Source organism: Drosophila willistoni, chromosome 3R, assembly GCF_018902025.1.
Source record: "Drosophila willistoni isolate 14030-0811.24 chromosome 3R, UCI_dwil_1.1, whole genome shotgun sequence".
Taxonomy (NCBI): Eukaryota; Metazoa; Arthropoda; class Insecta; order Diptera; family Drosophilidae; genus Drosophila; species Drosophila willistoni.
The window spans coordinates 1,381,304-1,525,482 of record NC_061086.1 but is presented as its reverse complement, the minus strand read 5'-3'; the positions used below and the strand labels follow the sequence as shown (position 1 = coordinate 1,525,482).

The following is a 144,179-nucleotide window of genomic DNA, read 5'->3' as shown; positions in this document are numbered from 1 at the left end:
CTACAACGACAACATAGCCAATTAAAATCATTTTTGGGGCAATGACGAGATGCCGAATCACCCTTTGACTCGACGTTAATTAACAGCCACCTCTAATTAGCCAATGACGGAGCACTTTGTTTTTGTATATACAAATGTACATGCATATAAAGATATGTACTTACTTACGACGTATACATATGTGCATATATACGTATGGGCTTGGAGGGAACCGAACCTAGCCGAGCCAGAAGCGAACGCGACTCGGTCGCGGCAGAGTAATTAAGCAGAGCCCCCAACTCGGTAGTCGTCAGCAGAAACAGCAGCAGCAGGAGCAGTAGCTTGGAGAGGGGAATTGGAGAAGCTAAGACAATGATATGAGAAGACGAACGAGAAGAGAACTTGAATATTACGCTCTTTCAATTTTATGCGATGCTGCTGTATGGAGAGCAAAAACAGAAGAGTAAAGCAACAGTGTGCGACAACCGCCAACGCGCAACTTGATTGGTCGGTCGTTTCACTTCCACCTTCCCAATTCCCCTGCCAACTCAACCCAGACCATAGCATCTCATACCCATGCCATTCGTATCCGCATCCCCATCGGTTTTTGTGCTGCTGCTGGCACATGTTCATATGTTTTGTTTGATTTTGTTTTTGCTCGCTCTGGCTTTCACATCCACCTTGCTGCTGCGCCTGCAGTGCCATATGTGTGCCTGGGTGTGTGTGTGCGTATGTGTGTGTGAGTACGCGTACAGAAAGTTAATTGCTGCCTTTCCTCCCCCTCGCCGCCTATCCACCACACCACACTTGATTCGTTTGGCATTGCTACTGGTTGGATCTCGCAATCCCGTGATTCGTTATCGTCACCCAGAAAAAGGGAGGAACTCTTAGGTCGTCATTTACTCGCCCAATGTTAATTACAAAAGCAACCAATTAAGCACTCAAGCGCTTAATACGTACATATGTATGTATGTATGTACATACAAACATATACATTTATACAACTGTACGTTGTTGGTTGTGATACATTCATACAATATATGTATACAATTTTATATTTATTTACTGTCTGTTCGCTCTTTTCTCCATTCCTCGTTCGCATTAGTATTCGCAAGCGCAGTGAACACGTAGTTTAACCAATTAAAACCAAGCTCGAGCTTTATTTCCATCTCATCGAGGCGTAGTAACCCATTGTAATTATCAATTTATCGGCCGTGCGTTGGATAATTGAAAAGTATCGTAAACCCAGTCAGAGATGATTTCTGCAGGCATTCCGAATGCATGAAAGATACCTTTCTTGGATTCTTCTCGCACTAATTGTTCGCATGGGTGTGGCCAAAATAAAGCAAATTTACATACGAATGTAGATACATGTGTAGTTACTTGCATACATATTATATTATATGTATATGTATGTACATATGTATGTATACATATGTATGTACATATATACATACATAGGTATATGCGAACATTTTTACTAAAACATCATCCCCCAGCCAGCAGTCGACAGTCGACAGACCCCAGAATTTCATTTCTTGTAAGAAATGAGCTTTCGCCTTTGCCACACACACACTCACACAACAGCGTGTGTCCTCTGCCTCTGCAGCGGGCCATGTAAAGAAGGCAAATAGCAAAGGGAAGGCGCAAAAATCGATAATGCCGAACAACGAAATTAAAATAAAAAACGACACTGAAACTGAAATAAAAAAAAAAGCTTCTTGGTAGGAATATTTTTGTCTGTGCCTGGGATTGGGTATGTGTGTGTGTGTCTGTTTGTGTGTGTGTGAGTGACTGGGAAGGGAAGTGTGGGTGACTATGTAAATGCGATGGGCAAGAAGGGACAATGTGAGTGGGGGTGGCGTCTGCTGAGAGCTGCTCAGCTATTCTTTTTACTAAACGAAGGAGAAGGAGTTGGGGATGAAACATTTTTTTCTATGTGTTTGTGAGTGTGTATGTACATTCATATACCGAAGCAAACAAATTATAAACGTAAAAAGCAAGGGAAATGGAAAAGACGTTGAAATTCAACTCTATTTCTTCATTGCAGGAAGAAAATGCCGACACTTTTAATCCTTCGGCCATTATCTTGACAGATCGCAGTTACTACTTTCATTCTCTTCTTCGAAAATCAATCATTAGACCGATTCACAATTTTTATTTCTGTAAGAATCGGTTCAAAATATTTGAATCTAAAGATGAAAGAATTTTTTGGAAAATAAACTTAGGCAAAATTATTTAATAACTTTTGTTTGATTGTGATCACAAATATGAATGTTCAAATATTTATTTATTTCCATCACTTGTTTTTTTGTAACTGTACACATTTATGTACATACATACATACATATATCATCTTTAACCAATTTTCTATTTCAGTTGATTTTTAATTTGAAGATAAAAACCATTGGTCCCAATAACAGTTGAAGACCCTTTATATAATTAGTTCTTTCCACTTCTAAAGGGAGAACCCTATTCCTTTTGTTTGTTAGGCAAAGGATGGAGGTGCATACACCGATAGGAGATAAATATAAAGATTCGCAGGTACGAATTCAACAATAAGACAGACACTCTCACACATAATTTGTGTAACATGTATCTCCTTTAGTCTTTTATATTCAGTCATCTTGAAAAAAACAATAAAAATCTACATCTATACAAACACCCACACATGTAAAAAGTAATTTCATATGTTTTGTATTACATATCAAAACAGTTCGTTATTTATTGTCTATATTAAAAATGATTCAATTCAATTCTCTGCTTTATTTACCTAATATTAGTTGTTCTTAAGATTATCATTTTTAAATTTAGACAGATAGATACATTTATTCATTTCGACCAAGAATATTTTGGTTACACTCTACACTCCGTTTAAAAAATAGTAAAACATTACAATGATCAGCACACCACTAATATACCCTTCTACATTGTGTGTGTGTTTGTATGTTGGCACAGGGTATAAAAAAAAGTCGTAAAAAAGAAACAAAACAAGGCCTGCTTGGATGTGGGGCGACTATTGCGGGGTAAGAGTAAGGGTGGGTGGTTGGCTGCCTTGGTCCTGGTCTAAAATGAGATGAAAATGTGTAACCATAATAAGAAATCTCGAAAGCAAAGAAATATGAAAAAGACTGCAACAAAAAGAAAAAATAATAAGAAATCGTCGCTCTGAGAGACAGACGACAGCGACAGCGCCGCGACGCGACGCGCGTGTAATTGTGTACTTTATGTTTCTGCTCTTGCTCCTGCTTTTGCTCCTATGCGGGGGCTCATTCACCCCTCATTTCGCAGTGCGCTGTCCCTTTTTAGCGACACCCACAAGCCAGTTTCGGCTTTGCTGCGTTGCTAGCGACGACGTTAAGTTAAAGCTGCATTAAGTAAGGGTAAAAGAGATAGCAACTACCATGGATAGCAATGTCGAAACGAAGCGCAGTCGGCGCAGTCAGCGCATTATGTATAAATTATTTATTTACATTATATTTATACTCGCACCCGCTGGATGGAGTGGGTTGTGGAGGAGGAGACGAGACGATGATATAAGGAGAAAAATCGTGCAAATGTCGACGTCGACGGCGACGTCAACGTTGTGCTCCTGCTGCTTTTTTTTTAAGTCACAGCTTCAGCTGCGCCCCGCCGTAAGCCAACGTTATTGCTATGGCAGCCGAGCGCTGGTGTCTGCGTGTGTGTTCAATTACAAATACATACATACATAAAATAACAGAAAAAAGGGGTACAACACAACGAAAGCAGAAAAAAACCAGCAGGCTAAAAGGAATATGAGAATGAGAATTAGTAGCCGAACCACCCGAACACGAAGAAACCCGATTCAGATGCAGGAGACAGGATTGCGAATTATTCGGAAGAAGAGGTGGAAGGTTTTTTTTTTTCTTTTGGAGAGCGACGGCAGACAAAAATAAAGAGAGAAAGAGCATGTTATGAAGAGAGCGCAACTGCAGTTTTTCTCTCTTTCTGGCTCCGGCATGCTAATTAAATTAAAAGCCTCGCTTGCTCACACTCCTTCTCTCTTTCACTCGCTCACTCACTCTCTCAGCAGTCTCTCTTTATATACGTATACATTCTCAAATTATGTATACGCCGTGGGTACATAAACAAACCTCTCTCATTTTATATGCTTCTGCTTGGCTAACTCTCCCACACGAGCGTGAGCGAGACGGAGATGGGTGGCAATGATTGTGCCGTTCTTATTGTTTTTGTAGATGGGATGCTGCTGTGCTACCGCTTTGTCGTTTCACTCGCGCTCGTTTTATGAACGCTTTTAAGGGGTCTGGGTCTCATTACAGTTACTGCTTCGTAACCCTAAACCCACATACATATACAAACGTACAAACAAGCAAACATACATACAAACATACATACATCCATTTATACGTGTGTATGTATGTATGTACAAACGAACAGTTCTTAAACCTGGGTATTGTGCGCGTCAATGAATGAGCCGCCGGAGAGTGGAGAGAAGCTTACGAACGCAGCTAAAGTAGGCGTGGCGTAAGAAACAGAACCATATTGGGGCAGACTCAGACTGCCTGGCTAGCTGGGCTTGGCTATAGTGACACAAATCTGCATATCGCACATAATTATCGGGCCTTGAATTTCCTCCAAATGATGTATGTACGTATGTATGTATACACATACATATACATATACATATACATATACATATACATATACATATACATACATATGTACATATTGTATATGTATACATGAATACATACATCGATACATAATTAGGAGATGGATAATTATGAATTCATAATTTACATTGTCTCTTTTATATCTTTTCTAATGACTATACTCTGAATTGGGCATATGTATATACTTTTGTTGTTAATACAAGCCATTATCCAAATGTAAATCCAAATAACTGTATTTAAATTTGTTTTATGATGAATTTCAACTCTCTGAATTTTTTATCGCATCTCGCTTTGAAATCAGCGGTAAAAATATGAATTTGCATGGAGAATGAATCTACGATATAGCCAAATTAAGCCCGGCCCTCTGGTTTTAATTTATACACACATACACTATGGACGTATGTACATACACGCTCCCAAACATTCATAAATATACACAATATACATACATACACATGTATATATACGTCTTCCGTCTCTGTATGTATGTACACACAATGTTCTCATCCCAATCTCACCCACTCGTTCTCATACGGAGATGGAACTCACACACACACACACATGTCATGGTCATGAGAGTGTTGGTGGAGCTTGTGCGTCGAATATTCGCACACTAGTGCGGTCGCATCTTCTGATTGGTCGTCCAAAGCGAGAGTCGAGTGCGCCCGCGTCCCTCTTGGCATGACTGCTTTAATTAACTTTCCTATGCCGTAAACAGTGTCCATGTACTTAATTGGTTCAGGGGACTCAGCTATCAGACCCGGACTCCACCCACACATGCTGTGGTTCACAAGTAGACAAGGGGTCAATTCGACAGAGACGACCGTTGTCTCATTTGCATTCCAACTCAAAATCCATTTGAACCACAATAAGTTGTAGTTATGATCCGTTGGCGTACTCTGTTTTTTTTTTATTTATTCAAAGAACATCACAATTTGGTTTGTCAAGGTGTCTCCGCCTTCTGCCCCGTCCTTTATAATGCGACTTTGCCATTGTAACGGTACTCAGTCAAAGGACAATGTATTTGTATTTAATTTGACTGAACAAGTGGAGAGAAGTATTGGCCACAGAATCGTGTATACAAATGTTGATCAGTTTTTCTACATGCTTTCCGTTTCCGTCATTGCCTGATTTAGTTGAGAAACGAGAATTTTTCGGTTTCTTCGGTTTCACTCACAATTTGTTGGGCTTGTCGCAATCACCGGGTAACCCAGACTCTGACTCGGTCCGACTTGCACTCACGTGAGTGCTGTAAACGTGGGTGAGAGTGTGAGAGTGGGTCAAGTTGCCGGGCGACGACGCGTCATCGTGGTCGTTCACGTATATATATATAGATATATATATACTTATATCGCATGTTTGACCACAGTTTGTTTGTTTGTTTTGTATGTGTGCGTGTATTTTAGCACCTACTCCTCGTTGTAAGTGTTCGCTTTTATCTTTACGGTCAATAAAGGTTTTTTTTTGTCCGAAATGTCTGCATTAGGGGTGGGAATCCACATACACAAGCACAGAAGCACACACACATTCGAACGTACGCACATTCACCTATAATCCTGCTTGTTGAATGCTCGTTCTCGTGGTGGCCGCACATCAGCTGTCGAATCCGATGGCGATATCCTAGCAGACACACACATCCATTTGTATGTGCTTATGTGCTGTGTCACTTCCCATTTCCATCGGACAATTCCCAACAATTGTTGTTGTTGTTTCCCTTTTAGGCGACGACGACAACAAAACATACCATAAATCCCCCAATTGAATACCGATTATCGGTATGGGAATGGTCGACTTATCGTATATCGATTTCGTAGGCTAGCCAGAAAAACTTTAAAGAGTCAGAGGTCTAATCACTAGTTTTTCTCTCTAAAAGTACCCCCACCATTCCCCATTAAGTACAACTATTATATACATACAGTAGATGAGCATGTATGTATGTACATATGTATGTATGTATATACATAAATTGAGCCAATGACAATCGCTCTGGTCCATGTACAATGTACATGGATGGGGTTGCCCGGCAAAGCATTAATTAGTCACAGCCAACCACCCTCAATGCCGGTTTTTGGGGTTTAATTGGCGACGGCCACTAACAACGAACAACGAACGGCGAACTGCGAAGATGACTGCCAACAACGACGAATGCTGTCGCTTGGTGGCAGATTGCGCCGAGGGGGAGAGACAACCGGACAAAGGGCAGAGCTAGATGTTGTGCTGGAGTTGTCGCAGAAGTTCTGTCCTGTCATTGGCCAAATCGAAAAAAAACCGGCATTATCTGCAGAAGTGGATGTGTTTTTGTATTTGTCCTTCTCGGCTGCCAAGTTTCATTCGCTTATTAATGAGCCAAACCCGTTCTTAATTAAGGGCTGAAAGCCGCTGAGTGGGAGACATACAGTTCTCTGACTGGTTATTACATGGAATGACTTTGCTGCAGAGTCGAAGGGTTAATGTACCCTCTCGCATGTTATATACCTATGTATGTATATTGTAGGTATAAGGAAGGATATCCTAACAAGTGGCCAAAGTAAGTAATCCTCCATTCCAAGATTCGTAACAGAGAACCCCAAGGGGCGTGGCAATCAGCATTGAACCACTATCTTCTTGGCGTCCCCATTTGGCCATGTTGAAGATGTACTTGGTTCCATCTACATAAATATTTTGATGACGATGACAAATTGCTCTTGCTTATGAACATTGTAATTACATGTGAAATTAATATAATTAAATAACTGTTGTTTGAATGCACACATAGACACATACATACATACATACATAAAAGACAGCGAAGGCGGCAATGGGCTCACACACACAAACACAGACACACACCCAACATACAAATTTGTTGAAATTAAAAATTTCAACGAATTCCGAATTTTAATGTGACCATAATTATAGTTACGGGATAATTATTAGACAAATTATCATTAAATTGGCGAATCATTATCGTCTTCCTCTTCCACTTGGAGCGACGCGCACTCAGGTACTCACTGAGGCACCTAACCAAACTAACCAAACCAAACCGAGCCAACACCAACACCATCTCCAACTCCAACACCAGACCCAGAATTTGTAGGTATTATGTGTATGTGTATGTGTGTTCGGTGGTAACCCAAATACAGTAGGTATTCGATATCATTGTTACTCCTGCATAACTTATTTTAAACTCATTTTGTCAATGATAGTGAGAGATCAGTGTGTGCATTTGTTGAGCGGGCACTTAGACGGGATTTGTTTTAAGGATTCTGATATTAGTTAGTACGGGCCATGACATGAAAATTGTTTCGAATTGGTTTTTCCATGGGAATCACGCTCACATCTCTAGTATACGATGATGCAGTATATGTATGTATATACATACATAAGCTAAAGCTCCTTCAGCAATAATCTCTTTTAATTATGAGTGAAAAGGCGTCTCGACAACTTCCGCTCCGCTCGCTTGCCTTGCCATGCCCTGCCTTGCCGCTCTTATTGTTCAAATTGCTTTCCGAGTCATCTTCTTCGAATTACAGTTTTGAATCACCCGCAATCACACCTCTTGGCTCATACACACACACACACACACACAGAGCGAAACACACAATAGCTCCCATCTCGTAGTTAACTACAAAAACAAGTTTACGAAGAGAGAAGAAAACAAAGAGAGAAGAGATCCATATTTCGGAAAAGTGTGAACGAGCAAGAGATATACTGATGGTGGGGGATAAAATGAGAAGAAAGAAATACTCGTATAATTAGTACTGAAAATATATCAAACACTCAAACCTGGTGGACAATTTGACCTGTTGGGGCCTCCGATATTGACAATGGAGTGCATATAAAAAACAAAGTCTGGCCAAGTCTGAACTTGGACTTCGGTTCGCGAGCGAGAACAAAAAATTCTCATATGCGTGATTGTGATCGGACGGCATATTATATGGTCGATCCCAGGCAATCAAAAAAAAAAAAAAAAAAACAAAAAACTAAAAAAAGGAACAAATTAACAACAATTATCTTCAATACCGCCAATTAAATTAGATTGGCTTCAAAAAAAAAAAAAAAAAGAAAACCTTGCACGGCGGGATATGGCAAATGGTCGGGTCCATTGACGTAGTTAAGTCAAGGACCTGAAATGCACAAATTTCTGAAATCACCATAACTCGCACACATCGACATCGTTTCGAATACCTCGTCCATCGATTCCACACTTACTTCTCTAGTTTAACTAGAATCTTAATTGCCGTTTGCAAATCAATTCAACAGGCAAAAAATAGGGCCTTTCTTAAATACTTATGTATGTATATACATACATATATCGATTTTAATTAATCAGAATACTGCATGAATGTGTGGTAGATATATTTATATGATATTCGAGTGACACTCTTTGGCAAATGTTTAAACGCTTATTCTCTTTGTGTTGGAAACAACACCAAGACCACGTTCCGCATAACTTTTGTTTTTGCTGCTGTTGAAACTGCGCCGAAAATTCTCCGCTTGCCCAGAATTAAATTAAATATCGTTGTGGTGACAATATTGGTGCTCCACTCTGTTATTATTATCTGCGGGGACGTGTCCAAAGACGTGGAAGACGCGAGTCGAAGCCACTTCATGCATTTGAAATAGTTCAACACCTCTCAGTGTGTGTGTGATACAAATTGTGTCGTTGCCAGTTTTTGGGCATTGAACCTTCTCATTTCTTTTTATTTTTTTTTTTAGTTTTTTTGGGGCTTTAATGCTCCACATGGCCATGCGCATAGGAATACTAGTTTGATGGGAGCCAAGGCGACTCCGGCTCAAGTTCAAGCCGCAGCGGACTGAGAGAGTAACTCAGCATTATGCATACTGACAGCGTTTGCGAATAATACCTGAACCAGGTAAACACACATATGTATATATTGTCCGTCACATAAATACAGACATAGCCAATTACGTGAACGCAATAATTAATTACGGCTCGATAAATATGGCAGAAGGCGCAGGGCAGGCTAAAGTGAAATCATAAGAAACCAGAGGGTCGGACCAACTTTTAATGATGTATGTACATATATACATATATCACATGAGTAGAGTCGTTTACTCTTTTTTCTATTGGAACTTACCTTCCCCCACCATGACAGACCTGAAAATGATTAGCAATTACATATTTGCCCAATTGATCCACCAAAACAGTTCAATTGGACTTACTGGGTTCATAACGAGGCTAAAGGATCGAATTCGACGCTCCAATTTATAAATTATGAAAATGTCTTCGCTGGTGTCAATAATGTAACAACTGTTGCCAAGTGTTTTCTCCCATTGGTATGATCAGTTAATTTAAATATGAATCTAGTTTACAGCTTTTCAATCAGTTAAATCATATTTAAACATGAAACGCTTTCTTGATAAATCATTAAAATAATTCAATACACATATGTATTTATCTACTTACCTACACATACATAGACACGTACAAACATATATACATACTTGAACCGCATACATATGGTTCGTCTGCCTCCCTTAATTGCAAGCCTGACCACAAAACATTTCTTAGGGTTATAAAAGCGAGACAAGTTAGAGTGCTAGAGTAGAATAGGCATCGACTACGTGATACCTTTGAAGTTGTGGAGTTGTGTGAAAGACAATTGGAGTCGTGGCAGAGTAATTAGTGTCTACTTGGCACTCCTGTTGCGTCCTGCAGGTACGAGAGGAACAATCGGCACTCCGTGGTAAGGCTTCTATCCTGCATGTTATGCAGGAGGTTAATATGCTCATTGTGCCCTTCGGGTTAGAGGGTATGCAAAAATTGCATAATAACACATAATTAGAAAGCAGCAGCTTCTTCTTCTCCTCCTGCTTTGCGGCTTTTGCATTGTCGATCGTCGTTTGTTTCCATGCATATGGTCTGCGAGCTTGTGCAAGGGTGTATAATAGCTTTGCCTCACAACAGCAGTGGAAACCTGCGGTCCTGATGCGGTGATTACCGTGTGACTGAAGGAATCCCTTTGCCGAATCCGAAAATTTTTGCAGGCTTGTCTTAACTGGCATAGGTGAGTACGTGGGCTAGCAACCAGTTTTTCCACATTAAAATAATAATACTCCAACGCGATCTCCTTCTGGTCCACTTTTGTTCATTTCCAATGGCGATTTTGGCTTTGATTTTAACTTATTCAATCGTTAAACTTCGACATGTGATGAAATCGTTAGTAACTGTTGTTTCTAGTGAAGTCCTAAAAAGGACTCCTATTGACATAACAATGATAATGGGAATGAGACTCAGTACACTGAACTATAAAAACCAGAGGGCCGTGTCTTACTTAGACCGCGTCAAAGTTTGTATACCCTTGCAAGTTTTTTGTTACTCTTTCCTTACCTATAGCAGTTTTATCTAAAATAAGTTATTGATGAAAGTCAACGTTTACCACCGATTGTTCCTATTCAAGCTATATGATATAGTAACCCTGATCAAACTTAAAACAGTTATTAACAGACATTTAAAACTGACTGAATTTGAAAGCAATCGCGACAAAAGTAACGAAGTTATTCATAAAAGTCACTGTTTTTGACCGATCGTTTTGTACAATCATTAACAGCTATATCATGTGATATGTAATATAGTGGACTGATCCGGCTGAATCCGAGATATACAACCTGAAACCTATAAATGTAGAAGCCTACATCCAAAATTAACTCTGTACCTCCTACGGTCTAGGAAGAGTTTGCGTTGATTCAGACGGACTCGACTCGTCATGCTGATCAAGAATATATGTATATACTTTATATGGTCGGATATGCTTCCTTCTATGCGTTGCACACTTCTGACCAAAATGAATATAGCCTTTTTGCAAGGGTATAATAGACACTTTGTGTCTAAGTGTTTAGTACTTTTTACCGCTTCAAATAAATATGATTTGTTAAAGTGTTGCCAAAATTGTCCAAATTCGTATACAACTGTCTGTTAGCAATAGGTTTCCGAATGGATGTTTTGATCATCATTAACATTGCTGATTTGCTGGTTTCGTTCTTGGCCTCTCTTTTAAAATTAAGCTCATTATCGACGTGATGATGAGTCTACACTATTTGGTCATGATTTGGTCGCCTCAGTTTATTTGGTCAATGTACCGCTACCGAAAATACATATTGTAGTGTAGGGGCAGTGACAAAAATCCCAGAATCAATTATCAAATGGTGACAATGTAAATATATCTTAGGTCAATCTTTGAATTGGAGCTGGAACATTTTTAGTTTTTGCCCAATCTTCGATAGGGTAATATGTAATATCTTTATTCAAACACGGTACACGATTGCATTATAAAGATGGGCTAAAAGTGTGACTTAAATCGAGGGTTACTTGATGAGTTGTGTGAATGAAAAATTAGATGACTAGTTGCAATTCAAAAAGAAATGTATCCATTCAGACTGACGCAGGCCCTATTTGCAATCAATTTAAAATTGAACAATTCTCAATCCCAAATTCGGTAGACTACGTAACCAATAATGTAAGTAAACTGAAAAGAGTTTTGAAATAAAACAAATAAATTGCAAACACACAGGATTTTAATAATTAAATGCATTTAATTAATTGTATTCAACAGTAGAGAGAAAGAAAAGGATTATGAAAGATGAATGTATTTGAATTTGAGATATCAAAATACACATTTTGCCATAATTCAATAAATGAATGTATTTATAATATATCCATATAAAATTATGTCGGTTAAACGGCTAATGGTACATGTCATGTATTACATGATATTAGTGAGTCTGGAAGTTCTAGTGTTAGTCTTTTCCTACTTAAACCTTTTAATGATTGATTCTGAAAAGGTACTTAATAATGTTAAGTTTTTGCAACTGCTAACATCGGTTGAAATACCCTTCAAATTGAAATCGTAGATCTCCGCCACTGTTAACAAATACCTAAACACAAGACATTCATAAATACACACACAGACATATATTCTGAACAGCTATTGTTGTCATTGTTGGCACATTTTGTCCATTGGTTCTGTGACTGGAACTGTGACTTGGTTCTCCTGCTGAGGTGTACTGGCCGCTCGTCCAAACATTGTTGTCGATTTAGCAGCTCTAGAGTTGCTAGAGGTCTGCTCCTGCTTGCAACCACTTTGGCCTCCGTCTCCGTCTCAAGTCTCCCTCAACTTCTTCTCGTCCTCGTCAGACATGATCCGCATTGTGTTTTGGTTTACCCTCTACGCACAGCACTCGTTCCTGTGTTACTGTTTCTCTCTACTGGTTCTGAGAAAAGGAGGCAAAAGAAAACCATTCCTTCAATACAATACATTTTTCTTTTCTTCTCTTTGGGCTTTGTTTTTGTCCTTTTCATATTGTGTCCATATATTTACAGTGCATTAATTCGTTTTATTATTACTTTTTACTCTTCCTCTTCCATATCGTTTATTCCTCTTATTCTGGTCCTATCTTGTGTGCCCAGTTCCCCCTATCCTGTCCTGTCCTCTCCACTCATTCACATTGTGTGTGTCTCAGCTTGCTGCTTATGAATTTATGGATTCAAATTGTGTTGCGCCTTTTGCAGTTCTTTAATACTTACCAGCAAATAATTACTCTAACCCGAGGTTGTGACTTCCACAAATAATGAGAGAACGTTTGTGACACATTGAAAAATCTGCAACTAATTAAGAGCGAAATTTTCGAATTTAGCATCAATGATAGCCCCGTCTTTAGTTGTTTATCCTTCTGTGTGAATACCTTGAACTCGCCAATAACAAGTTAAGGGTATCTGAACTTGTGGGTTTTATTTTCAAAACTTTTTTTCTCATCGCCAATAAGAAAGATTCCGACCCCGAAATAAGTAGGCACAATTTTATTGTGCAAATAGAGGGTGAAGCGGGAAAACGACATTAGAGCTGTCTCACTTTCTCGTTATTCATTAAATATTTTTTCGTTATCCTGATGGCCAATTTCAGGTTACTTTCGAAAATGATGAATTGCCAAAATGTCTATGGCCGGGATCGATGTCGATGGCGATGTCGATGGCGATGGCGATGGAGATGCTAATGTCGATGGGGGTGGCGAATCCTGTTTTTTTTTTTAACTCATGTGTCATCCCATCATAGACATCCCCATCAGAGAACTTCTTTTGTATATTTATCTATTCATACATTTATGTTTTATTAGAAAGCATCAAGTCCTACCGGAGTCCTGTCGTCTTTATGGTTGTTTATCCCATATACACTACGTCGAAACTAAAACAATGGACTTGTGTGTATGCTTTACTTGCCCCATGTAGCTATAATGGCCAGTTAGTCGGTCCACATTAACGTCTGAGTCGGCTGATCAAATAACACAAAGTATATAAAATCTAAGGACACATAAATATCTACTGGATTCCTATTTATATGTGCTTTTGCGTTTGATTGAAAATCGAATTAATAAGAGATTAGACCCCATTAAGAATATCAGCGATCGGGGTCGTAACTTATGGAACGACCCTCGCTTATGTGTGTAAATATGTATCGTATTATGTATATATTCGCATTTGTTAACAATCATTCATTAACATATTCATACGGTGGAAACAATTCGCGACAATTTTAATGAAGGCTTAAAATAAATGAAATTTATTGTTCTTTTTCTTAGCCCATTCGCTTTTGTCTTGACCACAGGGAGAATTTTGAAAACAGTTCATCACTGCCGATCCCGATTCCGATCCCCGATCCCGAGAACTCTTTACCTTTTGAGCCTCTGGCTTCCTTTTTGTCGCAATGCAGGAGAATCGTATCGATCCATTGATCTTACCGAAATGAATGATTGTGAAGCTTTTGTGGAAGCAAAACAGAACAACAAAAAATCAAATGTCCCTATATATACACATATAAATAAACAATACACACATACATACATACAAAACATATTCGCAAAAACACAAAACCATCGGCGGCCAAAGGGAAAAACAATGCAAGCTCAACACACAATCTCAGCCTCGCCTGCCTCGGCGGCAAAAACGTACAGCAAGTGACACTTTTGTTTTATATTCGCAACTTTTTATGCTGAATCGGAGAACAAAAGAAGATTTCTCAGTAAAAACCAACACACACACACACTCACACACAGACACTCATATACAGCAAAGCGATGTGCATTGTACTTGGAGTCGGAGACGGAGTTGGAGATATCAATACCGGTACTGAGCACCCATATCCATTTGTACCGGTATCCGTTGCCGCTGCGCCAACCGCGGACTCAACCTTTGTCTTTTGTATCCTTAGCGTAGGCTGTATGTACATACATACATACATACATACATATTTATGTACTTTGGCTTTGTCGAAAAAGGTACACATTCGCATTCACATCACAAGGGTAATCTCTGTGGCCAGTTTGATGAATTTTCTACTCTTTAAAGCGAACTCTTCATATCCGTTCATAGCCAACCACCAAAAGAGTGAATGCCAAAGGGTCCGTAGTGCTTCAAGTGCAACCATCTGCTTTATATCAGCCTGAATACAAACATACATGCACACATACATATATTTGTATATAAAAACTAAACCAAGAACTCATATTGATAAAAAAAGTTTGACAAGAATTTCTAAAATTCTGGGTGTAGAATCCATTGAAAAAATCACAAGCGCGCAAAAGTGTTTTCTCATATTTCGATTGTTTTTGCAGCTTTGTACTCAATAACCATTAATATACTAAATTAAATATTTAATGCAATTATTCCGGTTGGCTCAAGAACGATATTCTGATTTGGATCAACATTCAAGCATTAAAGTATTATAGTTAAATTGTATTATTCATGGACGGATCTAGAAAATATTTTTGGGAAGGGTTCAATTAAAGATTTCAGATTTTTGACTCAGTAACTTTCGATGAAGTATAAGGATGAGTTATTAAAATTGTTCGACTGCTTCGAAGTCAAATTTTATTCGAGCTACTGACATTTCGAGTGGAGTCCAGATCCTCCAGACTGCCCTGGATCCGTCCATGATATTATTATATTACATAAAGTTCAAAAGGTCAAAATTAAAGCATAAGAACAATAATTTGTTGCTTTACGACTGATATAATTGAATAATTTTAACTGACTGTCTGAGGTTTCTAACTTCTAACTTTACTAAACATAAAGTCATAATGTCGTTCGATCAGATCAAGCCTCAGATCAGTGTCAACGGTTTTGTGACTCTTAAAGTTTTAGTAATGTAATTGCAACCAATTGTGAGTCTGTAGATATAGGATTATTATTAACGAACTGTAGTCGAGGATTTATCATTAGAAAATTCGTCATGAATTCATATTGCTGTCCAGGATTACCAGCGTACTTAGATTTGGCCTGCTAGTGCTGAGCATAGGAGTATTTTTCTTCAACCGAAAGATTTACAGATTCAATGGTTATGGTCACAAATAGAAAAGTTCACTGCCTCTCGGTTGGTATACAAAACAAAGGAAGTCAAGGCTTTCCTGCCTCCTTACCGTCTCGGGCCTTTGCTTTTGTGTCTGCATCTTTGGGAGTGTGTGTGTTTGTGTGTGTCTGAGTTGCACGTGCCTTGTTGTTGTACGTCTTTATTTCTGTGGAGTCGTTATCTGTTTTCATATTCCTCAACCTCAACCTCAACTGGTTTATACTCCACCTCAGTCGCAGTCGCACTCGCAGTCGCAGTCACAGTCCTCTTATGCAGTACACCCACACACAAATTCCGTGATATATCAGCTACCACCATCGAGTGGCATGCGGTTTTGCGTTGGGATAGTTTTTTTCCGTTTAGGTTTTTGGTTTGACTTTGGCTTTGATTCTCGCTCGACTTGTCGACGTTGACTGTTGGTATGCAAACAACTTCACGCACTCGAGCTAAGGCTCAAGCTCAGGCATAGGCTGAGGCTGAGGCTCAGGCTCAGAACCAGACTAAGGTTCAGGTTGTCGCGGGCCCTGCGGTGGATCTGCGCTTCTTTTCATTACACCTTTAGTCTTGTTAATAATTTTTGCCCTTTTTTTCTGTTTTGTTATTCTTTGACGGTAATACACTGCAATCTGGCCAGGCTTAAGCCGAAACCTGAATGAAATGGACGTTGTCCCATTCTTAACTACACTTCCAGCCATCATTTTTTATTTCTTTCTAAGCTCGGTTCTTGATTCCCAATATCAATTATAAATTTTGCTAAATGATTTCAAATGTTTTTCATTTGATATTCTTATGTTTTTTCGTGTTGAAAATTTGTTAAACTTTAATTAACAAAGACTTGTTTTTACATTTCCTAAAAAAAACATTTAATTTCAATATATTTAGTGTTCAAAAATGGAGTTGAAGAGTTTTGAGACGACACAATTAGCCTCATTAATCGGAGGGACATAAACAGGTAATTCATTTTAACTGCATTTAATGCACACATGCATAAGCAAGTAAATAGATTCATAGCTATATGTACACTGTGAGTATGTACGTACATATGTGTACAAATGTTGCTTCTCCTTGTCGATGATTAGTTGTTTATCAGTGCGTGAAATTTTGCAAAATTACCATACGCGGAACAAATGCTTTCTATAATTGTAACTAGATTGATCATATGTTTCTTTCGAACTCCAACTGATATTATGTCGAGACAGGAGCATGAGATCATTTTGTTGTTCAGACCTTAAATACGACCAATGAACTCATCACTCTTACCTGTTGAACCCAGAATCTCAATTCCTATCAGAAGTTTAATTTCAACCTATATTCACGTATTTATATAACCTTTGTGGAATATGATCTATTTTCGTCACCACAATGTAAATTGAATCAGTTACTGTAGGTTGCCCATATCCAAGGGAAACCCTTTCCTTTGTTATCTCTAATAATCTCTGAATAACTTTGAAAATCATCGTCTTGGTCTATTTTCTTGGTTCTTACACTATGTCAGTTTGGTAGTATTCTTTTGTGAAGTCCTAATCTTGTTCTCTATTCCTTATGCTTTAACCTAAAAATCGTCGGGGTTTTTATTCTTTTTTAGCTTTTTTTCCGCCAATAAATTAATGTCATCGATAAGTAGAAAAGGCCCATTATTCCTATACTCTTGAAATACTGTTATTCTACTATTCAAAACAACTGTAATATGAATTGAATTAAAAAATCGAAATATCTGTAAAAATTATGAGCAATAAAAGAAAGTTCCAAGTTAAATCCCATTAAAACAAAATTGTGATCTTATCTCAAAATGGTGATTAAACCTCTTATACTCTATGCTCCTTTTCTTAGCTAGGTTAATTATTTTTCGTCCGACCCTCGCAAGCGTGTAAGTGTGTAAGTAAATACATATACATTCATAACTTGTTCAACTATCTATAACGAGCCAAGAATCTGGGCATTTGCTCTTCACATGGATGGCTGCATTGTGTTGGTCCCTTCCCCTTTCCAATCTTGTCTCCCTTTTTACGTAGGCAAATTATCACATAAGTATGTACATATACACATACATATGTACATATATACATATATTCGGGTAAATGTGTATCTGTGTGTGTATTATATTTGTATTTGTTTGGATGCAAATTATAGCTACATTGAATGCACTTGCATGTAGAAGTAACAACAAAAGCTTATTTGTTGTGAACACACACACACACACACACACAAACATACACGATAGTACTCACACAATATATTTAAGTTGTCATCAGAGTAGACTTGTCATTAAATAGCTATAAAGCAGTTTGAAAACGCATTTCGGATAATTGTCGAGTAATTACCTATTTTGCATTGTTAAAGTTCTCCTACCTTTTGTCGTCATTGCCGTTGTTGTTCCCGATGTTGTTGATGATGTTGTTGTTGTTGTTGTTGTTCTTGGACAAGCGCACAATCTTTTGGAACAGATGCATTGCCATGAAGGGTGAAGTTTCCCTTACACAAAACTACATGTTTCCATTGCCACCTGGCTACTGGTCGTTCGCATTTACTCATGATGGTATCTGAACTGGCAAATCAACGTTTTTACATAAAAAGAATTTAATGTCTCTGAAATGAAATCGATTTGAGTTCAATCTGATTAATTGATAAAAAAAGTTTTGCAACCAACCCCGAACTTAAGCAGTTTACGATTTCCCTAGACCAACAGAGGGCTTTTTATTTGTTTTTACTGCCTTAACAAAGCAATGTGAAAAAAGGCATCTAGGAGGGCAGATATTGAATAACCAAGAAAACGTACTTGCATATAGGATTTAGTGTTTCCATTATCACAGAAGTACATATCTTATTTCTTCTTTAATCTAATTTCGTAACTGATCATATTTGATAATTAAATTCAGCCTAATTCTAAAGAATTGGGGCGCATCTCGCGGCCCACTTGTCGTTTTTGATGCTGCTTGGCTTATTTGGAAAAGATTTTTAAACATCCCAAACACCAAAAAATTCTCAATTTATTCCCAAATTATTGTTTTAGGTTTTTTGATTTTTGGTCACATAAATATATGATTGTTTAGGTGAATGTATACTGAGTAATAAGAGTCAGAGAATTCCTTTATTCTTTTATGAATCTCAGATGTCTGATAGGATACATGAGATGGACTTGTCATGGACTTCTCACAACATTGAAAAGAAAATACATGAAAATATGCATAACAGTCGCCACTGAGCGGTCCTGGAATAGGTCGCGCGGTCAATCAAATCGAAAGACCAGGATGCTTTTCTATACATTTATTTGGAGATCAATTAGAGAATTTTCTAGTCTAAAGAAACCCACCAGGGTCTGATACATCACTATACATCTACGTCTAAGGTTACGAGACATAACTGTGTGAGTTGTTTCTGGGCATTCGGTTGAAAAGAGTTGGATAGCGATTTCCTAAGAATAAATTAGACAGAAAACTAGTTTTCAAATGGCATATGTTTCCAGTAATCGATGTTAATAACTAAACAGATTATCAAATTTATTATTATTACATACATACATTTTGGCGAATTAAATAGATACTTCACCATGTGGATGCAACTTATAAAGACTATATGCTCAATGTTTATGTCCCATGTACTATTTAAACAAAACATGTACTCGTTATTTAAGTGCTCATAACTAAAGGTATTTTCCCCTCCACACAAAAACATCCCTTATACTTAAAGGGTGAAATGGTATAGTAAAGGTGCGAAAACGTGTGTAACTGGCAATTCACAGTTTCGCCCAAGAAATCCTGATTGTCTTCTGTTTTACGGACAGCTTTTTGGCACACTTACAATACAACGTCGACAGGTAGAAAAATCTGCAATTGCAACTCAAATTCGTAGTTAATTTAATTAAGAAAGCTGAGTTGATTACCAATAGCAGGTATCATTTAATCATTTCTATTTCTGATTTATTTATATCTCTTTTAAGTTGCATTCGGGCTCTTGGACATGCCTCTGTCATCGCCAATTACCAAGAGAACGAAGAAAACTTTGTTATTTACCTTCTAATGGGTCTAAGGATAGTTTATTTTGAGACTTTAATTTTAACCTGTCTACTAATTATTATTGAACTCTGCTTTGTGTTTAGAAGAGAAACTTGAGTAATAGACCACACCTTTTAGCACAATAATTGAGGGAACTCGTTGCTTCATAAAGCTTTTCAGTGTGCATCTATTTTGCCTGTAGCTACTTGGTATCATATTCTTATTGACATGTTCTGTCCTCTCTTGTCCTTTTAGCACCAATAATGGTAACGACGGCTCTCCAATGTCCAGTTCTGATGTTGAAACGTTCAATGGCAAAATAGTTTACAATCTCGATGGCAGCGCCTTTATTATCGATGCAGACAATGCCACTGGGTCTGTGCCCACCGTCAGTTTAAGTTCCAATCTAGCCACATCCCAGACATCCGGAGCAAAAAAACCAAGAAAGAGATCAACCGAGTTTAAGGTGCAGGACCAAGACGCAGGTGAGCACCCCGAAGAAGAGCCAGAGGTAGAGGCAGAGGCAGAGGAGCGAGCAGACAAATCCGAATCCAGCAGTTTTGGCTTGAGCTGGAAAGGATACAGATCCGGTTCCCGTTCCGTTTCCGCCAACGCAACTGGGAAATTAGCCGATTCAAGTGAGAGCAGAGCAAGTCCAAAGATACACTCATTCCGTGTAGTTTCCGCGCAAGATGCAAGCACAAATTGCCCGGATCCAAGCAGTGCATTTCGTATACAAAAACCAATTTTGATGTGCTTCATATGCAAACTGTCGTTTGGCAACGTCAAGTCCTTCAGCTTGCATGCGAACACGGAACACAGACTCAACCTGCAGGAGCTAGAGCAGCAACTGCTGAATCGCGAGTATTCCAGTGCCATCATTCAGCGCAACATGGATGAAAAACCGCAGATATCGTTTCTTCAGCCCCTGGACGTTAATCCCGCTATTTGTGGGTCTGGTGAAGAAATGCTTCAGCCCTCGGGGGAGAAGCTATCTGGCGATGTCGATGCACAGGCACATTTTCCGGCTGATTTAGCCAGCACCAGTGAAGAACCCGATCGAGAGCCGAGCCTGGACCTCGAGACGCAAACAGAGACGGGTGAGAAGCAAGATAAAGAGCACGATGACCTGGCAGCCGCATCAGCATTATCGCCTAAAGTAGCAGTTAGCACTTCAACTGTGAAATTTGGTTCCTTAAACTCAGTAACAGCAAAGACTAATAACCTATCAAAAGTATCCTCATCAACCACATCGTCCAGCGTATCTGCAACGACAGCCACACCCACAGCCACAACGGAAGCATCCAAGGGCGAGACCTCATCGTCTGCTGAGCTGGAGGACCCTAGTACTGATAATCTAAGTAGTGATAAGTCAACCAAGGTTAGCCAAGGAGTAAAGTCCTCTACGATAGATGATGTAAAAAGCCCCGCAGTGTCTGCTTCTAATTCCGCCTCGCCGACCCAGCACCCTGAGGTCGTGGATCCGGCCTTAATAGCCGCCGATTTCCTGCAACAGCATCTGCAATCTCTACAGCAGCAAGCAGCCAGCATGTTCCCACCGATGCACCCGCAGGCTCCAGCGCAATCGCAGCTAAGTTCCTTTCACGCGTCCCTGGCAGCCCTTGCGGCCAACGAACAGAACGTCAATGGAGTCAAGCTTCTCACCGAGTTTCTGCAGCAACAGTTGCAACAGCAACACTTACAGCAGCAACAACAGTCACAGCAGCAACAATTACAACAGCACCCACTATTCCCAGCCGTCTGCCCGGATCATCCGGAAATAAAAGGAGTCGATTGCAAGAGCTGCGAACTCCTAGACATCCAGCAGCGCATCAAATCACCGCCACCAGCTTCGTCAGCATCTCAACAAACATCTCAGCAGCACTCGCAGCGGTCTCCCAGCAGTACATCCATGGCCATTTCACCGAGCGCCTCCTCGGTGGCTAGCGTTGGAAATCCGGCGAGCGGTACGTCCAGTTTCACGATCGGTGCCTGCTCTGAGCACATTAACGGAAGACCTCAAGGAGTTGATTGTGCCCGGTAAGTAAACACATCGATAGACCCCATTGTTTACTTTGTTTCTAGGCTTGTGACAAAACATTATTTCTCTTTTTCACATTTCACATACAGTTCATTTAGCGTTGCGTCTGTGTGTGTATGCATGTGCTCTGTTGATTTGATGATGATGTAGCAAGCAGCGCTGCCGGCAGCGCTTAAACCGATTTATATGGACCGTAACTTGATCTATTTATCCGATCAGATTCAAATATTGGAATCTGAGGTTTTATATCCAATACTATCATAGTAAATTTCATGGGGACACTCCAATTTTTATGAAAATGTTTTTTCTAGAGCTATATGATATAGTGGTCCGATCCTGACAATTTTCATACTTTATCTTACCCGGGTTATAAGTAGCTTAAATTTCAAGTTTCATCCCAATAGCTCTTAAGATGGTTGAGTAAAACGTATACGCACCGACGGATGGACGGACAGACGGTTATGGCTAGATCGACTCAGCTTCTCATGCTGATCAAAAATATATATACTTTGTGGGGTCGGAAACGTCTCCTTCTGTGCGTTACAAACATCTGATCAATTTTATAATACCCTCTGCAAGGGTATACAAATATGAAATAAGCAACTGAGAATCTAGGGAATCTTTCAATGTTAAATTGACACACTTTGATCCACTTTGTACTTTAAAAGGAAATGAGATATGAAAATGGTATTCAGTTGAAACAATTTAAAACTAAAATCAGCTAGATGCCAGGACAAGTAAATAAATAATATCTGATCTAGGACATGTAGCTCATGTATATATTTGACTCAATTCAGCTGATTGTTAATGTAACTAACTTGCAAGTTTCGATAAAACCACTCAACCATGTATTCCTCTTTAGATAAGAAAATACAGTTGAACTATCGAATCTGTGAACATCGGCAGGATAATTGTGCGCCACTGGTCAAGGAGCAAACAAGACAGTAAATTTCCAATTTGAACGTGAGAAAACAAGTGCCTTGGGCGCTTCATTTGGCCATTGAATCCACCAGCAGGGGTTGTCTGTCAAAAGCGATAAATTTTGGGTGGATGGAGCTAGCGGCCTGTACGTGAGCGTGAGGACAAAAGGGTTAGGGTTTAGACTTCATTACGTAATATGCGCAATTATTATCGCTGTTTGAACTCTGGTAGTGAGCACAGGGTGGGAGAACGGGAACCCTTCCTGAGATTGCCGACGCCACACAATAACTCATTAGTCTAATTTTCACATACGAATTACACATACATACAACTGTAACAAGAGCCCTTCGGCAGTGCTCCGTGTTCGCCTGGTTGGTTGTTCATTTAAACGCAAATGAACTTTGGGATTTGGGTCTACAAATTGGTCGGTTGATCCACATTGATTGCGTCACCATCGTTCCACCTCACCACTGCGCGCATGACAGTTGAATTTGAATCTGAAATCGCACCCCCATCCTCGTCCATTGTAATCAACCATCCACAAGTTATTCCTTGTCAGTTAATTGGTGTTCCGCCTTGCTTTCAATATTTTTTTATACACAGCAGATACTTGTTCATTGTCATATCTAATTTGGGAATTATTAATATTACACCCTGAATTTATGTCGTAAAGTATTTAAACATAGACCATTTTCTTAAATACAATATAATTTTATCTTTGCTGACAATTTATTATTTTAATATTTTTCGAACTTTACTGTTGCTCGAGAATTTTCGAATCTGTGATGTGCCTATGCACACGTATTTAGTCATGTTTCTGTTTTAATGTATTTTGAAATCCGTAAAATAGTACTGCATACTTCAAAGAGGATGGTGCCATGTCAATGTGGAAAGCAGTTCCTGGTTTTTTTTATGGTCATTATTTATGGTTAATTTAAGTAGCCAGATTTTAATAATGCAAGCATGCCTGTTCATGGATGTCTAAATTAACTGATTGTTGAGGGATTTGTTGTGATAAGCTGGAAATAGAAATCCAACTGAGCTGAGAATGAGCTGCCCGGGGTCGGAGGTGGAGGTGATACTTGAGCGTGAAGGGCGATGTGGCTTAACTAAAATAAATTAAACCAATTGCGCTGATTTCACTTAATAAATGCTCGCACAGCTTCTGCCGCATCAATTGTCACAATTTAATGGTGATGACTGTGGACCGCCTGGTCCCGGTGCCCGTGTTTGGTGTACGGGATCATAAAATTTCATCAACACCGAAGTGGGGTGGATATGTCGCCTTTGTGTCATGTGGATGCAGTTTCGTTCACAATGAAGTCGGGTCTCGAATTCAAATTAAATAATTATGATAAGTACCCAAACCCAAATAGATGAACAGTCCCGATTCAATGACAATGTAAGCTGCTGGCAAGTTGATCGCCATGTCTGAAGGGTGATGGATGGATACATACAGGTCCGGAATAAGGGGACCGTTTTTAATTAAAAAATAGATCTGGTTGGACACCAAACATTCCATTATCTTATTTCATGTAAAACATTTTCATTAAAATTTGACATTCATAAGTCTAGGGCTGAGTCTTAATCCGCTCCTGTTTAGTTGTATATTGTGATTGCGAGATTAAAGCCCCTATTTACACACATCATACGGATATGTATAAATATGTACATATACATATATGTACATATATACATATGTATCTGTGGCTCCATCTATTTGTGTACAAAAGATTTCGGCATTTAGTTATTATTACGTGTTTATGCATTAAAGTACACGGGCCATGGCCTGAGGATTGCTTTCATCGTTATTGTCACTCCCATTCCACCGCTCCCCCACACTTTGTAGCGCTACCGTGCTTATTTCAATTGTTTGACTTTCTTATTCTCTGGGATCTTTGATTTTTTATTTAATTATACTTATATTATTCTTTACAGTTGCGAAATGCTACTGAACTCGGCTCGTCTCAATAGTGGCGTACAGATGTCCACACGAAACTCATGCAAGACCCTCAAGTGCCCGCAGTGCAATTGGCATTACAAATATCAAGAGACCTTGGAAATTCATATGCGCGAGAAGCATCCGGATGGTGAAAGTGCATGTGGATATTGCCTAGCAGGTAAGTGTATATTGCCCTCCACCCAGTTAATCCATCAAGCTACTAAGTGGTAGAGAGCAAAAAAAACTAAAATTCGATTTTCCCTGCCCCTGGGAAGTTATCGTATTTAATTTGACTTTTTTTGACCATTGCAGGCCAACAGCATCCACGGCTGGCACGTGGCGAGTCCTATTCCTGCGGATACAAGCCATACCGTTGCGAGATATGCAACTACTCCACTACCACAAAAGGGAATCTCTCCATCCATATGCAGTCAGACAAGCACTTGAACAACATGCAGGAGCTGAATAGTTCCCAAAACATGGTGGCTGCTGCAGCGGCAGCGGCGAATGCCAAAATTCTACTGCCCACCCCGCCAACGCAAGGAGCTGGCGGCAGTGTCGGTGGTGTCTGCGGAATGGGTTCGGTGGCCCCATCCGGAGGAAACAATGTTGCTAATAGTGTGACCACCTCGTCTGTGGGAAATCCACTGGGCTCTACCACGTCGGTAACAACAAATGCGGCAGCCAACGCCAAGCCGAAGCCTTCGTTTCGCTGTGACATCTGCAGCTACGAGACGTCGGTGGCACGCAATCTACGTATTCACATGACCAGCGAGAAGCACACCCACAACATGGCCGTGTTACAGAATAACATAAAGCACATACAGGCATTCAATTTTTTGCAGCAGCAACAGCAGCAGCAGCAAGGCAATGCGGGAGGTACCCCCAACACTACCAGCCCAGGCGGCAATAACTTCCTGCCAGAGGTGGCCCTGGCCGATCTGGCTTACAATCAAGCTCTCATGATTCAACTGCTGCACCAGCAGCAGCAACAGCAGCAGCATCTGCAGCCATCGTCCAATAGCAAATTGTCGCCCACATCCTCCTCGCCCGTCAGCACACCCGAGCAATTCGCTTTCTCACCTAAGCCCCTCAAAATGGCCCACGGAATGGGCCCAATGATGGGATCTGCAATGGGTCTGGGAGTGGGCATGGGCATGCTGCATCCCAGCGAGGCTGGGTCTGGCTCTGGATCTGGAACTGGTGGCTCATTAGATGTGATACATCCCATGAACAAACCGGATGTTTGGCCCACAGCACTGTATAGTTGCTTGATCTGCGACTGCTTCAGTTCCAACAATCTGGACGATTTGAATCAGCACCTGCTTGTGGATCGTTCACGGCAATCTTCGAACGCATCCGAGGACATTATGGTCATACAGAACAACAACTACATTTGCAAGTTGTGCAACTACAAGACGAATCTTAAAGCCAACTTCCAACTGCACAGCAAAACCGACAAGCATCTACAGAAACTGAACTTCCTTAACCACATTCGCGAGGGAGGTCCGGCTAACGAGTACAAGCTGCAGTATCAACCGCAACTGGCTGCCAATGTGGTTCAGCTGAAGTGCAACTGCTGCGACTTTCACACCAATTCAATACAGAAGCTGTCGTTGCACACCCAGCAAATGCGCCATGATACGATGCGTATGATCTTCCAGCATCTGCTATGCCTTGTCCAGCAATCCTCCATGTCCAAAGCCACAGCACCGGGTACAGAAGAGGAATCTCATTCTCAGTCCATGCGTTCATATCCCTGCGAGGGTGACCAATCGCAAGGCCAGTCAAATGAGAAGGTCCTTATTTGTCAGCTTTGCAATTTTGCAGCTAAAAATCTACACGAAATGGTGCAGCATGTGAAGGGAATGAGGCACATGCAAGTTGAACAGTTCATTTGCCTGCAGCGTCGAACGGAAAACCTCGAAATGCCGGGCCTCAATGAGGTATTCAAAATCACGGAAAGGATTCCTGGAAGCTCAGAAGGTACGTACCTAGTGATATACATATTTACAAAGGAATATCGTTGAATGTCTGACCATCGAAGTCAAAGCAATAGTGTTACTATTGAAAGAGTTTAAATAAACCAGTTAATATATATTATTTGTTATATATATACATATTCTCGCCTACAGGGACTAATGCGTGAATAATGTAGCTAGATTTCTCATTGTTTCATTTTACTTTTGAGATAAGTTAGGCCCGACCAATATTTCATTATAAATGTATTGATTTTCAAATGTATTAATGTTGAATACCGTCTGCACCTTTTTTTCGAATATTGTTTAATTGTCAAGAGAAAGAATTTTCTATCGATTGATTGTTTTTGCATTTTTAAATGGGCCAAATGATGTGTAGGGTATAGAAAAGTCTTGTCGTTTTATGTTATTGGCCTTTTTTTGGTTACTGAAACATTTCATTGCACTGGCTAATTCATTTTTGAGTCATTCCCGAGATTTAGAGGTGAAAGGTTAACTTACTTATCATCATATGCATTTGAATTTAATAATAAACTATATAGAGTTTATAGGGGTTTTATATACATACATAAGTATTAAGAAATATGTATTTTCGGCCTGATATAATGCAACCCCTTGAGCGTGGCAACCTTTAACATATGCCCATTCCCAATTCCTCAATCCTCAACCTGTAATCCCCTCTCGTCAACCTGTAATCCCCTCTCCTAGGCCGATGAACGTGTCCTATGTGCATTTAATATGTTCTCCTACTCCTACCCACATACCCATAACCATATTGCATTGTATAATACGGTTCGTTCGTTCGTAACTCATCATTAAGCGCTGATTTCAGTTCAATTTCTTTTGCCTCACTCTTCGATTATTATCGTCGTCGAGTCGTCTTGGTCTTCGTCGTCTTCTCATACCAATTCGCAATTCCCAATGCCCAATCCCTGCTCTGCCCTGTACTGTCCTGGCCTGGCCTTCCCGCTTCTACCGCTTTTCGTGTTGTTCGCTGTTTGCGTTTACGTAAATTCTTCACTGCGTGCCCTCGCGTCGCCCTTCTGCGATTTATATGCACTCTGAGATTTATACGCTGACGCTGACCCTTGAGGAGGAAATTATTACTTACAAATTACTTAAGAATGCAAAAACGATTATGTGTATCCATCGTTCGAATTTGCAATTAGTGACGTGCACACTTTGCTCCGCGCTCCAGCACCAACCTCAGTTTCGGTTTCAGTCTACTCACCGATGGCCACAATCCGAAAGGCAAACATACATATCCACAGTGTGAGATTCCCATATCAGATGCGGCGTCGTGCGGGACTGAACCGCAGGCATAGCACCTAAACCACAAGCCATGCAGAGACACAACAACAAAATAGCACCGCTCTGCTCCACACCACACCACGCCACAGCACACGAATCCAAATCTGAATCTGACATTGCATCCTTTACTCACCCACAGCAGGCCGTGGTCGAGGTTGATAATTGTACATGCCGCTCATATCCATTGTAGGGTGTTCAGGTTTACGAGTGCATATGCAAAATTGAAATGCTCACTGCTAACGTAGACAATGAAGATGCGCCTCCCTGTCCCCTGGCCTGGCTTTAGATGAGGCTCACAGTCTGCTTATGCCTGCGGATTCGAAAAGCAGTTATATCGGATTGCTATAACTATAGCAGACCCCTGCCCCAGTCGCTTCGTCTTCCCCTGTCCTCCCCTGGCTGGTCTCCCCATTGCGATCGGATGACGAAACCGACGAAGACGACTACGATCACAAAGAGTATGACTTGTTGGGCCATTTAACAAGGGGAGCAACATTAGGGTAGCCTACATCATCAATGGTGGGGGATCAGGTTGCCAATTTTGGCACATGGCCAGGCTTAGATACGACCTCAGAGTATTTCCCTTTCGGTGTGACGAAAGAAATAATATTCCACGGTGCTGGTGCTGTCATCTTCATGCAAGAGTCACACCAAGAACTATGCCTGGAATTATTGTATTCAATAATAAGCTTCGGCGGTTTGCTAAACGCTGCTGCGACTTGCGCATCTGTGCTCTTCATTGGTGGAGATTGGTCTCCCTCGTCCTACTCCACTCCGTCTGTTGCCTTTGACTTTGCCTGTGTCTGTGTTCTGCAACAAAGCGCTACATAATGATACCCATCTTAAGTCATAAGTGAGTCCTACGCTCCTTTTGGGACTTTGTTTCGCATACCCTGGCATTAAAGACATCGGTCCTTTGGGAATGCCAGTTTCGTTGATGAATCTGGACATATTGAAAGATTGTAATTGAAATGAAATAGCAAATTAATTGACATTGTGGTAATAATTAAAAACTTTTGCGTACTTCAGCTTTTAAAAGTTGGTTGTAAAATGCATTCCTTTTATAATGAGTAATGATATGTCGAGCCCGAAAGAGTATATCGATCTACCTTTCGTGGTAACAGCTGCGCATGATTATTCCTTGGTGCAAATACTTGTGTATTGGTATTTTTTGCCTGTATGTGTAGGTGTATGTGTGCTTGTGTTTGTATGTGTGTATGTGTGTGTGTATGTGTGTGTATGCAACTACAACAATAACAACAGCGGCAAGAGAAATACCCGTATGTATGTTCGATTTGTTTAGATTTATTTCACTTCGCTCTTCGCTTCATTTTTATTCCATTCCCCTTACTTACTCCCTTACTACCGTCTCCGTCACCGCCACCGCCATCGCTTCGTCTTGACTTGATTTTTATTTTTGTATGTCGGCTTTTTAATTCGATGCAATCAGACTGTATGGAAATTACTTTGAAATTGGTAATGGAATTTGAAATACATTCACATTTGCCTCTGCTTTTGCCTTTGTTGGATACAAGCAACCCTCCATCTCTCCTATACCCTGTACGCCTCAGTGGAAGAGGTATGAAAGGGTCATGATTGCTAATTCAGTGGGCAGGTCCAGATTTTCTTGACCTTACTAAGAACTACTGACAACGATTAAAATCTGGAATGGATTTTATTTGTGTTTTTGGCAAGTTAATGCGATTTTCACATTGCAATACAGGGTACTTGAAAGTCGTCCCTTCGACTTTGCAACAAAATTTATCCTTGTTGTCAATTAAGTAAACCAGCTGGGACCATGACCAGTACTTGGGGTCCCACATCGATGCTGCTCTCTGATCAAATGGCAAGTCCAGTGCCCTTTCTTAATGTTATTTCTATTATCAAACTCCTTGATTAGCCAAAGGGTTCACGCAGTCTTCTGATATATTCATCTCCCTGCTGAAGGAGGAGTTGCCAGTTACTCCGGCTAACGCACTTATCACCTTTAGTCAGCCTGTACTACATATATAATAAATAATGAATGTTAATTTAAACCAAGTATGAGTAGTCCTCCACAAACTTGAGCTATTCCTGTGATGGAGCAGTTTAAGAAGCAATCTGTGTGTATTATTGATCAGCGCAGAATCTGAACTCTAGTTTTTAATAGCATTAACACTAAAATATAAATAAACTTGTTCAAAAATCAAGCAAATAAAGCGACACAACAAAGGATTTTTTCAACTTGTTATTCATAAAAACAATTTTATACCTTACCATCAATCTGTTCGCCAGTGACAAAGCCTTTTAAAATCTATGCAATTTGCAGAAAGAGAAAATTTACGTTGGAGAAATTTAAAACAAACCTGATCCAACTTGAATTGTAGTTAACGAATAATTTTTATACCATGCACCCATAGGGTGAAATGGTATATTAAAGTTACTAAAATGTATGTAACAGGCAGAAGGAAGCATTTCCTGCCCCAAAAATCATTATTTATTTATTTATTTATTTAGACTATGATTAGTAGATAATTATAAATTACCTCTAATCTATGTGCTATCTATAACTTTTATGGTCTTAAGCTAGTTGTAAAATATGTATATTATACAGTTCTTTGTAATTAATAATTATTTACATTTCTTTTGTTAACCTATATTTACATGAGTTGGGGTAATATTTTACAATAGATGGTACAGGTTTATTTCTTTAAAGAATTGGGAGATAGCGACGATATTGGGGTTATTTAGGGATAGGGATTCAATAGGGTTAGGGTGTAGGAATTTTTTTCATCGGCTCATTATATTCCTTGCACTCTGTGAGTATGTGCAGAATTGTTAATTTTTTGTTGCAATGTAAACATTGTGGGGGGGGGGTAGTTTTTATACCCTTGCAAAAAGGGTATATTAATTTAATTAAAAACAACGCATAGAAGGATGCATCTCCGACCATATAAAGTATATATATTCTTGATCAGCATGACGAGACCATTTCAAATAGCCATGTCCGTCCGTCTGGATCAACGCAAACTCCTCCTAGACCGTAAGAGCTACAGAGCAGCCGGATCGGATCACTATATCATATAGCTCCCATACAAATGGCTTTTCGTGACTTTTCACGAACAGTGACTTTTCTCAATAAGTTCGTTATTTTCTAAGCTATTGTCATGAAATTTAATATTGGTATTAATTACACATATAAACGACTGTGCCAAATTTGATCAAGATCGGGTGACTATATCATATAGCTCCCATAGGAACGATCGGTGGAAAACAGTGACTTTGTTCAATATCTTAGTTTTTTCCTATGCTAAGATTGTTGGCCGTTCTTTCGCAAACATTAGCCTTTTTAGCTTGAACGTTTTTCCACTTTGATGGCTATAGGTAAGGAAAGAGTTACCATAAAAGTTGCAAGGGTATACAAACTTTGACGCGGTCGAAGTTAGCCCCGGCCCTCTGGGTTGAATATGAATTCGTGGGTTAGGTTTGTGTGTCCGAATCGTATTCTTTGAAATTTGGTGATGTCTGTTCGTTTAACATTGTTGTCTATTTTTATTTGTGAGTCTCTTATCGAGGTTCTTTGGTTCTTATTAGTCGTCTTGTAGTGGTCTGATGAATTCCTCCAAACTTTGCTTTTGTATTTTTTAAGGATGATGTCCTTTATGTACTTTGTTGTGTCTTTGTGGTTAATGTTTTGCTCGACTATATATGGGACACTGTAAGCTTCATTGCCCTGAATGCCAGTATGACCTGGTACCCACATCAAAATTATTTTGTGGAATTGGTGAGCTATTATGTCTCGTATATGAGATATGTACGGATTTTGGTTGTTGACCTGGGTTACTGCCTGTATTGCTGACAGTGAGTCTGAACAAATTGCAAAATGCTGTTTTTCTCTTAGTGCATATTTACAGGCAGCCAGTATAGCTGCTGCTTCCGCTGTGTAATTCGAGGTGTGAGGTGGGAGCAAAGCCATTTTAACTATGTCTGATTCAGTTGTGATGCTGTATGAGACTCCTTGTATTGATTTTGATCCATCCGTGTAAATAAATTTATACCTATGATATCTCTCTTTGAGGCTAAGGAGTATTTTGGGGGGTGTAGATGACTTAGTCGTATAGTGTAGAGAGAGATTAACTGACTCTTTACTGAGGGACCATGGGGGTTTTAATAATTTTCTACTTCTTATTGGGGTAAACAATAGATCATTGTGTTTGCAGAAGTTCAAGGTGTTAGGCAGAATCGATGGTATTCTGGGTGTTTTTTTCGATTTTTTTATTTTGTTTAACACTTCCTGGAGAGGTGTGTTTGATGCGAGCATTAGAGTTTTGTTTTAATTTTGCTGCTGCTAGCGAAAATCTCGACTCGATTGGCATAAGGTCGGCTTCATAAAGAAGGTTGTTAGTTGGAGTAGACCGAAAGGCTCCGAAAGTTTTTCTCAATGCATCATGGTATATGGATTTAAGTTTTATTTTGTAGGAAGGGGGGCAATTGCCGTAAAAAGGTAAACAAAAGTCTATTTTTGACATGATCAAAGCTTTAATTGTATTTATTAGTGATCTAATGTCACAACTATATTTTTGGTTAGCTAACCATTTTATTATGTTAAGTCTTTGTGAAATTTGGACTGTTAAGTTGTCTATGTGTAGTTTCCATCTGTATCTTTCTGTTATAACCAGACCGAGGATTTTTATGGCATTACTTGCGATGAGGTTGTAAGTTTGGGAGCTTAATTGAAAATTGCATTTCTTTTTCCTGCAAATGTGCATGTGTTTGCATTTATTTACAGATAGTTTTGCTCCCGAGTATTCACACCAGTTTAGAATGTCTGTGAAAAGAGGGTTTATGTTTACCATCATTGTGCCTTTTTTAATTTTTTTAATTATTGTAAAGTCGTCGGCATAAGAGAAAAAATCAAAGCATTTGTGGACAGAGATGGTACGACATAGTCTGTTGTAGGCTATTAGAAATAAGATCACTGACAGGGGAGAACCCTGCGGTACGCCGTTGAAGAGGGGCTTAAACTCTGATGAGTGGTTATTAATTTGTACCTTGATTCGGCGGTTTGTCAGGAAGTTTCTTACGTAATTTAAGATTTTTGAGCCTGTTCTCCATCTGGCAAGTTCATCAATTACCGCGTGCACTCCTATCTTATCATAGGCGTTTTCAAAATCGAGACTTATGATTGAAATGTGATTTCTGGTGGATTGGGCCGCGGTAGTCTGATAGTCTAGCATAGCTAGACATTCAGATACCGATATACCCTTTCGAAAACCTAGTTGTCGACTATCTAGCAGCTTGCTATTTGTAGCAAGCCACCATAGTCGATTTGAAATGATCTTGTCAAGGACTTTTGAGATACAAGAGTTTAGTGAAATAGGTCTATAAGAGTTAATTGATATTTTGGGGGTGTTGGGCATATGAATGGGGATTACGAGGCTATTGTTGAAGTTTTGTGGGATGTACTTGTTTAGGATGTTGTTGTATAGATTAATAAGGCGATGAGAGACGCCTGGAGAGAGGTTTTTTAACATTGGGTAGGAGATTCGGTCAAGACCTGGAGTCTTCCCCTTCAGACTGTTTAAGGCTGCGGTGAATTCGATACGTTTTATGTCACATTCCAACATTTGGGCTTCTGAAGATACTTCGAGGTTGGGTTGAAATGATTTTGATATGTCTTTGTGTACACAAAAAGACGTGCTGAAATTGTGATCGGCAGATGCTTCTGACCAGTGGGAGGCAAATGCCTGAGCGATATCGATTTTATTGGTTATACTTTCTGACGGGTCGGATGGAGATGTTAGTCAGTGTATTTCACGCGAAGTTTTCCTACCACAAAATAAGTTAATATTGTTCCGAATTCTGGAGGGGGTAGAACTAGGGTTAATTTCAGCTGTGAATTTCTGCAGCGAGATACGCTTAGCCTCTCTAATTTCCTTTCTAAAAATTGCCTTAGCTTTCCTAAACTGTATTACGTTTTCAGTGCTGATGCTTCTTCTTAGTTGGTTCCATGCTCTATTCTTTGCACTTTTGAGATCTTGTAGCTTCTTACTCCACCACGGGACAGTGTATTTATGATTGAAATTAGGTTTGGATTGGGGGATGGCTATGTTTGCGCTCTGTCTAATGATTTTGATTATGTTAGCTGCTTCCCTATTGGGTTCGTTGCTGACTGTTCTCTCTGAGTGGTACTTTTATGTCAGGGCTGTAAATTCTGACCAATTGGCGAGGTCTAATTTAAATTTAGGTGATCTCTCTCGGAAAAGAGTGTGTATTTTGTTTTTGTTTTTTGGGAAAAAAAGAAATTATTTGGGCTTTCTTGTGCACTTGTTTCTTTGCTTCCGATATTTGAGAGTTAATTGTTTTTGTAATGGCACCATAGGTAGTGACGACTATTGACACGTCTTTACTCCACGAAGAACCAAACTAAACTGCCCAAAAATCATATTAGCTCTTGATCAGAGTTAACAGCCGAGTCGATCTAGCCATGCCCGTCCATCTGTCTGTATGAACACGTAGATCTCGGAGACTATAACAGCTAGTCCCCAAATTTGGAACTTTGAATCCTTTAATACCAAATGTGTTTAAGTTTATTTCAAAATTTTGCTACACCCACATCCGCCCCCGTAATTTAAATAAAACTGATTTTCCCGAAAACTAACAAAGCTAGAACCAAATTTCGTACGTAGATTGGTTTAGTACGGGTGCAGATTATTGATATATAACATTTTGCCACGCCTACTTTCGGTTCAAGAATTTAGAAAAAACCGATTGCCTCCTGAAATTTGTTGATTATCGAAACCAAATTCAGCACACTAATGAGCCCTATTAATATCTACCGTCGTACCATTTATTACATTCGGAATAGAAACATGGAAAATATACGTTTAAGCGAGTTTTACTAAGCGGTCCATAAGGGCGGAGTTCTGAAACGAACAATCTACCAACTCTTGGCCTTTGCCTTTCTGTCCTTTGCTCACAGATATCCCTTTTTTAAGCTAAAAATTTAAAAAGTCAACTACGACCAGATTGGTTATAGATCATAGCTTAGCAAAAAACTGTTGAATCCATCTTATTTATTCAAATTTACCGAATTTGTTGGTATTTAAATTTTGTCCCATGGGTACCAGTATAAATATCTATTTATTTTTGCTAATCGTGTGAAATTGCTTTTGTTTGTTAACAGATTGCACCTTAGAGAGTGGCCTGAATTTGGCCACAACAATGGGGAATGCGGCGGACAACCCATTTGGAACGGGAGCTGGATCAGCGGCTGGGGCTTCAGCTTCGGACGTCAATGTGTTCTCACCAACATCTGCTTCAAGCTGCTCGAACTCCTGCGGCAAGAACCAAGGACAACCACGCGATATGTCTCCAGGTGCCGCAGATTTCAGTGTCGCCACCACGGTGTTTAAGTGCAATCTCTGCGATTATTTCGTGCAATCCAAAAAGGAGATGGGAGTCCACTTGGAGTCTGTGCATCCGCAAGCCGACGGCGAAGACTTCATTAGCATTCCCACGAACACAGCTGCCCTACAAGCTTTCCAGACAGCCGTTGCAGCCGCCGCCCTCGCAGCCGTACAGCGGTGCGGAGGTGCCATCAGTATTCCTTCCAACGAAGCGGTGAACGAGACGGACACCATCGACAGAGAATGTCCTGTAGATATTAAGCGCGAGCGGTTAGAGGATGAGGATGACCCCATGACTGGTATTCAGAATAATGCTTCCGATAGAAATGAAAACAAGTCAATGGATACATTGACACCGAAACCGCCGACCCCAGATCCAGAAAAGTCAGCATCAACAGAGACTTCTTTGATACCCCCGATTTCGGGTGTTCAGTGTCCGCTGTGTCTCGAAAGTGGTTTCAGTGAGAAATCAGTCCTGGAGGCCCATTTGATGAACGTGCACAGCGTAACCAGAGACGGCCTCGCCAGACTTCTCCAGCTGGTGGATAGCAAGGCATTGCGAGAAGAGTCACACGAAACCCAATCGGACACAAATAACGCTCAAACAGAACCTAAAGCTCCGCTTGCAGGCGATGCCAGCAGCTCAATTGCGGATCTACCAACTACCGATGATCCTGAATCGACGCCCAATTCCGCCATTTCTATTGGAGTGCCAGTAAGCTCCAGCTCGAGCTCGGTTCCCTCTAGCTCCTCTACCGGCATTCAAGGACTTTCGTGCAAACAGTGCGAGGCCAGCTTCAAGCACGAGGAGCAACTGTTGCAGCACGCTCAGCAAACACATCATTTTCCTCTGCAGAACGGCGAATTTGCGTGCCTAGCCATCAGCCACTCTAGCCGTCCCTGTTACATGAGCTTCTCCGCATTACCGGCTATGATCACCCACTTCAGAGACGCCCACATGAGCTTAGTTATCTCGGAACGACACGTATACAAGTACCGGTGCAAGCAGTGCTCGCTGGCATTCAAGACACAAGAGAAACTAACCACCCATATGATGTACCACAGCATGCGAGACGCCACTAAGTGTTCCCTGTGTCAGCGCAACTTTCGCAGCACGCAGGCCCTACAAAAGCACATGGAGCAGACCCACAATTCAGAGTGTTCAACTGCCACAAGCAACACCAGCCCACGGCCTCCGTCGCCATCGCCTTCTCATGAGATGGACAAAGTGCCTGTTGAATCACACGTTTTCGAAATACGCGGCAGCGATCCTGGTAAGTGTACATCGAGGCTAAACTTACCAAAATCAACTATTTTCAATAAAGCAATAGAAGATAATAGGATAAAATGTAATAGATTTTTTTTAAACTTATTGTTGCTTGAATTTCTCTGTTGCAGTAGCCAAAGCAAATGATATATGCAGGCGATCACCGCTAAAGTTGGAATCACAGCACGTAAAGGAATCACATCAGATATCTGCTCCAATGTCGCCATGCTCCCTCGGCCATGAAGCATCACAAGCACAACAGCAACAACATTTTGCGGCCCTAACTGCAGCTCTACTAAAGCAGCAGCAGCAGCAGCAACAGTGCCAGCAAGATATTGTTGGATTATCGAATGAAGCGATTTCTGCGATGGATCTGCAGGTCCAGGCGCAATCTCAGTCCCAGCACGGGGCTTTCGGACCCGGATTGGGAACCGCTGGGATTAATCCTCAATCGTTGCAGGGGCTGCAAAATCTACAAAACCTACAGCATATGCAACAGCAGTTGAGCGCTGCTGCGGCTGCCTCGGGAATGCCCATCAACCCCGTGGATATGCTGAATCTTATGCAGTTTCATCATTTGATGTCGCTGAATTTTATGAACTTGGCTCCACCTCTAATCTTTGGTGGAAATTCGGCTGGCAACACTTCGGCATCCGGGTCTGGAGCTACAGGTCAAAACAATGGCATTCCCACATCTTCTGTGGCGGCAGTGTCGGGCTCCGTTGATCTCCCGCAGTCGGGCAATACTGTTGTACCTGCTGGTGAATCGGGTCCACCACAGGCCCAGCACAGTGGCAACAGCAATGCTCAGGTAAGTGCAGTAGAGCGAATGACACCGGGATGCGAATATATTTTTGACTTTTGTAACAGCAGCTCAGTAGCAATCAAAAGCGTGCACGCACTCGGATCACAGATGATCAATTGAAAATCCTTCGGGCCCATTTCGACATAAACAATTCACCCAGTGAGGAAAGCATTATGGAGATGTCCCAAAAGGCGAATCTACCGATGAAGGTACAGTTCAAACCGATTAAAAAATTTATTCTCGATTTAATTTAAACTCGATACTAACCAATTGGCATTGCCCTGTGTGTGTACATCTCTCTGTAGGTGGTGAAGCATTGGTTCCGTAACACCTTGTTTAAGGAAAGACAACGTAACAAGGATTCACCGTACAACTTCAATAATCCTCCATCGACTACATTAAATTTGGAGGAGTATGAGCGTACTGGTCAGGCCAAAGTAACGCCGTTAAACGACGTTGGAAGTGCGTCAAGCAGTGTTACCGCTATTTCCACTGGCACACCATCTTTGCCAGCATCGACACCGACGACGACTGGCACTGCTCCCAAGAGCAATCCGGCACCTGGCCCATCCGCGTCACGTCCGGGCTCAACTAACTCCAGTGGCAACATATCCGACTATTTGGCTAATAATTTATGTTTCGGACAATCCGGTGACAAGCAGGATCCCGGTCTAGGCGGTTTGCCATTTCCGTTGGAAGTACAAATAAAAGCGGAGCCGCAGGACGAAAATATAGGAGCCAGCGATTTTTCATTCCAGAAGAAGCAACAACAGCAACCGCAACAACTACAACAACAGCAACAGCAGAATCAGCAGCAAGCATTTAATTTTCTAAAACAGCAACAACAGGGTGACTCATCAGAGCATGGAACGATGCTCCACGATGCGGAAGGGTTCCATGAACAGCCACTGTCAACATCAGCCGCCGCATCAGTGTCATCTATGTCGGGTATCCAACACTTTCAGTGCCAGCAGCCAATCCAGTCGAATAACTTTGAAACGAAATCGGAAAGTGGCAGCTCCGACGTTATGTCACGACCGCCAACTCCCAATAGCGTTGTGGCGAGTAATCTGTATGGCAGTATGAACGATTTGCTCAGCCAACAGCTGGACAGCATGGGCAGCAATATGGGCCCACCCAAGAAACTACAGATATCGAGCAAGGTTTCATCCGGTGGCTCTGTGTCGGTGGCAATTGCAGGATCGGCGTGCGCACAATTTGAGAATAATTCATCGAACTCATCCAACTCTTCGTCGTCGACATCAGGGGGCAAGCGGGCGAATCGTACCCGTTTCACTGATTACCAAATCAAGGTGTTGCAGGAATTTTTTGAGAACAACTCGTATCCGAAAGACAGCGACTTGGAGTATCTGAGCAAACTTCTGCTTCTGTCGCCCCGTGTGATTGTCGTGTGGTTCCAGAATGCCCGACAGAAACAGCGCAAAATTTACGAAAACCAACCGAATAACTCTCTGTACGAGAACGAAGAGGCAAAGAAACAGAACATTAACTATGCGTGCAAGAAGTGCAACCTGGTGTTCCAACGATACTACGAGCTAATCCGTCACCAAAAGAACCACTGCTTCAAAGAGGAGAACAACAAGAAATCAGCCAAGGCCCAAATCGCGGCCGCTCAAATTGCCCAGAACCTCAGTTCCGAGGACTCAAACTCGTCCATGGATATACATCATGCTGCAGCAGCTGCCGCTGCCGTCAGCTTGGGTACTGGTTCCACGGTGATCTCTGCAGGGTCCCAACAAACGCCACATGGCTCGCAAACTTTTGGAGCCTCGCCGTCGCCGCAGCATTTATTTAGCAAATCGTCGTCACTCACCGATTTCAGCCCATCGACAACTCCCACGCCGCCGCATCGGGAGCGTAGCAACAGCTTGGACCATCAGCAGCATCAGCAGCAGCAACAGCAGCAACGTCTTGGCAAGTTTGAATGTGATAAGTGCGACTTGCAATTCAGCCATTTAGAACCACTACGCGAACATCAATTGATGCACCTAATGAATCCTGGCCTATTTGGTTCGGGTGGCGGCGCTGCTAGTCAAGATGCATCTTATGGCCCCTTTGGCAGTATTTTGCAGAGCCTACAGCAGGCCGCACAGCATCAGCAACAACAACAACAGCAGCAGCAACAACAACAACAGCAGCAGCAACAACAACAACAGCCCCCGCCGGCAAAGAAACGAAAATATTCGGACAACTCCTCCAATCCGGATGATGCCACTTCCGTGGGTGAGCTCGAGACAGCCCAAAAAAAGTACGATTTTCTATATCAATATTTCATGCAACACGAATCGAATGCTGAGTTGAAGCAACAGTTCCTCATGCAACAGCATCCTCAGGGAGCCGAGTCGGACTTCGAGCTGGAGTTCCTGAGCAATTTCTATCAACAGAGTGAACTGAAAAAGGTCAGCAACTATGATTTTTTATTTCAATATTATCGCAAAAATGAGGAAACTGTTAATGCGAAGCAGCCACAGCAATTGTTTAGCTCCAGCAAGAAGCCAACGATCGAGTTTCTCCTCCAGTACTATCAACTCAACGAGTCGAAAAAGTTTTTTCAGTTAGTTGCCTCGCCCCCAGCAATACCTGATGGCTCAGGCTTTCAACCGTCGCCGCAGCTGCCGAACGCGACGGCGGATGAAGCCATGAATGTGGTCGGCAACCAGGAGCTGGAAACGGGACAGGATGAGGACGGGGAGCAGATGCTTCAAAATCATTCAGAGCAGGAGCGGGAGCCAAGCTGCGATGGAAACAGCAAAGACAACTTGGACAAAAACAGTCAAGAGCGGCTTAACAATAACAACATCAGCCTGAGCTTAAGCGAAAAGCATCACTTTGACGGATTCCGATGCGTCTCGGGACAGTCGCTGGAAAAGCCCGTGATCCCAATATCGATGTCGGCCAGCGATGACGAAAAGGATCGTCAGCGAGTCCAAAAGGCGGATGATAAATCGCAATACTTGCAGAATCTCGAGGACTTTCTCGACGCCAGCATGATCGAGAATAACTCGCAAACGCTTACATTCAACGACGACGACAATGCCAGCCAAAGGGGAGATGTGCTCCCTGTCGCCGCCGTGGCGGCAACTGCCGCTAAGAGCAATACTAACGACGTAGAAAAATCGTCCCTGGACTCCTCTGGTACCCAGCAACTGAATGCTCCATCGAAACAAAACAAACGTTTGCGCACAACCATTCTGCCAGAGCAATTGAACTTCTTGTATGAATGCTATCAAACGGAGTCGAATCCTAGTCGCAAAATGCTTGAAGAAATTTCAAAGAAAGTGAACCTCAAGAAACGAGTTGTCCAGGTAAGCCCCACTGTTACTTAGTTACAAATGAGAAAAAAGCGCTCTCGATCTAAAATATGATCGATTCGATCGAGTCGCAACTACCAAAAGCTTCTCAATAGAAGGTTGCGTTCCTGCGGGCATATCGTTCGCGTCTGTCTGAGTGATACAAAAAGAGTCCATAATGATGAAATCTCATACACTTTGAAAATATGACGAATTACAGCAGTCATAAGAACAAATATAATTTCCGAGAAAAGTTTGGGCATAGTTTTGGAGAAAACAAGCCCTGGCTTTCCGTTTGCTTTTTGGTTATTTTTTTTGGTTTTGAAATCCTATTTTTAGTTTGTTTTAGGTATTTTCATTTAATTTTATTTTATTTGTATTTTTTTGTATCTTGTACTTTTATTTTGTTTAGTGAATTTTTGCCAACAACGCGGGAATCTGTTAAGTCGGAAATTTGATTTAAAAAACAATATGATGATCGATAAAGTGCAACAGCGTCACGGAAAAGTGGCAATAACACTAGGTGCATTCGTGCGGATTTTTTTATGGCCAACCCTTTCTCCTCCTTGCTATCCTGTCAATAAACCGAGTAACTTGGCCGATTACTAAGGTAATTAAACTGGGTGACAGTCCTTAGTGAAAGCAGAAATGAAAGGGTTTCTTGGCGGAACCAAATTCCTTTCTCTTACCCTTTTCTGTGATTTGATTGTTCTTTGGGTCCTTGATGCAATTAGCTGACGAACTCCATGCTTCCATTTCAGGTCTGGTTCCAGAACTCACGTGCCAAAGACAAAAAATCGCGCAATCAACGCCAATATGCGCATATTTCAGATGAAAACAGCTTTGACGGTTCCGCCGGCAGCAAGGAGCCAAGCCTCAAAGGCAAGTCCCTATCATTCGTGCAGGACCATGACGCCTCCGATCTGCAGGACTGCCAACTGTGCCAGGTGTCGCAGGTCAACATGCAAAAGCATGCCTTCAGTGTGGAGCACATATGTAAGATGAAGGAGCTGCTCGAACAGACCAGCGAGCTGTACGCCAACAGTGGCAGTGGCAGTGGCAGCGACGACAATGATTCTGACCGGGAGAAGCGCTTTTACAGCCTGTCCAAGGCTCTTCTGCTACAACACGTCGTCTCGAATGCGGCTAGTGCGGCTGCCGCCGGAAATGGCCTTGGCAACAATGCGGATTGTATGCCCGATGCCAATTGCCTGCTGGCTTTCGATCAGGCTGCTGGTGATCGAAAGGGCCAAGTTCAGCGAGGCAACAAAGATGAGGACGACGAAGAGGTTGCGGAGGCCATTCAGAATGCCGGAGGCAATCGCGAACTTATGCAACAGTTATTTAACCGTAATCATATCACCGGTAAGAGTAACGGTCACTTCTCTCAATATACTTGTAATCTTCCTGACTAAGCTCTTGGCTCGACTGTGGCCTTTGGTGCATTATCGAATCATTATTTTGTGTGTGTTATAGTTTTATATAAATTACGTTTTGTCGATGTGTTGTTTACTTTTAATTTCAGTTTTGATTTAGCTTTAAACACCGATTACAAATACGAATACACGCTCTGAAAGACGATCAAGAAACGCCTAACTAGGGGCAGAATTAGTAGTTATCCTTACAATTAGACCTACACACAAACATACATATATATATACAATCATTGGCATTGTCAAAGACTAAACACTATGTTGTTTTAAACAAAATCTCACTACATATGCCACTTATACATATACCTACTACATACATAATTATATATACATACATACATATGTACATACTTACATGTGTAGACTAGAAGTTTTTTACGCCTCGCAATTTATAATTTATGTTAGATTTGATAGATACATATAGATACCCACTCTAAACAGCCTATTCTTAGACACTTTCAAGTCAGGGGTTTCCACATGGTAATGGCGACACCAACGAAAAAGAAATAACAATACAAATAATAATAATTACATACATATATATAAACTGATCAATCACATGGTGACTTCCAAAACTACACTAAAACACTTCAAGTGTATAATTTAATGATCAAAGGTGGTCAGGTATCGTTTCCGCTGACAACGGAGAAATTTTAAGAAACATTTGAGTTTTGTAGGGTCTGATCATGTAGAACCTCTAAAGCACCACCTTATGACTGGTTCCGATTCTGGTAGGGAAGGTCCTGCTCCTACATCCAGTACATAGTACTCAATGCTATGGAGCTTGACAATTTGTAGCATAAGTAGTTTATAAATCGCTCAGACCAGGCATTCTGCTCCCACAATGTGTATGTGGATATTAAATTATAAATGTTAGCTTAATTTAAATTCGAATTACGTTAATCACTACTCCAAGACAAGATGTACAGAAATAAACCAATTATTTGATTAAAATGTGATTTTTTGCTATTGTTTTTATTCGATTTTATTTTGTGTTTCTATTGCTTATTGTTTTTGTTTCGTTATTTTGTTTATTTGTTGTTATTTGTTTAGCATTTTTCAGTTGGATCCACTAAGAAGAGCTAAATATGTATTGTAAATTGTTTAATAGTTTATACCCAATCGAGTGTCACGTAATAATAGATTATTATTTAATAGTTATAGGTGGCAAATAATTCTGTCGCGACCCAATACCTGGAAACTGTCATCATTCATTGGATTAGACGTAAGTACGTCTTACTGAAAATAGATCTTGCACAGCGTGTATTAACATTCCATATTCTGTATTATATTTTTTCAGGTTTCAATCCACATATAAGAAAATAACAATAAAATGCATCGACCGAATCGACATTTGTAAGACAAACCTGACGAGAAATTTAAGGCGGATGAGGAGGAAGATATTTTTGGCACAGGCAAATGAATCATCATCTGCGCTCGAATATTTATAATCATACTAAGAAAACATAAAAGTTCCTATTTTACAAAATCAGAATTGATCAAATTGATAAAATTTGCGTACACGCACACATACTATAGTGCGTCTAAGAGATCTGATCAAAACTAAAAAAAAAAACAAAAAAAAAGCAAATTGCAAATGATACGGAAGTGTTCCTAACTATTCAAAATATATGTAGCAATAATCGAACGGTATATAAAGCATATGAATCCTTCGGACCAGGGGATTCACAACTAGATGTAAGATTGTAAGGAGAATGGCAGCTACCATAATATAAATATCTATATACATATATTAACGCATTAGATTTAGAGAGAAGCAAACTGAGTTCCTAGCATTTGATTGCTTTATGCCTTTGTTTTCTATTTAAGAATGTAATTAAAAAACGAAAATCGTAACCAAACCCAAACCGAAAATCTAAGATCCGAGTACAGAGTCTAATTGTAAGTGAAATGAAATCTGCTCGGCTTGCCAATGTCTGAACAACGGCGTTCAAAAATGAATACAAAATTTTTTTGAAATTTCCCTTCTGACATAAACACACCGATATTTCACATTATACGATCACATCTCATTAGTCGGTTACTTCCAAAATTCAAACTATAAACTCATTTAAAGTTCGATTGCCGAGACCTAAATGTGCACTTTTTCGGAATATGTGCCCGAAGAACAGAATCGAAAGAAAATAAAGAGAATTCAAAACAAAGAGAAAGATACATATATATATATATATCCAAAAATGTGCCAATGGTTTACTTTGCGATGCATACATCCTATATCCTATAATTACATCACATTGCATTTGCATTCACCCTAGTATCGTCAGAATACTACTTCTTCAAATCAAACGAATTCCAAGTTCCTAACTAAAGACATTGCATGTTAATTTTCCTTTGTGCTCATTCTGGAAAAAATGAATATATAGTTAATAGAAAAAATCATACATACATACATATATACATACATACATACATAACTATACCACATTATCAAATTCGGTTCGACTGACTACAAGATACACATTTCGTTGAATATTTGATGTAGATTCAGATTCTTTGTTGATCATTTGTTATTTTGTGTACCTACCACTCCATTATTATATTTCGTACTCGACTTTGTTGTACTATTTCACTATTAGATCTTCAGTTCCATGAGGCTTCCAATGCAGAACTGAGCCTTCTAGGGCAGTGGCTCAACACGATTATTATACCGTTATATTTTTATTAAAATACATACATACATACATATATAGCTAAGTACCTTCAAATGCGCGATATTTTTGATGGAAGACGATTGATTATTAGTTTTATTTATATAGCTTCAATTTTTTTGACTACTTGTTTTGCAATGGACTGGGGATTCTATTTCAATATTTTTTAGTGTTGACCGAAAATGTTGTTCTATTTAGTTATGCAAATAAAACCGGTATAAATAGAGCTAGGAGATACAGATTCAAATACAGCGACAGTGACAGTCCCGGAAGCTGATTTGGAATGTGAGAGAAAGCAGAGATAATTATGCATACGTACATACATTCCTACACATAGAAGTAAGAAGTAAAAAACAACAACTTTACTATGAAGTTCCTATAGTATTAAATTAAATTTAAATTTAAAGGTTAAGGAAGCGCAGATACAAATACACACGCCTAATAATCGATATACATACAATAATTAAAAACAGAAGATCGAGACGAACCATAAATCATTATTAACTAATTTGATATATTTTAGTATTTGGGCAAGCTCGAAATACACACATACATACTTACTCAAACATATATGAAGATATATGTATGAATATATATAAATATATATATATCTACGTATATACATATATAACTGAATCCTCGCAGCAAAGTGAATAGTTTTAAACACATATATACATGTATCCTGTATGAATATGTACGAACACGATCACGTGTACGAATCATTCAAGCATACCTAAAATAAGTCTAATGATGATGTACTTCTACATAAACGCGCTCGAACACCCATGCTCACACACACACACACACACACACACACACACACACACACACACACACACACACACATACTGATTACATACACATTCAGAGATAGAGAAAAAACTACACAGATCCAACAAATACACCTAGATCGGAAAATTTCCCAAACCTGAGTTAGCCAGCATATGACATATCAACAAGTATATACCAACATACCCAATAATCTTGAGATTATTGGGCATTGTGAACTTAGCAGCTCAGGCAGAACTCACACTGCTGACAAATCCACTAATGAACAGATAAAAAAATATATATTCAGCTGATTTTGGACAGTCAGACAAAATTTCTATAGGCTTTCGATTTGACGATCCCAAACATTTAATATCATTCAATCAAATGTCTGATTTCATTTCTCCGATTCTACTTACATACATAGACAAACATACACACTGCTCCATATCTATCCAATTCTCACACACACTTACACACGATCCGAAAGTGGAGAATTAAGAAAGTAGTAACCTTAACAACTACAACCTATGTATGAATTAATCAGAGTTGCTGCAAGAATTGCGTAGAATTTACAAAAACAAATATGAAACAAAAGATTAAAATACATATTTATAAAGTTCCTATATATATTTAATGAATGGCAAAGATGTGCATATATTATAAAATTATAACTAAATAAAGATATGAACAATACCAAAAACCAAAACCTTTTTATTGTAGATAATCGTTCACTTATTTGGTAAGTTAAGTATACCCATTATTTTTTTTTTAGCCTTTTGCGTTAAGGTTTTAAAGATACTAGATTTCAGCGCTGTAGATTATGCGGTCTAGAAAGAGTTTGTGTCGGCTATATAAATTCGATTGAATCATACATCCTTTCTATGGTCGGAGAGGCCACTTCCATCATTTCCTAAGCAAAGCACGGCACGCATACACATATGTATGTACAGTACGTAGCGTTGCGTGTGTATGCATGTGCTCTGTTGATTTGATGATGACGTAGCAGCGGTTTTGAGGTTTTATATCCAACCGTCCGCTTCTCCGACCCCAGTATATACATATATTCTAGATCAGGTTCAACAGTCGAGCCGATCTAGCCTTGTCCGTCTGTCCGTCCGTCCGTCTGTATGAGCCGTTGGCTGGTGGGGGCGCTGGGGTGCTCGTATGCTTGAGTAAGATTTAGTCAGATTTATGTTGTGACAATCTAATTTTTAACCACGATTTGGTTGTCCCCATAAACATTTCATTACAGTTTTCTTCATTAGTCTTCATTCGTTCCCCCATGGTATTTTATAAAGTAATTTGCTCTTGTCCATTGTACACTGTTGAATAACGTATTGGGTTTGCGTACTATTTGCATTTGTTTGGTGTCACAGCAAATCGAGTTTACGAATAATTCCGATAGTTGGGGGGCATAGGCGTGAGTATTTAGTAATGTCTTTGTGTTGTCTTATTTCTTTCTTGGTTTCTTCATGAAAAATTGCGTCCGATATGTTAAGCATCCGTTGTATACAACCTCTTGCTGTCTTCAATATCATCTACTTAAGATGTTTGGAGTTGAAGTTGATGATCCGTCCTGATACTGTGATTTTTCGTACCATTTTCTTTGTAGCTCGTTTCCTCGTCTGTGTACTTATGAATTTATAATATGTTTATAATATTTCTAATATGTTGTCATTTTCCAACTCTATTATGAACTTTATTGTTCTGTCAAAACAAATGTAGGTTGTCAAGTGTGGTCTTTTTAGTGTTCATTATTGGTGACGCTGGTAATCCCATAGGATTTGTAAAATGACTTACCTTACTTGTATGTACATATATAATAACTTAAGGACTGATGTAAATGCTGGTATAGAAATATCCCATATATGCAGCTCAAAATTTTCGAAAAGTAGAAGTAATACTTAGACCATTTGTGATAAGAGTAACCATACGTGGATTTATTACAGATAAGAACATTGTATTTTCTACAATTGTCTTTAAGATACACATACGCGAAGCAACTAATGCCGAAAATATACATTTATCTTAGTAGAACAAAATAAAACATATGGATGTACTTACGTAAGTATAGTATTAGTTAATAGATAAAGATAAATATACACAATTCGTCATAGTCACAGTCTTCAGTGTTACTTATGTATGTATGTCACAATATTATAAGTATGCATGTGTAGAAATGTGTTCCATCTAAATAGGATGGACTTGGGCTATCATTATCTGATGGCAAATTTTACAACTAGGATCATATGATGGGAATTGGATTGGGAAATTAGCAGTAGATAGAAACTCTTGGAGCCCTGTTCTGCATAAATTGATTGATGGGTGTTTGTAGCACGAAATTTAAATTGTACAGTGGCATCAAATATTTATGCCACTGCTAGTCAATCTGAGCTAATCCGGACAATAGGTAGTGGCACATTACTTATATTTGGGCGTTACAGTATTTGGATTTTTTGGAACTACAAGTGGGATGGAAAGTTTCTTTATGATTACTGTTGTAGAATTGCAAACTTAGTAAGTCAGATTTGTTTATTTGAATCAAATTGAGATTAGTATCGGTATCGGTATTGGTATATTGCATAAAAGTTATGTTTAAATGTTATTTGTTATTGATTGCACCTTTTTAAACAGTTTTATTGTTATATTTGTATTGTTCTTGGCTGTCAACAACCAAATTGAAGTTACATAAATTACAAAATATTCACGTACCTCCTAATATATTTGCAATATACGAAGTACAGAAATTCTTTAGCTCTAAACTTTAACATTGTGTTGAAATTAAATTCGCCATATGCACAGATACATTTATATGTATTTGGATTTAAATTTAATTGTATTTCAGTAGTAGTGATTAATTAGGACACAACGCAGTAGCATATATAGTTACTAACAGTAGTAATCCATTTCGATTCCAACTCCACTACGAATCCGAAGTGGGTGTGTAAATTTTGTATACATGTATATATCTATGCTTATACTCGATTTCGATGCGTCGGGACTTGCCATGGTCTAAATACAACAGTGAGTATGTGTACTTCTAGTGTAGGATTCTATGACTATAGTATCCGTAGTACATATACATAAGAGTAAATCATCTAATACGATACTGATAGGTGTCTTGTTTTGTGGCAAATTTTCGACAAAAATTCGTTCAGTTAATATTTTGCTGTTACGTATGCGCATGTTCTATATATAGGTATTGTATATATATAAATAATTCATAAATCAGAAAGCTGATTAGCATCGGTAATCCAATACTTCAAATACCGCACGTGCATATATCGTATCAAATCAAGTCAATTCGAATAGATATATCTAATATGTAGGTGGGTATATACATATACATACATATACATATATAAACATAAATGGCTATATGAAACTCTATATCTATAACTGTATCTGTTCTGTATTTATGCATGGACGAGTAAGAGTAATGTTGTTATATTATTTTGTAATCTGTATCTGTATCTCAGTATGTTATGCAAATTTCAGTAATGCTTACAAAAGAAAATTGTATTAGGCGGAGTCTTTGGTTATCTTAAGTATTTACTCGTAAAATTCACTTAACCTACTAACGGCATAGCCGGAGATTGCTGATTATTGCAAATATTTCATGCTCCTCACACCAAGCTAAGCTTCTTTTGTTCAAAACCCAGTGTATCCGCTTATATCGGAGGGCTTGAGACGCTCGAAAACGCTGAGATGGTGGGTCGGGTGACCTGGATGATGCGAGTGATGATGATGGTGGGCATGGGCATAGCCCGGGTAGTTAGCCTGCGGCGGGGTGTGCCCATAAGGATGAGCATACGGATAGTTGGGACTGGGCACATGTAATGTTGCCGGGCCACCTTGGACGGCTCCTTGCACTCCCACTCCCACCCCAACTCCGTAATAATCTGCTGCTCCCGCACCACTGGCTCCATGTTGTGGTCCCGAGGAATAAGAACCTGCCGCCGGACCATACATAGAGTTCACATTGACTGGAGCCATGTGGGCCATGTGTGTGGTAATGTGTGCATGGTCCATGTACATTTGCGGATGTGGATGTTGAGGTGCATGTGGATGCGGATGTGCCAAATGATGCTGATGCGGATTCACACCAGCCTGGGGACTATTGGCCGAAGCTGCTGCAAAAGCGGCGCTAATCAGATGATTGGCATGCTGTGGATAACCAGCGGGATTTGTGGGTGTTGGGCTGTGAATAGCGTATTCTCCGCCCCTGCTCTGATTTTCCGGACGAGTGGAGTTTGGATTGGAGCTGCTATTGTATGCCGCATCCGTTTCTGCAGCCGTGGATGATGCGGAAGTAGCAAGATTGCTTACAGAGAAATTACTGGCTAAAGCATGGCCATTGCTGTTGTCCGCAGAGCTCAAAGACTCTGATTGCACGGCCACCGGTGGGTCCTGCGAATGGCACCGTTTTTGCTGTTGTTGTTGCTGTTGTTGCTGCTGCTGCTGTTGCTGTTGTAGTCCCAGGAGTCGACTTTCGACAGCAGCTGCAGCGGCCGCAGCTGTCGCCGATGATATGCTATTCGATTCATGCTCACTCATTGCTGGTATTTGATCCACTAGACTCTCCAATCCCGATAAACTCTTTCGTGCCACATCAGAACCCATTTGCTGGACCGCTGGCCCTAACTGAACAGTGCTCTGGTTTAGGTTATGGACCTGGGCACTGCTGTTGCCGCCGATCTGGGGGCTCAGATTAATATGGTGGTGCGGCGAGGCTAGCATGTAGGGGCTGCTGTTATGGCTGTGATCCTCATAGCGTGGCCAATGCTCAGGCTGCGTCTGGGATTGCTCCTGTTGGTAATGCATTGATGGATGTGGTATAGATTTTTGTTCAAGTTGCTGACTTTGCTGGAGATGTGGATGTGCGAGTGGATGCGTAGGTGGGTGTGGCAGCCACTGCTGATAGTGTTCCTGGGCATGAGCATTTGGGTTTGCATCTGTGTCGTGTGCTGGACTAGCGTACTGGGACTTCTCCGCACCGAGAGTCTGATCCTGGGCATGTCCCTGACCTTGTGTTGCACTACGTCCCTGGCTGTCCGAGTGATCATCTGGCGGTTCGAAATCGGCAACGGAGCACATGTTTGGTGAGTTGGGCGGCGGGGTTTCACCAAGATGAGGATGCGGTGGATCTCTTATACTCCCGACAGCAGTAACGGGCTGCCCTTGAGCCTGTTTCTGCGATAACATATGATCTTGAGTTTTCGGGCTACTAAGTTCTCCAACGGATGTTGTGCCCTGGACAACCGACGGCATTTGAGAGTGTGAATATGTGCAGTTCAGCGCTGGCGATGCCATGGGGGAAGCAGACGATGTATACAGCATATGAGATGGCGGCGGCGTATTATACAAGCTTGGCGGCACTTGATGGCAGCTGTTCTGCGGCGATCCTGCAACATGGTCCATGGTCAAGGCGTGCATATTGGGCACGCTCCCATTTACATTGCCCGTTGACTGGGACTTGGGTGTAGAGTTTGAGTTGGGATTGCCGTTCGCATGGGAGTTAGGATTGGAGTTGGTCATATTGTCAAGTGATGGTTTCAACTTCTTTGGTCTACCTCTCTTTTTCTTCGGCGTTTCACTGCCACCAGCGTGGCCCGATGTGAGCATGGACAGATTCAATATGTTATTCAAATCGTGATTATGTGGTATCTTTTGGCCAACAATGGTTATTTTGTTACCGGTGGAGGGATCAATCAACTCCTGTCCCTTAATTTTTTTCGGTCGGCCGCGCTTCTTCTTCTCTTGAGGCTGCACCTGCGCCTGCCCAAAAACAGACATATAGTTGTCATTTCTCATGACGTCATCAGCGTTACCACTTCCATATTGGATGAAAGGAGTACGGCCAACGATATTTGTGCTAGTAGCTGACTCATTAGAGGCCAAATGAGGCAGAATTTTATCCACACTTTGACTAGAATTACCGCCTGCAGCGCCAGCCACGGCTCCGTCACCACCAGTACCGCCACTGCCAGTGCTATCAACGTATATTAAGCTGGCGTGTTGTTCGGAACTCGTGATGGTCTGGTTGATGGGGTGGGGTTCCTGCTGCTCACAGCATTGTCTAATGCGTTGTTCTGTGAACACGCATTCAGACTCGTCGATATGGGGGATTAGGCCATTCAGATAGTCACGAAATTTCTTGAGCGCGGCGTAGAAAGGAACCTTATCAGCGGCCCGGGGCAACTGAGCACAGCGCGCCGATGACGATGGCATAACCCAAATGTACTAAAATGATAAGGAAAAATAGTGTTTAAAAACTAATTTATATTTATACCCTTGCAAACAGGTGTTATTAATTTTGGTCAGAAGTGTGCAACGCATAGAAGGAAGCATCTCCGAACATATTAAAGTATATATATTCTTGATCAGAGAGACGAGTTTATATAGCCATGTCCGTCCGTCTGGATTAGCGCAATCCCTCCTAGATTGTAAGAGCTGTAGCTTGTATATACTGCACAGGTTGTATATCTCAGATCCCACTATATCATACAGGTCCCATACAAATGGCAGTCACAAACAGTGACATAAATTAGTAAAATTAATATTCATATACCAAAACATAGAAATTCGAAATTGAATGATAATGATGATCTCGAGAAAACAAAGTGATCTAGTATTGACTCGTTTCGTCATGCTGACCAAAAATAGATTTATTTTGCATGATGGGTGTCTCCTTTTTCTAAGCGTTTCACACTTCTAACCACAATAAATACACCCTTGTTGGGCAGGGTTTTTATAGTTAAAGGGGTGTAGATTTTACTTACAGTATCAGTGCCTTCAACGCGATCCGGTTGTCGTCCAAAGTGAAACTCTTTTTTCCCCGAAAAGACCTCAAATATTAATTTCCCATTAAAAACGGCTACCTTGGGCCTAAACCGTTGCAGTTTCTCAAGTAGAATCCGACTGCCTTCCTTGATTTCCTTACGAGTTAAGTCAGCCGATCCCTTCGTTGCACGAGCCACCATATTGGTGAACCCGATGCCTTGCTTTATCAGCTTATGATCTTCATCTGCACTCATTTGCTCCTGTGTGAGCCCAGCTAAGTATAAGCATTTCCAAAAGTGATTGCCGGGACCGGCATAGTGGTGGCCTTTGTATGCGGCAAAAAGGCCTGGATTAATTCCGACCTAAAACAACAATTTCGATTTAAAATTGAGGCATCCAAATATTGAATCATATCGACGTGGAAAGAAAGTTTACAACTCACTATAACGATATCTAAATTATCACACAGATGGTCGGGAATAGTCCGCTTGATGACCTCTGCCTCTGACATGCCATTAAAACGATCATGTTTTTTCCGCTCTTTTGGTTTTGCGGCCACTGTATCACTCATGGATCCTATGATTTCAGGTGTGGCAGTTAGAATAGTTGTGTCGGTAGTTACGTCACTACAAACAAAACAAATTTCCATTAGAGTAAAGTCAACATAAAAGTCTGAAGAATGGCTTGTCACGGACAAATCAAACTCACCACTGATGGGAAACTGCGGAAGAAATTAGCATGGCGTCGCCAACAGCGATAAGTTTTTTCTTGCGCCCTCTTCTTTTGGGAATTGGTTTTGTGCCAATTTCTAGATTGTCCATCTCGTTCGCTTTTCCATTATTATTAGCCTCAATATCTTTAGAATCTTCATAATGGTGTGGCTCCTGCTGCTGCTGCGTTTGATGGGTGCGATAGATATCACTGCGACAATCAGTATCGTCGTTTGGCACTGACATTGGCACTGGAGCATAGGCAGACACTGTGGAAGCGGCTACTTCCAGATGTGTGTGACGACTAGCTGGCGAGAGCATGCGGATCTCTTCACCCATGAAGCTATAGGGATCTACGCCAGCCATGCTGGGCGTATTCCTTGTATCTGCTAAACGATCCATTGATAGGCCCAAGTGAGGTGGCGGAGGAGTGGCACTCACTTGTATTTGGTTGCTGTTAGGATTAGCGACAGCATTGACTCCAGAGTTCTGTGATGGGTGAAGCTGCTCATCGTTTTTGTTTTGAATTTGGCTTGAATTCTGTGCCATAAGCCCAATAACACTGTGTTGCATATGATGTTGCGGCGTGACGGAGTGTGTAGATGAACTATGGGAGTTTGGCGTAAGCACATCGCCAGCACTAGTTTCGTATCCGTCATCTTGGTTCTCGGGCTTTGCATTGGCAGGCGAGAGAGTTCTATACAACGAAAATTAGTTACAATTACTCAATACAGTGATAAGGCGAAATGGGCTTATGAAACAATTTCTGTGTATATATGTATGTATCATTTGAAAGAAGTTATTTCTGAAAATGAAAAGATGGGATTTTCATGCTATAGCAGACATCACTTACAATTTGTATGCTGAACTGGGATCTTCGTGAAAGTCGTCCATCATGAGGTCGTGGTAGGCTTCCTGCATTTGTTGCTGTTGTGAGTGGGAAAGGGATGACCTTTGCTGGAGATGACCATGACACTCCATATCCAAATGATGTGGGATGTGTTGCTGTTGCTGCTGTTGTTGCTGCTGCTGAAGATGATGTGTGTGTTGCTGATCAGGATGGTGGAGACCAAAGAGTTGTTCATGGGAATAGTGTTGTTGGTTCTGCCCATAGTTAGCATAATGTTGATGCGGATGCTGGTGCTGATGTGGGTTCATATTTTGCATGTACATATTTTGGGCGTACACGTTGTTCTGAAGCTGGTTGTTTGCATCGAGATGATGGGTTTGCTGTGCCTGCTGATGGGTGTAGTGCTGTTGAGGTGTGGTCTCATGATGCTGATGATGATGATGCTGGACGGGCAAGGGTAGCATTTGCGCATATCCGCCAGTTTCAGCTATCCCAGTCGTTTCCTTTTCGATCTGCAGCAAAAGTTCACCCTGTCGTTGATTTAGCTGGTTGCGGTAAGCGCCAACTGCCGGATAAGCTGCAGGTTCAGGGTTCGCACTTATAGTTTCCGATTCAGGTTTGACATGCATGTCGCCACCTGAAGCCTCCTCCTTGTTCTCATTATGCGGCGTCCATATGGTGGTACGCCGATGATCAGTTAGCATAATATCACCCGGTGTTGCTAATGTTAAGTTAGTAGGAATTCTTAAATTCAAGTTGGAGGAGGAGGAGGCAGGCGTGTCCCTTGCACAACCATCGATTTTGTTGTTTTGCGAGTTGGAAGATCCTGAAGAATTAAATAGGACGGCTGAATCATATTGTAACTCGCCGTGAATATCACCGTAGACGTTTCTGGTTACCGGTCCCGTTACCGATGCCTGCTCCACTCCCGCCTGAGGTGGAGCTGGGACTACTAATTCCACACTGGTAACCAACGCCTGCTCGGGCGCAATATAAACATTATTTGCATAAAGATCACATGCTTTTTCTTCAGATCCAGCTCTTGGTTCTTCACTGCAACTAGTTTCCCTTGCGGAATCAGAAATAACGTTCGAAACTGTAGGTGCTTCAGTAGCTTCATCGATGGCATTGGAAAGAGGTTTATTTGTGATCCCAATTATTTTATCTGTTTGCTCTTCGCATATATCGTTTTTATTTTCAGAATCTATGTTCTCGTTGTTAGCTCCATCTTCATCGCCATCACCTACTTCTCCATCCGCATCCTCCTCACTACTAATCGGGTCAATCAGATTGGAGAACTTTGTTCTCTTACGGTTCACCTCTTCATCTTCTATTTTGTCGTGCAAAGATCTGTAAGCTTTCTTATTCTTGTTTTGCAACAATTTAATGTTGTTGTTGTTGTGATTGTAATTGGTGGCTGGATAAGGAGATGGGGTCGTCTTGGGCAGTTTGTCATCCTCATCGGAGCTTACAGTTGAGGCCATCCCAGTGCCCGGTTGTTCTATTAGCCTCAGCTCTGCTTCAATCAACGCTGCGTATAAAATTCTTAAAATATCGATACCCTGTTGTGTTTGTGGTAGGTTCTTTACTCGATCGGACACTCTTCGGTCTGCGATTGGAGCTACTTTAGGCGTGTATGTGAAGGAACTACTTATCAGTGGGATTTTCTTTTCCAATAAACTTTCCACTTGCATCTCCCTTTCAATTATCGGCAATTTAGTGTTGGAACTCACGAGCAACTATACCTAATATGTATTATATTTTTGCACGTGGTTGTCTGGGGTCGGTCACAAATGTTTCTACCGCCCACTGCAGCTAACACTCAAACTTGGCATAGCTATTTTGTGGAAGTCCATCCATGGGGCGCCAGAATTGACTCTGAAAATAAAATATATATATCAAATTGGATATTGAATCAACAACATTGTCCATCTTGCTAATAGGAGATCAACCAAAAGATGAGGGTTTTAAAAATGTGGTTAAATGTTTGTTATGCTGATGAAAAGACAAATTCCTATTCACTTCTGAAAACTTGGTGTTTAAACTTTGTATCTTTATAGGTAAGAAAAGCTTTTCCAATAAGAGTTGAACACAGAAAATAAATTGGGCACTTAATAAAATATATCTGTCGATGTTAACTTCTTCGATCTCTTGTTCTAGGTTCTTTGGAACATTTCCAAACCACATGTATGGCGATTTTGAACAAATTTATAGATTTTTGTGTACGTAAGCTAATAACCTGGTTTAATAATAATCGTGTAAACAGTAGAAATGTTTTTTTGATTGATTGTTTCTATTACAAACAAATATTAAAATATAGTTAGGTTGATATTTTACAACTATATCCTACACTTTAATAATAATAAAAATATTCATAAAGTATCTATTTTCACCTGATTTCCAATTACATTGATCTTTATGAGTTTTTTGATGCAGTGGTCAGAACCGACTAAGTCCGAAACGCAGAGTGGCTACAATTCGCTTCCTTTGCTAGTCATATACATACATATGTACATATGTATATATATTTGTACTGGGATATACCTGAAAGAGGAACTGGGACTGTCCCCAATGCAACATTTATGTGTTGATTTAAAAATTGGGACTTCTAGCAATGCTCTTTTAGAACTATCATAAATAATATTATACTTTGCATTAAGCCTTTCTGTGGCTTTTCTCTGATTATAACCTTCATTCCGTCGTAAGCTCTCCTACTTCCTTTGCTAAAAATTCTATCCTTTCTTATTAAACTCGTGGTATTAACTTTTTTTTGTATTTTAAATTTCCAAATTTGGCAGCTTCTTGCATATCTATGGAATATATATATCCAATTACTGTACATATGTATGTACATATCTTCACCAAAGTATGTGATCAGACAATACATTTTTTTCTTCCGTATAAAGATCTCCATTTCGGAGAATGTAAAAGATAGAATCACCAAATTTGGTATGCAGACCCGTGTGGTATGCATGCACATCTAGTTTAGCTTAAAAACCGTAACGCTGATTTTCTGTCTCTTAACACATTCAGAACTTACGGATAACAGAAGATCTCCGTATGTTTTCTATACTTTAGAAATGAAGTAAGTCGTCACCATGTCGGTATCCTAGAATATTCTTACGAATTTATTGAATATATGGCATTTACATATATTCAATGCAAAAAGTTTTTTTTGTTTCGCTCTGCCGATTCCACACAATCAGTTACACAATTAGCGTAACATAAATTACCGAAAATTTAATTTAGTTAAAATTGTGATTCTTACTTAAAAAAAAATAAAGATAATATTTTGGATTGTTTTGAGATTGAACTGAAATTTTATCATTTAATCTAAAAACCGCCTACAACGTAAGCTGTTTATATGACAGCGATATAACATTGTTACAAAATTAAAAAATTATAGATAAAACCGTTTTCGACCGATTATTTTATTGGGAACAAATAAGTTCGCCCGATCTTAATAAAATTGATCACAGTCATTAACGGGTATTATTTTATTAAATAGTTAACGAAGTTATTGGGAAAACTCACTGTTCACTAACAGTCACTACTTAGTCGTTTCTAAGGTAGTTATGTAATACAGTGATCCGATCGAGCTGAATCCGAAATAAATAACTCCTACAGTATATAGAGCCCCATATGCAACATTTTAGCACTTTAGTTTTTACGGTCAATGAGGCGTTTATGTTGGCCCAGGCGGACAGACAGTTAATTTACCCAAGGTAAGGGTGCCTGTTGGTCCGATCCGAACATTATATAGGTAATAATCTAATAAAAGCCTTAAATACAAAGTTTTGATTCGGTAGCTTTTAAATTGGAGCAATGGAATTGATTCTGATCCACTTATCATACACACTTTATGAGGTCAAAGCCGTTCCCTTTTTGGCGTTAGAAGCATTTGTCTAGCCTAAATCTGCAGGTCCGAAGTTAAGTGCCCATTAAAGTGCCCGTAATCTGAAATTCTTTGTCAAAGTTTGGTACATTGGTTTCAAGCTCAAGTTTTGATTTCAATCATTAATAAATTTTGCTTGTCTGTAAAAAGTTGGAGGGCAGAATCTTTTAGTATAGATCACAATAGCTTGTATTGTACAAGGACTGTATTGGGTAATGCAGTCATGTCATTATTGTTATTGTTTGCCACAGGAATCCAAATATCCGATAGTCTTAATATGGAAAGAGATTTTGAGATATGTTTTTGGTTAACATTTGGGGGTCTTCTAGCGCCTAGTATACATACAAGTAGAGGCAGTCAGAGGCACAGGCATAGACAAAGTACATATGTACAAATGTATGTATGTACATATATATGAGTTTGAATGTATATATGTACGTACGTATGTATGTATATACATACATATGTATATACAGATTGAAATATGCATACACATAATATTTGAGCAAAAAACCCCAAATGCACCGAAGCGAGAAATGGCAAGCTATGCACATAGATACATGGATACATACATACATACGTACATATGTATGTCCCAAACTACTGTACCAGAAAGTTTAGCAAAATCAACAACAACAACAACAGACAAACCAGCACGCACTGATGAAAAAGCTCCTATGGCAAGTACATGGCATGATGTTTGTATGTGCAGCAGTACGAAATTACAGGGTTCCCTTGAAAGTGTTTGGGGTCCTGGCCAAAAAGAAATGATTTCGACCATGAAACGATAGTGCGTTGCTATACCTAAACATCTTTTAGGAAGTTTCCCAGTTTCCCCAATTTCCTAAATTTTGTAAACACTAAGATTATCTATTAATTATATCTATTATTAATAATAAAGAGAAATTATAACGTTTATTGAAGATGTAATTTTAATTTTACAGAAAAAAAAAGCAAAACAAAACAAGCAACTATTGAGTCGTTTTCATCGTTGTTCACCAGGAACACCCTGTTTATAACACTATGTGCACATGAGCGTACGTACGTACGTATGTATGTAGGTATCGCTGTCATGAAAGACCACCGAAAGCAACGAGTAGAGCATTGAGTCAGACCCAGAGCTAGAGAGCCAAAACCAGCGGAGGCAGCATGGCAGGCGTCAGAGGTGGCTGTAGTTGCAGCAATGGGAATAAATACTAATACTAATGCAAAATCGAAGCAAGAAGAAACCATTGCATCAAATAGTCACTGCGAACAGGACATTAGGGGTAGGGTGGACAGCGCTTTCAGCCAAAATCCATTAAAAGCGATGGCGATTGTTTCCCGTTCCCTCTATCTGCTCTCCGCGACACTGCGAAATTTGTAGAATTTCAAAAAGTATCTAAGATCAATTTCACTTTCACATGTAGGATCAGAACGAGAGACTTCGATACCAACGTCAAGAGCACGGAAATGCATAACTGAATCTATTCGGTTATTACCTTATTGACAATGTCCACAATGAGCGACCCTAACAAAAAAGGATTTATGTATGTACATATGTAAGTAAGTACGATGTGGTACCGACAAGGATTTGGGTTTTGGGTGACGTTTGCGTAAAACAAGCACTGTATTCCTACAGCCATCACTAGCACTGGTCTGCATGTAGTGGGTAGTGGGGGCTGTGTGGTGGTGGTGTGAGGCGAGAGAGTAGGGCAGGCCGATCGGCTAAAAGACTGGCGAAATTGTATTTATAAATGTTTGTACACACTCACATACTATGCCTCAGATGGATACGTATCGCAGTGGCTGTGTATGTGCATATGTATCTGGGTACATTTAGGAGAGGAAGAACCATCGACGTCGTTGTCGTCGTCGTCTTGTGTCCAATGAAATTGTTTGTACCGCATCGAAAACACTCTTTCTTATGTCAACCATAGGACTTTATGATAAATTCTTGGCGGAATTTCACCGACTAGTGCAAGCACTTTTCACCCGCTCTGCTATGGAGTGACATGAATTTGGCAAGCATCTACCTATGTTGGTAAAGGAGGTGGGGTAAGCGGTAGGGTATTCCCCGCGTACCCGCTTACTTAAAAGTGAACTGACCACATATACTAGCACACATCAGCTCAGACGTTGCATTGTAATACGGACATAGTGTGTGAGTGTATGTATCCCAACCGGTTCATGCGCCTACATACGAATTCGAATCTTTATGTGTGTGTGAATATGTGTGGTACGGACAGACGAGTACATATATATGTACATATGTCTAAATACATATGTATGTATGAATATATGATTGTTGTTTCACTGGTGAAATGCAAAATCTCTGGTTTTTCGGTACAAAAGCACACCTGGATTCTACGACGGATCGCCCAGAGAGACAAATCTGACTATGATGCACTAACAGAGACATACTTACATTCATATGTACATATGTACATATCGAATAGCCTGTTCATCGGTGTCGATTGTGAAATTTTGCGAGTTACTTGAACAATTTGAATATACACACACATTCACACATAAATATCTACATATGTACATAGATATGATGTAGTCTACCTATGTATATATACACTATACATATTATATGTACATAGAAATATACATAAGTATACAGACATAAAATCGCACCTAGTCACGACGGATTCGGATTCAGATTCAAATACGGATACAAATACACAGAGGAGATACAAAAATAAAAGATAAAGATACTAACGGCGGGTCGGCGGCACTCGTATTTTATGTACCTACACATATGTATATATATCTACACATGTATCTATATATTTCAACTTTGTGGTTTTTGCTAGAGATGCTTCTGTTTTAGCTTTAGCTTTTCACATTGTGTGGATACGACTGTCGATGTATGCATGCATGTATGTATGTACACACAACCGCACATAAAATAAAATGTACGTATTTGTATGTCTGTTTGTATTTACATAACATGCACGACAGTAGTATGTACATAAATATGTACACACATACTCACGTTTCACATTTCTCGAATACGGGTTTGGTTTTGAATGATAGCATGTGCAATTGAAAGTCCGTATGATGTATTATAACTATATTCCCAAAGACATTCACACTTTGGCCGTCCAAATTTATTTTGTATTTGTTTTTGCGTTCTAGTACACATTCTGCATAATTTCAATTTCGTATGTATACATATGTGCATACTAGTATCCGCCCCCGCACTCGCACACACGTTCGTTACACTCCGTTCCGCTCTGTTCCAATTTGATGCGATTCGATGTAACAACAAACACCGCTATTTTAAAGCGATTCGAAACTTCAATTACACAACCGAATTATAAATCACACCAAGCACGCATCCTGCAGGTATGCAACCCCTCGGAATCAAAACAAAACGCTGGATAAGATTTATGGTAATTTTTAAACTTTGCTCATGCAATGAGCATGTAAATTGAATGCTATGTTTATTAATGTTAACTCACAAAGGCACTGTAAGCTCACAGCGCCACTGTTAGCTCACAAATGAGTACAGAAAAGTTTGTAAGGTGTGTATCATATTTATTACACTATTTAAATTTTAAAAAGGAATTCCAATTAGTATTTGTCACCTGGAATTCTATGGTCCCCAATTCGAAATGTAAACTTATTTCTAATTTTATATGGTATACGTTTTTAACATACAATTTGTCTTGAAATCCTTTATAGAAATGATGTGAACTAGATCATTTGATGATACATTTCGGTTTGGAAAATATTTAAAACATTTTTCTTAAGTGGGTTATTTTTCAAATGAACTATTTCAAGAAGATGTACGAAAATTACGCCATTTGGATATAAAATCCAAATTCTTCGCTAAATTACTTGGATCTAAATTTCGAATGTACATAATACATTCGTTGTATAATTGAATTCAGCCGGATCGAACCACTATAGCATATATGTAGGTCCCTTACATCGTTTATTAATGCCAAATTTCATCAACATCAGCTAACTTAGGAATGGTAGGCCGAAAAAGGCACATAATAATGTATACTTTTGGCAATTTTCTTATAAATCGGATAACTATAGGTGTAACGGAAATTCGACTTTTTAGATAAAATGTGTTTCTTGTTTTGACGCCTGCAGATAAGGTAGGAATGAAGATATTATTTCAGAAACTTTTCAGGTACATATTTTTGTTACTCCTTCGTTTAAATAATTGTTTCTCGAACGTCTATTTTATTTTTCCGGAATTCGTGATGAGGCAATTCAGCCAAAAATAATTTACATATGTACATATGTATGTATTTGTTGAAGACACCAGATGGAGTTTGAACACGAAACGTTAGGCTAGCGATATGACAATACTGTAATGTAATACTGTAATAATAAATTTTTTTATTATTTAAAAAGCTTTAGCTATTTTAATGAACCATTTTTTAAATTATTTTTTTTTATATCAAAGAGAAGTAAAACCCTTGATTGATTATAAACTTAAAAAGGTTTTTTTTAATTTTTTCATTGTATATTGATATCAGCTTGTTACAATGCACAAAAAATTCACCTTTTTGGTCTTTACAATTTTAAGTCTCTCTTAGGAGTAAACTGGCTATAAAAAATAATGGAAAAATTAGTTTAACCTTCATTTGTAGACATAGGTACATAAATTCAAATGTATTTAAACGAATTGTGTGAATGTTTATCAACAGCTGATTTTGTTTTTTGTTTTCGTGCGCAGTGATGGACTTGTCGGCTAAAAATAAGTACTATCGAGTTAGGAAACACATCGTTTTTATCGATGATGCCATCGAGGATTCTCCAGCTCTAGTTTTTATCGCCTAATTGTTCTGTTATTTTGTAAAGTTTTTTTAATATTTGTGACAAATTTATTCCGTTTAAGTTGAATGCTTTCTTGGTGAGTAACAAAATTAGTTTCACGCCGTGGTCAAAATATTTTAGAAAGATTTGAGATGTGTTTGTTTGCATAAATCGATCAAATTCAATATATGTACTTGTGTATTCGTGTGTGTATGAATGTGTGTACATTTGGTGTGTATGCATTTATCGCAGAATCCAGAAATTGAATTCATCAAAATTTTATTTACAACAACGTAATCCTAGCAACAAATAAAAAGTGAGAAAGTTTCATACATATGTATATATCAGTATAAACGTACATTTTATATAAAGTATATATGAATGTGGCTAAATATCTGTTGGTATCTGTATGTAAATATGTTTTTTCACAAATCTCGGTCATTTAATTTCCAGAGAAATGCATTTCATCACGTGGGTGTGGCGCCCGGATTCAAATCTCTCGACTCACTAAAATGTATGGATATTGGAATATGCAATCAAAAAAAGTACAAGGACTGGTCTAGATTTGGTGCGAACGACCCTCGGAGACCGCTAATATATTTTCTAGGATTCAATATTCCGAACAGCTTCTACCATGGACGGGTTGGAACAGCAACTGAGGGAGCTGACCATACTAAATAGTAGGCCACTACCACCTCGAATGTCCGCTGATGAATATGTTCGGCATGGAAATGTGGCTGAACTGATTGAAAACTTACAGCATAGGTCGTCGCCGTCTGCTGTACTGAATACATATGCATCCGGCACTAGAAAGACAGCTCCTTGCATTCCACCTAAACCACAAAAAAAACAAAATGAAATGCCCCAGGTATAATATAATACCGTAGTGTATACAAATATTGAAATACACATTAAATTGTATTCATTATACCTTGTGATAAATTGGAATAAGTATATACCTATATCACATATATCTATATTTTTTAGGTTCCACTCAGTAAGCGAGTTACCTGTTCCCGAGAGCCGCTTTACTCGCAGCCTTTACATGGGTTAGACAAAGTCACAACGATGTCTGGGTCAGCTGCTGAAGACAGCCAATGCGGTCCTATACTTATGCGAAAACAGCCTATTTATGCGATTCAAAATTCCGAGAAACCTAACAGTAGTAAATCAACGCTGGATAACCCTGCAGTTTTAGAACAACAATTGGAAGCTCTAGCTTATCATAAACTTCAAATGGAAAAGAGGGGTCTCTTGGGGACCGGACATATGAAATCCGTAGCTAGCATTCCAAAGTTGTCGTCAAATTCGTTAAGTAACAGTTCGTCGGATGTCATTTATAGCAATCTGCGATCTTCAACCGAAACTTGCACAAGTAGATCTGGGGATTTTAAGGGTCTTTATGGTAACATGTCTTCTCAGACTGAAACCGCTGACTCGAATGTCCACTTAGCCGGTATGTTCTGGATTTTTTAAATATTTGTGTTTATGAATATATGTAATACATACCTATTGTACGTGTCTATTTAGATTCTAATACCAATACAATAAGAAGGGGAGCTGGGTCTGAATCTGGATCTCGAATGCTCTCCATTTGCACCAATTCAATGTCTGATAAGGAAATCGAAGAAGAGCTGCCGGCGCCTCCTAGCCCTGTGAGCGCCGTTAGTTCATCGTACAGTGAACTTCGTCGAGCCACCGATGTGTTCAGCAATAGTAAATCTATAGATCTAATAGAGAATCCTACCAACTTACTGCCGTCGGGGGTTCAACAGTTACCACCAGAATTCACTATTAAAAATTATCCCGAGCAGCACTATGCAGGATACAATTCAGTGAACAAGGTACGAGTAAACTTTTAAATAAATTTATTTGAATGTGCATAAAACTTCTTAAAATAATAATAATGTAAAGTTACTGTTATTTTGTAAAAGAAATTTAGATTTAATTTAGGATAAGTATAAAAGCTCTTAAAAACTAAATGGCTGAGCTGCTGGTATACTAAGCTACTTTAACAAATTGATATTATTTATTCAGGATTTGGGAGGTACAACATTTGATCAAACTCGTGAAATTATTTGGTTTCGGTAATAAGGTTGTTGAAAACAAAAATTATTACTTTTTCTTTTTAATTAGGTACTTAAAATATAATTTGTGAATGGTTAGCCATTCATTTAGCTATCTTTCTTTTCGAAGTTTTCTTTAATGTATAACAAATTATTCGACTGACAAATGACTGAGCTGAGCTGTATGTTATTATACTTTTAGAATCATTCGGATAAAGCCAATGGAGACTATTATGGGTATGGTGTATTATCTCAGGTAATTTTACAATTTATATCATTTAAATTCCAATAAATCGATAAACAAAAAATTTGCCTGATCTTTTTATAGAGCTCTTCAACCTATGATTCAATATACGAGCCAATAAATCCTCGACCACCTGGCGAAATGATTTCTCGCAGTTGCTACAATATGTACGTAAATGATCCCAATATTTTAGGCAATAATTTAGACAACAACGGCGGTGGTGTGGGAGTAGCAAATATGCCCATGTACGTTAGTGGCGATGCCCATGCTCTCGCAGAGGGCAATGAAAAACATATTGGTTATCCTCAAAAAGGAAATAACATCGATGGCAATGTGTCCCAATATGTGTCATCCTCTGCCTCCGTTGATACTGCAAACGAATTCGAGAATTATGGTAAGCAAAGCATATTGTTTCGGTATTTAAAAATATAGACATATTTGTTTTTCCTGTTCAGGTCGATGCGTAAAATGCAACGAGCGTGTGTTGGGTGAAAACAGCGGATGCACTGCAATGGATCAAATTTATCACATATCTTGCTTCACGTGCAACGACTGCCAAATCAACTTGCAGGGAAAACCGTTCTATGCATTGGAGGGAAAGCCATACTGCGAGTACGACTATTTGCAAACGCTCGAAAAATGCTCCGTCTGCATGAAGCCCATTTTGGAAAGAATCCTAAGGGCTACTGGAAAGCCATATCATCCCCAATGCTTTACATGCGTTGTATGTGGTAAAAGTTTGGATGGCCTCCTCTTCACTGTCGATGCCACCAATCAGAACTACTGCATTACCGATTTCCACAAGTAGGAAAATATATAAAGACTAAAATCGTCTATACCTAAAGAACAACCTTAATTTCAGAAAATTTGCTCCGAGATGTTGTGTTTGCAGAGACCCCATTATGCCGGAGCCGGGACAAGAAGAAACGGTGCGGGTAGTTGCCCTTGATCGGAGTTTTCATTTGGGATGCTATAAATGCGAGGTAGTTTGAGTTCAAATTGATTAAGGTATTTTTTAAATCAGATTGTTCTTCCTTTACAGGACTGTGGTCTTCTATTGTCATCGGAAGCGGATGGTCGTGGATGCTATCCCTTAGATGACCATGTTCTCTGCAAAAGTTGCAATGCCCAACGTGTTCAAGCTCTAACAAATCGAATGACATCGGAAAACTAAAGAATAGTCAGTTCATTTATAAATTCCATACTCGTAGCTTTACCTATTTAAAAGCCATTATAATAGACGCATTTAAAAAATTTAAAAATACATACATATATGCATGTCGTTAATATACTTTGGCGCATTGTTGTCTTTATTCCCTTGGCCTATAATTATCGTTGCCCTTTAATAGCGCAATCGCTAAGTAAGTATAGATTAATATATAAAATATTTTTCGCACAATGGCTGTATCAAATGTGCGTCAAAAATGTTTTAATTGTTCGAATGGTGAGTATTGGATTAAATATGCGCTCATTCGTTTCACTCAATATCTGTCTTATCATGAATTGTAATTTTCCAAAGCGAATATCCCTTAACTGCAAAAAACTTTACTCGAAATATAATAACATGTACATATATATCAGACAATTCTCAGAGTATCTTCGAATTTGAATTTTGTGTACTGTTATTTCCCAACAACAATCGATATTTTGTCTATATTGTTTTGTTATCGACAGATTATCTTAAGGGCTGCCGAAAAAAATCTTGTCATAATTAACTAAATAGTCAATAAAATTTATGATTTATTTTTCTAAAAGTGATTCATTGTGGTTATTGTGCATCTATACATCATATAATCGATCCCTATAATATAAATCCAACATTTTCTATAGGACTCTTCGATGAAAATCAAATCCTTGCTGCTTGTTATCGATAACCACGGCACTCCGAAAGCTCCTACTTCTGGAAAACAACCGATGATGTTGAAACTTATTGATGGGATACGAATGAGATATATTTTAACGCGCATGCTCCTGTCATTCTGCCCTATTCTGGTGAGTTAAGTGTATATGTGAAATTGTGCTTTTGCTTTAAAAGAAAGATTGCTCGTCATCAGTATAGAATTCGATTTTCAAGCCATCGGACGTTATGTTTTGAAGTTCTGTAACTCATTAGCGCGTCGGCTGTCGACTTTTCCTGTTCGTTTCCCGTTACACTCATCTGCATCTGCATTAACATCAATAGATATATATATATATATATTCATATATATATATACACTACTTCGTACATACAAAGTACGTACCCATATCGGTTTCGAAACAATATATTTACCGCATTGGCATTGACAAAAAATCGGTTTCGGACTGTCTAACGGTGTACGGTTTGCGGATCTTTTCGTCCTTGTCCGTCACACACTTACATAAATACATACATATGTCCAAATTAATTCATTATTGAAATGTAATGCATTTGTAAATACATACATATGTATGTATATGTATATGATTTTTACGATACGAATCGGTCTAGACACAGATTCAAAAATATACACACATGGATACTTATGTAGATATATGCGAATGAATTTATTTGCATGCGTGTGTGTATGCGTGCATAAAACATATTTAAAAAATGTATCCTAGTATAAAAAAGATATGAAGAATAATTTTTCAAATTGGTCAATTGTTTAGAGCAAAGGCCGTAAAAAAAGTGTTCTGACATACACTTCATTTGCCTTTTCCGAATTTTGTGATTTTGTTCATATATTTGTGTATTTAGTTACATACATACATATGTATTAATATAATATATATGTATGCATATCGGTTATAGATACATATATTAGATATATGTACATACATACATATGTATATGTAAATGTATGTATATATATACAGACCAGGCACAATGTGTGTGCTTTTATATATAGACCTATTTCAAAAGATTGGCAGGGTTGCTACACAAAATATCGACATCGTGACACGTATGTTGGAAGTCACATTATATACAATAATAATACAACAATGGACAGTATAAAAATTTATGTATTTCAGCGACAGATCTATGGATATATGTACATACATGCATAATGAATGCTTATATGCGTATGTATGTATGTACAAGTATTCAATAACCGTTTGTCCTGCTAATCCGTCCGCCAGAGTATACATTTAGTATATAGTATGTATGTATGTGCATTAATAAATATGTAGGTATATAGGTGTTACTTGACGATTGGAAAAACTGTGGAAAATTCATGCGCATAAATGGAAGTTGGAACTAAGAGAGTTAACAAAATGACATGTGCGCACTTACACACACACACACTCGCATAAGAGCCATAGTGCCAGTATATTTGCCAACAGAGCGAAACTGATTAAAAGGTGTACACACACAACATTTTCAAATAAGAAGAATTGCAACAAGTTTGCATCGAATTCCAAAGTGCTTTTACCGTCCAACTCAATCTCAATTTGTACATAGAAATGCACATACTTATGTATGTATGTACCTACATATCAGTCGCCGCAAGCATCAGGGAAAGAAAGGATACTCAGATCTATAAAAGGTGGGGCGCAATCTCAAGAAAAGCTCACCCTAAACATAAAGCCTGCAAAGGATACACATATGTATACACCACAAATACTCGTCAGCAGATACACGCTTTTGCCGATGTGTTTGGAAGCTCAACTCGCCTGATTCCGCAGCAATATTCAGTTTGTAATCAACATTACTAGAAGACACCTGTCGCGTTCCGTCTTAATTTGAAGATTTTTATGGGGTTCTAGATTTCAGAAGTGCAAATCCTTGTTACCAAAATGTAACCTTCCTAATTGCTTTGAATTAATTTTGGGATCTCATGTTATATGTCTCGTATACATATTTCCAAGCCCAAATAAATACAAACAGTATTTTAGGACAAGGTGTTGTGTTGGTGCTTGTGCCTGTGCCCGTGCTTTATGTGTATGTACTTTTGTGGTTGAGGAAAATCGATTTTCATTGCAATAGTATAAACGCGTGGGAAACTAGCGAGTAAGAGAGATAGGAAAAGTAATACGTTTCCAAAAGTAACTTTTGTCAACTACATACGATTATATTTATACATATGTATTTGAACATTACAAAACGAAAATTTGGAAAAAAGTTAAAAATTTAAAATTAAAAACCGAGCCCTTATATTTTTACATGTGGCCTATTTATCTGCGCAGCTGGGAAACCCAGTTTCGTTACGATTGGGTACATCCACACACATATGAACATATATACATGCGTACATACAAACATATATACATATGTATGAATTAAAAAAGTATTAAATCGTGGTTTTACGCCCCTTTCAATATATTTTGCTTTAAAAACGTTTTTGTATTTTTTGAAGTAATAACGGTAACGTCCATTCTAGATCTTTAAAATTGTCTATGTATGTATATATTTTTGTTGTAATATATCTGTGTACATATCTAACAAATTTTTAAACATTTGTTTAAGAATTCGGTCTAAATCGCATAATTACACGAATTCGTAAAGTTTTAGAAAAATAGAATAGGAGTGGAATTTTAAATTTTAAACATTTTAATATTAGGTACCAATTTTATACATATCAAGCCTCCTCAAAAAATGAAAAGTCTTGTTTCCAAAGTTACACATTTGAAGTCTAAACGGCCAGTTACTTGTGGTTGAGGCACTTGCTAAGTCTTAAATGATATTCGATTTACATAGAAGATCAATCGAATGGTTAGACCCACGCGTCATCGGCATCGGTATCGCTACAGTCGCCCCCGCCGACATTGCAAATTAGGAATATTTAAGCATAAACCAGGATATTTTACAGTTGTCGAAAATTTTTTTAAATGTACACCCCTTCCCTTTCTAGATCGGATACGTAAGCTCGGCTTTGCCGCCAATTAAAATCAATCATAAGAAGGAAAGAGCATAGGAGCAAACACATAAGAACAGGCACATACGTAGACTATATTAAAGACAACTACCACAACATTGCTGGAATTTTACTGCCGTCATAGATTTTCTCAAGTGCGCCATCGCGATGGCTGCTCCAGCAGCCTGTACGCGTTTTTCGGACAATTACGACATCAAGGAAGAGCTTGGAAAGTACGTTCAACAGGACCTCACTTATTTGCACACATGAAAATAATATGCACTCCTTTCTTTTTGCAGAGGAGCATTCTCTATTGTGAAAAGATGTGTCCAGAAGTCTACGGGATTTGAGTTTGCAGCTAAGATCATAAATACGAAGAAATTAACAGCAAGAGGTTAGTGCCTATTATAGCCATATAGCTTAAGACAGATCAAATAATAATTATAAATACATAACACCTAATATAGTTTATAAATTTAAGCTTAGGTACACACATAGTTTAGGTTCTTTATTTATTTTATTTATTTAGACTATGATTAGTAGGTAATTATAGATTACCTCTAATCTATGTGCTAGCTATAACTTCTATGGTCTTAAGCTAGTTGTAAAATATGTATATTATACAGTTCTTTGTAATTAATAATTATTTACATTTCTTTTGTTAACCTATATTTACATGAGTTTGGGTAATATTTTACAATAGGTGGTATAGGTTTATTTCCTTAAAGAATTGGGAGATAGCGACGATATTGGGGTTACTTAGGGATAGGGATAGGGGTTACTTAGGAAGAATTGGGAGATAGCGACGATATTGGGGTTACTTAGGGATAGGGATTCAATAGGGTTAGGGTGTAGGAATTTTTTTCTCGGCTCATTATATTCCTTGCATTCTTTGAGTATGTGCAGGATTGTAAATTTTTTGTTGCAATGTATACATTGTGGGGGGGGGGGGGGGGGGGGTTGTTTTTTGAATATGAATTCGTGGGTAAGTTTTGTGTGTCCAAATCGTATTCTTAGAAATTTCATGATGTCTGTTCGTTTAACGTTGTTGTCTATTTTTATTTGTGAGTCTCTTATCGAGGTTTGGTTCATATTAGTCGTCTTGTAGTGGTCTGATGAATTCCTCCAAACTGTGCTTTTGTATTTTTTAAGGATGATGTCCTTTATGTACTTTGTTGAGTCTTTGTGGTTAATGTTTTGCTCAATTATATATGGGACACTGTAAGCTATCTTTGTGGCTCTGTCCGCTGTTTCATTGCCCTGAATGCCAGTGTGACCTGGTACCCATATCAAAATTATTTTGGGGTATTGGTGAGTTACTATGTCTCGTATATGCGAGATGTACGGATTTTGGTTGTTGACCTGGGTTACTGCCTGTATTGCTGACAGTGAGTCTGAACAAATTGCAAAATGCTGTTTTTCTCTTAGTGCATATTTACAGGCAGCCAGTATAGCTGCTGCCTCCGCTGTGTAATTCGAGGTGTGGGATGGGAGCAAAGCCATTTTAACTATGTCTGACTCAGTTGTGATGCTGTATGAGACTCCTTGTATTGATTTTGATCCATTCGTGTAAATAAACTTATACCTATCATATCTCTCTTTGAGGCTAAGGAGCATTTTGCGATATATTATGGGGGGTGTAGATGACTTAGTCGCATAGTGAAGAGAGAGATTAACTGACTCTTTACTGAGACCATGGGGGTTTTAATAATTTCCTACTTCTTATTGGGGTAAACGATAGATCATTGTGTTTGCAGAAGTTCAAGGTGTTATGCAGAATCGATGGTATTCTGGGTGTTTTTTTTGATTTTTTTAGTTTGTTTAACACTTTTTGGAGAGGTGTGTTTGATGCGAGCATTAGAGTTTTATACAGTTTTGCTGTTGCTAGCGAAAATCTCGACTCGATTGGCATAAGGTCGGCTTCATAAAGAAGGTTGTTAGTTGAAGTAGACCAATGCATCATGGTATATGGTATTTTAGGTTCTTAAAATCATAAATTACAATGAAATTAACTTAATTCAATATTCGTTAGTGTATTCATCCATTCTAGATTTACCTAGCAAGTGACTAAGTACATAAAGAAAAACAAAGAAACGTGTCTCTTAAATTGATTATAATCACCATAAAAAAAACTCTAAAATAAGATTTATCAAATTAATAGACCTACATTTCATATTATGATATTCTTGTTTTAAAATTGTAACCAAAATTGTATCTTGTGGCGTAAAGATTTCGGTATTTCTAGTTTTTCAGCATATACACGCTGTATATAGAGATATATAAATATGAACATATGTATATATAGATATTATTAATCAATGCCCGCTAGTTAATACAAATGTATTATTTGTTTCTATAAAGACTTTCAAAAGTTGGAGCGGGAAGCCCGGATTTGCAGAAAACTTCATCATCCTAATATCGGTACGTTAGACAACTTACCATATCTTTATGCCTTTTTCTTTTTGGTTTTATTTTGTTTGTTGCTAAACAGTGATAATAATGCTTTTTGGACTATTTCAGTACGTTTGCATGACAGCATTCAGGAGGAGAACTATCACTACCTTGTGTTTGACCTGTAAGTAACCAAGCCCAAGCACACCTGCAAGCTTCGAAATATTTCTAACTGATAACCAATAATCGAAAATCCAAGCCTGTGATGTAGATACGTATTTTCGATTCCGTTATTATTTACGATTTTCTCTACGAGCTGTGTTAAAGTTCATATATTGCAATGACTTGACGATTGTTTATTGAGATTCATACTTCATCCTTTCCCCTCCGAGTCCGAGATAGATAGATATAAGATAGATGTATGCTAAACCCCAAAATGTGCACCCTAGATATGACCTACATATGTACATATATAAAATAGCTACAGTAATTCTTTTAGCTCTGTTCGGGTCTGTTGTGTTCCACTGTTAAACGTTATACACCCCGAATTGAATTGTGCAACCTATCAATTTGCAACTAAACTAACAAGCCTGTAACCGAAATCCAAACAGACACATAAAGAATTAACCATTCCAGCCAAATTCAAAAACAAAAAACTGTCCTAACATACATTTGCAGTGTAACTGGCGGTGAACTTTTCGAAGATATTGTTGCACGTGAATTTTATTCAGAAGCTGATGCATCACATTGTATTCAACAAATATTGGAATCGGTCAATCACTGCCACCAAAACGGTGTGGTGCATCGAGATCTGAAGCCAGAGAATTTACTGTTAGCTAGTAAGGCAAAGGGTGCAGCTGTGAAACTCGCTGACTTTGGTCTAGCCATTGAAGTGCAAGGCGACCATCAAGCCTGGTTCGGATTCGCGGGCACTCCTGGCTATCTGTCGCCGGAGGTTTTAAAGAAGGAGCCCTACGGCAAGTCGGTAGATATATGGGCATGCGGTAAGCATTTTGACGCAACATCTAAAAATACTTGAACAAAAGCAGATTAAATAAAATTCAAAGTTAACGCACTAACTCTTACTTTCATACATATGTATCTCTCCTGCCATCGACACGCCATCCCATCATGGATAAAATAAATAAACAAATATGCATACACAGGCGTCATTCTCTATATATTGTTGGTTGGCTATCCGCCCTTCTGGGATGAGGATCAGCACCGATTGTACTCACAGATCAAGGCAGGAGCCTATGACGTAAGAAGAATTATGTTTTGCCAGATCTCACTTTAATACTCCAATTCATTTATTTCAGTATCCTTCGCCAGAATGGGATACGGTAACGCCAGAGGCGAAAAACCTGATTAACCAAATGCTTACAGTTAACCCGAATAAACGAATAACTGCTGCAGAGGCCCTCAAGCATCCATGGATTTGTGTAAGTACAAATATTTTGGGGATATCTTTGAAATCGTTTCTTTATTTTTCCCACATTCGTATCATTTACACAGCAAAGGGAACGCGTTGCTTCTGTTGTCCATCGCCAAGAGACCGTGGACTGCCTCAAGAAGTTCAATGCACGTCGTAAGCTTAAAGGTGCAATTCTTACAACCATGTTGGCAACTAGAAACTTCTCAAGTAAGATTTTTGAAAAGTACATGGCTATTTGGCTATCAGTTTTCACTCATATGTACATGCAATAAACAGGCAGAAGCATGATCACCAAGAAAGGCGATGGATCTCAAGTTAAGGAATCGACCGATTCGTCCAGCACCACACTCGAAGATGACGACGTCAAGGGTAAATATTTGAACCTTCTAGTATTCAATGAGTCAATCTTTTTATAAAACTAAAACTAGAAAGTTGAAATGATTTCGACTTTCATTTTGATTAAAATGTAATGAATGAGAGTTGTTTACCTTAGACTAGTTTAGTTTGTTAGGTAGCCACACCATTTGTAGGCGAATGATTGCTAGTATTGCTATTATACATACATAAGGCATACGACAATTCCAGGATTAAATTCATCGACACTTCTGTATGTATGATTGGCATACATCGACACCCACAGACACACACCCACACACAAAACCCACATACAACCGAAAAGACAACTGTAGAGAAGTTGATCAATTTAAACAATAACAATTCTGAACCCACATATACATACATTTTGTGCAGATCGAAAGTTTTGCCAAGACAAACGAGCAATCGTTATTGTCATTCGCAATCTTGTTTTTCAACCTTATCGTTTCAGCAGCACAAGTTACCTATTCCCTTAGAGGAGCCGCACGTATTTCATTTTGCTCTTCAATGTCGTTTATTAGCTTTGATTATGATGTCGTACATATTTTGTATGCCTGTGTGTATTTGCTTTTGCGTTGACTTTGACTCTCTTAATTTTGCACCATTCAACACAATAACTCGACCCCATCTAGCCACATGAACAAATATTACCAGCCACCGCTCACCGCTTTTAGTCGCCCAGTTGGGATGGCAGTTCACAAGTCTGATTTACTCCACTATCCCGTTGAAACCGGATAAAATGCCCAAACTATAGGGTTTCGGAATTTTGGAAAATTTTAAATAAACATATAGTATTGGAGTGTTTTATTTAACCTAATCTAACGTAACCCGGCGTGTCGAACACCCAATGTTTAAAATGCACAAGTCCGCGTTTCATTATGTTTTTAGCACCATTTAACACTTTTTAGATATGTGAATGACAGATTACATAAATTTATTTATATTTAAATCGGTTCGTTTCGTTATGTGTAAGCCGGTGTGACTTAAGTTTGATCGAATCATAAACAGAATTTAATACTACGTAATTTATAGTTGATTTACTTCGCTTCCAATGCACAGTGGACAAGTGGCAAAGTTACCATTTTAATAAATTATTATAAATAAACTAGTGAAATTACTAAATGTTTCTTCATACATTTCGAACCCTGTTTATTTCTATAATTAGTTGAGAACAATTGATGTGAACGTTTGCTCCCGTGTTAGTCAGAATATCGAAAGTGCCTTGTTTTAGGTTCTGAAGTGTGTTACAAATTTTTGTTAAAATAAACTTATCATTTCTTTTCAAAAACCCTTGGGCCACTGTGCAATAAAAAGCAAGTTGCTTAGCATAGTTTTAATATTAGTTCTGCTTTGATTCGATCCGCACTCAATCCAATGGCGTTGTAAATGCCTGTCTTTTTTTCGTTAAACGAATATTTTGGATTGTTCGAGACACAAGGACTCACATAGAATAGAAACGGCGATACATGATACTGGAACCAATACAGCTACATTTTCAAATATGAAATTTGTTTTACTTTTTTTCCTAGAAGATAAAAAGGGAATCGTTGATCGCAGCACCACAGTCATATCAAAAGATCCTGAAGGTAAATGTTACATGCATTTTTTTTCTGTTTGTCATTCTCATCCTCATCCTCATGGTGTCCACATTCAATGCATATCGCATATCTCTAAGCTTAAGTAGCTTGCATTTATTTGGCAGGCTCTCGCCAGCATGTCCTGCCAAGTTGGATCCAGTATTTACTTAGAGTTGATTCATGTCAAACGCAAACTGCCAGTGGGTTCTCCAAAATCGACAAATCGAAACTGCTCTTTAAAGATTGTTTCGACCTCATCGCTTTGGTTTTATTTCAGCGGTGCAGTTGCTGAATTTGGATTGATTTCGAACCAATACTAATTCAAATCACAAACAGTTCATTCGCTGTCGGCCCATGTTGCTCAATACCCACCATATCCCCAGCTAAAGGACATGCTGGCATCTGCCAAGTATCTGAGTTACTCGATTGGGATGTACTTCAAATATTTGCACTTTACTCCAATGGGAATCAGGGAAAGATACTTCGACTGGATGCGGAAGTTCAACCCTCTACGCTCGCTTCTTCATGCTTGCCACATCAAAAACAATTTGCGTTTTCGCGCCATGATCCTGGCTTATCGATGTCTGTCGCCATCGCATTGTACATCGCAGACGGGGAATGAAACCAATCCGATAACTAACAATGGGGCCAATTTCCAGCCTTGCCGATAACTTTGTTGTTCATCACCCAGCATCAAAAGCGGGTTCTTAGTGCGGTTTCGTTCCCTGATTGCCAGACATGTGTATATTGTACTAATCGCGCAAATCATTCAAACACTAGGTGGGCATCCCCACATCTACAGCCACAGCCACAGCCATGAAGATCTGATGGGCTCGTCCTACGTGTCTGCGTCAACCAATGGCACCAACTTGCCAAGCCTAAGCCCAAGTCCTAGCCCAAACTCAAGCAAATGCATAAGCACTCTAAGCAGTCAACTTTGCCCTCGCCAACGCCTCAGAGGTGAGTATGCGCATCAACTTCAAATCGGAGAGATACCTTTATAGCTTGGCCAACTGGACCAAAGCACAGAGGCCTCTGTGCCGTCTCAGTGTCCTATCCCAGCCATTTTGTTTCTTTCATTTTCTCTCTGACCTCTTGCAGATCGCATGCTAAATTTTTGGTGCTTGGGCAAAAAAGGAACTCTCTAGTGCTTAGCGGTTGCGGCTCGACTGTATGTAACGTTATCGAATTTGACTTTCTTCAACTCAACTGTACTTACATATTAAACTATTGTTGACCAAACCCTCCACAATCCAAGTAAAGCGCTTGGCGCACTTCCACTATTGTCGTTGTTGTCCTTCTTCCTGGATCTTGTCACCGCGCAGTCGTCGTATAATATTGTGTACATACTTTCGAATTCAATCAAGAATTTTGACCTTTTGCACTTATGTACATCTGGCTAGTTGAGCGATCTCTGTGATTGCTAGGATCGTCATATGAAATACATAGAGCATTATCATCTGAAGCCGCATCCATTCACATTGTATTGGTATTCCCAATCAAAGCACTAAAAACAAAACCAATAACAAATATCCACCTTCCTCAATTTATTTATTGAATTTTTTTGTTTTCAAATTCAATGCATATGACTATTGTGTAATCGGTATTTGTATGATATCGGTAATACAAAACGTGTATGCGTTCTAGAAATAAGGATTGTGTGTCCTGCAAAGACTTGCCAGCAAATATCAGGAAACTCGCAATGCTCTTCAGGTATGTATGAATGCTTGAGTTCAATCCCATTTGCATTACCATCACCATCGCTTTTTACATTTCGATGTCTACACGCCCCCACTCACACACACACGCACACTACATTGTATATGTATGTAATACCTTCAATCTGGCATTAGTATGATATTTGCATTAGAGCTGTTAGGTGAATCGTTCTATAAATATTGCATGTGTATTATAATATTTTGAAATGCTAGCTGAAGGTAAATTATCATTTTGCTGCCCTACTCACAAAAAGTCAGCCCAGTGTTCCAGTTCTTGTGATCAACCCTTTCGCTATTTCTATTATGGTAGTGCCATTGGTCGTCTTCCTCTTCTATCTACACACTTAATGTTGTCTTTAATCAAATTTCACTATCCATTTTCTGGGTTTTCTGACGGTTACCTGACTGGAACTTGAAGAAATATACATAGTAGCAAACCGAATTCCAAATGTTTATATGGATTTTTTTTTTTTTTGCAGTTTAAGTCTTATTAACTAACATTTTCGGGAAATTTTTGCCTACTGCTACTAAATTTTAATGTTAATGCACGTGATTTCCCATCATCCCATACATATTACAAGCATGCTTCATTGTATACGTTGCGAGCTCCATTTAATAATTTATTTTTTCTTGGATTTTCCAATGTTCGTTAAGATTTTGATTATGATTATGATGGTATACAAATTTTATTTTGGAATTTATGATGCAAATATGGCATTTAAGGCAATCCACAACGATGGTTAAATGGCTCAATTACGACCTCAAACGCTAGCCCTAAGGTCCTAAAATCTTTTGAAGTATGTGTATTTCGAAGCTGTTAAGCCTCGTTCGAGAAGTGGCAACCTGTTGGTTTCTAATCCTTTACAGCTCTCACCATCATCTTGCATAACTATTGCATACTATTAATTAGAGCGTTTGTAGTTAGAATTTGAGTTTTTGTATTTAGAACAAGACGCTTTTAAATGATTTGGATTTGTCATGTATTTATGTATATTCGTGTATCAGTCAGTAGAGATACATTTATACATGTGTACTTAGTCTATACATACACACAAAAACACACATACACATACATACATTGTAATTGTTATGTTGTGCTGTTGCCGTTGCCATATCTTTTGGCGCGGTCGATCGGTTAGATCGTTCAAATGTAGCTCCATTTCATTTGTGGATGTAATATCTATATCTGTGCAAAATGGCTATGGCTAAGACTACCTACTATTTAGTGTTATTATATATCGTACTGCTATCATCGTGTCAACAACTCCATCCGAATTCATTGCGCGATCCCGACTAATTACGTATTACCCTAAACACATACTTCTATACAAATATACAAAGCAGCCAGACGACAGGAAATCATCAAGATCACAGAACAGCTAATCGAAGCAATCAATAGCGGCGACTTTGACGGCTACACGTGAGTTGGTGTCCATCCAATCGACTGTGCACATGAATCACTTCGAAGTTTTCGTTCGTTTCAGTAAAATATGTGATCCACATCTGACCGCCTTTGAACCGGAAGCATTGGGTAATCTAGTCGAAGGAATTGATTTCCACAAATTCTACTTTGAAAACGGTAAGTGGATGTTTATATGGACAAATGCATGTACTTACAAATGAAAATGACATAAAACTTTGTCCTTTCAGTGCTTGGTAAGAACTGCAAAGCCATTAATACAACAATATTGAATCCCCATGTGCACTTATTGGGAGAAGAGGCAGCCTGCATTGCCTATGTTCGGCTTACGCAGTACATTGACAAGTAAGTTTTCACGATTTATTGGCAGTCGCCATGCAATTACAGCCTCATTTCTCCTCCCATTTTTTCCCCAGGCAAGGACATGCGCACACCCATCAGTCGGAGGAAACACGCGTGTGGCACAAGCGTGATAACAAATGGCAGAATGTCCACTTTCATCGTAGTGCGTCGGGCAAGATCAGTGGAGCCACGACTTTTGATTTTATACCACAGAAATAGGCGATACCAATCGTCAGCAATGGGCATGGGCCCTCAAAATACAGTCCATGTTAGATGCAACTCAACTCTTTCAGATGGCAGCCAGCAATGACGTTGACGTCCTGCAAAGAGCAAAATGTAATACTTAGTATAATGCGAAAGCAACGCGTGTTTTTGTTTCTCCATTTGTATTTAATATGTCTACTTACACGAACTTCTGCATTGATATGAATATGGATATGTATGTATGTAATGATTATATGTTTGAATGTGAAATACTTTTGAAACAGGTCCTGACCCTTATCCTGAATATTGTGCGTAAAGTGTAAATCGGAACATTTAAAGCCATAGCTTCAGTCCGAATATATATATATATATATATATATACAATTGTGTTATAAAATATGCGACTAGCAGGCGGATAAAAGCGATACCAAGATTTAAATGTGCTAGCCCTAGTTAATAGTTAATATGATCTGAATGAGAAGTTTTTTCAATTTCCTTTTTCACGGCACTAAAAAATGATTCGTATGGGCGGAGTATCTATCGTCCATGATGTGGAGAGATGTGTACACATACATAATTAATAACTTATCTATGCGAATGGCGGTCAGAGTGTGAATAGTGCAAAAAAGAATCGAAGTAGCAAACCTAGACATACATACACATACACATACACACATTCAAGGCATTAGATAATTACTAAATAGCATTTACAAATTTAACAATGCAAAACCAAAAACAGAAGCAACTAAAATGCAACAGCAAAAGTAAGAGCATATTGAAACAAAAAACCAAAGAAAAACCAAATTAGCTAATTGTTATAAAAATTTAGAAGATTGGAAGGGTGAAACGATGAGTGTCGTTTGACCGTTAGCAGCCAGACATCGGGGGCGAAATATTGCTTCTCTTCTTACTATCTAATATGTATGTACATACATATATTTGCATATGTCTGTTTGTATGTACGTATGTATGAGGATGTATCAGATTCAAGGATGTTGCCAATGCCGGTGCAGACGACACAAAAACAGTTGAATAGAAATTTTATTATGTATTACTATTATTATTATTTCTTCGAATTTTATATAACAAAAAAAAAAAAGAGAAAACAAAAGGAAAAAAAACAAATTTACAATACATACTACTTAAAGAGCAACGCATCATGATCACTATATGAAAATGAAACCCAAAACATAATAATAATTACATATAATTATAATATTGTACTGCAATTCGCATTAATTTTCCTATTCCGATATTCAGAAGCAAGTGTTTTAGGTTAAGGTTTCCCTTTAACTATATGCATGTGTGCGGATGGCGGATTTAGGATTTTACTACCCCGCAAAGATCCGCTAATATGACATGCATATCTTGTAATTCTGTATTTGCATCTGTATCTGTATCCGTTTTTGTATCCTTGTCCAAGTCCAATTATTCAACATTATTATCACTGACTATCCGGACTGAGGATCGTTCGAGAGTGCATTTTCAATTGAACAAACCAAACAATGTTATTATGAACCATTTTCTAGAATTTAAATGTCTTCTTAAATAATATTTGAAATATATATATGATAAATATATATAAATATATAAAAAAAAAAACAATTACAAATACAAATAAGTTCAACTCTACAAATTAACCGCCGAGTCTAACCTCCTGGCGAACTCAAAAAAATTTTACGGACACTACAAAGCATCGAGCCTATTTTGAAAAGGCGACGACTTTAAGGTCATGGAAGGTTTGCCTAAACAAATTACTTGCTGTAGTTGATGTCCTCAATATTTAAATACAAAAATTTAACGCAACTAATACAAATACAAATATAACGGTAATAACTTTAAATATTAATTATTCCACATTTATGATTTATGAAATATAAATAAATACTTAATAAAAATTATTACAAATACAAACGCGGATTTTTAACAATGGAATACACCTACATATACCTACATATGTGTGCCTAATTATTGTTGTTTGATCCTATACATAGAATAGAAACATATTAATACCATGCACGCAAAGTGTGAAAGTCGCCAAAATGTACATATGTAAGAATCTGAAGAACGACTTTCCGACCCTATAAAGTATATATATTCTTGATCAGCATAAACAGCCGACCTAAACTAGTCGTGTCCGATCGTCGTGTAAAATGAGCTTTGAACTTTTTGATGAAGTTGTAGATCCAATAAAACTCGGACAAACTGCATATCACAAAGCTCAGAGACTATAGGAGATATATTCACCTAATGTGGCACGTAGACATGTGTAGTATGTAAATGGTTTGTTTTCAATTTTTGGCACGCCTCCTCCGGCCCCGGAATTTAAATAGAGTTGATTTCTTAAAAACTATAAAAGATAGAGACGTAAAATTTGATGTGTATATGTAGTCGTTTAGTATGCGCGCAGATATTAATTGCTTAAAACTTTTGCCACGCCCCATACCGAAATTTAAACGAAACTGATTTTTTCAAGGACCATAACAGCTCCAGACGTAAAACTTATACTTTCATAAGAATTCATACACAACGTATGTCACTCCCCTTCCGCCCCAGAAATTTAAAAAAAAAAAACTAGTGCAATTGAATTTGACACACTAAAATGGTTAGCAAATTTGATCAAAATTGGTCTGAAAATATCCCATCTATGCTTAAAATCGTTTTCTACAAGGTGAGTCATAAGGGCGGAGTTGGCCGTTAGCCGGAGACGGCTTCTATCCTTGCCAGATATTCTTACTAAGTAGCATGTAAACAGGATTTTAAATTCATGAGTTTTTATAAATTTAAAATTTGTTTTTGTTTTACTTGGTGCATGGTATACCGAATTCGGTGAGGCGGCTTGCTTACTTTTAAATATGTCTAAGTACTTGTTACCCAGGATAGAAAACTATGTCAAGACTAAAGAGCATGATGAGTTCAGAAATTAAAGTTGGCAAGATGGTACCTTGACATTTTTGAAATATGTAAGTAAATGTTTGTAATCCATAAAAGAAACAGTTTCCGACTATATAACTGTCTCAAATCACAAAGTCAAATATACATTAAAAAGATGAATTTTAAGATGAATTTATTTCTGTTAGTTTGGTTCAACTAGGCCCATGATTTAATTTTGGTCAGAAGTGTGCACCGCATAGAAGGAAGCATCTTCGACCATATAAAGTATATATATTCTTGATCAGCACAACGAGGCGAGTTCAAATAGCCATGTCTGTCCGTCCGTCCCTCCGTCCGTCTAGATCGACGCGATCTCCTCCTAGACCATAAGAGCTACAGAGCTGCAATTTTGCATGTACTGCACAGTTTGTATATCTCGGATTCAACCGGATCGGACCACTATATCATATAGCTTCCATACAAACGTCAAAGTCACGAACAGTGACTTTTCTTAATAACTTCGTTATTTTCTGAGCTATTGTCGTGAATTGTAATATTGGTGATAAGCAAATGTTCCAAATTTAATCAAGATCTGGCGACTAGTTCATATAGTTGCAAAAGAAACGATTCATTGTACCTTTTTAAGTGTTCTAAACCATATAGCTCCTTTAGAATCGACTGCCCCGAAAAACTTCTTTGATTCTATGCGATTGAAATCGGTTGACTATATCATATAGCTGTTATACATGGACTGCATACGATAAAATTATGCCCAGCAGCACATCCTGAAAGTATTTCTCTGAATTTGGTTATAATCTCAAAAATTAATAGTTCTGGGTAAGTAAACTTTACAAAACATATTATACGTCCTGCATTTCGTACAATACCTATTCTATTGGTTTGCTCCAATGGAACGAGTTTACCGGCATGACCTGTGAAGACCTCGGCGACTTGGAATGGCTGTGACAAGAAGCGCTAAATCTTGCGAGCACGGGCCACTGTCAGCTTGTCCTCCTCAGACAATTCATCCATGCCCAAAATGGCAAAATTGGTAGTTGTAATACGCTTCGCATAGAACCCATGTCAGTGGCCAGAGTTGGCTGATAACCCACAGCTAAGGGGATACGACCTAGCAGGGCGGACACCTCAGAACCGGCCGGAGTAAAACGGAAAATGTCGATGAAGAGCAGCACGTCCTGTCCTTCTTGATCGCGGAAATACACAGCAACAGTAAGACCGGTAAGGGCCACACGGGCGCGGGCACCTGTGGGCTCGTTCATCTGTCCGTAGACAAGGGCGACTTTAGAGGTCTTATCCCTGAGCGAAATGACGCCGGACTCAATCATCTTGTTGTACAAGTCATTGCCTTCGCGCGTACGCTCACCGACGCCAGCGAACACGGAGTAACCACCGTGCGCCTTGGCTACGTTGTTAATTAACTTCCGTCAGACCGATAAACAATTTAAAACCTTACTATGGTCCATTAAAGGTCATTCGATTTGATTACCTTCCGAGCAGTTGTAAATGATTTCAAATAAAAAAATGCGAGTCCGCAATCGGCGGCCTCCTCACAAGGAAAATGTTTTTGTTTTGAGTTTAAATACGTTTTATTGATTTCCTCTAGGTCGGGCTGGGAAGATCCCTTCAAAAGATACAGTGTCTGTGACAACAACTTTAATGCTTAATTCACTTGATCTTAGTCATCATGGCTTCATGACGATGAAAACTACTTAGGCGGCCTCCTTAGCTAGACGGTCGGCCTTTTCTACAACTTCTTCAATGGGACCAACCATGTAGAACGCAACTTCGGGCAAGTGATCGTACTCGCCACCCAGAATCTGTGAGAAGCCCTTGATGGTTTGCTCCAATGGAACGAGTTTGCCGGCATGACCTGTGAAGACCTCGGCGACTTGGAATGGCTGTGACAAGAAGCGCTGAATCTTGCGAGCACGGGCCACTGTCAGCTTGTCCTCCTCAGACAATTCATCCATACCCAAAATGGCAATGATATCCTGAAGGGATTTGTAATCCTGCAAGATCTTCTGAACGCCGCGAGCTACGTTGTAGTGCTCCTGTCCGATGATGTTGGGGTCCATGATACGGGAGGTCGAATCCAAGGGATCCACAGCCGGGTAAATGCCCAGCTCGGCAATAGCACGGGACAACACAGTAGTGGCGTCCAAGTGAGCGAAAGTGGTGGCCGGAGCGGGATCGGTCAAATCGTCAGCTGGCACATAAATGGCCTGCACGGAAGTAATGGAGCCCTTCTTGGTAGTTGTAATACGCTCCTGCATAGAACCCATGTCAGTGGCCAGAGTTGGCTGATAACCCACAGCTGAGGGGATACGACCTAGCAGGGCGGACACCTCAGAACCGGCCTGAGTAAAACGGAAAATGTTGTCGATGAAGAGCAGCACGTCCTGTCCTTCTTGATCGCGGAAATATTCAGCGACAGTAAGACCGGTAAGGGCTACACGGGCGCGGGCACCCGGGGGCTCGTTCATCTGTCCGTAGACAAGGGCGACTTTAGAGGTCTTATCCTTAAGCGAAATGACGCCGGACTCAATCATCTCGTTGTACAAGTCATTGCCTTCGCGAGTACGCTCGCCGACGCCAGCGAACACGGAGTAACCACCGTGAGCCTTGGCTACGTTGTTAATTAACTCCATGATCAACACAGTCTTGCCGACTCCAGCGCCTCCAAACAAACCGATCTTTCCACCCTTGGCGTATGGTGCAAGCAGATCTACAACTTTAATGCCAGTGACAAGAATCTCCTGTTCCACGGACATCTCAACGAATTCGGGTGCTTCAGCGTGAATGGGGGCAGTCTTATCGGTAGGGATAGGACCACGCTCATCAATGGGCTCGCCTGAGTTAACAATTAATACAAATTTATTATACTATCATCATAATTCTAGTTTAAATAACTAAATACTAACCAATCACGTTAATGATACGACCCAGGGTCTCGGCTCCGACGGGAATACGGATTGGATAGCCGGTATCCAGAACTTTCTGGCCGCGCACCAAACCCTCGGTACCGTCCATGGCAATGGTACGCACGGTGTTCTCTCCCAAATGTTGGGCCACCTCTAGCACCAAACGAGGGGAGCGGTTGTCCACCTCCAAAGCATTCAAAATTGGAGGCAAATTATCGTCAAACTGTACATCGACGACAGCACCAATGACAGCGACAATTTTGCCGTTGCCTCCAGCGACAGCCTTGGCAGCTGCCTTAGCGGCATGTCCTCGAGCTGCAATAAATAATAAAAGATAAAGATGAAAATACATTTAATGTGTTAATTAAAAGCAATCGGTATAATTAAGGGTTGCAATTTAGGTGAAGAATGATAAACATAATTCCTCCGGCCAAAAGCCAAATAATTGCATTTATTATCTCTAAGCGGACCGGTCAATGCTTCCAAATATCAATGAATTGAAAGATTAAAAGCACATTCTCATAAAAATATATATTGGATTGCAAATTCTTCTCTTTCCCTGTTACATACATACACTTTGCGTATAGGGTGTAAAAAGGGCGAATGTATGCAGCATTAGAGCAAATTGCTGTTATGTAAACCTAACCGAATTTATATTCTAACTTTAATAACTCGCTTTTCTATAAAACTAAAACAATACTCGATCTCGATTCCTGAATAATGTTATATTCTTGCGACTTCGACCATTGCGTAAGTCTTGCCTGTGCTCCTGTGTGTCGGCCGCCATCATTACATTCAGACATACATATTACGTCACAAGCCATCTTTTCTCATTTTTAACATGTAAAAAAGCTAATCACATAAGGCGCAGATATTTCAAATCCACATAATTTGTTGTTATATTTGGCTTTTATTATTTAAAAATCTATATCCCGGATACATACAAAACGAGCCAAATATGTATGTACATAGCCCGCAGTAGTGCACAATTTACCATCTTGCATAACCTTTAAGGTTATGTTCGTTTCATTTTCGATTCGCGAGTTTTGCAAAACTTTATTTTCCCCACGATATTCACTTTGTAGAATATCCGTAGTTAAGGATCCAATTTGTAAACCAATTTATATCCACTATACTTACAATATTGCCCCAAAAATGGCAGCAAATTCTTATCAGCTTTAGCGGCAGCACGTAACACGAACATTTTTTCGGTGCAAACTCTTCTGGACTGAACGGTAAATCCGTAAGCGTTGCCGTTGCCCCAGAAAAATGACGGCGTTGCCGGACACCAAGGCCGTGGCCGAGTAAAACGCTAGCGTTTACTCACGCGATTTAAAAACGCGTGAGTAAACCGCTCGAACATTTGAGTAAACGCGCGAACATGTTCGAGTTCGTGAGTAATGTTGTGTTTACGTTACGTTACGTCACAGTGGGCACTCCCCCATGTTGTGGATTTTAAAATCGAAATACGAAGAAATGACAAAAATTGTGATATTTTATTAATTATATAATTGTTTATTTTGTTTGTGTGTCAGTGTTAATACATTAATTGGCACAAATTGTGGTACATTTGTTTGTTTTTATGTACAACGAAGCTTAATTTATCCATAATATATAAAATGCTTTATTGTTTTGTCCTTTTTCATAATCATGATTTGTAAATGTAACGGAAAATAAAGCGCAAAAAGGTAATCTTAATTTTGATTTGTGTATATAATATACCGCGATACTAATGTAGTCGAAAATATATCGAAATATCAATTCATCGATATTTGTTTCTTAATAAAATATATTTATAGCGGGATATTTTTTTGCCCAGACATGGAATATTCGACCATACTTTGAGATATTTTATGATATTTTTGAAAGTAACGAAATAATGTTTCAGGACTCTCGAAGCTCGCCTTACGATACCTGGTAGTTTTTTAAACATTTTTGAACTCCAAATACTGTAGTTAAACATTCGTTTTGCCGATGTTTTTGCTAATACCGATGCTGACTAGTGTTACCGAAACTTTTTCAGCAAAAGTAGCTAAATTGCAAACAAACAATTCTGGGCGGGAAATCAAAATGCGTTGCTGATTAACAAAGTTTTCAAAATGGATAATAATATTGTATAATTGCAAATGAGGTCATTTTAAATAATTGCAACGCATTTTCTGGGAAATCCTCCCGTGATGGTGATGTGCAATATATTTGTGGCAATATATTTTTGGGCATCTTAAAGATTTTCGGATTCTGCCATGTTTTATGACATCTTCGAATCTCTCATAAACATTTTGTAAATATAGAATGAATTGAAAGTATTTAAAGTTGTTTTTTAATTGTAATGCGTTTAATTGTTAAATTGCACCACATAAAGTGAATACTCCTAGAATACCCTTTCGAACCACACCGAACCGATGAGGCGAACCGCAACAACTCCAACTTTACTCGCAAACTTCGAACATGTTCGCGCGTTTACTCAAATGTTCGAGCGGCTTACTCACGCGTTTTTAAGTCGCGTGAGTAAACGCTAGCGTTTTACTCAGCAGTGTTGAAGAAGTTTAAGTGTTGGAAAATGATGAATGTTACCCGGATAGTGGCGGTAATTTTAAAAAATCTACGTTTCTTATATGAAGGATGGGGATCGGGATGGAACAAAACCAAAACTGATGACAAAAGCCACTTAAACTAAACATTGGTAAAAATATGTAAACTAAATTTGTTTTATTCATTCGTTTATTCACATAATTTGGATATTTACACTTAAAAACTGATTTCCTTTAAAAGGTTTAATTAATTTTGAATAATTAAAATTAATTATTTTCTAAATTTTAATCCGCTAAATTGCTTTTAAGTGTTGTGTAACGCAGTTATTCTAGGTTTTGGCGCTGCCAGACTGTCTTGTTTTTTGGCGCGTAATTTGAACAGTGTTTTTTTTTGGAGGGCAATTTAAAACGTATTGTTAATTTCAATTTTTTTCCCCCCAACCCAGTACTGCGAAAAAAAAGATGAAAAATGGTACAGTAAATTCTTAAAGTTATATGCTACGAGAGAGAGAGCAATTCAAAGTACAATGTAATGGGAAAAGCAAGAAAATCAGAATAATTATATGAATGAGTTTAAATTCAGGATTTCTCCTCCAAGAACCACCACAGGTGGATGCTAATGATATGATTTTATTGTCCAACCACGATGTTAGTGATATGTCAACAACGTCGAAATCTGCGACATACTCAACAGACATACCCCGTGGATGTTTCATTAATATAATACTATCAAGTGCATTGTTGTTTGGGATTCTATTTCTTCGTATAGTACCCAAAGCTAAAATTCTTTAACCGCCAAATATGCAAAAAAAGGAAATGAATTAAAATAATTAATAATTTCAGATTACTTAGACATGTTAATAAGAATGTACTTTCAGCTAAGTCTAGTTACTTCCATAGAAAATTTGGAAATGCAGTCACAGAGTAATGCTTTCCGCCATCAGCATTTCTATTTTCTTTAAATAACTTTGGAGGCCTTGGAGCAGACAAAAAAAAATTTTATTTTTCTTTGTTCTCAATTCAATAAACTAACCTAATATTAATAATTCTTTCCGTTTTTAAACAATTTTCTTTAAAAAGGTCCCAAAAGACACTCACAAAAGAAATAGAAATAAAAAGAAATATAATTCAAATGCTATCAATTTGCTCTATTTTAAATGAAGCCAAATAATCTTATTTTTAGCCTAACTAACACATTAATAAAAAAGTTTTATCGTTGCAGTGCTAGGATGCCAGGAACACATTAATTAAAAATTTATTTATTTCCATTTCAATTTTCCGAAATAGTAAATATTTAAATTAATTGATATCAGAATAAATTACATTTAAAAGAATTTTTAATTAATTGGAATTTTAATTTAACGCGTTCAAATTGTTAAACACTTGAACACACATTTCATAAATCCTTATAGTGATTAAAAGGACTTAACGATTTGTCAATTCTTTCATGGCTTGTTTTCTATTCCCTATTTTTTCTTATTGTAATTTAATATTCCATTTAGGTAAATACTAGAGACCTGCACGAGTACATTCGAAACTGAAAACGAAATCCCTCTACACTTTCGGAACTCGTTTTCACACTTACTCGTATTTGTAAATCGAGTATATCAAGCATCTCAAACGAACGAATGAGTTTAAACGAGCAGGGCATACCGAAAAATCCGGTAAAGCAAATCCGAGCATATCGAGAAGCAAATACCGAAAATCGAACCGAGTACTAGGTACTGTTCAAATGTCTTGCTCGTTCTCGGTATACCGAATTGTGAAGCAAGTACCTGACAGCAGACTCAATGTATATAATATGAAACATCTGAAAATAAATTCATTTTATAAAAATATTTACAGTATTTAATAAAAATAAAAACATGATATTATTTTAAATTTAACAATGAAAGCTTAACAATAACTATTAACACATTTTCAAATATTTTTTGTGAAGATATGAATAATCTAAGACTATTTCTTCATTCTCATCCATGACCAGACCAAATGTATTCCAGCCTTCACTCCGTCCTCTCTTTTTCTTAAATTTATATTCTCCTGTCAGCAGTTTGGTCTTAATCGATCCAAAATGCTCGATTACTCCTGAGCTTTCCGAATTCCATGCTAATTTAAAAAGATATGTATATGTATAGTGTACTTATACATTTGGATATGTACATACATAGATGAATATTAAACTAATTTTAAAAGTACTCTTACAAGGGGAACATCAGGTATGCAAATCACCGATTTGGATGAATTTTGGATATGTTGTAGAATACCCCGTCAATTGTAGCTGTGTGAAATATTTCGGCGCACTATTCTATATTTTCCTACAGATCATCGAAAGACCTAATTCGCTATTAGACAAAAATAATTATTAAAAAAGCAAAAAAAAAATGAAAACCCAAAACTAACTAGTTTCTGGCCGGGGTTGAACCAGAGTTTCGTCGATTTTAGGCAGGACCTCTAACCCTTACACAGTCGAGCTGCTTGTAGTCTACTCGGCGTTTTACTTATAAGTCACCAAAGCTATTACTTTAATTTATATTAGGAAAATACTCCAGTGAGATTAAAACAAAACCGAAATTAAATTGGCATTCGAAAATTTATTGACATTTCATAAGTATGACCATACTCACGAGTACTTGGAAGTACCAAGTAACTTGAAAGAAGTACCGTATTCATTTGTTTCGTTTGTAGTCTTTCTTATTTGCTTGCTTTGATTTTGTTTTTGTTTGTTCGGCTTGATACATTCAGGAACTACGAAACACAAAACTTCGAGACTTTTCATCTCGTTTCATTCGTTCCGAAGCAATATTATCAAATCAAATATAGGAAAATTTGTAAGTATTTGAAAGACTGAGGCAAATGAGTGTATTCGTGCAGGACTCTAGTAAATACATATGTAGGTAAACATCTTTAACCTTTAACTTTACGTCATTGCCCATTAAATTAACTCAATTGCACTGAAGTATTACAATTATTATTATCACATTATTATATGGATAAATTTCTGTCAATTGTATTTCGAAATAATAAACATTTTTTTTTTATCAACAAACTATTTGAATTTGCCGCAAAAATTTAAATATGGCGCCAATTTTTAACCAGAAAATTTGGTAAAAAAAAAAAAAGTTCAATTTTCTTTTGTTAATTACACAAAAACTACGAAATAAATCGTCAAGGCGCACCTGAGGTCATGCTCGTGGAATTTTTCTCTTTCGTTTGATACCAAATTTATGTTGTTTAAGCGCGTTTTGGGCCCGAGAAGATATAGTAAATATTTACCAAATATAGCTTTCTATTTCTTAATTTACTTTTAATTAACTTCACTTGGCTGAAGAGGCTCTGTACTTTAGCGTTCGACCAGGGCAGAGACAAAATTTTTGGTGCGAGGCTAGCTAACTCCTTATATGAATTGGTAAAGGTCGAGTCTTTTTAATTATAAACTTCGGCACGGAACTTCTCCGTATTTTCAACATTTTGCCAGGTATTATATTGCAAGTTATTATATTGCCCTTTTAAATTGTCTACGTCAATAATACTTTCTTTCTTGGCTTGCAATACATTTTTATTTAACACTTCAAAACTATCTGAAATTCTAAAAAAAAAAAATTAAAAATGAATTTTGCATAAAATTTAAGAAGGCTTACCTTTTCTTCAGTTGGTGTATTAATTCTTTACGAAAATCGGTACATTTGATTCGAACTTGAGATTCCTCAGTTCTGTCCAGATTTAACGTTTAGCACTTTTATTACAGCTAATTGCAATTTTTGAAAATAGCTAAATTTGTAGCTAATAGCTGTTTTAAAATTTTTGTAGCAAACAACCTTAAAAATCATCCAAATTTAGCTACAAAGTTGCTGATGCTGACCTGAAAACCTAAAACTAGATAAAACCAGAGGGCCGAGGCTAACTTCGACCACGTCAAAGTTTGAATACCCTTGCAACTTTTATGGTAACTCTTTCCTGCCATCAAAGTGAAAAAACGTTCAAGCTAAAAAGGCTAATGTTTGCGAAAGAACGGCCTACAATCTTAGCATAGATTTAGATAAAAACTAAGATATTGATCAAAGTCACTGTTTTTCACCGATCGTTCTTATGGGAGCTATATGATATAGTAACCCGATCTTTATCAAATTCGGCACAGTCATTAACAGATATATTAAACTAACAAATGTTTAATTTAAAAGCAATCGCGTCAAAAGTAACGAAGTTATTGACAAAAGTCACTGTTTTCGAAAGATCGTTCCTACGGGATCTATATGATATAGTCACCCGATCTTAATCAAATTTGGCACAATCGTTTATATGTGTAATTAACTCACCAATATTAAATGACAATAGCTCAGAAAATAACGAAGTTATTAAGAAAAGTCACTGTTCGTGACTTTGCCATTTGTATGGGAGCTATATGATGTAGTGATCCGATCCGGCTGAATCCGAGATATACAACGCCTGCAGTATACAAGCCTACATGCAAAATTTCAACTCTGTAGCTCCAACGGTCTATGAGGAGTTTGCGTTGATCCAGACGGACGGACGGACATGGCTATTTGAACTCGTCTCGTCGTGCTGATCAAGAATATATATACTTTATATGGTCGGAAATGCTTCCTTCTATGCGTTGCACACTTCTGACCAAAATTAATATTATCTTTTTGCAAGGGTATAAAAAACAGTGTGGTCATGAATTTTGTTAATGTTCATATATTTTGTTGGCAAAATATAGTCATGACAGAACTTTTAATTTCTGCGTAAACCATATCTGTAAATTAAGGGGGGTTTCTACCTTGTTGTGCCGAAAAGACGCTTTTTAGTAAGAATTTTATTTTTGAGGCGATCCGTGAAAAGGGGGAGTGGGGGGAATTTTCCAATGGCATCCCCATATCGTCCTTATGGAAGTCCTACCGTTCGCAAATGAAGTCTGAATCCAAAACTGATTTTTTCTCAATCTAGACATTTTTCCGCAGCGCTGGCAGTAGAATTGGCCTATTATTCGTTAATAATTAATTTGTTTAATTAACATTTTTCGCCAGTTCTACAACCAGAGCTGCACAATATCCTAAAGAACATGTGTAAAATTAATTTTTGCGCCCTGTAGGACTTCCATAATCCAATTTTTTTATAACACAAGGTAGAAACCCCCCTTAAACAAATTCCAATTTATATAACAACTTCGTACCGCCTGACAGTCAAAGAATGTTACCTTCTTCATTACATTCTTCGTTTTTTGGTCAGGTGCGAGAACAAATAATGCAGATGGTTTGCCGACACGTGAGCATGCCACGTACAATTGACCATGAGAAAAACACGCATTTTTAGATTGAGGCCACAAATAGTCAAGGATTGGCTTGTGATTTGTTGATCGTCATGGCGAAGGCAAGAAATTGGAATTGGAAATTGAATTCGTTTAAACTCAAAGGGCATATCTGTTTGGATCATCAGAATCCTTGGAAAAAGAGCTTTTTCTTCAAGTATCGACGCGTTATATTAACAGTGTGCTTCATATATTCGTTGTAGTTGGCCAGTATTGCGTCGCGTAAGTACAATATTACGTGTTTCCAAGTTTTCAACAATCCGGATTGCCACTTCATCGATAGTTGGAGCATTAAATGTGCGTTCATGTGTTCCAGCTGGTCTTTTATCTGCTCTGATCACAACTTTATAGTCATCACTTGGCATGCGCTCTAAAGCAGTCCTGAACAGCCTGACCAATGCATGATGTTCATGAAGCATTTGCTGCAAATCTTGAAGAATTGCTCTTTTCGTAGCTGTGTTGATCCGCCATGGTATTGTTAGATGTACAAACACCTTTTTATACCCTTGCAAAAAGGGTGTATTAATTTTGGTCAGAAGTGTGCAACGCATAGAAGGAAAGAAAGTATATATATTCTTGATCAGCATGACGAGACGAGTTCATATAGCCATGTCCGTCCGTCTGGATCAACGCAAACTCCTCCTAGACCGTTGGAGCTACAGAGCTGAAATTTTGCATGTAGGCTTGTAGGATTCATCCGGATCGGATCACTATATTACTTTTGTCAATAACTTTGTTACTTTTAACGCGATTGCTTTCAAATTAAATATTTGTTAGTTTAATATATCTGTTAATGACTGTGCCAAATTTGATAAAGATCGGGTAACTATATCATATAGCTCCCATAGGAACAATCGGTGGAAAACAGTGACTTTGTTCAAAAACTTCGTTATTTCCTATGCTAAAAATGTGGCCCATTCATTCGCAAACTTTAGACTTTTTAGATAAAACGTTTTTCCACTTTGATGGCTATAGGTAAGGAAAGAGTTACCAAAAAAGTTGCAAGGGTATACAAACTTTGACGCGGTCGAAGTTAGCCCCGGCCCTCTGGTTTTTACGTAAAATGTCGGATTATATCTGTTCAATGAAATACGTTAGTATTTCTTGAATTTATTTAATGTTTATTTATGTATATGTAAATAGGTACTAGCACATTAGACCAGTGACTAAAAGTTGTCGCAACCAACACATAAATTGTGTGGACTTCGGAGTGAGATTACAAAGGTAGAGATGGGGGCCAAAGACACAGCGATGCACACCCGATGTAGCTACAATTGGTATCTGATCTTACTAAAAATAATGCATTTCTTTTATAGTAAAAATAGCGAGTTCACCAGTGCATAGTTCGACATAGTGTTAGGTCAGCAAAATACGTCTTTATTGATAATAGCTAACCATAGCAGCTTAAATAACTAGGGCTTTATTATTTACTGCTGACCATATCAGATCTACTTATGACTGATGACCCATCGATATCTATAATCAGGTTACATACTTATATTGACAATCATTTCCCTTTATTCTATATTATAATTGTCTTAATGTTATCTCGGATCCGGGTTCGAATCCCAGGCTAGTGTATGGATGTAGTTTTCGTCTAAGCCGAAGGCCTTAGTTGCCAGTGCTTAAAATATAGTTAGGTTGATAGTTTATAACTATATCCTATACTTTAAGAATAATAATAATAATAATAATAATAATAATGTTATCTTATTTAATAAAATCTAAATACCAACAATATCCGTGGTGTTCTTCTACTACTCTGCTATTCGGGGCGGAGACAAATCCAACAAATCAAAACCATGAAAATTGGTCCAGCAGATCTCGAGTTATAAGTGTTTAAACACTTTCTTCTTTTATATATATAGATTCCATTTTATAACAGAATTTTCAAAAAATCTTACCTTATATTTAAAAAAGCGTCTAGTGTGTTTATCTCCGTCCCGTTTCGCAAATATGATTTAATTAAATTAATTTGCCTAAAAATTCTCTAGACCTCTGCGTTTGACCATGGTAAAGACATGATCTCCAACGCAAACTCGGCCAAATCCCTGAATATTTGAACACCACCGGCATCTGTGTACTTAAGGGCCTCTGCCCAAAACTTTTTCATTTTCATAGCATTTGGTTTTAAAAAGTAGATCGAAATGCTATAAAATAGCTAAACTGGCAAAATTATAACACTTTTGACATAATCACACAATTGACATAGTTATTGACATTTTGTAAGGATCCGTTTGGATCCTAACGTTACACTTGTAGCAACTAGCAATTAGCTTCGCTAGGATCTGCCCACCCACTCTGCTACGGATTAATCTGTCGTCTTATCAGCCCCACATAAATACAACTCTACTCAGACATTTTTTTCACATTAAACAATTCCTTTTTTTTTTTACAATTTTTACAATATAAGTTGATCCTAACCAGGGTACCGCAGGGACGTATACAATGATAATTCAAATATATAAGATAAATACACAAAATACACTAACTTATTCTAAGGGCCTAATGTTTGTGGTAAAACTATGGGAATAAAAAAAATATCAAAAAGCTAACATCGGCTATGCCAAAGTTTATATACCCTTGCAGTCCTTGGCAATAATAATTTTACATGTTCAAAATCAAACTCAATTCATCAATATACAAACAAAACAATTTTACTCTTACTCCACCAGTTTGGAGCGTGTTCTTTCTTAATTAAAAAGAAAAATTAAAAAAGATAAAGTTCTTTTTTTTTGAAAGAGGGATGTTCTTTTAAAATTCATAAAACAAAAATAACAAGAGATAAACGCGTTTTAAGCTTGAAGCTTGCCTCACATTTCGAAAAAATTGAAATGATCATAACATATGTTTAATCACTACTAAAACTAGTTAGGAATTGCTAGTAAATAATAGGAAAATAAATTGTTAATTCAAATTTATTGTCAAAAAAGAATCAAAATTAAACTCAAACCAATAGGCGCTATATAGCGTTTTCAAGACTTATAATTTAGAAATTGTGTGTCACTTGGATTGTTGGTTCTGTTCTCGCGTCAGATTTTCATTAAATAAATTTCTGAACCTAGGACCCGTCCATTACCTGCATAACATACATTTTCGGAAAATTTAACCTTCAGTGTTATTTTTTTGGTTTTTTCTAACTTTTCAAAAAGTAAACATACGACAAAGCCAAAGTTATAACCTTATTAACGTTAGTCCTAGTCATACAGACGCACAGAAGGACTGACATGTTCAATAATATATGTATAAAAAGTGGTCTAATACATATTCGATTTTGGAAAAAGTATGTGTTACGTAAATTTAAGTTCGAAACAGTCAATGTCTTCAAAATCTCGCAAATCATACTTCATACCTCAGTCTGACAAATAAAGATAATAAAGACTTAAATTAACAAATTTTTGAAAAATGTGTGTTCTCTTTTTACAGTTAATACTACAGTATGATATAATTTTAGCTTGTGCGATGCCTACAAAATCTTTTTAATGTGCTTAAATTTTTTTCTTTACCAGATTTCTATAATATATGTATGTGGATTACTTTGACTTTGCCGATTAGCATCACAAGTCGCAATGTGGTCCCATCGCACACAGTTTGCAAAGCAAAAGTTGAAGAGTGAAAGGAAAGTAACCTGATTAAGTTATGGATTTTCCTAGAATTATAACAAGAACTTTCTTCGACGTATCTCCTAATCTGTTAGTGTGTTTTGGTGTATGTGTGTGGTTTCTCTAGCAAAAAACAACTAATGCGCCGATGGCCCAACACCAAAACTTAAAAACTACAATAAACACTGAGACCTACTCAGTGCAATGATTTATCGTCGATGCGGTGTTTTCTTACTAATGTATGTTTACGTGTTTTTAGTTCATTTTATGCAATTTGTTTACGTTCTGTCAGATACTGCACCTGGGCCGACATGATCTGGAGTTCAATTTATCTGAATATCCAGGCTTTCGAAGGCTTTGTCCAGCGTTGCAATAAGCTTAGGATTATGCTCAATTAACAGTATGAGCCGAAACCTGTTCTAGTCCCGAATGGTCCAGCTTATGCGATTCTTTTCGTTTGAAGCTAACTGCCCTGCAATTCGACAAGAAACTACAGCTCAAATAGAGATCCTTCAGGCAGGAGTGATTCTTTGAATCACTGTGACGAATTTTATGCTTGTCAGGCTTATCTACATATGGCAACAACACTTCTTCTTGAAAGGCAACATGCGAAATCTACAGAGTCAACCTGCAACCTCAACATCCAAAGTGTCATTCTGGAATGAATAGTGTTGCAACACCATATTTGTCGGCAGTCCAATGTGGTCGAAAAAAGAGACACGATCCTTAACCCTTTTGCAGTAAGCATTTACTTTCCATAAATTTACAACGCGTTAGACAAAATCGGAAACTTATTCGTTCCTGTTAAGTTATTCGAATTTATACATGGTGTTTTACCAAATGCCAATACTTCAGACCACTTTCATGCATGTCGTTGTTCAGAGGGCTGCCGGCGCGGCTAAATGTCGGGGAGGAGGAGTTGTACTTCGATAAATTAAGAGTTTCATACCTAGAGGATGGCAATTTGGCAATGTTACAGAAAAGGTTAAAGATATGCAAATATATTCATGCAGACTCTTAATTCAGAGGTGCAGGAATTTAATGCTTTAATTTCAAGCAGACCCAAAAAAAAAGGGAATCACAAGAAAAGTCTTTTGCACAGTTTATAATTGTATATTTTAAAATACAAATACTTTACACACACACTCACACATATATGTTTATAGTTTAAATTTTATTACATACATAGGTTTTTCGTTACAATATATTGGGACTGGGTTTAAGAGTGGGCATCAATTGGGATTCGGTTTCGAATCGCATGGAAATTGGTTGTGAGATTCGTTTCAATTTAAATTTTATAAGCTAGAAACGTTCATATTCAATAGATTTTATCTCAACCCTATGCAGATTTTATGCAAACTTATTCCTAAATTAATGCCCCTACTGTTTTGTATCTAGCCGATATGTTGACAATGACGGAAGCTATTTTATTATTATTTTCCATTTGCATCGCTTTCAAGCTCGAGGTCTCGGTCGAAGTCGTAGTTTATCTGTTCAAAATTGCGAGAATAATAGACATTTACATAAATCTATCGTTTAGTGATCTATATATAATATATATTTACGCACAACCACAAATATTTTTTATATATGTATTTTTATATATACTTTTTAATGTAATGACGGGAATAGCTCTTAAATTATAGGCAAAGTCAAAGCGCTCTGGAGACCAGACCTCACACTACAACAACAACTCATATGATTGTGTTCCAATTTTCATAAATTACTTATGAATTAGTATTTGTCTTCCAACTACTAGTTTGTGCAGTTTCGTGGGATCAAATCGCATAGAATAGCTGTACAATAATTGGGCTAACAGAGAGTGTGGTTGGTCCTGGTCCTTACTCGGTGGTTCAAAAGTGCCAATAGATCAGTATAAGGGATATAAGAGCAGATAGATATTTAAACAAATATGGAAAGTGGAGGAAATAACAGAAACTAATCCTTATCATCTGACCTTGAAAGCTTCTTTATCAGTCTTTGAGATGTAATTAGTTAATGCCAGAATCGAAATGGAACTTAACTTTATATGAGTATGTATTTTTTTTTTAAGAAAAAGAGGGAGTTCGGCTTGGTGGGCAATTTTTGGAAAAAAAAATTTTGTTGTTTAGCTATGCAAATGCTTATTTTCTAAAAATACAAACATACATAGATACATCAAGGATATAGTATAAAACATTTACATACTACAATTTATTATCGTAATTTCATATCTATGGTTAAGTTTTGTGGTTTATTTAATATTTTTGGGTTTAATATGGTAAAAGTGATATTCAATTGACCTGTTAAATTTGTAAAATTAAATATTACTAATAATACATATACACTCAAAGTATGGCGAGATAAGTAAGGCAGCCCCAGCCCAGTCGCCGGTTTGCTCGTTGTACAACGATGGAAGGAAAATGCGTTTTCCCCAATACATATATGGCATTACCGTCCCACCCAAGTTTCCCATCGTCTGTCACAGTCGAAACGAATATGACAACAGCAACCCAAATGAAAAGTAAATAAAAATTTATTTCCATTAATCTATACTCTATAAATAAATAAATTACAGGATTTACACACATAAAGAGATTAGGATAAGATAGGGCAAGAGCCAGACTTAGAGAAAATGCGTCCCTTCTTCCTATCGGAAAATTTATAATAAAATAAATTTATATACTCCATCAATTTGATATAATGGACGGAACGCCTTGCTTTAAATCCGGCCCTCTTCTCTTAGGATTAGTAGACACACAATACATACAAACTTATAACAATAATGCACATTATCTGTTCTGTATAAATGATAATAATCAAAGTAAAAGTATAAAAAAAGAAAAATAGTTAAACATCGTCATAATCCCATGTTGTAAAGTTTAGATTTTAGTGATAGTAATAGTTTTTTTGTGGCTAGGGCTCGTTGCCATTAGCGGTACACGGCATTATTGATATTCTTGCAACTAAAGTAACCATATTATTTTAAAAATATAATTTTATATTTAATTTAAATTAAAATCAGTCGATTTTTACGATTGGATTATTTTTATATCGAATATCGGGCTTACACATTAATATTACATACATACAATACATTTATAAATATTATTAAATGAGCAATGCCGACAACGAATACCAAACTGATTCTTTTTCCTCATGCTAACTAATATACAATAGAGTATTTCATTGCATAATGAAAGAATCAAATGGTAAGTTAGTCGGGATCGTGATTCGTGATTGTGATCGGAATGCTACAGTGCATATATATATATTAGTGTATATATATATACATACGATTTATGCGTTGTTTGTCAATGGATGAATGTGTTTTGGGATGGACGCTATTATCCAAAAGGTAATGCAATTAGATATGAAAGAATACTTTCATTAGCTAAAGCATCATTTTGCTTATATTCATCTATATACCAGTCCCTATTCCAATCCATTTTAGGTGGCGTCAATGTTTGATCAGAGTTGTTCCTATGGCAGCATTGGCAAAACATATTTTTGAGTTAACGCTAACCTATCTTATAAGCGATCAACGATCTGCTTGGGTTGAAGTTTATAATCCACACACACATAACGTATTTCACTTAAATATCACACCACAAAGAGCTTGTTGTTAGTTCGAAATTCGCAAAATAGTTCGTTTCTAAATAACCACAATTTAGAGATTAACCTAGCTGTTGAGCAATATTGGAACCCCCTTTCAAGATAAATGCGAGCAAAAACCAATATGTTTTGGAACTTGTACTTTTTACGGAAATAACTTCTATATATTGTATTAACCCTAAACATTTAAATTCGTAATGGAAATTTGATTTAAGACAAGGGTCAAGGATAAATATGGAGAGAAAAAATATATAGTCTCAAGAAACTTATTGAACAGATATAACTATTTTGCGAATTTACTGATTCTAATGGTGTTCAGATATCTATTAATATAGAACTATACGATATTGCTAGTGAACTCACTTTTAAATGGTACATGGTATATACATACAGATTCATACATACAGAGACTCGTACATACGTACATGGTGTACAATAAAATACATAGATGGTGTTGCTTAGAAAGAATGGCTTTTACCGCCTAATAGGTGAGGGTTTCGAATTGTGGGAGTATTCCCTCTTTTGCTGCTGATGATTATGGTGATTATGGGTACTGCAGTTTTATTCAGCCGACATTATATTGTGAACCTGTTCGAGTTTAAACGCCAGCCGTTGCTTTTGTGAGAACTCGTCCTCTTCTAGCGTTACAGTGAGTTGCTCGTTGTACTTCACCGCATAGGTGTATAATTCGTGTAATGCACAGTTCGTGTTGAATTCCGTTGTGTGGAGCTGCAACAAAAAAAAAAAACAACAACAAAACAACAAGAGATGTGACACGGGTTGAAAAACACTTTCAGTCAATTCTTCGAAATGGAAGAAGGAACACCACGCATACCCTAGACTCCTCGGCTAGCATAGCATTCATATCTTGATCGGAGATGGGTGACATGTCGCGAATATCTCTATAATACCGATCCACCCATTTGCGATACTCTGGTATATCCTTGGCATATAACAGCTTCGAGCTGGGCGAATCCTTACCTAAAGTTAGAAAAGAGGTAAAAAGGTAATTCTAATTCACTTCTAGAAATTAATGTACTTACCCAATCTATGGTCTGAAGTTGAGCAGGAATCCATAAATGTTTGCGCCACAACCGACAGGCAAGAGTCAACAATGTTTGACTTGTGAATGTCAAAAACAAAATTAGGATTCTTGATCAAATTCACCCAAAAACTGCAGGAGTTAAAGAAATGTTAGATTAGTTATGAATTGAAAACGATTGAGCATTACAAACCGTAGTGGCAGGCTGTTGCTCTTCCACGTATGCACCACTTCGGGATCAGTGATGCCATGCAGTAAAGCTTGGTCGTCTAGGAAGTCAAACATATATTTAATGGCCAATGGCAAAGCCGAGCCACGATGAGCAGTACTAAAAATTGTCTCAAATAGATCGTCCACGAATTTTTGAAGCGTACCCTTGGTAGCTAGGAGCCGTGTTAAGTAAATTTCGGAGACCAGCTTGTTAACACGTTCACCTTCTTTTTGCATGTCGCTGTCATGGTGTTTTACCAAATGCCAATACTTCAGACCACTTTCATGCATGTCGTTGTTCAGAGGGCTGCCGGCGCGGCTAAATGTCGGGGAGGAGGAGTTGTACTTCGATAAATTAAGAGTTTCATACCTAGAGGATGGCAATTTGGCAATGTTACAGAAAAGGTTAAAGATATGCAAATATACTGTTAGAGCAGGTCAAGAGAATTTCAGGATAATGAAAAGACATGTTTGTGTATATGAAAGGCAAGAAATTGTTGTGTTTGGTGGTTGACATACTTGTGCGACTTTTCGTTTTTGTCTGACAAAATACTGAAATTATAGATGGAACTCTGCTTGGGCACTAGGCTTAAACCGGCTCCATCTGGAACATTATAGTGTTGCAGGGTGTTCAACTTCTTCCATTCACTCTCTGTTTTGGATGTGGCGTCTTCATCGTAAAGAATTACGCGTCCAGTAGCTCCCGTTCGCCATTCTGTTAAAAGCATGACAAAAATTAGATTGATTTTTGTATGGCACTGTTAATACGTACCCAGGTCTAAGTCATCCTTTCGAGGTCTTTGGCTAGACGGTATATTTCTGTAAATGGTTTCCAGACACTTCTCCTTTACTTGACCGATAGTGTCGCAGTCTAGAACTTTCACAGACACGTTTTCGGTATGTGACGGCAGCATGTCCAGGTTATTGCAAAATATTGGCTGTTGAATGATGCTAGCATAGACAGTCATTGGTCGGAAATCGATAGACTGGCGAATCAGTTTCTCTTCACTAAGCGAATATCGAGCTTCGTGAGTGCAGGCATCCACAGGGCCCTTGTCTACTTGTCCTTTAACCGCACGGAAAAGCATGTATAACGGTTCGCCTGCACACTCCTTAAGAAACTTGTAGAGTAGGAATGTGAACCATGCACTTAACATTTTCTCTGCCACACTTTCAGTTCTCCGCAGCAGCAATTTTGGATGGCTTTTGCCTTCAATACACTTCTCAATCAAATCTCCCAGCAATGTCTTAAGAATATCCGTGCAGTACTCCAGCTTTGATTGTAGCGTGACCATAATTAGCGAGGCAACATTAACTCGCTCGCGCATCGAGAAGTAGCGGTTAGACTCCAGAGTTCGTATAAACAGCAGCAGAAAAGTTTTGTTCATAATTAGCTGACCAAAGAGGCGTAGGCCTTTCTCCTTGCGTAGCAGCTCAGGTCGTTCCCATTGAAGAACAATATGGTCTTCATGGTTGGGGAATAAAATTTTCATTGCATACGATCGATAGTCCAGGAATGGAATGCCGCCCGAGGTTAGGTCGCCCGTAAGATCAGTCATTTCTGTTTGCAGTTCAGCAAACGCCTCCTTGCATTCGGCTGCCACACGTAGTTCGAGGATATCCATTTGCTCCTGCATGTTACGTAGCACGCGATTCGATTCAGAACTCTTCTTTTTGTAAGCCACGAGCAAAGCCACAAAGATTAATAGCAATATAACAATGCTTGCAATAACGCCAAAAACTACATTTTCGCCCCAGTCCAAAATTATGTTGGACGTCTCGTAGCTAAGGATGCCGATTCGATACTCTAGTGAAGATCCGATTCTCACAACCACTTCAGGGCCTCCGGGGCCATCGCTGGCGGCTGCAGCTTCAGTGGGTGGCCGGCATGTCAATTGTTGTCTCGATAGGGACGTAATGTTGCAATAGCCATTCCCAATTTTAACTTGAACATCGCTCTCCTTGCAGGCCCGATCTAAATTGCGGCCGTTAATAGTCAGATACTCGCTCTTAAAGTACTTGACGCGCTCCTCAAAGACAAAGTATTCTGGATTGGGGTAAAGCTCGAAGTGATTATTGTGCGTTTTGGAAAGATTTTGCACACGCAGTACATTGTCCATAAGGAAACCGTACTCAAGAAGCGTTGGGTTCTCGGCATCCAAGTTTTGACTATCGGCCTCAATAATTGGTGAAGCGCATTCCATTTCTGTATCTGACTGAACGCGGCATTGGCTGGCATACATTTCCCCCTTATAAAAGACATATATGCTAGGATTTTGGATACTAGTAAATTGGGTTCCAGTCACCGAAATGCGTATTCCACCTGCGGGTATACCCTTGGGAACTTTTATCTGGCCACTTGGGCCAGAACTTATATGCTCGACGGTGGGATCTAAGACATATCTGAAGTTGTAGTCATTAAATTCACGAGGTCCATTGTCAAAGGACATTTTTAGCCGGCCTTCAATGATGCCCGGTGAGGGTGATGTGCGGCAAATAGCTTGCGAAGAGTCAGCACTGAGAATTCTGCAGGGCAAATGATCATTAATGAAGGCCTGAGTGCGAGATCCTGCATTTAGGTGTTTGCCGATTATCCGAATTTCTGTGCCTCCAGAGGTCGGGCCGAATGTTGGGTAAAAGTTTGATATTTTGGGATCAACAAACTCGTAATCCTCTTTGGATTCTCCACGATAGTCGCCGATTTGCACCACGATGCGCCCGTTACGGTACATTTGCTCGCCCGGACTGTCTACGGTGCACACAATTTGTTTGGTGTCGATGTACAACTGTTGAAACGGCATACAATTGATACCGGCAATGCGAACGCCGGAGTAAATATCATTGTAGTTTTTGCCAAGATTTATTCCTCGAATGGTAATATTAGTGCCACCTTCCCATGGCCCAGTTTTCGGCTCAAATGTGTGAATCTCCGGATTTGGGCAAGTCTCGCTACGGTTCAGCCAGTCTGTCTTGCCTTCGTTGTTCTTATTACACTGTTCCTCCACCTCGCAAGAGTTGGTAGACGAGCACCAACCGCAATTGTATTTTTCGGCCAATGCTAGGCAAATACCGCAACTGTCAGCCATGTCGCGGCAACGATAAATGACAACTGCGAAAAATGAATGAAGAAATGGTAGATTAAAAAATTGGGGATTAATTAAAGCAATTTTCTTTGGACCTTTACAAAGTACCTACTTTAAATGAATGAATCACAAATGGTAGGATATATCATTTAGCATTCAAGAGAGAATCATACAGTTCAATATCATTTTTATCGATACTCACCATGAATGTTATGGGGGTTATCCAGTGGTTTTGATCCTCCCCAGATGACAGCGAAAGTGGCGGTTAAGTTAGGAGACCTTGACGTATACTGGAACTCCATGCTATCGCAATAAATTGTATCTCCAAGCAGTTGTGCGTTGAGACTTGTTACGCGACCCTCAATATTGAACTGGCATACAAATCGCGTCTGCACAATAAACTGTCCAATGATATGCACTTTCACTTTGATAGACTTGCTAGTACCGGCCGCCACAAGCACCTCGCTACCATCGCCAGTGGCATTGATTGTAGGGCAAAAGCCTGGGCCGGATCGGTAACTGGGACCTATGCGGCTTACTCCTGTAACCAAAATGTCGTTGCGACAGTTCTCCGCGGTATCGTGTGTGCATCGATGGGCCTCCACGCACCAATCGCATGGAAACTCCGAGGACACGCAACGCGTGCATGACGAGTGGGTACTGCAGTCAAAGAAGGTAAAGTCGGTAGATACCAAGTCGGGTCCGTTCCTTGTGCGTACTGAGAGTTTTGCCGTAAAGTGGTGCTTCCCTTGCTCAATTTGCGGCAGCATGTCTGTCCGCGGCGTGGTGCAATTTACGCCATTTCGTTTCTTCCTGTAATATGTAATGAAAACATTTAAATCCAGAGGGCCGGGGCTAACTTTGACCGTGTCAAAGTTTGTATACCCTTGCAAGTTTTTTGGTAAAACCCTTGCAAGTAAAAGGTCTAATGTTTGCGAAAAAACGGCTTAGGAAATAACGAAGTTATTGATCAAAGTCACTGTTCACCACCGATTGTTCCTATGGGAGCTATATGATTTAGTCGCCCGATCTTTATCAAATTTGGTAGAGTCATTAATACTTATGTTAAACTGAGAAATATAAATTTTTATGGCAATTGCTTCAAAAGTGACGATGTTATTGACCAAAGTCACTGTTTTCGACCGATCGGTCCTATGGGAGCTTTATGATATAGTCACCCGAACTTGATCAAATTTGGCACAGTCGTTTGTTAGTGTTACAAATTCATAAATATTTAATTTCGACAATAGCTCAGAAAATAAGGAAGTTATTAAGAAAAGTCACTGTTCGTGACTTTGACGTTTGTATGGGAGCTATACGATATAGTGTTCCGATCATCACTGTGCAGTATATACAAGCCTACATGCAAAATTTCAGCTCTTTAGCTCTTACGGTCAAGGAGGAGATTGCGTCGATCCAGACGGACGGACGGACAGACGGACATACAGCTGTGTTCACGAAAATAGCAGTGCCCCTAAGCTTTGACTTTAAAGTTGATAAATCATATTAAAAAGACCAAAAATGCACCAATCTTTATAAATTCATAATCTATATTTATATATAATAATATAAGTACTATTTTGGACTGAACAAAAAGTCCAAATTTTAAGAAACGAGCAAGATACTGAAGGAAGGGCATTTTGAGCTGTTCATTAAAATAGCAGTGACAACTAAGAATTACAATCTGTCGATTCTAAATTATTTGAAACTTTAAATTCATGTCACCTTTGGTTCTTAGGACTTAATACTTAGTCCTGAACCAATTATTGGCAATAGCCGGTTGGCACCTGCGCCGCACCTACTCCAGCAATGCTGAACTGGGCTTTGTAGCCATTTTTCATGGATAACTTCCCAATTCTAAGCTTTATTGGAAGGTTTTCTCTTTGTGACGCTTCTCTGAATGTTTCCCCATACATTTTTAATGGGTTACCAATCCGGCGACTAAGCTGGCCCTGGCGATTCATCGATTCTTTCGAATTGAAAACAAATTTTTTGAGCTTGCTCCTAGGTTTTGGGTCGTTAGACCGGTGACCGGTCCATTTTATGGGCAGATTCCATATGATATAGTAGAGCTTAACCTTCCTTATAATGTCCACGTAGATATTTCGATTCATATTTTCATGAATCTTATGTATTGGACCAAGTCCTTTATATGAGAAACAAGTCCAAATCATGCCGGATTGCTTAACCGTTTAAGCGTGTAGTTTGGGTGGTATTCCGTATATTCTGGGCGACGTACATACTGTTTAGACCCTGCACCACCAAACAGGACTACTTTAAGGACGCCTGGCCCGAAAATATTGCGTTACTTTGCAATATGAAGATTTATATGGAGTTTTGTCAAAATACAAACGTGATTTACAGGCTTCAAAGTCAAGAGTGGGACACTCCTTCGACTTAGCGATATTAGCTCTTGTTCTAGGAGTTTACATCGACAAGTGACACTCCTTACCGACATGTTTAGATCTTGTTTGACGAAATTAGACGATGCAAACTGATTGAATCTGCTGTATATAACAAAGTGCCAGTCATCTAAAGACGTTTTTGCACGTTTTACGCCACGTTTTTTGGTTATTTTTGGTAGTCTAGGGCAGCAGAGAACATCTTTGCAGAACATCCAACTAAAATTTTGAAATTTTTTTTAAGTTTTACCTTGATTTTAAAGGTTTTGGAGAGTCGAAGGCCTTGTTGTTGCTAGTACTCATTGTTTTTTTTTCCTTTAGGTCTAGTATTAATTACTTTATCTAAAATTGTAAATAAATAAATAAATAAATAAAGGTTTTGGCTCCATTCCGTCTTCTCAGCATAGCAATGCGTTTCTTTTCCGACTACCATGAAATTTTTAGCGTTAGTTGACGCAAATAATAGTACACCATAATTATCTTATTAATTACACTTACTACTGACAGATTTATAAACTTTAAATTTGTTTTTTCCGCAACTAAACGAAACACTGCTATTTTTGTGAACAGCGAAATTTGTGGGGTTAAGCACAAAAATGTGAAGAACAAGTTAAAAATTAGTAAAATTAACGGAATTTTTTCGGTTTTCCTATGCCTACATACCATTTTACAAAATCGAAGTCAAAAAACTGAATGTATAAAAAGAAATATGTGAAAAATGTTTGAATAATTGTTAGCATCTACTGCACTGCTATTTTCGTGAACACAGCTGTAGCTATTTGAACTCGTCTCGTCGTGCTGATCAAGAATATATATACTTCATATGGTCGGAGATGCTTCCTTCTATGCGTTGCACACTTTTGACCAAAATTAATATACCCTTTTTGCAAGGGTATAAAAATATCGAAGAAGCTAACTTCGGCTGTGCCGAAGTTTATATACCCTTGCAGTCCTTGGCCATAATATTTTTACATGTTCCAAACTCTTTTTCAGTATTGTTAATTCATCAATGCACAGGCAAAACCTTTCAAAAATATCATTTCCATTTCTTTTTCTTCTTCTTCCTCATGCTGAATGCTGCGATTGGCACGCATACACATACAGTTTAAATAGCGATGTGTCTGTGTGTGTATGCGTGTGCTCAGCTGCTCTGTGGATTTCAAGCAACGACGTAGTAGAGCCGATTTATATTGACTGTAACTTGTGTTATATTTATCCGATCTAATTGAAATTTCTGAAACTATTATTTTATATCCAAAACTATCATATTAGTTAATTTCATAGAGATACTCCAATTTCTTCATCTATGTTTCTTTTATAACTATATGATATGGTGGTCCGATCCTGACAATGTTCATACTTTATCTGCTCCGGGCTATACACATATCAAATATCAAGTTTCATCCCGATAGCTCATAAGATGTTGATTTGCACAGACGGACATGGCTATATCGACGCACCTTCTCATGCTGATCAAGAATATATATTCTTTATGGGGTCGGAAACGTCTCCTTCTGTGCGTTTCAAATATCTGACCAATTTTATAATATCCTCTGCAAGGGTATAACAAACATACTCTCTTTGCAAAACCGCTTTGGCACTCATATTTAGCTTTTTTATTAGTTTAGTGTCTATACTTACGTCGCATTAGTAAACAGAGCTTTATCCTCCGTTGTGAAGGCGCAGATCAAATTCTCCTTCAGCTGCGGTAGATGATCGATGATCAGCTCCAATGTGCGGGCAGTGGTGCGTTGCAACTGGTGGGGTACCACGCTGGTGATGGTCGTGCATTTGCCAGTCTTGTAGCTAACCCAATAAAGGGGATCGTTAGCATCGTCCTGGCAATTGGAGCGAGGACTGCACTTATTCTCCAATGAGCACCAACCACAGTACGGATCCCTGGCACCCAGACACTCGCCGCATGTTTTGTAGTCGGCGCAGTCGAACACTTTTACTTTGGATACTCGTCGCTCCGACATGGCGTATATGTATAGGTTCTGGTTATCAAATTGCATATCCTGATTGATGGCCGACCCTTCGTCCACTGGTAAACTGGCATACTCATTGGCCATGGTCGATGACTCAACAACAACCTTTTTGATGTAACCGTTGCCCGTACCAATGAAGACGACTGTGTAACCGCTGGTACTGGTTGCTGCCACAGCGGTTAGTCTCGTATTAAACATTGCAACTGGTACGGAAGTAATGGGGTTCTCTCCGCCTAGAGGCGAATTCACATCTAGACCGCAAAAGTCTTCTCCAATAGTTTGAAGTTTCTAAAAGTACGAACGTTTAAAAGAATTGAATTGCATATTGCTAAGTAGATGATATTAAACAGATCTTTACAGTATTTTATGCTTGCTTTCGTGAATAAAAGATTCCTGGCTAAAATTATGCAATTGTTAATTCTAGGACACTGTTAATCTGTTATTGCCTGTTTAGCTTTATTATGAGCTCTAACAAGTTCTTTCATCAGGAGGAAAGGTAAAAAACTAGAATTGTACCGTTATACATCAGCCCCCAAAAATTTAAAACTATGCAGTATACAGTATATGGTACAATGTACTATTTGCAAATAGGTATATTATAGTTCTGGCTTGGCAGTGGCTTGGCATACCTATTCTATCTTGGGTTATTAATTAAATGAGCTAAATAGAGAAATCATTTGGATTCTGCACATTTGAAAGTCCTAGAGTTTAATTCTAAAATAATTATATACTGTTCATCCATGTTCGTGCTTAAAAGAAAGTTGAGTTCCGATTGGAAAATGGTCACATTAGAGAAACGAAAAGGTTCTATAAAAGCCTTAGGGTTAAATGGAACTTTATATCTGCTTTTTGTGGTTTATATCTTATTTCTAATTTTTATGTTTAATGAAAGGACCATTAAGTTCAGCAGATTGGTAAATGGAGCCTTCCGTAATGAGAGACCAACAAGACTTGGCATCCAAAACAATATCGAAGACACATCTAAGAATCTATGTAATACAGAGTTTATCACAAACCATGTATAATGTATAAGTTTAAATAGGCTGAGGTTTAACTAAGATCACTTGATTTTTCTTTTAATTTCCCATTTAGAACTCACAAAATCGGGGGAAGAATTAATAAATATTATATTATTTAGAAGTGGTGAATAAATATTTTTCGACGTGGTTTTTGGTGGCCTTTATGTTAAGTGAAATTATCACGTGTTAAAAAAGGTTGATCCATTCATTCACACTTATGAAAACTTCGTATACAATAGTTAGTTTTAAAGAATGAAGTCACTCGAATTCATATGGGTCACTTTTTGAAAAAATATAGGTAAATATATAAGGTAAAAACAAAAACTAAAAATCTGGTTACTAAGTTAAATATATGTCTGGTTGAGATAATTTGAAAACAAAGAGTTAAATAATTTAATTAAAAAAGAAAGTAGTTCAGTATTAATACGTACCGTTAGAACACAAGACATGCTGGGTGATATAAAGTCAAGTCCTCGCATTCCGTTGCCATTGAAGCAAGACTTAATATTCTGCATGAATTTACGTCGAATTGACTTAAGCGAGTAGATACAAAGCGCCGAGTTGTTGCTGGGAACGTTGCTATTACTTTTACCCTTTGAGAAGGTGGCAAAGAGAACATCGTCTTGAATGGAAATACCTAGACTCTGGGCTAGGTCCAAGCTGGGCTTGCCCAAGAAACCGGCCTGAACTAAGTTGAATTTGGTGCCTCCTTGAGCGTCGCTGATACATTCAACTGGTATTTCTGTGTAGGAATAGTAGTTGGAGTCCTCCTGGCAAATGCGCACCAGCTTGGTGATGTACTCCTTTGGGGATGAGTGATGGCTGTGTTTTAACTGAGTTGTGAGAAAATATGAAAACCTCTCCGAGCTAAACCCGTACACGTAGTTAACAAAATAGGTTTCTCGAGCGTAAGAGTTTATAAAGGTGCGAGTGCCAGTTGTCACCGCGGAGGAGGCGATCTGAAACATCTTGCTCTTTTCAAGAGATCTCGATGCCACTGCTGGTATCTCACTGCGGTAGGGTGAGTTATTTGTGTACGTAACACCTACATACATAACATTAGTGACCGGATGCTGTGGTGGACCTGGAGCAATAAAGGCCACTGTCGAGGAGTTGGCATCATTGGCGACCACCGCATCGGGCACTTCGTGCTCTACAATGCTGACATTTTGTAGGTTGCGAACAGTGCACGTGCCCTGGAATAAAGAGCCGCAGGCGATCAGACGGGAGGTGGCGCGGTCGATAAGCAGCACCTTATTGTAATTGTCTGTGGGTTTGCGGACTGCATTCAGCGGACAATCCAATATACTGCACTCCACCGAGTCATTATGCGGCCCTGTTCGAACTGTCTCGTGGAGCTCCAAATCAGGTGATAACTGGAACAAACGATTCACGCCACCGACAAACACCCGGCCGGTGATACTATCCACCAGCAAATGGTTAAGTTGAGTGTCGAATTTGGCAACATTTGTGATAATGCTGCTGAAGTTTTTGATTCGATCTGTGTTTAAGCCTGTATCGATGCCATCGCCGGCGTCGTTGGTGAAGTTGACCACCGTTGGGGCGCGTTCCAATCGCACGTGAGTTCCCGTACCAAATCCTGTTGCTCGTGCACCATTTGCCAGATTTATTGTTGCTGCAGTAGCAAGCATCAGACAAAATAGAACATGCATTTCAGGTCCGCTTCTCCTGGGACTCAAAGGATCTGTTATCCGGCAAAAATAGGCGTGCCTCTATCTGTTTGCGTCTCGGTTTGGAAGTGTATAAGATCTGTTGGAAGGGAACGGCAAATCTCACAAGTTCTAATTGTCATCCATTAGACACAGAACTGTCTAAAGATATCTATTGTAACTGCTTATGGTCATGAGCAGCGACATAATGTTATCTAAATGAATAAAAGAAAACAATGTTTAGTTTTGTAGACGGGAGGAACAAGTTACAGAAATAACTTTGTAGTTTGTAACAAAATGCATTGGTGTTGGGGTCATTGTCATTATCAGCGCTCTTCCGCCGTAAGCTGGTGACGATAGCCTCTATCGTCGCCCGGATGACTGGTCATGGTGCTTTCATCCATAAAGCAGATAATAAACCAACAATCTGGTGCCAATTAAAAATGGCAATGCAAATGAATTATTTTCTAGAAATTGAATAAATTTTTCCATTGCCTTTCTTTTAATATGTAAAATATTGAGTAATTACTTTTTAGTTTACCTCATTCGGTTTAATAAATGTGTGTAATTGTTATTTTGATATCAAACGCATTAAAACCTAATTTTAGATTTATGGTATAGAATGTGAAAGTGCATCCGTAAGTTAAAATATCAACACTTTAATTGAATTAAACGAAATGAATGTACACATTATATGTATGTAAAATATTTGCGTAAGTAATTACATATGTACATAGGTATGTATGACCATTCACAAGTTCAAGAAAATATGACTGTTCCTAATCAATCTGAGATGTAATTTCAAATTTCTTTTTTGGTTAATTAGTGATGACGAAAAATATAATTTACACAAGGGTTTAATATACCGGCATGGTCGGATATTGAAGGTTTCTTACTCACTGGATGGGAGAGGATAACTTAATCGTATGAGTTCCCTGTAATGAACGCCCCCTGCGCAGCTTTACTCCCATCCCAGTTGCACTTGGTTGTAGTCATACGTCCTGGTAGATCACTTCGATGTATGGATCAAATATTGTATGTATGTACGAACTACAAATGCATGTGTATACAATTAAATGGAAATTCTTGCATCTACCACGCCCACGCCTTTAAAGTTCTAACAATTGCTATATAAAACATATGTGCGTACGTACATCCGCATATTCATATTTGTATGTATGCATGACTCGAGTTTTGCATTTTGCACTTTTCAGTTAGTTTCGGCATGTATATTTTTTTTTGGTATGTACTATTTTTTGGTGCATACATACACGCACGCACACACACACACATACAAACACACACTTCCAACAAAGCCATGGGCGATGTATCATAGTTTCTTTCAGATACCGTTCTATTCTGTCAACATTTTTCGCACGGCGGCTTAGTTTGCATATACTTTAGTACCGAGTACATACCTTAATTTAGTATATAAGTATATATGTACATCGTTTTAAGTAGCAGACAATGACACACACAAAGTCCCACCCACACACGTACACACACTATCACTTGCACCTGCACAATTGAAAACTAATAACTCCTCCAACTTAACAAAAGAACTTACACTTGTCTCTGCGTTTCACTTCTCGCTTTACAGTACTTCACGATATTATTTAAATTATTTATATTTAAATCTTTTAAATGGACAAGACGCTGCGCTTCGATTTTATTTTTCACAAATGACCTAGAGCTGGGAAATCCATCGATAAATTTTTCGATTATTTTTATTTTTCACAAACATGCAATTCGATTTTATAACATGCAACAAAAGAGCGCAGTTCATCCAAAAGAGTCCCAACTTCGAACAAAAGAGAATCGTGAAAAATAGTACCAACATCAGGTAAAAGAGTCAAACTCCGACCATCGAGTCGAGCAAAAGAGTCGAACTCCGACAAAGGAGTCGAACATGCAACAAAAGAGTACGTCCGTCAACCAAAAGAGAACGACAAGAGCACAAACGTCTCTCAGTAGAGATGGGCAAACCATCGATAGTATCGATGAATTTATAAAGTGCGATAGATCGATGTAAATTTTTCGATGGCGATGTATCGAACTTGAAGAATAAATCGTCAATACGAAACGACGGAAGATGGCGCCAACATCTATGTCAGGAATTTTTTAGGCGAAATTATCAATTTTTTAAGGCGATTTGAAGGCTCGGGGCGAATATTGCACTGGGAGAAAACATATGTTATATATTATTATTTACTAATTATTTATTTATTTCTTATTATTTAACGATCATGCTTTTATGGATATTGGGATCTATTTTCAGTAAAAAAAAAAATTACAAATAGCGTCGATGTTGCCTGACAATGTTTAAAATAAATAAAATGTTTCTTTAAAAACAAACGAAAAATTTGAATTTCTCGTCAAATTGACAATTTGCACCTGTGGCGTTTCGTGTTCGTCTACCAGTATTTGAACGTCGTGGAAGATACAATTCACTTAATTTTTTAAATTCTAAGCTCACTTCTCTTATTGAACGCAAAAAATTGTCGTATACCTCTAACGTATAGTGTTGTATAAAACTGGTTTTATTCATTCATTTTAAAACGCCTTTAGTAAATTGGTTAAACTGAAAATTAACTTTCTTTTGGAAAAAAACCCTTCTTTGGGCCACAACCAACATTTACAAAAAAAAATGGGCAAAATTGGTTGATTCCTGTATGACTTATTAACTTACAAAAAACGGCTTACAATTTTATATATATAGATTTGCTAAAAAAGCTAGAATTCCCGCCGCCCGCTGTTTTCAAATTTTTCCCGCAATGTAATTTTCAAAACAGGCAGATCTGTTTAGAAAAAAACTGAAATGACATCAGTGGAGCTAAGTCAGTCACCACAAAAATTATATTATAATTATAATACATATATACATATATTGGTCAGATGTTTGTAACGCACAGAAGGAGACGTTTCCGACCCCATAAATAATATATGTACATACATTTGTATATTCTTGATCAGCATGAGAAGCTGAGTCGAAATAGCCATGTCCGTCTGCCCGTCTTTCGGTGCGTAAGCGTTTTACTCAGCCATCCTAAGAGCTATCGGGATGAAATTTTTTTGGGGCTTTTTATTACACGGGTAAGATAAAGTATGAAAATCATCAGGATCGGACCACTATATAATATAGTTCTAGAAGAAACATTTTTGCAGAAATTGGAGTATCCCCAGGAAATTTACCAATATGATAGTATTGGATATAAAACGTCAGATCCAATTTTGAATCTGATCGGATAAATAGAACACAAGTTACAGTCAATATATGTATGTAAATCGGCTCAAGCGCTACCTACAACATCATCAACAGAGCTCATGCGGGCCGTGCTTTGCTTGGAAGAAGGAGAAAAACTTGTAGTAAAAAGAGAAATAATGTTTTGTTTGTGTCTTGATGAATTGAGTTGCAGGGAAACAAATTTCAAAATTGCCAAAGACTGCAAGGGTATAAAAACTTCGGCATTGCCGAAGTTAGCTTCTTTGATATTTGAAATCGAAAATCTCCACTAATAATTAAACAAAAAATTTTATTGAAGAAAAGAAAAGAAAAGAAAAAATAAGAAAAAATTAACGGTTTGTTTTTGGTGTTACTTTAAAGTTTGAAGTGTGGTGATTATGGTGAATGCGGTATGATTATGACGAGCTAACCTGATATAATGAAAATCAGGATGTCTACATTTGGAATGAAATTATTTTGCCAGTTTTCGTGTCACATATTGAAAGTAATAGAAGCACTTAAAGAGGTGACAACATAGATTGAACAAATTCGATATGACTTATCAAAACGGTGCTTTATATTTAAACATACATAGTTCGCTATTGATGAAATTTTATGTTTTCCTTCTCTTTCTTTTTTATTTCCTTAAATCGAACGCTTGCTAATCAAGTTTGTCTTTTTATACCATACACCCGTAGCGTGAAATGGTATATTAAAATCGCCAAAATGTATGTAACAGGCAGAAGGATGCTTCTCCGACCCCATAAAGTATATATATTCTTGATCAGGATCAGGAACAGCCGAGTCGATCTAGTCTTGTCCGTCTGTCCGTATGAACACCTAGATCTCGGAGACTGTAAAAGCTAGAGCTACCAAATTTGGTGTGTAGACTCGTGTAGTAAAGTGATCAAGTTTATTTCAAATTTTTGCCACGCCCCTCTCCGCTCCTGCGTTTTAAAAAAGCGTTAATCTCAAAAACTATGCTAGCTAGAGACACCATATTTGGTATGTATATTTGCTTAGTAAATGCGCACATTATGTATGTGTAAAGATTTTGTCACGCCCCTTTTTGCCCCCGTAATTTAAAAGAACTTGATTGTCTCCCGTAATTTTTCACCTTTTTCAATCAAATTTGTCATATTTAAATTTGATATAAATATCCAGCAATTTGATCAAAATCGGACAAAAAATAGCCAAGTTATGCATATAAACGTTTTTCCATAAGGTCCCTCCTACCTTAAGGGCCTTCCGCGCATTTGCCCGGTGGGCCAGTCCGGGCCTGCTATATTCTCTCTCCTCTCTTTCTCTCATTTGCATCTATTAGGAAGGAATCGTACATCAATTTTCAAAATCAAGTCAGAATGTCGACTCGTTGAATTTGGTATACCATGCATCAAATGCACGTAACATGAACACTTAAGCGCCGCCACTAACTACGTCTTTGTGACCCACCCTGTGACAAATTGTGGAAGGCAAATGGTTTTTTCTTAATTATTCTGCGCACATACTGAACAAGTCCATATCCAATTTTGGTGTTCATCCGGACAGACAGAAATGGCTAGATCGACTCGGCTGATGATCAAAAATATGGTTACTTTCTGGGGTCGGAAAAGCTTCCTTTTATCTGTTACGTATGAAACAGATAAAAGTATATTTTGGCGATTTCATTGCAGCATTTTTGCAGCTCTATTATTTCTCCGTTCCAACGACTACTAACCTTTTTGAATTTACCTCCTTGACAATCAATGAATTCAGAAATGCCAAACAAACTGATGTCATATACAGTGGCTTAAGGCTTAAGCAAGGCTTTTTGCCTCTTTCCTTTCTTGGGCTTGAGAGTATTTAACAATTAGAATGCAGCAGGTACTTTTACTTCTTGTTAGAATTACATTAATGTGACAACGGATTTGAATAATTACCTTTTTAGGATCATTGCTTCAGACTATTCGGTAACGATATTAGATCTTATTAAAATAAATGATTTGGGCTGGTTCTTGAACCATTAACTAACATTTTACCTACATATCTAAAACACGGTCGCAGAGGCGATAGCTGTTCTCGGTTTTATTAAAAAATGGTCAAAGGAATTTGATGATCCATACACAACTAAAGTTCTTTCATCCATTTGGTCACCTCAGAATAAGTCGCACCAGACTAGGCTTAAATCTGTTCAAAAGCTGTTTTTCGCTATTTCTTCATCGTGTCTTAAGCTGGGCTCGTAATACATTACTTACAAGATTGATGTCTGATTAAAACTAGAGAGCTGCATGAATGGAAGCAAAGTCAAAGTCAAATGAATCCATTCGAATTGAATTCAAATAAATGAGTGACAACTACACAATGAAATGAATGAGTGTGAGTTTGTACTTGTCATATCTCTCAAAATACGTAACTCTGTTTAATGAAAGGCAATGAATTGCGTGTCAAAACATCGAATTGTACTAAGGCACTCGAATCATTAGAATTATTCGAATTGACTCATTTTTATTGGGATGTTTAAAAGCAACAAAAACTAATTATTTTATCAAAAATGTATGGAAAATAATGGCGAAATGGGGGCTATTAAAATTAAAATATGCTATACACCAAAAACTTAAGGACACAGTTTTGGATTTGACAAGTTGGGACAAATTTTGTAAAATCTATTTTTTCTAAATTAGATTCCTAGTTGCCACGAACCGTGAAAACATAAATAAGGCTATCTAATATATTATAAAAAAAAAATCATATTCTTTAATTCATCATATACAGAATGGATCTACTTTTTAATATACTTCACTATTTGGAAAAAAAATTCTTCTCTATCTCTGTAGGGGGTTTGAACCTTGAACAAGAGTATTGTAGTCTGAGTAGGTCCCCACTGAGCCACTAACTTGTCTAGTTTTGTAGTATAGTAATCACATATAGTTGAAAAATATACACTACAAATAAATACTAAAATCAGAATTGGAATTCGAATGCATTCGAATCATAGCAACTCATTGACTCACTTTCTAACTCATTCAATTCGTTTTGTTTCGTTTGAATGTTGTGCGACTGATTTTTACGTCGCACACTCATTTAGTTGAAGTCGATTTTCAAAGTCATTCAATTCATTTATTTGGTTTTGAATGTTGTTAACTCGAATTGATTTTTCTATCATTCATGCAGCTCTCTAATTAAAACCTACTGTACTATGTATTATACTCAGAGTCTTCTATGAAATTCTTCTATCCTTTCTTATTTTGCTCATTGAAAGATGTAGCAGGTGGGAAGTTTTATACTTCAACTTGCAATAAAAAAAGAAGAAAAAACAACAACAGAGAAATACAATTCATTTCTCGCAAATTCGACTTAGCGTCTTAAAATGGTATCAAAGTCAAAGCAGTTAAAATAAATCTATATATCGAAGTTCGTTATTTCGCAGTTTTACAGTTTTCGGTATGCAAAAAGTTAGGTAAATTCTTTAATTGGGTGATTCAAAAGAGATTAAAAATAAAATTCAAATCAAACTTCAATTTTGTATTAAAACAATTCGACTTATCAATTTAAAATACAGTTAAACCTCGATTATATGGGGCGGTCGGGTCCAGAATCATTACGGAAAATCAACATTCCCGGTACACCAAGAACAAAAAATTTAAGTATTCCATAGTTATATAACTACAAATCCTTAAATCAATTCGCACACAAATATTTTTTGGCCTTACATACATTTGTATGTATACACGGGTTTTTTTATTGATTGCTGACCAAAACGGAAAAACCACAAATTTGTATTGTTATTAAGAAAAACTTATTTGTCTTGCCATGCCGAATAATACCTCTGTCACGGTAAATCAGGACAAAGGGACAAACTCAATTACATTCCCGATAAGAGGGGTGTCCTTTTAATCCAAGTCAGGATAACTGGGGTTCAACTGAAGATTTTTCTATTTGGTGTATCGAAGTAATTACATCATTTTCTAATAATGTACTCCCAAAAAAGTCGCGTTTTTTCAAACAATGCTGAACGAATGAGAAGTACATAATATGTACGATTTTATTAAATCTGTGTTAAGAACATTAGACATACATACATACATACAATACCTTTTTGCATGTATATGCATTCCGGTATGTTACATTAAGTTTCCCTATATATAAATTCGAACCATAAGTTAAATACATACATAAATACATAAATATCCGTTTTTAAATTTAATTCGTAAAACTGAAGACTTACTCTAAGGAGGTGTGTTTGGATGAACTGTCGACGTAATAGTACATATTATTGGAATTTTCGAGTTTCGTTGCAATTTTCGATTATACATATGTATGTGTGTCTGTGTTGTAAAATACCCTAAGTAACCTAAGCTTAAAGTGCATCCGTGCATTTGGGAGAGCTTTCCATTTTAATTGCATTCACAAACGTTCACTGCCGGAAAGAGAATCCGCGAGACTAGTTGAAAACCAGAGGTCCGGACAAGCTTCGACCATGCCGAAGAATGTGTACCCTTGCAATTTTCTATTTTGGTCAATCAGTCGCATAAAGTCTTTAAAGTTTTCCAAAATAAAAATTTCATAATCTTTCCAAAACATGAATTTCGGTTGTGATGAATCACCCTTATTTCATAGTCTGTTTCGATAAGCAATTAATGTATGTTTATACAGGGATACATAAACCGATTTAAGTTCCGAATTTCGACATTGAGGACGGACGGACAATGAATGTTTTAATATTATTAAATATTATATGTTTGAATACATATACGAAAAGTAGCTTTATGCAATGGAATACGTAAATGAAACTCCTAGAGTGTTCCTTGAAAATTGGCAAGAGAATTCTGTTTATTATTTTGGCTTTTCTAGCTGGGTCTCTTATACCATCTGTCATACCATTTTCAAAATGACTGCCCGCTCGATCATAGATTGCAAGCACTTGCAACAAAAGAATTTGATTTTAGATTTGTGCGTAAACATCGAATATGTCGCTTTATCTAATGGAGTGAAGTGAATGTTTAACGTTTAGCACTCTGATTAATGCGGTGCTTGGCCTGCTGAATTCCCAATCTTTTAGAAGACGTCCTGGGGCGCTCCAGATTCACAATGCTATGGCTATTGGTGATGGGAAAGGGTTAGGGGACGTGAGTAGTTCTGGTGAAACTTTTGTGATTCATTATCCGGCTGACAACTCAATCCGGGGCCAATGAACATAGACGTGGGTGCAGACTGAGATGGAGAGATCGGAGGAGAGAGGTCTGGATTTGCAGCTCCTGTCGTTGCTTCTCCGGTGCCGGGGGGCAACGGGCCCATGTTGAAATATATCGATGAGCATGAAGCCATTTGGGGTAATATCATCGGTGGGCTATCGTTGAGCTCTGTGGCATTTTTGCTGGTAGCACTGTGCTGGTGCTGCTCCTGGTGGTGGGCGGCAGCAACAGCAGCTGCGGCAGCAGCCGCCTTTGAGAGCAGATCTGTGGGCAAGTTGAATATTGACGATCACTGAAGACGCGGCCAGTAATTACTGCCCGCTAAGTCCGATACATTTTGCGTAGATATTTGCACTGGCACCGACACGCCGGCAGATATTACTCCTGAAAATATGAATGGGATGTGAGTATTGGCTGTTTACCTCACGCAGAATGCAGCTTCTACCTGTTCCTGTATTCGATGAGGTCATTGCCGCACTATTCCCGTAGACACCACCATGCTGTGGGGGCTGCTGGTGAGCTGCTGAAGGATTGCAAGGAGTGTTCCGGTGATGAGCCGCATATGGAGATCCCAAAGATAGCGGGTCGTGGAACATGTAAGGATAACTGTCACGTTGTTGCAGACACGATGGCGTCATTGAGCCTAAGGTGGAGGTCATAGAGCTGTCGAAAGGTTAAATATAATTAATAGCAAACAAGTTGGTAATTGGTAATGGTAATCATTCGCTCTAAAGGCTCTTAATGGATCATTATCAGTTCTTGCAATATAAGAAGATTTTCTTACTTGTAATTCTCTGCCATGGTTGCGATAGGTTGCGGGATAGACGAGTACATGGTGTTAAATCCAGTATTTAAAGGTAGTCTTGGGGCTACAGCGTGAAGTGGCGGGCTCTCTGAGTTCCCATGCGCTGTGTTTGCTTCGCCACCCAAAATCTGAAATATAACGTAGCCGAGATTAATTAACCTTGAATTTAGATTTCCACGTTGTCAGAACTAACAGTTGGACCATTCGGAGAGTCGGCTAACGTATTGTTTCCCCCGACAATAGCCGACGAAGATTCCTCTGAACCGTTAACAGCTGCCGAGCTGATAAGGCCGGGAGTTCCATTGCCCGTCGGTGCGGCCGTGGTAGATACTGACGTGACCGATGGATTGGGATTATTATTTGTGCTGGTCCGCCCGCTGCTACCTACATTGTCAACAGAACGACGTTGGGTACGCAGTTTTTCCTCCCGGCGCCATTTTGCACGTCGATTGGAGAACCACACCTAAATGCATGCAAAGATCGACATTGTATATTCGGTTGTTCATGGGGACATTGGGGTGATATGTTACTGGCTATTGTAAAAATCAAACAAAAAAATTTTGTGCTAAACAAACCAGGTATGAACTAATCAAAATAATGCAAAGAAATCAAAAATATATGATAAAAGAAACGACAGATTATGAGTTGAGGCATACTAATATATCGGTGGCTATTGAAACCTATGATGAGATAAGATAATTTTTGGGTTAAAAGGGAGTTCATAAAACAGTATGCGAACCCTCAGACGAGAGCAATAACAACACAGTTAACACAAATATGGTACTTTGTCACAATTCGTTCGAGCACATTGATGACTTCTCTCGTTCTAACCCAAGACGGGGTTCGAGTTGAAGCAAACACTCGAAGCCTAATGAAGCTATTGCTGTCGTCCTGTCGTTGACGTTTACTGCGGCTTTAGCTGTTTTATTTAAAGTATTTACAAAGTTGTCGTTGTTTCAAAGCACAACAGCCCAGAGCGGGGAGGTTTGAGTCCCGATTCCCGATTCCGGCGTGATGACAAAGGGGTGAATGAGGATTACAATACTTGTTGTTGGGCTCTAATATTTTCATCATGACATTTATTATTTTGCGTTATTGTAGCCACGACCACTCTTTGCAGTAGCACTTCCCTTCCGAACTCTTCAACACACACTACACCCCATCAATGCGAAAATCACAAGGAGTTTCAAGTGTTTTTACAGTCAAATTGTTTTTATTCACTTATACAAATAATCACAAGCGGAACGTTGAATGTTGCATCCGACTCAGAGACGGAGAATAAAAAAGCATTAATAATAAATATTAAGGCAGCCACAGGGGTGCGGATTGAGGTTGAAACATGCTCCTTTAGGGTTGCTATGTCCTTCTGTAACTCTATTTCTAAAACTGACTCTGACTCCAAATGTGGCTGTGACTCGCGTGGCTAAAAGGCGTAGCAATTGCATTGAAAAATTTAGTTACGAAATTCATCAGCCCTGGGCATATCTCATTGAGTGTTCAAACACAATTAGTTTCCCATTTTAATAATGCTTCAGCGCACCCTACTAACTTGTGTCGTTTGGCGTCAATTTATTTTTTTTTGTCATCTTCAAAAACTTATTATTACATTTTATTATTTAACTATGTCTTTAGAGTTGTTGCTTCAATATTTTCAGAGAGTTACCAAATTGTTGGCATATCATAGAATTTGAAAGAGTGTTTTTTTTTTAAGGTAATATAAAATAATAATATAAAACTTACGATGAGCTACATTTTACTCAGTAAACCAGAAGCTCTTCCTCTTTCTGAAAAGTTGTAATGAGCATAGTGCGTCCAGGTTTTTAACCAAGACCTGGACCTTTACAGATTATCTATTGAAGCACACCCAAATTCTCTAGCCAACGATTTGGCCAGGCATAGATTTAAAGGGCTTCGTCCCTAGATGATAGACAAACATTAAGGGCACACACTGCAAGTTAACACTACTAATAATCAAAAATTAGGCACACTAATGTGGCTTGAAATTGCAATCTTTTAAAACGAGATATGTATTTCATGTGTGGTAAGCGGAGCCTATTGATCAGGGAAATTGAGAATTGAAAAAGAAAATTAACTTCTGATTGTTTGTAATCCTTATAATTGAAATTTCATGAAACGAAGCACAATCTATTATTAGGAAGGTTGTATTCAGGAAGGTTGTGCTAAGAAGGGAATGCCACCATTTTATAGAGAACGGAAGATTTTAAAGCCACTAATTTAATTTTTAAGACCAATCTATGGAGGCCCAACAGTTTGTCTAAAAACCAACTCATTTGTCTATCGTAATGCTTTAAATGAACAAAATTAAGAGGAACTAAAAAGTAATTAAACTCAGGTCGGAAATAGAACAGAATAGAATTAAACGAAACTGAAAGACAAACCTGAATACGTGCCTCTGGCAAACCAATTTTTTCAGCAAGTCGCTCCCGTGCAAAGACGTCCGGATAGTGGGTCCGCTCAAATTCTGGAAAATAAAGATAAGTATTGATAATATTGTTTTCACATTTTAAGTAAATCAAGTATTCCTCCTTCTAGTTACCTTTCTCTAGACTGTCAATTTGTTCATTGGTGAAAGACGTCCGATTACGCTGGAGTTTCCGCTTTAACCGAAGTCTCATTTGAGAGTCCTCATCTCCCGAAGAATTGTGATCGGAGTTACCATCGGAGGTGCTTTCATGAGAATTGGGATGAGACACATCGCCAGGATATAGATCTAGAATTATTAAAAATTGAAAAATGTAATTTTGCACATATGTATCTAACGGATAGAATATCGAAAGTAAAATTATATCTGTATCTGTACCCCCACTATATCCTGTCTATCTTGGTATATACAATTGTATATAGCCATATGGCCCAACATACTTTTGCCAAAAGTAAGCCAATTAAAATTGAACTCTTAGCTGAAACGAAGAACGAATGAAGAAAAGTGCGTGCGCCTGGAATACATATACATACATACATACATACATATGGAGCATTTGTAAAGTAATTTCGCCGATTGCTTATCTCCCATCATTCCGGGAACATCGATAATTTAGTATTCACATGGCTGGGCAAGGACAAGAACGAGGGTAAAGGACATATGTCAGCCCTATAAATCGATCGGCGAGTAAACAAAAACAATCAAAGGCAACAAAGGCAACAGAAGCCAAGGCCCAGTCCCAATCTCAATTAGGTTGAATGACAAATAATAAATGACCAACAAATTAACTGTTTGTTTGTCCTAATGTTTGATCATCTGTGACAAAATACTTTCAATGTTGCAACTCCGAAGGATTTTGGGATGCTGTGCTGATACTGAGGGTTGTTTTCCGGTAGTGCGCAAAGTTTCCTTCGCCCTTCGATACTATTCTATAGTTTAGCGGCCTCTAACATAATTTCTACAAGTGGTCAATGGGTAACTGCAAGTAATTGTTCCATCTCAGAACTTTCACATTTATTGAATGAATGAACTGCTTAGGTATATTCCTGGTATAAATATCCATCTTCCTTCGTGTAGTTGTTTAACATTACTGTTAATTGTTTAATAGTAACACATTATTTTTGGTACTAGGAATTTAAAATATTTCTTTTATGAAAATCAGTATCTTAATCTTTACTGTTGTAAAATGTATAGTTCAGTTTGCGCAGAATTGTTTGTCTGTATGGATTAAAAGCATCATCTTCTACAGCTTGGCTACATGGCTAAACTTGTTTATGTGGAATTCTATATACATATACATATGTCTTGGATTTGGCTAGATCGGATGGCTGAATAAAATCAGTTGGTTAAAAAGGGTGTTTTAGAGCAATAATTTGGTTAATAAACCCGAATGGCGAGAACTGTCTTAAAATAAATAACTTTGCCTTTTTCGAGCGATTGAAATAAAATTGTACAATGGTTACACAATTGTAATTGATCAATATCAAGATCGGACTAATTTTAGATTTTGTTTATACTCATGAAAAAAGGGTATATTAACTTTGGTCGATACCGAATAATAATGTGGCAAAAATGTTCTCTTTTTTTGTTTTTGTTAATTTTTTTTTTCTTTTGGCAAAAATGTTCTTTTTTTTTGTTAATTTTTTTTTTTAACTTAAAATAAATATTGTGATGCTGTACCTTAATTAAAAGGTAATAAATCCACATATAATTTACGATTTTTGGGTTTTTTATTTCACTTAATTTTAATAGAGTTACTTGAGTTAAAATTAGAAACAGATAAAACCAAATATTAATTGATCCACTGTATGTATGTACATTAACTCAGCCTCTGCAGTTACTTTTGATTTTTAATTGAATTTACGTTGTATGTATTCTTTTTTATTCTTCATATACATACATAGGTGTAAAAGTGAAAACCATTTTGTTTATAATATCAACATTCTACCAAATACGGTAATAATTTAACGTGGAGTAAGAAGAGCCGTAAAGCTTGCAATTTCATTGTATGATTGTATGACAGCTACATATGATACAGTCCACAGATGTTGATCAAATTATGGCAAACGGCAATTCACAAAAAAAACAACAAAAGACGAGTAGCGCTAGCTTGGTGAAATTTCGGCTGAAACTGAGTTTTAAATAGTTCCAAAAGACATTTGTCTTTGATTTCTGTGAAACCAACATTTCATTTGGTAAATTTTTAAAAACAAACTGCCTTAAATTTTTTAGAGATTTCTAAGGCACCTCTGTATATGTATGGTCTAGAGGAATTTTTCGTTGATCCAGTTTCGGTAATCCAAAAATAAAGAGACACTTGGACAAAAGTATATCGTTTCTTTTGCTTTCGGAATGTGGGTTTTAGTAAATATACAATTTTTGAGATGCCCCCAGTGATTTTTACGGATTGGAAAGTGACTTACCACGTTTCTGAACATCATCCCGGTTAATTTGCCCTGACAAATTCGTCGGAGTTGGCACCGCTGTGGGCGTTGGAGGCAGAGCTAAATGCGCCGTCGTTGTATTGCTTGGGTACCAAGCCCATCCGCCGGATTGTCCATTGAACATGCGGAGCTTTTCATAGACAGATTCGTTTTGCTGCTGCGCCTGTTGTTCCTTTTGAGACGCCAAATTGCGCAAGACGCGATTTATGGATGAAACCTGCAATCAGAATTACAAAGCAGAGTCCAATAACTTCATGTTTTAGGTATGGGCTTAACTGCTAGCTTGCTCTGGAACATACAAACACTAGAGCATTGCTTAAAAGAGGGCGAGTAGGCTGTACTCGCCCTGTTTGTTTCTTAGACCTAGCCTAACTTACCTACCCTCCTGCAAACACAGCAACGGCGGTAACGACGCGATTGGATTGGCTGGCATGGAAGCGTTGCCAGCCAATCCACGTTCGAGAGCAGGAGAGATATAGCGACTGAATGCTCACTCTACCTCGACCCTCTTCCATGGTAAAACTTTTCACTTTAATCTCGCAATATTACATAGCAGACTTTCGCCCATGGGTATGGTGACGGCCTTACCCTGCACCAAGAATAAAATTCAAATCCTGCTCTTTAAGCGTCCCGAAAAATTCAAGAAAATTACAATGGCCTTCGCATAAAAACAACAAAATCGTACCTATCTGCTCCCAATACTTGCTCTAAAAGTTTGCACTTAAAATTTCTCACATTAGTTCTTAAAGGAACATAAAGTCTGTATACTTGTTTTTACTCGATTAAGAAAATGGGTCTTGTTTTGAATTGGACAGTTTTTGTGGGAGTTATGTCTTTGAGAGGAAATGGAACCAGCGTAAAAATGTTAAAGTCAAAGTTAGCTTACTTTGGCTAATACAAATAGAAGACACGGTTAGAAGTTGTCGTACCTCATTGTTTAATTTTGCTCCATCCACAAGGTTTGATTTTATATTATTGATATTATTATTTAAAATATATTTAATCAAAACAGAAACTTAGTCCCCGCACTATATTTCATTGACACAAAATTGTTTTTTATAAATTTAGTCTTTACTTATATTTATTTATTATCCTACCAGTTTGGTACCCTGTGTCCCATGCAGTAAAAAAATCGATATTTCTGGTCTTGTCTTTTCTCTGCTCAACCGCCCAATCCGCCCATAATAGAGCCTGAGAAACTTTTGTCGAATTCAGGAAAACAGAGGGACATTTGAAAATTAAAGAGGGTCAATTGTTAGATCATAAAATTAGTACAGGGTATCTTTAAGTTGCTCACTGAACTATTTGCAGTGTGCATGCCCAAAAAGGCCACCACTATGACACAATGGCCGGTTGGTTGAAGAAGTGAGATGGATAGATAATTCGTAACAATTGTGGCAATGGCCACCCCTTCTTGCTCCGGTCTGGAAATAAGAATGATGAGCGAGTGTTCTAAGCAAAACAAAATAGCTTTGGAAATAAAGTTGGTGATCAATAAAATTGGGGAAAATGCAGCTCTACTACCATATGTTACATTACATAATTCCGTTTCCGAAGGCATTTCTGGACCTTAATAAATGGTCGGAGGTTTTCCCATTCTATTAAACTGTGTGGTTAATATTGAAGTTGAGACAGAATTGTAGGTGGAGAAGTGGGGTTGCTTCTGGTTCGGTTTTCGGTTTGGGTGAATTACATACAATGTCATTACCATGAACATGGAAAATGCCACTTTGGAGTTTAAGTGTTGCCACGTGTCGATGTCGGACGCGGGCTTGACATTTCTTTGGATGCGGAGGCAGTTTTGTGCACCTCATTTAGGTACAATTGAGATGACGTTACGCTGTAACGGGCGCATAATGAATTACTGGCCATTCTTATTTGTACATAAAGACATCAAAAGACTTCAAAGGATAATCTGCTCAGTGAAAGGGATTCCCATAAGCGGGATATATCTTCAAGTGTGTGGGAGGGAAGGCAGTATGTCTTTGGCCGACAATTTTGCGCTACTCTAATTCGATATTAATTTTTCAGTACTTCGGTACTAAGTGAATGTTGCTGACTAAATCCTAAACCATTAAAAAAGTTATTTGGCATATACGAAAGTTTCTTTTATTTAAAGGAAAGACTTCATTATTTATAATGAAAAATTGTTTTACAATTATTTGTGTTTAAAATTGCGGATTGGTTTACTGATTGGAAAAGTATGCAAAGCTGTAATTTTTACCATAATTATCATGTTCTACTTTGAAATAGGCAAAATACTACTGCTCGCTATGACCATACTCCGACACGACGGCTGGATTCCCTAATCTATTCAACGACCGTCGACCGACTAATCTGAGTACATACACAATTAGAGCTCAAGGCGAGATTAGGTGAACTAGATACCATGTATTTGTTTACCTGATCGAATAATGAAAGTATCTTTTGCGGACAAAAACAAGAGAATATAATGGAAAAAACACACAAGAACTCTAATCCATTTTAAAAGCAATACGGAGGCATTGTTATGAAATTATTTAATCCATTGTGCAGGCTGGCTTACCGTGTGCCGCCTTTGAGTGCGGATCCTGCAGCGTAGTGCGGATCTGCAATCTAGATCGAGCCTTTGGCTCAGCAATGTATCAGCCTCTCCCCCTCCTCCTAATTCTGTAAAGATATGGAACCACATCAATAGCCGCTTTTAGTCCTTGCAAAACATTTGCGATGTTTGGACATACGTACGTACATATACATGTACATAAACGTACATGTACATCCTTAGATTGAATTTAGAAAGAGAAATTCTAAGGAATAGCGTTAGAAGCTACAAATTGTTCTACGAATTGGGCTTTTGCTTATTAAAATATGGAATAGATGTATAAGCTAGCTTGTTTTTTCTAAACGTGCCCATTATGCAAAGATTGTATTGTACTGTATTTAGATTTCTAAGAAGTAAAATTTCTTAATTTGGACAGATATTTGAAGCAGAATGATAAAATGATGGTTGGAATGATTTTATTGCTTAATAACTCATTTAAGGTTAAAGTTAGTTTCCCTTTTTATATATCTAAGCCAAATCAAGGTAAAAATTGGATATGTTTAAGTGTCAAAATTATACCATACTGAAGTTGGAACATCAATATTTACTCATACAATGTTTATTTTGTATTTATGGAACTTTAAAATACGTATGTTTTTTATTTTTAATAAAACTCTTCAGGGGCAGAGTTACCCTAGTTGCTCCCCCTGGATCCGACACTACATTTTTTTAAGTAGCATCTGCCATGGTTTTGTATAAACTTCTCGTCTACATTGTAAAAAAAACTTATTTCTCGAAGGCTATAGCAAAGCTAAGCCTGAACTAATACTAAACTTTTATAGTATGTGCGCAGATCCATGTTTAAAATTTTTGATGGCGGTAATAAAGTGTTTGTACAGTTAAAGGTCGATCGATATAAACTATGCTTGCTGCATATGAAAACGAATAGTATACAAATATTTTACTTGGTGCATCGTATACCAAAGTAGGTACGACGAATTGATTACTTTAGAAACGCATTGAATTTAAGTTGAAAGTTATTGATATAAGTTGACATATATTCTATGAGAATTGTGATTTATGGTCGGCCGACATCAAAGTCATACCAGGCAGGAAAAAACGGGCGGACAGTCCAACAATTTGCCTTAATTAATTAAACTAACATTTAACTGTTGTGTTTTAAACTATTCAAGCAGAAAATACGTTTTCTTTACAATAGACAGGTGCTTTTACACATTTAGGGCATAAACAAAATAATATGTTACACCAGTTCGCCTATAGAGTAGTGGCCATGAATTTATGACTTGATTTTTTGACTTTAGTTCTGATTTCCTTGGCTCCCAAGTAACTCAATGATGTATTTTTCAGTGATTGGTTGGTTATTGAACTCAAATTATCATCGTAGTTCAAGGAAAGAGATACTTTAGTACCAATTAGTGTCTTAAAATTGCATCTGCCAAAACTCCCAAAAATTGGATATAAAATTCGGAATTTTAATTGGCCTTAAGTTTTGCTAGATTTACAAATTCCTTAAAGCCTTTAGAAAAAACATCAGGCAAAAAGGGTTTTTTTGTTCAAAAGCAAAAAACGGCCAAAGCTAACATAAGATGATCACATTTACGGATCATAATCTGAATACAATAACCAATAAATTAGTTCATTGAGTGGGAGGCCAGAAAATCAGAACTAAAATGCGAACATCAAAACGTCCTAAATGCCTGGCCTCAACTGTATATGTATGTAAATAAAAAAAATATTTTGTGATTGCTTAACTGATCGGAATACGTTTAGTATGCTTATACTCACTAAATAGAAGCAATAATGTACAAGTATATACACGTGTGTGAATAATGTATGAAACTTACACTTGGAATATTATCACTATTACAAACTTGCTCCGATAAAAGTCTATCGCGAATTTCCCATGCAAATATGCTAGGACATTCGCGTTTGTAATCTGCGATTTTTTGCACCACGGGCGTTGTGGCCACGCGGGGTTTTGAACCTCCTATCGCTCGGGGCTTAATTGATCCTGTTTCGTAGTACCTGAAAAAAAACAACAAACTCGGTCAGATCTGGTCGAATTGGAAAATTATAATAAATATAAAAAGAAATTGAAACATTTAAATCTTATACAAATGTATGTTGGGTTTTATTTAATTAAAATTTAATTTTAGTAATTTAAAGGAATATGTTCTTTAAGAGGATTGACCCATGTGAAAAATATGATCAATTGATTTTGGTTTTGGTCGACATGATATCTTGAAAACGAAATTCTTATCTCCTACGAGCTTACATTTATACCATACACCCATAGGGTGAAATGGTATATTAAAGTTGCCAAAATGTATGTAACAGGCTTCCTTCTGTCTGTGACATACATCAAGTATATGTATTCTTAATCACTGTAATGCCTACGGTGTTCAAATTTATTTAAATTTTTTCCACGCCCCTTACGCCTCCGCAAATCAAATAAAACTGATTTTCTCAAAAACCATACTATGTAGTTATAGTCACCAAGTTTGGAATGTGTACTGGCTTAGAACTCGCGTAGATTTTGATTTTTCAAAATTTTGCCACGCGCACTTCCGCCATCGAAAATTAAATAAAACTCATTTTCTCCAAAACCAACAAAGCTTGAACCACTAAACTTGATATTTAGATTTCTTTGGTAAAACTGAATGCCTGTCTCAATTTTTGGAGTATAGGAGCCGTAGGCTAGTGGCGGCGCTAGAGTGCTCGTTTGTTTTTGTGAGCGTGAGCTGGAGTGAGTAAGACATGTAAAACGAATTTAATAGACATTGGTGTTCGAAATTTAAAATATCTGTTCACCTGGTGGATGGTATACCGAAGTCGGCAAGACAATCTACTTACTTAATTTTTCATACCCTTGCAAAAAGTGTATATTAATTTTGGTCAGAAGTGTGCCACGCTTAGAAGAAAGCATCTCCGACCATATAAAGTATATATATTCTTGATCAGCATGACGAGACGAGTTCATATAGCCATGTCCGTCCGTCCGTCTGGATCAACGCAAACTCCTCCTAGACTGTTAGAGATACAGAGTTAAAATTTTGCATGTAGGCTTGTATATACTGCAGGGGTTGTATATCTCTATGGCTATAGGTAAGGAAAGAGTTACAAAAAAAGTTGCAAGGGTATACAAACTTTGACGCGGTCGAAGTTAGCCCCGGCCCTCTGGCTTTTATTTTGTTTTTACATATTTTCACAATTAGAACTAAAGCTCTCAGCTATAGTTGAAATATATGGTTACATTATGACCTGTTTGTCAAATGTATGTATGGTTTATGTCAAACATTGGACTTATATATTATACATTAAAATGTTGTTTTTCGGAATCGTGTTGACCAAGGGAGTGTATATTTTTCCACACTGCATCACCCAAAGTTTTCAATTTATTAAAATGAAACAATTCTCAATATTTAATATAAGAATTAATTAACTAATTATTAAAAATTCAAAGTTCTAACTTTTAAAAGCTTTTTAAATATCCTCAACCTATACGGAGCAAGAGATTGTCCTACAATATGTGTACACTGTACAAACCTGTGTATGTGTGTATGTTTAGATATCAAGTTACTAATGATTATAATTTAATTTAAATTCATTTTTCTAGCGGATGCTATTTTCCACCCAGAACATAAGAATCGACAAGCGTGTCAGACATTGCCAAATTTCAAATCGGATAGAACCATCTGATTTGATACATAAATCTGTGTTCAACATTATCAGTAACCTCACGTCGGACAGAATTTCTTTTCCTATTTTCAGCTTTCTTTCTAACTATTCCTTCTATAAATCGGTCACTTCTCATAGTACAAAACGGAATTTTAAAGTCGCCAAAATGTATGTTAATTAAATACATATGTATATATATTCTTGATTAGCATCAACAGCCTAGTCGATCCAGCCATGATTGTCGTTTGTCTGTTTAAACACCTAGATTTCAGAGACTATAAGAGTTAAGTTATATCGTGTAGTAGTAAGGAGGACAAATTTGATTCAAAATCAAAATATTACAATAAAAGTTGGGATATTGATTATATTACAATATTAATATTATATATTAATAATATAAATCGAACTTAGCCGGCTCGAGATAAATCTTACAAAAGAAGATTATTTTAAAGGCAACACACAAAAAGATGAGCAGGTTGTCTGTATAGCTATTTCAAGAACTACCAAGTTTTATCATCAGCAGACTTTGCTAAAGAACTCCAGAATTGGTCTTCGGTATTGTAGGCTTCACCAACTTTTTTCGCTAAGTTCGATTTAAATTTCAATAGGTCGTAATCTAACCAGATATTAATAATATATTAATAATATACCAGAGGGCCGGGGATAACTTCGACCGCGTCAAAGTTTGTATACCCTTGCAACTTTTTTGGTAACTCTTTCCTTACCTATAGCCATCAAAATAGAAAAACGTTTTATCTAAAAAGGCTAATATTTGCGAAAGAACGGCCTACAATCTTAGTATATGAAATAACGAAGATTTGATCAAAGTCACTGTTTTCCAGCGATCGTTCCTATGGGAGCTATATGATATAGTAACCCGATATTTATCAAATTCGGCACAGTCATTAACAGATATACTAAACTAACAAATATTTAATTTAAAAGCAATCGCGTCAAAAGTAACGAAGTTATTGACAAAAGTCACTGTTTTCGAAAGATCGTTTCTATGGGAGCTATATGATATAGTCACCCGATCTTGATCAAATTTGGCACAGTCGTTTTGATGTGTAATTAATTCACCAATATGAAATTTCATGACAATAGCTCAGAAAATAACAAAGTTATTGAGAAAAGTCACTGTTCGTGACTTTGCCATTTGTATGGGAGCTATATGATATAGTGATCCGATCCGGCTGAATCCGAGATATACAACGCCTGCAGTATATACAAGCCTACATGCAAAATTTCAGCTCTGTAGCTTTTACGGTCTAGGAGGAGTTTGCGTTGATCCAGACGGACGGACAGACGGACGGACGGACGGACGGACGGACGGACGGACGGACGGACGGACGGACATGGCTATTTGAACTTGTCTCGTCGTGCTGATCAAGAATATATATACTTTATATGGTCGGAAATGCTTCCTTCTATGCGTTGCACACTTCTGACCAAAATTAATATACCCTTTTTGCAAGGGTATAATAATATATATTAGTAATATATAATATACAGTGCTTATCATAATGATAAGACACGTCGTTTTTCACACATATTTTCTAAAACACTTTAGTTTTCCAAAATTTTTTTTTAGAAATATATTCAAAATTAGAATGCGAATAAGATTAATGTCATTTTTCAATAATATTTTTCAGATATATATATTTTTTTTAAGAAAACAAAAAAAATAGGGTTATCAACCATATCAAAATTATAAGACATATTTCAATTTAAGCTTAAAAATAAAAAACAAGTAGAAATTTCCTTAATATTTTTTAAATTAATAATTAATTGCATTTCCCTGCGCTCTTCCGACTTCAAAAATACGCTTTTTCATCGAATCCGAAAGAGTTTTTAATAACTGATCCTCTAGAAGACCCCATTCTCTGATAATTGCTTCCTTAAGGTCGGTTATGTTGCCGTAAACCTGGTTTTCTTTATAAACACGTCTTGCCAAAATACGCCAAATGTTCTCAATTGGATTTAGATCCGGAGAGCATCCTGGCCAGTCCTCTTTGAAAAATATAATGGCTCTTTTCGTAAATCTCGCCAATAATGGCGATATCCATCCGGTCCGTCCAGATTTAATTTTTTCTCATCAGAAAAAATAACCTTTTATACAAAAAAGAACGGTACTTCACAAGTAAGCTTTGATAAAACATGTTTTTTACCGAGTCCCAGTTTGTCTCTAAGTTTCTAATCGCGAAATCGATTCTGGCGGCTTTGTGTCGTGAAGTCAAATGGGGTATCTTCTTAAGCACACCTCGTACAATATTTTTTGATTTATTTAAAGTGCGCCAAACAGTCATAGCCGACACTTTCTTGCCGGAAATCGAAGCAAGTTGGGCACATGATATTGTCGAGTTGCTTGCTTTATTAAGAATGTACCGTTTTTCACGGTCACCAAGAATCGGAAATCGACCTGTACTCCGCCTTTTACCGTAACTTTCCGGATTTTTTAAAAAATTGGCGATTGCGGATCGACTACGGCCAATTTCACGGGAAATTCGGGCAATAGTCCAACCTGACTTGGAAAATGCTAAAATAGAGCCCTTTTCTTCAGGACAAAGCAGTGTAGATCGCCCCATTTTGTTTTAACTCAAAATTCTAGAGGTAAATCAATAATAAACACCAAAAAAAAGTCTATCCTATCTCTTTCACTTCACTTTTTGTAATGTGTCTTATAATTGTGATACGCTTGCAAGCAAGCAAATATCATACATATTTCTGGAAAAGTAACGGTACATACAACGGTAAGCACTCTATATTAGTAATATATATTAATATACCAAATTCTATTGTGTATAGTGACTAGGTGGGCATATGGCCATAAGGTTGGTGGCGACACTAGAGTGCTATGTTTTTGTAAGAATGAGCGAGACATGCTAAATTCCATACATTTAAGCAGTACATAATTTCAATTGGTGCATGGTATACCAAAGTCGGCTAGGCGACATACTTACTTCATTTTACCAGCAGTTACTTATTAGGAAATTCGCCAACTTCGATATAGCATGTACCTAGTGAAACAACTATTTTAAAATAGGCAGCCCTAATGGCCCACTTAGTGAAAAACGTTTATAAGTATAATTTGCCTATGGTGAGTTTGATTTAAATGAAAGGGTGTGTCGATAGGTATTAACAACAGCAAAGAGTGTAATAAATTTATATCATAGATAATAATTGTGGAAGGCAAAAGGGCAAATTCGAACTTAAATGAAACCAAAAGGCCGGGGCTAGCTTCGACCGCTCCTATGTTTGTATACCCTCGCAAGTTTTTATACCATTGCAAAGGGTATTATAAAATTGGTCAAATGTTTGTAACACGCAGACGTTTCCGTTTCCGCCATCTTAAAAGCTATTGGGATGATATATACAGGGCCGCAGAGAGAAAATCATGGCCCGGGTGTTCGGATCCCCTACTTCCCTTCAAATAAATCCGCTATTTTCGACTGTGATGTGATGTATCGCGGGCCCTTCTGAAAACTGCGGGCCCGGGGGAAACCCACCCGTCACCAAGAATTTTAATGTTCTATATATCCGTTTTTGTTCACAAATGATCTTGATGAAATTGGACATAGTCATATTAAACTGACTTATATTAATTTTTATGACAATCGCGTCCAAAGTAACGATATTATTGATAAAGTCACTGATTTCGATGATCGTTTCTATGGGAGATATATATGATATAGTATAGTATAGTTAGTATACTTTTTTTGCAAGGGTAAAAAAAGTGAGTACAAACCAAATTTGATGTCTCTAGCTGTTATAGTTTTAAAGAAAATCACTATTTTGAAAAATGAAATAAATTTGAGTCTGCAAACAAGTCCAGCTTTTATAGTTTTTGTTGATACGGACGGAGAGATCGACTCCGATTCGTGTGAGAATGTATATATACATATATTTTATTGAATTATGCATCTCAACTTACAAGTAAAATAAAACTTCTGAATTAAGCACTGATGGATTGATTTAGGGTCTCGTGCACTGATAATCGAGGTTTAGGTGTGTAAACTGGCTGAAGAATCGACATAATTGCCCTTCACTTAAGTAAAAACAGCGGATTAACCATTTTTAAAATTTCTTTTGGTCTAGTTTATAATGCACTGGCTTCCAACCGTGAGAATTATATTCTTCTTAAATTTGCTTATTGCATAAGGATCCTTTGAAAAAATTACTAGTTTGAGTGGACAAACCTTCACACGAAATAAGAATTAATAGTTATACCGTTATACCTAATAAATTATGACCCATGAGTGGCATTGACTTTGTTATACACATAATAAAGGGATGACATTGATATTATTACAAGATGATATGTATGGATGGAATGGAAGGCTCGTCAAAAAGAACAAGATTCTAACTTCGAAATCGGTAACGACTGAGAAAATAATCTATATTTTATATCTATGTAAAAATGTCCTAAGGTCCTTTGGGTCTGAGTTTTATCGTCCTGTGTAATTGATTATAATTGTTACACAATATCGATGCATTATGTTTCAAAAACTGATTAAAAATGTCCAGTAGTTTTACCCTTGCAAAAGGTTCAAATTGCATGCACTGCAAGCATTGTATGTATATCTCTGATTCAGCCGAATCGGACTGATATATTAAATAACTCACATTAAAATGATCGGTCAAAAACAATGACTTTTCTCAATTACTTTGTGATTTTCGAAGCGATATAGGCGACATAAATTTCATATCATGCACTCATAGGGTGAAATGCTATGTTAAAGTCGCCAAAATGTACCATTTTCGATCTCACAAAATATACATATTCTCAATCAGGATCAACCGCCGCGTCGATCTAGCCACTACGGACGGACAGACAGACAGGTCGACCCGGCTGTTGATGCTGATCTAAAATGAACTCTAATATACCATTTCACACTATGTGTGATAAAAAATCGGATCACTATATCGTACAGCTCCAATACAAACGGCAAAGTCACAAACAATGTCTTTTTATACCATACACCCATAGGGTGAAATGGTATATTAAAGTCGCCAAAATGTATGTAACAGGCAGAAGGAAGCATCTCCGACCCCACAAAGTATATATATTCTTGATCAGGATCAACAACCGAGTCGATCTAGCCATGTCCGTCTGTCCGTCCGTCCGTCCGTCTGTCCGTCCGCCCGTCTGTCCGTATGAACACCTAGATCTCGGAGACTGTAAGAGCTAGAGCCACCAAATTTGGTATGTAGACTCGTGTAGTATGTAGAGTGATCAAGTTTATTTCAAATTTTTGCCACGCCCCTTTCCGCCCCCGCAATTTAAAAAAAGCGTTTATCTCAAAAACTATTCCAGCTAGAGCCACCATATTTGGTATGTATATTCGCTTAGTAAATGCACACATTTTGTATGTATGAAAATTTTGCCACGCCCTTTTCCGCCCCCGTAATTTGAAAAACTTGATTATCTCCCGTATTTTTTTACCTTATGCAACCAAATTTGGCACACTTAAATTTAATACTAATATCTAGCAAAATACCAAAGTTGATCAAAATCGGACAAAAAACACTCGATTTATGCATATAAACGTTTTTCCATAAGGCCGGAGTTGGCCGTTGGCTGGTGGGGGCGCTAGGGTGCTCGTCTGATTGAGTGAGCGAGATACTAAGATATGATTGTAAGAAGCATGTGAAAATGCATTTGTTTAATACAGTTGAAATATTTGCTTTACTGGTGTATGGTATACCTAAGTCGGCGAGACGACTTACTTACTTCATTTCTGAATAACTTCGTTATTTTTTTAGCTTTCATCGTGATATTAATATTAGAAAGTTTATTACACCTATAAACGACTGTGCCAAATTTGATCAAGATCGCTCGACTATATCATATAGCTCCCATAGGAACAATCTGTGGTAAATAGTGACTTTGTTCAAAAGCTTCGTTATTTCCTATGCTAAAAGTGTCGTTCTTTCGCAAACATTAAACTTTTAAACGTTTTTCCACTTTGACGGATATATGTTGGGAAAGAGAAACAAAAAACTTGCAAGGGTAAACACTCTTTGACGCGGTCGAAAATTAACCCGGCCCTCTGGTTTAAATTAAAGTTGTGCAGTAATTACACCTTGAACTCTAATACACTATGTAGCTTCTTGGAAAATACGTTATTTAGTTTTATTTTTCTCTATCTTTATCCTTTAAATTGCAAAGTACCCAGGATACAATTTAGGGATTGTATTGTAGAATGTTATGTAAATTATCCAGAATGATTTAATGAACAGACACGTTTAAAACTGTTATGTTTTAGACTTATTTCGATGTTTATAAAGCAGATAAGGAGACGTTTCCGAGTATATATACATTATACATTTTTGATCAGCATGAGAAGCCGGGTTGGTGTACTGAAGACCCTATGTCCGACGGTACGTATTAACTTAACTTAATAAAACTTTAGCTAACTTATATATGTAGGTATATAGTTAATACTTTGACTTTGAACGAAGCTGGTTAATGATTTCACACACACATGGAAAAACTACTGTTTCGAAGATAATTAGAATAAAATATATGGTATATACATATATCCATAAATCACAATTTAACCAATTTGTAAGAATTTATATTTTTAAATATCGATGGTAGAGATGATATGGAGATAGTCACAAAGGTTACCAGAAGAAACTTCAACCTGATTTAAATGAAACTCTCACACATTTATCACATTTATCAATGGAACGATAGTCATCTCAGTGGATGTTTTTCTAATTTTCGGTGGGGGCCCTAATATACATATGTATGTATGTATATTTTCGAATTTGTTCGTCATTGTAAAGTTATGTGCAATCATGCTTAAATATCCAGCGCCATGATCAATTTTAGGTTTATTTATGAGCTTTACTATACGTCTGTTTTTTGCTTTGAAAAGTTTTTTATATTTGACTGCTTTGTCTGAATGCAGTCCACGGAAGTTTTGGATATAGACTTGTTCCATTTTTACAAGGTCACATCTTTTTGATACACTCTTCAAGGGGTTTGTTGACGCACCGACTTTGGTCTGCCTTGCTTCAAGAGTAATAGATTAAGATCGCTTTTAAAGTAATGACACGAATATCATATTAAAAAGGGACACCTGTCGACCAACAATATGCATATGTTGAAAGCAAAGATGTATTTATATTGTTTAATTGGATTTGAATTGAGTTTCGTTATGGGATTCCCCCCATTCGGTTTGACACGGTTTGTAAGAGCTGAGAGGTCCTAAAATTCCTTACCTGCCCAAAATTTTGCTGACGCAACCATTGGAGACTTGAAGTATACGGGATATATCACAAGGCCGAGCACCCGAGTGCGCCAATTCGACGATCTTCTGCCGTGTGGAATCCGGCAGTGGTCGTCCATTCACATACACTCCGCCCAGCTGATTGATACCGCTATGACCAGCTGTGGAGCAACCGAAAAGCGCGCTCTGGCCCATTCCCGATGAGTGGGGATGGCCATGCATTATGTGTTCTGTGGTTAGCATCATTTTGATGTCTTGAAGTTATTTAACGGTTTGCGTTAAATTTTTGAATTGTTGCGTCGGAGGATCGTTGCCGATTTATGCTTTGGGTTCTCAACCCTATATTATTAGGTATGGGTATCACTGCCGCTGATAGGGCGAGGTTCTGTCACTGGAACTGTTAAAGTGCCAGAGAATGGTATATCATTTCGTTGTTGTTGATTTTTGTACTTGCTTCACTTCTCCACTTGCTTAACTCTTATATATATATATATATTTATGTATATATGCGTTTATATAATTCTTGATTTCGATTCCACTTTCGGTTGCGGTTTTCGTTTGTATTTCGGCGGGCTTTCTTTGTACTTGTCACCAGTTCGTTGACGTTTGGATTTTTCTCGTTCACTCGCGCGGATCGCACTTTTGAATTTGGTCCCTTTGGATCGCGTTGTCGTTGACGATTCCGTTCCAATCGATCAGCCGTAGGTGCTGCAGGTGCTGTGCAGGTCCGCCAGCGACCCGGCGGCGACGCCACGGACTGTGAACTTGTATCCTTCTTTGGCACTATAGATTGATAGTTTTGAAAGTTTTGCTTTCGACGCGATCTCAAAACTCGCGGCGGTAGCGGTAGCGGTGGCGTGGCGGAGGCGACGCCGGCGTCAGCCTTAGCTCGTTCTGGGACAAAATGTTGCACGACTAACTGGTTTCAGTCGGTGACGGTGACCGAGCGGTGGTAGCAGCGCGCACTTAGCCAAGCGAAACGATAATGAGCTCTCATGCGAAAAAACACTGGCAGCAGGAACAGCAACGGCAACAGCAAAGTCGTCAACGCGCCGGCCATTTTGAGCGAGCTCCTCAGTCCGTCTCTTTCGCTCCCAAGGGTTTTCAATGGCGTTCAATATGTGTGGAGGCGGGATGGCTGCAGTCTTAGCGTTCGACGAATAGGATTGCATTGAATGGGGGATGCTTGTACGAGTGTGACGAGCACGGCGCTTGTGTAATACAACGACGCAGAATCAGCAATTGCTCTATGTGTTGGTGAGAGGGGAAGCCAAGGAGTTCCCTGTGGCACTCCTAGGCATTTATAATCACTGGAACTTTAACTTTATGAATTCACGATGATAATAACGTTTGCAAATAAAACTACATATGTGTATGTATTTCTATGTTTGTGTAGATGAACCATTTCCATTTTCATACCAAAACCCGAACCGACGGCTGCGTAAATACTTGCGTAAGTGTAAGTATGTACATATGTAGGTATGTACACACGTATGTATGTATGTAAATTGAGTATGTAAGTCTACATATGTACATGCGTTTTGTTTTTGCTTGCCCTTTGTTTGCATACATGTGTCTACATCTGCCAACAACATACATACATACATACCCATGTATGTGCGGTCGGACGATTATATACATACATATATACACATACACGACATACATATATTTTTCAGCCCATTCTCATTCAGTATCATGCAGCCATTACAACATTTTGCTTTGTTGAAGACCACGAACCAGGAAAGCAACCGAGAAACCGAAAATGTGAGATGGTGGGAGGAGTCTGGGCTGGCCGCAAATAGGGGACCGAAAAAAGGGGTCGGAGTCGAGGACGAACAACTAAGTATAATCAACAAAGAGCTTCTAAATAAATATACATATGCACTTCTATATACATACATATGTAGGTATGTATGTATATCTATATAAATGTACATTATTAAGTGCATACTGAGTGAACTCAGGGCTCTATCCTTTTGCTTACTAGTAGTGGTTGTGTCAAAATCGTATTCCTAACGCTCACACTCTTTTGGCCCCGTCTATCGGCGTTCTGTTGCGATCCATCAGATCGTTATTGCATCGATTGTTCTAAGTGAGCACTCGGAATTGAGCCGTCAATCGCACACAATCTGAATAAAAGGAATGCTCAAAATTGTGCCATAACTGCACCCGCCAACACCAAGAACCACCCCCAACTCAACCCCAACGGAACGTCAATTTCAGCATGCTGCCCGACACGTTTTTGGGATTTTTTGAAGTCACACGCACCAATGGACCTGGTCTCGGTGCTCGTTCCTGCACAGTCAGTCCAACCACCCAAGCAAAAAACCAGTCAGGCAACCACCCACCAAGTCAGCCTCCCCACTCCCACTGCCGGCATCCAGAGTTTACATCATCCGGAGCTGTGGGTGTGGATGTGGGTTCTTCAAAGGGGCATTCCCGAATCGACTTTTTGTAATTCCTTTTGCGTGTGCCAAAAATTTCATGGAGACTTGCGGAGGTGACGAATCAGATTTTTTCTGGAATGTGTGAGAAACGTTAATTTATTTTATACCATATTATTTTTTGCGCACGTACCATCAGGTCTGAAAATATAAAAAAAAAAAACCCAAAATCGTAATAGTTGGAAACCAGCCAGTTGAATAGGAACACAATACAACTACACATGTCCAAAGACACTGAATCTAGACCTAAACAAAAATTGTGGTCCTGGGTAAATACACGCGACCTTTGTCTCTCTGCCTTTACACACATACACATTGGAGTGTATACATTCAAACGTGAGTTAAAGACGAGGGCAGGAATATGGGTGTGTCCTAGGAGGCTGGCCAATTGATTAGCCTTGTCATCGAATCAACACCAGACTCCGAATACAGGCGAGTGTTTCGGCTACTCGTGTTCCCCGCCAAAGAAGAGGAACTAAAAACAAAGCAAAGGACAAGTTAATAATTCGAATATGCGCAACATTCGCAGCCTCAGACACCGATTGTGATTCCTCTGCCGATCCCGAACTGTTATTGATGCTTCCCTCGGAGTCGAACCCGCTGGCGTAGATGAAGATGAAGACGGAGGGAGCATTGAATACATAGGACGAGGGAGTAATTTAGCTTAGATAACAAAGGGAAAACAAAACGCAGACTCCGGGACAGAGACCAAAAAACCGCAGTTGATGCCGATGCCAATGCTGACATGGTTTTGTAACAAACAAAAGAGGTCAAAATTGTTACACTAAAAACACACGAATAAATCGAGTCCCAGTGAGTCCTCATCCAGAGCGTCAGCTTCGGGTTCAGTTTCAGTCCCCTGACCCTGCCCCTCTCTACCCAAACGTTTTGACAGTCAACCCTACTTAGGGGTGCGCTGAGCTGAGCCTACCCTTGAACCAAACAATTAAATAAAATGCATTGTCCGTGGATTTGCGCTTGAATAGAAGTGGAAATGCATGTAGATATGAACACACACACACACACATACATAGGTAAGTATTATAGTTGTGAAAAGGCGGGGTGTGTGCGGCTAAGAACACCATTCAGGCGACCGCTGATCCGATCCCGATGCTTCTCTCACGCGTGGAATGCTTATCTATTTCGAAAATGAATAAAAAAAAGAAAAACAATATCAACGGGGGATGCGGATGGCTATAGGCAGAATATAATGGACATGGCACAATGGAATAGGCGAATAACCAATATAGAAGTGCCGACAATGGACCAAATGTATAAGCCCAAACCAAAATGGAAAAACGATGGAGATAATGTTGCGAACAATGGCTTTTGACTGTCAATGACTTTTGTGAAGGCTCGGAATGTACCTAATAGTGCCCCAATTTTCGATCTTTGGGCCATTGTTAACTTATTTGCGATGGTGTAAGCCTAAAAGCCAGACCACCATTCACACCGGGCAGGTAACCATATAACTTTTACTTGCAATTACCATTAAGACAAACTACTTCTTATAATTATTAGAAGTATTGATGGGGAGCCTGCTCTATTACAGGAAGTCTCAAAAGGGTGCAGAAGCTTTGGCGTTTTAAATTATTTAAAAATCTTGCCTTTGCAATGTCGATAAATATAAAGTGGAGAATGGATGAAGGCCATCCTAGATAAACTATGGACCAGTACCGGGGCTGTAGCAAGCAACACGCGTCTCGTATTATTTGCCGGATACGGAAATATTATTTTAAATAACTGCGCACCATCACGTAAGACGGGGGCGGACGTAAGGGCCATGCCAATGCCTGTTTTGGACCATGGACAGGGGAGAGTGTGCGTGTGCACGGGAAATTAAGAGAGAAGCGTGCAGAATGCGATTCGTAATATTTGCTTACAAAAAGCTGCAATGGCTTATTAATTTATTGCTTGAACTTGAAGGCACACGATATACTTATGCCGTTGTCCTTTAGCAATTGACGGATGTTCCCGTTTTCAGGCACATCATCAACAAGCCTACATTACCCCTTGGCCCACGACCCAGCATCAGACAGGTTGCTCACGATACATTACTTCCATGAACGGAAAACTTTAATAAGAGCTTACGCAATGATCCTCGATATGATCCAGTACATTTTTGGAGTCATTCCATAAATTTGTACTCCAAAAGTAGAAACATAATCCAGGCAATGGATGAATTATTTTCAATAATTTACATTAAGTCAGCACGAAAAAATTGATCCTTGAAGTTTATACCTTGCCTTTCTCATTCATACACTTCAAATACCCAAAGTGGAAATAAATACAAATGAAAATGGTCTCTAGCCTTCAATCAAGAATTCCTATTGTAGGTATATTTCTGCAATTGTGTAAGGCGCGGAATGCTTTCAGGCACGTGTTGCCATTTGAAACGTAATGCCAGCAATTTACACCTCTTTGCTTTTGGCCCATTATTAAAAATTATTAAGGTGATGTCGATTGAAAACGGTTCGGAATGGCATCTTCTGGTCGATAATTGGGAATACGCAATTGGATAATTTG

At 38.3% G+C, this 144,179-nt stretch overlaps 8 protein-coding genes across 24 annotated transcripts in view; 3 read left to right on the top strand and 5 right to left on the bottom strand.

The window, feature by feature from the left end:
• LOC6651299 (zinc finger protein 2) overlaps window positions 1-44,747 on the top strand; it is a 48,004-nt gene extending 3,257 nt beyond the window's left edge. For 2 of the 7 annotated variants that reach the window (XM_023180044.2, XM_047013587.1), the window contains exons 3-10: window positions 20,224-22,008; window positions 24,869-25,050; window positions 25,185-26,858; window positions 35,328-36,824; window positions 36,949-37,628; window positions 37,688-37,831; window positions 37,928-40,948; window positions 41,695-43,314. In XM_023180044.2, coding sequence (XP_023035812.1) covers window positions 20,252-22,008; window positions 24,869-25,050; window positions 25,185-26,858; window positions 35,328-36,824; window positions 36,949-37,628; window positions 37,688-37,831; window positions 37,928-40,948; window positions 41,695-42,348 — 9,609 coding nt within the window. In that variant the 5' untranslated portion in view covers window positions 20,224-20,251 and the 3' untranslated portion in view covers window positions 42,349-43,314. Of the gene's footprint in view, window positions 1-20,223; window positions 22,009-24,868; window positions 25,051-25,184; window positions 26,859-35,327; window positions 36,825-36,948; window positions 37,629-37,687; window positions 37,832-37,927; window positions 40,949-41,345; window positions 41,544-41,694; window positions 43,315-43,524; window positions 43,596-43,666 lie in introns of those variants that run through there. The other 5 variants (XM_047013590.1, XM_047013593.1, XM_047013596.1 and 2 more) reach the window with 5 other exon arrangements.
• Window positions 44,748-47,718: 2,971 nt separating this feature from the next.
• On the bottom strand, window positions 47,719-61,459 carry LOC6651298. Of its 2 annotated transcripts, none has more exons than XM_023180718.2 (6): window positions 61,028-61,459; window positions 54,153-56,027; window positions 53,298-53,996; window positions 53,032-53,215; window positions 52,589-52,951; window positions 47,719-52,049 (listed from the first exon to the last, which is right to left on the bottom strand). In XM_023180718.2, exons 2-6 carry the CDS (start codon window positions 55,841-55,843, stop codon window positions 49,458-49,460), a joined length of 5,529 nt encoding a protein of 1,842 aa, XP_023036486.2. In that variant the 5' UTR covers window positions 55,844-56,027; window positions 61,028-61,459; the 3' UTR covers window positions 47,719-49,457. The 2 variants fall into 2 exon arrangements, with proteins under 2 accessions (XP_023036486.2, XP_046869537.1); XM_047013581.1 differs by lacking the exon at window positions 61,028-61,459 and adding an exon at window positions 56,543-56,557.
• A 1,333-nt stretch (window positions 61,460-62,792) lies between these two features.
• On the top strand, window positions 62,793-66,412 carry LOC6651094. The gene is made up of 9 exons (XM_002072562.3): window positions 62,793-62,908; window positions 63,265-63,679; window positions 63,799-64,267; window positions 64,342-64,655; window positions 65,080-65,133; window positions 65,206-65,515; window positions 65,577-65,925; window positions 65,984-66,104; window positions 66,164-66,412. The coding sequence occupies exons 2-9, from the start codon at window positions 63,446-63,448 to the stop codon at window positions 66,293-66,295; spliced, it is 1,983 nt and encodes a 660-aa protein (XP_002072598.2). The 5' UTR covers window positions 62,793-62,908; window positions 63,265-63,445; the 3' UTR covers window positions 66,296-66,412.
• Window positions 66,413-69,832: 3,420 nt separating this feature from the next.
• Window positions 69,833-79,777, top strand: LOC6651093 (calcium/calmodulin-dependent protein kinase type II alpha chain). 8 transcript variants are annotated; one of them, XM_015176863.3, is made up of 15 exons: window positions 69,837-70,171; window positions 70,238-70,332; window positions 72,300-72,359; window positions 72,459-72,513; window positions 73,008-73,333; window positions 73,496-73,590; window positions 73,649-73,771; window positions 73,845-73,971; window positions 74,041-74,133; window positions 75,669-75,725; window positions 77,364-77,429; window positions 78,776-78,854; window positions 78,919-79,013; window positions 79,085-79,199; window positions 79,271-79,777. In XM_015176863.3, the coding sequence occupies exons 1-15, from the start codon at window positions 70,107-70,109 to the stop codon at window positions 79,413-79,415; spliced, it is 1,596 nt and encodes a 531-aa protein (XP_015032349.1). In that variant the 5' UTR covers window positions 69,837-70,106; the 3' UTR covers window positions 79,416-79,777. The 8 variants fall into 8 exon arrangements, with proteins under 8 accessions (XP_023036660.1, XP_023036661.1, XP_015032349.1 ...); XM_002072561.4 differs by having other exon boundaries at window positions 69,838-70,171; window positions 78,779-78,854; XM_023180890.2 differs by lacking the exon at window positions 75,669-75,725.
• Window positions 79,778-83,275: 3,498 nt separating this feature from the next.
• LOC6651092 (ATP synthase subunit beta, mitochondrial-like) lies at window positions 83,276-83,719 on the bottom strand (the record flags this gene model as incomplete). The annotated part of the gene is made up of 1 exon (XM_002072560.4): window positions 83,276-83,719. A coding segment is annotated over one exon (444 nt), but the record flags the coding sequence as incomplete, so codon positions are not given.
• Window positions 83,720-83,856: 137 nt separating this feature from the next.
• LOC6651091 (ATP synthase subunit beta, mitochondrial) lies at window positions 83,857-86,459 on the bottom strand. The gene is made up of 3 exons (XM_002072559.4): window positions 86,357-86,459; window positions 85,217-85,531; window positions 83,857-85,146 (listed from the first exon to the last, which is right to left on the bottom strand). Exons 1-3 carry the CDS (start codon window positions 86,418-86,420, stop codon window positions 84,005-84,007), a joined length of 1,521 nt encoding a protein of 506 aa, XP_002072595.1. The 5' UTR covers window positions 86,421-86,459; the 3' UTR covers window positions 83,857-84,004.
• A 13,203-nt stretch (window positions 86,460-99,662) lies between these two features.
• On the bottom strand, window positions 99,663-113,360 carry LOC6651090 (plexin A3). 2 transcript variants are annotated; one of them, XM_002072558.4, is made up of 10 exons: window positions 113,230-113,360; window positions 110,424-111,877; window positions 108,627-109,261; window positions 104,786-105,396; window positions 102,273-104,609; window positions 102,020-102,215; window positions 101,484-101,870; window positions 101,292-101,422; window positions 101,084-101,229; window positions 99,663-100,977 (listed from the first exon to the last, which is right to left on the bottom strand). In XM_002072558.4, the coding sequence occupies exons 2-10, from the start codon at window positions 111,663-111,665 to the stop codon at window positions 100,810-100,812; spliced, it is 5,853 nt and encodes a 1,950-aa protein (XP_002072594.1). In that variant the 5' UTR covers window positions 111,666-111,877; window positions 113,230-113,360; the 3' UTR covers window positions 99,663-100,809. The 2 variants fall into 2 exon arrangements, with proteins under 2 accessions (XP_002072594.1, XP_015032366.1); XM_015176880.3 differs by having other exon boundaries at window positions 101,484-101,819.
• A 5,528-nt stretch (window positions 113,361-118,888) lies between these two features.
• On the bottom strand, window positions 118,889-140,232 carry LOC6651089 (paired box protein Pax-6). Of its 2 annotated transcripts, none has more exons than XM_002072557.4 (9): window positions 139,199-140,232; window positions 130,135-130,315; window positions 125,728-125,965; window positions 123,419-123,592; window positions 123,261-123,343; window positions 121,055-121,324; window positions 120,841-120,989; window positions 120,502-120,719; window positions 118,889-120,440 (listed from the first exon to the last, which is right to left on the bottom strand). In XM_002072557.4, exons 1-9 carry the CDS (start codon window positions 139,450-139,452, stop codon window positions 120,346-120,348), a joined length of 1,662 nt encoding a protein of 553 aa, XP_002072593.2. In that variant the 5' UTR covers window positions 139,453-140,232; the 3' UTR covers window positions 118,889-120,345. The 2 variants fall into 2 exon arrangements, with proteins under 2 accessions (XP_002072593.2, XP_023036330.1); XM_023180562.2 differs by having other exon boundaries at window positions 123,273-123,343.
• Between the last annotated feature and the right edge of the window lie 3,947 nt (window positions 140,233-144,179).

Coding starts and splice junctions, on each gene's coding strand:
- LOC6651298 (XM_023180718.2), bottom strand. CDS start 55,843: ATGCAAGTGGAAAGTTTATTGGAAAAGAAAATCCCACTGATAAGTAGT. Junction 53,997..54,152: donor CCCAGTTCAGCATACAAATT/GTAAGTGATGTC, acceptor TTCGTTGTATAG/AACTCTCTCGCCTGCCAATG. Junction 52,050..52,588: donor GCGTTGAAGGCACTGATACT/GTAAGTAAAATC, acceptor TTATCATTTTAG/TACATTTGGGTTATGCCATC.
- LOC6651094 (XM_002072562.3), top strand. CDS start 63,446: ATGGACGGGTTGGAACAGCAACTGAGGGAGCTGACCATACTAAATAGT. Junction 65,134..65,205: donor GGTATGGTGTATTATCTCAG/GTAATTTTACAA, acceptor ATCTTTTTATAG/AGCTCTTCAACCTATGATTC. Junction 65,926..65,983: donor TGCATTACCGATTTCCACAA/GTAGGAAAATAT, acceptor CCTTAATTTCAG/AAAATTTGCTCCGAGATGTT.
- LOC6651093 (XM_015176863.3), top strand. CDS start 70,107: ATGGCTGCTCCAGCAGCCTGTACGCGTTTTTCGGACAATTACGACATC. Junction 70,333..72,299: donor GAAGAAATTAACAGCAAGAG/GTTAGTGCCTAT, acceptor GTTTCTATAAAG/ACTTTCAAAAGTTGGAGCGG. Junction 78,855..78,918: donor GGCGACTTTGACGGCTACAC/GTGAGTTGGTGT, acceptor CGTTCGTTTCAG/TAAAATATGTGATCCACATC.
- LOC6651091 (XM_002072559.4), bottom strand. CDS start 86,420: ATGTTCGTGTTACGTGCTGCCGCTAAAGCTGATAAGAATTTGCTGCCA. Junction 85,532..86,356: donor GCCATTTTTGGGGCAATATT/GTAAGTATAGTG, acceptor TATTTATTGCAG/CTCGAGGACATGCCGCTAAG. Junction 85,147..85,216: donor TCGTATCATTAACGTGATTG/GTTAGTATTTAG, acceptor TTGTTAACTCAG/GCGAGCCCATTGATGAGCGT.
- LOC6651090 (XM_002072558.4), bottom strand. CDS start 111,665: ATGCATGTTCTATTTTGTCTGATGCTTGCTACTGCAGCAACAATAAAT. Junction 102,216..102,272: donor AAAGGATGACTTAGACCTGG/GTACGTATTAAC, acceptor TGCTTTTAACAG/AATGGCGAACGGGAGCTACT. Junction 101,230..101,291: donor AACTTCAGACCATAGATTGG/GTAAGTACATTA, acceptor TTCTAACTTTAG/GTAAGGATTCGCCCAGCTCG.
- LOC6651089 (XM_002072557.4), bottom strand. CDS start 139,452: ATGATGCTAACCACAGAACACATAATGCATGGCCATCCCCACTCATCG. Junction 120,720..120,840: donor ACCATGGCAGAGAATTACAA/GTAAGAAAATCT, acceptor ACCTTTCGACAG/CTCTATGACCTCCACCTTAG. Junction 120,441..120,501: donor CTCATCGAATACAGGAACAG/GTAGAAGCTGCA, acceptor TCATATTTTCAG/GAGTAATATCTGCCGGCGTG.